Source organism: Ischnura elegans, chromosome 2 (assembly GCF_921293095.1).
Source record: "Ischnura elegans chromosome 2, ioIscEleg1.1, whole genome shotgun sequence".
Classification (NCBI taxonomy): Eukaryota; Metazoa; Arthropoda; class Insecta; order Odonata; family Coenagrionidae; genus Ischnura; species Ischnura elegans.
The window spans coordinates 87,604,691-87,748,869 of record NC_060247.1 but is presented as its reverse complement, the minus strand read 5'-3'; the positions used below and the strand labels follow the sequence as shown (position 1 = coordinate 87,748,869).

Sequence of the window (144,179 nt, the reverse complement as noted above, 5' to 3'; positions counted from 1 at the left end):
CTTCAACATACCGCCCACCTTGAAAGCAGGCGCTTTCAATGACATGCAAAAATAAACAATTGGAATGAAAAAAAAGCATAATAAAAATCTAAAAATGAAACAGATTCTGCTTTGAAATAAATGATATGAAAATAATACATGAAAACACAAAACATTCTTAATTCTCAATTGGTAGAATGCACAGCTTGTTAATAGCTCTCTTAAAAACACCCGTGGAGGTTTTTACGGTAACGACACGGCATAAGCCATCTCCCCCTGGATGAAGCTCCAACACTCTTCCGGTCCTCCACTGAAGAGGGGGCTGGTTTTCCTCGACGAGCAGCACCAGAGTCCCAACTCTTAGATTCTCCGACTTAACCGTCCACTTGGTCCGCTGCTGAAGACTGGACAAATACTCCGTCGACCATCTCCTCCAGAAGGCCTGGAAGAGCTGCTGCACATGTTGCCACCGCGACAGTCGGTTGACCTGGAGAGCAATCAAATCTGGCTCTGGCATTGAGGTTAAGGGTTGGCCAATTAGGAAGTGGCCGGGAGTGAGAGGCATTAGGTCATTAGGGTCGTTAGACATGGGGGTGATAGGGCGTGAGTTGATGCAAGCTTCAATTTGCGCTAACAGTGTAGTTAATTCTTCATACGTAAGGATAGCCTTGCCGATCACTCGTAGAAGATGGCGTTTTGCAGATTTGACGCCTGTTTCCCAGAGACCCCCGAAATGCGGAGACCTGGGTGGTATGAAATGCCACGCCACATTGTATTCTGATAAAGAGCGAGAGACCTCGTATTGATGCTGCTGTGATTGGAATAATCTGCGTAGTGCTATCAACTCGTTTTTTGCTCCCACAAAATTGGTAGCGTTGTCGCTGTAAAAGTCATGCGGTCTCCCTCTGCGTGCCATAAAGCGTCTCAAAGCTGCCAAAAAAGAAGCAGTAGTAAGATCGCTGACGAGCTCCAGATGGATAGCCTTTGTGGAAAGGCATATGAAAAGAGCCGCGTAGCCCTTAACGGGTGGACTGCGCCTCTGTTGCACCCGTCGAAACCACACAGGACCAAAATAATCGATGCCAGTGTTGCTAAAGGCTCTGCTGGGTGCCACTCTTGGAGGTGGAAGTTGTCCCATGAGTTGCTTAGAAGTGGAAGGGTACACTTTAAAGCAATTTAAACATTTGCTTACTACCTTGTGGGCTAGTTTTCTGCCATGAATAGGCCAGTAAAATTGTCGAACCTCACATAAGAGCGCTTGAGGTCCTGAATGTAAGGATAATATATGAAATTCTTTTACTATCAATTCAGTAAAATGCTCATTTTTTGGCAAAACAATTGGATGCTTCCGGTCATAATTTAGTCGCGAATTTTCAAGTCTGCCGCCCACCCTGATCATACCCTTGTCATCCAGAAAAGGGTTTAAGGATCTCAGGTTGCTTCTAGGGGGCACCTCCATTTCCTTCCTCAAAGCTTCTAATTCTGGACCGAAATGCTGAGATTGAATGACCTTAATTGAATGAAACAGAGCATCTTGAATTTCGCCCAAAGTTAGTATTCCTATTTTTCGTTGACGTTTCGGTAGCCTACTGTTATTTACAAATCGGAGGCAATAGGCGATGACCCTCTTCAATTGGGAAAATGATGAAAATCTCTTGAAGATATCGCTGCTAACATGAACAGCAAGATGGACCTGGAAGTAATCAGAGTTTCTCTCAAGCTGCGCGTCGGAATAATCATCAGCATGGTGTTCATATGGAGGAATTGAGTTGAAATCACTTATCCAAGTTGGCCCGGACCACCATAAGTTGCAGTGAAGAAGTTGAAGCGGAAAAGAACCTCGGGATAATACATCAGCCGGATTCTCAGAAGAGGGAACGTGGCCCCACTCCATGTTATCAGTTAGCTCCTGTATCGCTGCAACCCGGTTAGCAATGAATGTTTTCCAAGTTTTAGATGGGGATGAAAGCCAAGCTAAAACTATCTTCGAGTCCGTCCAAAGAAAATAACGCTGACACTTGAGATGACTTGATACCTTTGAAGCTAATTGCGCTAATAATAATGCAGCACAAAGTTCCAGTCGCGGAATAGTCATTTGTTTTAATGGAGCGACTCGGGATTTTGCACACAATAATGTCACTTTTATTTTTCCCTTGTCGTTAACGGAACGTACGTAAATACAGGCGCCGTACGCAGCTTCTGAAGCATCACAGAATCCATGCAGCTGGTCATCGTTGTGGTTTCCACCGCCATTTATAATACTTCTGGGTATCTGTATCCGATGGATTTCTGCAAGCTGCCGTCGGAATTCCAACCATTCAGTGTGGATATGGGTAGGAATAGATTCGTCCCATTGCAGCTTGAGTTGCCAAAGTTTCTGCATTATTATTTTGGCCTTTGCGATTATTGGTCCTAAGAGCCCCAATGGATCGAATAATTTAGATATATCAGACAAAATGCTGCGTTTTGAAAATTGAACTTGATTATCGATGGGAGGAACAATAAAAGAAAAATGATCCATCATTGGTTGCCACTGCATCCCTAGAGTCCTGATGGTATTTTCAGATTCATTTGGGAGTTGATACAATGTTTCTTGATCTTCAATCGGGATCCTTTCTAGGATAGATGGATGGTTTGCGCACCATTTATGAAGTTTAAATTGAGCAGATTCAAGCAATTTCTTCAATTCTGCTTGCAATTCTAAGGCCTCCTCGAGTGTATTAGCTCCTGACATGATGTCATCCATGTAACAGTTGTTTTCCAAAGCTGCTGATGCCAAAGGAAATTCCGCTCGTCCCTCGATGGCTAGCTGCAAGAGGCATCTGGTGGCTAAAAAAGATGAGGACGATAATCCATAGGTAACGGTGTTTAGGCGATAGGTCCTCAATTCCTCCTTCACGGAATCCCTCCACAAAATTAACTGCATGTCGGTGTCAGGTGATTGAAGCTTAATTTGCCGATACATGTGCTGAATGTCCGTGGTGACGGCAAAAGCGTATGACCTGAAGGTAAGAAGGATTGAGAACAAGTCCCTTTGGACCACTGGACCGACCATCAGAATATCGTTCAAAGAAATGCCAGTTGAACTCTTCGCTGAACCGTCGAATACAACTCTTAATTTTTTAGCGGCATTGGTTTGTTTTATGACCGCATGATGGGGTAAATAAAACACTGTTTTTGATGTATGGTTCTCAGAATCAGATTCATCTAACAAATCCATGTGATCCAGTTCTAAATATTCATTAAGAAAATTGCCGTATTCCACTTTTAATTGTTGATCGGCCGTAAATCGCCTTTCAAATTTTTTTAAATCGAAGAAGTGCATTGGTTTTTGAGTCACCTAACAGGTGTGGATCATGGCGAAACGGAAGTCTAACTGAAAATCTTCCTCCCAAACTGCGACTGAAGTGGCGTTTGAAATGTTCTTCGACAGCCTTTTCTTCTTCTGAGAGAAAATTTTTCCTCTTATTTACTTGTTCAATTTCCCAAAATCTCTGCATAGTATCCTCCAAGCTGTCCCCTAGTGTGCTAAGATTACAGACACTTGGTGGTAATGAATGAGGTGAGCAAACGTTAGTTGTAATTTTTCCTGATACCACCCATCCTAAAATAGTTTTCTGTAGGGTAGGTAAGTTATCAGAAATTCGGATTTGGCCAACACACATCAGACGCCAGAATATCTCGGCACCAAGAAGTAAGTCTATTCTACTGGGGCGATAGAAGCAGGGATCAGCGAGTTGAATATTCTTGGGTGCATGAAATGACGAACGACGCACTGTTGTTGATGGTAAATCCCCGGTAATACGGGGCAGAACTATGAAATCTAGTTCCGATGTGAAAGCATTTATCCTTGATTTGATGCTAGTAGTAACATAATGAGATGCTCGGGATATATTTTGATTGATGCCCATAATAGGTTTGGAAGCCTTAATTCTTTTAAGTCCCAAGGATCGAGAAAGTGATTCTGTTATGAGATTCGATTGAGAACCAGAGTCCAACAATGCTCTGCAACTATGCAAATGGCCTCGTGAATCCGCGATGTTGATGATGGCAGTGGCCAAAATGATTTGTTGAGATTCATCGCTGTTGTGGAGGCAAAACTCGTTTCCGGCCGTTTGAGGCTGTTGAGTGGAGGAGGCGGAAGAATCGTGAATGGGTTGCTCAAAATGCAATAATGTGTTATGCCTCTTCCCACATTTCTTGCATGAAGTCGATTTGCAATTAATTGTCATGTGGCCCCGGCGCAGGCAATTCATACATAACTTTAGATTTCTGCATTTATTTATCTTCTCAGAAGTCTGTAACTTCTGGAAAGCGCTGCATTGGAATAGCTGATGCGCCTTCTCGCAGAACGCACAAGAGGAGGGTTGCGCGGCAACATGAACGCTTGACTTGCGAGAATATTCCCCCGGTGGACGAGAATGCAATGTAGATTTTCCCGGGGATACATACTGAATGGACCTCTGGTGAGAGCACTGATCATTTTCAGATGCCTCCAAGATTTTGCAACGCTGGGATAAAAATGAAATTAAGTCCTCGAAAACTGGTAGTTCATTTGAACTCAATGTTAATTCCCATGCTCTCTTTGTTGTCGAGTCCAATTTATGGGAAACTATGTGAATTAATAGGGTATCCCATTGCTCTGTGGGTTGACCCAAAGCCTTCAAGGCTCTAACGTGCTTCAGAGTTTCGTCCAAGAGACGCCTTAACGCTGCCACCGATTCCTTGGCTATCGGAGGGAAATTCATAATTTCTTGTACGTGCTTGTTTATGATTATTCTTTTATTCTCATAGCGGTCCTTTAATAATTGCCAAGCCACTTGGTAGTTAGTGGCAGAAATCTCTAAACTATCCAGTAATTGAGAAGCCGCTCCCTTTAAAGATGATTTAAGATAATGGAGTTTTTGAATGGGAGAGAGCGATGCATTATCATGAATTAGAGACTGAAAAGTGTCATGAAATGGAACCCATTCCTCGTATGCTCCACTGAAAGATGGCAAATTTAACGCGGGCAGCTGGAGTCCGGCGATTGAGGCATTGACGTTTGGAGGCGAATTTGACGAAGTTGAAGTTCCACTTTTGATAAGCTCTTCAAAACGGGTCTCCAACTCAAAATAAGTATCTTCAAAAGCTTCTCTTTCGGCAAGAGCTTCGCTTACAGATTTAGATTCTGATGGTAATAATTCAATTTCTGTTTGAATAGAATTAAATTCCGACCAGCACTCTCGCAGCCTTGACAAACGGCTTGATAACTGAAACTCCGCGAGGTCTCGTTCTTCGTCGTCCAAGTACGCCTTAAACCTCGTGAGGCGAGATTTTATTAGACCCCGCTTATGAATTAATTTTTTAAGATCCTCACTCATGTTAGCTTGGTAACTTATTGCATCAAAGGATACTGAGGATTACAATGGGAGAAGGAAGAGCCAGAACCAAAAATGATTACACTCACCAGAGACGGCCATCGTCGACAGGAAAGGTAGAATCGGCAGAACAGCCGCTCGCTCCGTCGTTCCACCGGCGTGGTTTCCACAGGCGTGATGACGCTCGTCGGGAAAACTGCACATGCGGTCGCGCAAGCAGTCGAAGTAAGCTCCTTCTCGTTGAAGACTGCTCTCTCATGAAGAAATACGACTCGGAAGCCGATCGCAGCCACGTGGTTGATTCATGCAAAGATCACGTCGGGGTCACCAAATGGTTATTGCAGGAGTAAATTAAAATTTCCTGGCTTATCTTTGCTAATTGTGTATTGAAAATTGCAATAAGGACAAAGATACACAACTAAAAATATTCTGGATGAGGCGGGCTGCGCTCGTTGATAATGCTCGGCTGATGCAGGTGGATCAGGTCCGCACTCCGTTGAGGTTGAAGTAAGAGAGAATGTCAGTGCGCGGACGAGAATTTAGGCCGGAGCGGCGAGAGAGGGCGCCTGCCGAAGTATTCCCGCGCATGCGCGTTGGGCCGCAGCAGACGGCGTGAGTCGCTGGAATCGTAACCTTGCGTCCGTGCTTCAACAGATGTAATGATTGAGAGATTACAATAAATATATTTGACACAATTGTGTAGTTAAGCTTAGTGTCTTTAGAAGAATGCAGAAAGTATTTAAATTTCATTCACTGATAAAAAGAAGAATTATGAATGATATCCTTTTATACACATTATCATCATCAAATGTAAGTCAATAAAATGGCATGGCAAATTTAATTTTATAGTCCATTAAACATAGGGAAGCTGGAAAAAAACACATATTTCGTTCTCGTTTTCTTCTCTCACATTGTACACATATTGCATCCCTTATTTTCAGCACAATTTAAGGCGTATACATCCGCTAGAATTAAAAGTTTTCTATTAATGTTACTCGTCATTTTACTACTATCGACACAAAAAAGGTAGAAGGCTGAATTTGTATAAAATGCTGTCGAAGATCCATAGGGTCGTGTCACATATCATTTTACGCAATGTTCGTTCGAATACAACAATGAATCGTTAAATATTGTGTAAACGGAAATGTTTAGCTTCTGCGGTCGAAAGATCGAAGAAGAACAAGCGAAAAACTACGAGAAAGGCTAAACGGTCGTTTTCTTCATCCAGTCACAGGAAAAATATTTGATTGGTGCATTTCATTGTATTTTTATAGAGAACGACATCTTAGCATTACAACTAGACTTTTAAAATTAAATGTTACCCATTCTTTGATTTTTTAAATAGCCAAAAAGTAGATTTCAATTTTTGAGGAGTAGAAAACAAAATGAATATCGCAGTTACGTATGCTATATGCAACAAATATCCCTAAACTTTTCATCTAAGTACATATTTATATTGTTCCTCTTACTTAAAATAAACTAGTAAGACGTTCAGTTCATTGTTCTACCTATTTGCACCGATAGTAAATTACTTTCTCATGCATTTTAATCTACGGTATGCGTCTGACTGTATTTCTCTAAAAATTCAATTATATAGCAATTTTGAGTTAAAAAATTGTAAATGAAACGGTGGGAATAGAAATTTTTTTATAATCTTAAAGGTGATACAGTGGAATTCTGGGAGGGGTAAGCTGACTAAGGAAACAAATAGGCAAAAGGTGGAGTAAAATCAATAATACAGTCGATCGATTGTGGTCCTGCAACAAAGAATAAAAACTTTGCATAGTGCACAGACGTACAAATGGTAAATGCACAATTTTATCAATATCGCAATCGTATCAATGGCGATGAAGTTAAAATAAGTGCTATTGGCGAATTAAATGAGTCATGAGTATGCCATATATGGTTTCCTGCGATTGCGGATTTTTTTATATTTTTTATGCCCATATCCAAGCAATTTGTGACGTTAACTATTATCATGATATCTTTCTCAATAAATTACATAGAATAAAATTTTGGCATACGGAAACACCTTTGTTAAATAATTAACTTACTTATACCTATTTTTAACCACTTCTTTCTATTACAGCAGACCCTTTCCTGTCTATAAAAACTAATTAAAGTAAGTACGCCAATTTTAGGTAAATTGCAGATCATAGCAGGAATTGTATACAACTATTTGTGAGAGTATTATGCTGCCTGCTTATGCTAGATACCCGAGGAGAAATGTAATTATACATCCACCATAAAGAGTCTCTTGATAGTACAAGCCATACTATTTAATTTGATTGAACTGATTTATGGTGCTGATTTATTCCAATACTATCTCTATAACCCTCTATCATACCTCCGGCTCTTGAATATAAATTAAACTCCTTCTTGTCTGCACACTCCTGGCATTCGGATTCTTACGGTTCTCATATTATATCAACCACGAATGTTACACTCCGTCGTACCTATCATTACTCATCCACAGACATTATTTTTTGCAGTTTGACTGTCATCCATTACATCACCATGGTCAAGGTAACCATAAGCACCATCAGTACGGTCTGGCAGTTTCTCTAATCAGCTAGAATCACATTTCGGGTACACCTGAATAGAAAAGTGACAAAATTCAACGCTACCGGCAACAGTAGTCCTATCTTTGATGAAATATATCACCTGACTCCTTAAGCTACATTCATATTTTGGTAGAGATTAATAACGAATGTATAAGCATGAAGGAAAAGGAATTCATGGGCGTAGATAAAATCTTTTCTTTTCTTTGACAGTCTTTTATAGCTTTCCCGCTAAGAATGCCATACATCTTATAGTGTACTTGAACCTGATTTCTCACGGCGTTTTGGAGAGCTACACACTTCAGACGACTTTATGAGCGTAATTTTTCTTATTTGATATTTTTTGCATATTTATGGACTCAGGAAAACGGTGAAGGAATCCGTTCTTGTATTCACACTAATAGACTTAAAGATTTTAGCCACACCATCTCCACTCCAAAACAGATAAGTAATGTATTTTGCCACCATGGAGAACTATCAAGGTGATACATGTCAATTGAATGGCTATATTATTACTATTTTAGGGCCTTAAAAGCAGGGAAAAAGATAGATTTTCATACTGTTACCGTAAAAAACTGTATAGACGCTGGATACGGTATCATCTGGGGTGTTTTTAAGTGCTTGACTCATAGTTATCCCACTTACTTGAAGACTGAAAACATAAGGTGAAATTGTCTTTAAAATAAACTTGCCTAATCCTTAACCCAGGCTTCTATTTCTTAGGTCTCAACGACACATTTTCTCTATAACTAATCTATTAGGTTGAATTGGAATTTATTATACCAATGAAACTGAAAATTGGGGCAGATAAATACGTTTGTAAGCATTTGGTACCAAAACACTAAACCAAGCTACGGCAAGAATTAATAAGCTGAAATAGTCAGTTTACCATTTCTTATACGTTGAGAAATATTAATTTGCCATAATAATATTGAATTGTCTGTTAAACAGTCACTTTAGATTCAAAGGCATGGGACCACCGACTTAATGCAATTATCTAATTTTCTATTCCTCTACACATGACTTGTCGCTAATTTCATTATTTTTTCATTTCTTAATTTTAAATCCATTTTGTCAGGTTTTACATACACAATTATTCAAAATATTATCAGATGATCTTAGCTGTTAAATAATTGACACTTAATATTTCTTGTATGCCTATGTTTGTTTATAAACTAATTTGATGCTTCAGCAATTACTTTCGGTTAATGCTGTATATTCATTTAATGGTGAACCCTGCACAACATCCCTTAGGGCGAGGTCCAAATCCCGACTGTGGTAGAGAATTTCCAGAGTTTACCCGATCTCTCCTTGAGTTTTGTGCGTAGGACACTTTAAGCGCAACATTCCGTCCGTCGGATGGGACGTTAAGCCGTGGTTCTTTTGCCGCCTTTCGCTAAGAGCGGGCTAATGCCGACGCTGGGTTTCTCTCCACTTGTCCTTTTCTTCTCCGTTCCCTTATGGCCTTAACGACCTTGACTGTAGGTTGCCTCCCCCAAATACCATACCAAAGCATACCCCTGCACAAGGCAACATCGTCTGTGGTGCCAAATTTTGCTATGTTTTTATTAGCTGCGTATTTTGCTTCTCCCTAACTATTTCTCGAGAAAAATGTTCATAGATATGATCATTTTATCATTTTTACCATTACTCTCCGCTCTCACACTGGATTTGGGAGAGGTTATGCTAGCAGAGGAGAGGTTGCATTGAGAGTGACCAAGTTGGTTGAATTTACTATTGGAGTAGTCGTAAAGGCAGGCGGAAATGAAGATGAAGGGGTAGGAAGATTTACAATAGTTTTCTTGACCCTAAGTAGAAAAAATGAAAACCAAGACTTTATCATATCAACTTTTTGAAATACGTACTACTTTTTTATCGGGACTTGGAATGATTCAACTTCAAATGAGAAAATTATATGTATTTGGTGTCACTATTTCGGATCGCCCATGATTGCAAGGTATTACAAACGTATAATTGCATCCAATTCTTCACACTTGGTTTCCAGTTACGTAGAACCATTGTAACACAGGATCATTTTTGCCATTATTTCATATTTTCAATGATTGCTATCAATATTGGCTCAGTTGATTCGAATATATTAAATGCACTCATATCTAAGATACATATTTCAAACAAAATAAAATATCTTATCGGAGCAATAGCATCAGTACAAAGGATAGATTGACCTCAAAGGTAATAATTATGCTAAACCCAGGTAATTCAAAATAGTATTACCAAATTTTCACGATGCTGTGAAATTAACTATTTGTCTAAGCCAAGGTGATGGGAAGGTGTCTATTTTAGTAACATTAGTGAGGAATGGCGGAGTTTTTATAGATCATCTTTCTCGAGAAAAATATCCCAATTACTATAAGCCGTAATCTGGGCGGCCTAACACCGATTCAGACTCATGTTTAATGGACGACTCTTCTGTAGATTAAATAAGGGTAAAGTATTTTGGCTTTTTATATATTAATAGGCGAAGATATCCAATATAAAACAGGTACTACAGATAATTACACTGCAAACTAACTACGGAATCTATAAATGAACATATTATATGTAATTTAAATTTACAATCTTAAGGAAATTAATACCACTAGCTATTACCTGTAAAATATCCTAAAAATTACCAGTACAGAAAAGAAAACAAAAAAAACAAAAAGTATAAATTATATTCCTCTTTAAGGAAAGGTCGCAATGACAAGCTTAATAGTCAGTAGAATGGAGTATCTTTGCTTTCAGCAGAAATAAATAATACTTAATTGGAGCGGAATGGCATACAATCGTCCATCAACTTTTATGTAAGCTTGAACTAAATATGGCACCTGTATTTCGAATAAATAGACGATATTTCTTGGCAGTCTCTCATAGTATTCATCCTCTACAAATGCTTATGACATCCATATTTTTTACCTCGATACGATTGGATCAACAAATCGATGTGAAGACGGCTGTTGAGCTTAGTTGGAGCCTCTCAACGGAACGGTGAAAGGTGTAATGTTGGAGCAGGTTTATGCCTTATGTGCCTACTATAATGGTTGAGATATCACCGCGGCTGGCGACGAAAACCAAAAAAAGAGCCAAATAAGTGGTTAGGAGGAAAGGAGCCCAGGAAAAAATGACACTTAAGGTATTGGTCGAGTTTTACGAACGTAGCCGCGGGCGATATTCAGAAAAAAAGCAAGAACTCTTGTTTTTCGGCCTAAGTAGAGGGGATGCTATAAACTCGCCAAGCAGTCTGAAGGCCATGAGTTCGACTTCCTTTACACAGGTTTGTTCCGCTTAAGACATTGGTACTTGATAACACACTGTGTTTTAATGTAATATATTCACATAATCGACCTATTGGAGAGGTTTTCGGTTGGTAAAAAATACATGGAAAATAAAAAAAATACACTGCTGATTAAGGTCGCAGCTGCGGTTGAATTATTGAGGAATACGTTAAGAATGTTTTTTTTCTCATAGACTACCATTAAGTCACGCCACGTTTTTTACTCGTACGCGCACATCCATACTGAACTGAGAATAAGAATTCTCAGCAAAAAATGCAACTTTTCGAACAAGGAGGATGGCACAACGTTCCGAACAATTCATGTATTTTGGAGCACCTTGTCTTCGAAGCCGATCCGAAGTAGAAAACGACTACTCCAGCGGAAGGATGCCTGAAAGTGTACGATTGCTCACGTCTCACTCATGGGTGAAATACTTCGTGGTTTCCTTCTGATCCACGTCATCAATATCTATTCATCGTTATCAAGTGTATTAGAGCATGTCAAGAGCATCATATACCAGCATTGAATACCATTACTGCATCCCCATTCTAAATAATGATATCAACGTATATAAATCATTAGTAAAAAATTAAAAGGGAAAATTGACACCATTTTAATCATATAATGAATGATTCTAATACATTTACCTTGAGACTGATGTGATTCGTGCTGCTTTAATATTTCTACGACACATATAGGGCAGAATTATGAATAAAAGTAGACATTTTCTAATGTTTTTTGGATAGATAAAATTTTTTGAAAAAATTCCATCTCTTCTGACCCGACACTCTGTTTCTGTCATTTTTCATGCCTTACTTTCGTAGAGATGCATACTCCTAACGTAAGGTCTGATTTTTTTTCTTTCTTCAATGCTTAAATTTACCACTGCGAGTATATTTTTGCTTAGAGGAATGCTCTCTTCACCTGGGCTATTTTACTGATAATCTTATTCAAGGTCGGATCCAGGGGGTCTGACATGCAAACGGTCTCCTCATATTTTGGATTAAAACTACATGCAATAGTTACTGTACGAAATAAACTGTTTACTTTAATATAAAAGTTAATAATGTATAAATGTTAATAACTCTTATATTAATATCTAATATTCATTAATATTTGCATTAAAAATCTCACCTATTTATTAAGCGTCAGAGGGAGGCGCGTGCCCCCCATAAATCCATCTATGTTCTTATTCTCTCCTATTCTCCTATTCCATCACTAGTCATTATGCTTGCAGCCAACAGAATTCATTCACTATCCCTGCACATATATATTGTTCAAATTCAGTGTTGAAACTCACCTTCGGCTTCCACGAGCATCACCTGCGCGCTCTGGCGGGAGCGTCGGAAGGAAAAGAGCGCGCACGACGAACGGAGAAAGAGGGAGGAGATAATAAGGAGCGAAATGGGGGAGGGGGAGAGAGAAATTCCCCTCCACCCCTTTCAACTCCCACCCTCCGACCCACCCAATAACTCCCCGTAGCATCATCATCATCATCATCATCGTCATCTCCCCAACTCCTCCCCAGAATGCCCTTTTTTTCTCTCCTCCACGGCCCTAACGATGTTTGGAATACCTTACGTCCGAGTTATTGATAGCTCCACTGACAACACTTATGCCTCCTCTTAAACACATTGGGGTGGGGGGGAAGGTTCCTCCTCCCTCCTCCTCCTCTTTGGAGGGTGAGTAGGAGGGGGGATAGGGAGAGAGAGGGGGGAATTGGAGGGGAGGTTGGGTCCAAGGCACCTTCCCCTCCCCGCGACTCTCTCCGGAGATATCAACGCGCGGATAAACACTCTTCCCCCTCCAAGTTCTCCGCATCACCTCTGACCATCCAACGTGCAGCCTCCTCTCCACACGGACCGCGAGAAACAGATCGGTCCAGGAGGCTGGGGAAAGGCGCCCTTGCGTACATACACACACCTCCCACCGCCATTACCTCCACCTACTCGTTCGCCCTCACCCTTTTTTTCCGAGAAAAGATGGCTTGGGAAACAGAAATTTCGGGATGAAAAGAGGTTTCATTATTCGCCACAAAATACGTAGCCTCGAGCCGCCTGCCCAGTACTCCACGGAAAACGAGACTGTGTGCTCAAAGTGAAGGGGAAACGTGCTGAGAAGCGAGGAGGTTCGGAGGAACAGTTTAAGTCTCAAGACAATGGTTAAAGTACTCGACGCGACCTCGAAAATTGTGGGTTTACATCCAAATTTCGGCGATATTCTTCATTTCTATGGGCTTTTTTTCACATCGGTAGGTTTGAGGTGTGAATCTTGGCAAGTTTATAGTTATATACATATAGTTTACATATATGTTATCAATATTCACGTACTATCCTAACGCCTTTACGTAGATTAAGGATGATTCTGGATTAAAAATAACTCTCAAACCCGACTCCTTCGTACGGGAAAGAGGTTTGAGTATTTTCCACAAAATACCAAGCCTCAAGAAGGAAATTGAAAGGAAAGTGAGGCTGAGTGCTAGGGTGATTGTGGTACGTGCGGATAACCTTAAGGTCAGAGTTCTGATTTGAGCTTAGAAGAACAGCGAAACTTTCAAGACAATAGATGAAGAATTGAAAGTGGGCTGGAAAACTGCGGATTTATGTTCGAATACTGACATGAAATTTTTCCCCACAGATTTAATTCACTTTTGTATGACCTTTAGCAGAATTATAGGATGCGTGATGCAGGGCAGCTTGCAGTAGACTCTCTTAATAGGCAGAATTCTGTCATTATAAATGTAGTACTCATGGATGTACGAAAAACTAGTGGTATTTTCACAATTGAAATACAAATATTTTTTTTATACTCAACCCCACGGTGCTGAATGTGCATGATTTGATAGTCAAAGTACAAAAAGAGAAACTGGAGGTTAGATGTCACCCCAGGGTTTAGAGATACAGTGGAAGTCTCAGCAAAACAAATGAAGAGGCCAGAAACCAAGAATTCAGTCCAATATTCAGTGAAATAATTTCTCTTCTATGAATTTATTTCATTCCGATCACACCTTGAGCTTTTGACTATGGTAATCTCGCCCTTTGATTCTTTGATAAAAGATCCAATTAATCCCCACATGCATTATTTGACATTATCTGTTGCGAATAGGTAATAATTATGAGGCCTGCAAACCATATACTTATGTAACACATCGTCCAACAGAAATGGCTCTGACTATCCGGTAGAAAGTATCTTTTCTCAAGCTAGTAACATGGGCCTCAGTATTCAAGTACAGCGAATGTTTCAGACCAACAGCAGTACTCTATTTGAGCTGGAAAACTGCAAGTAAGAGATCAAATTCTAATGGGTTATCATCTTCCTTTAGAAATCAATTCACATTGGCATGATCTTGAGCTATTAAAAACACAAAAACATTTCTGGCCAGTTTGCAGTTGAAACCACTGAACGGGAACCTTATTAAACTTCGCATGGATTGGTAAATTTTTAACAGGAAACAATAATAAATCATATGGAGGTGCAACCCATGTCTTTAGCTCACTTGTGATCACCATAAAGCGAAGGGCTGAGATAAACTTCAGCTTTAGGGACGTGGGCTCATTTTCTAATATAACATCTTCTTTGAAAATACTAAAACTATTTAAATCAACGAAAACCTCACCAGCAATTAAAAAAAATATTTTCTCATGCCAAAGGCCTCAAATAGGATTGTAAGTTAGAACTTTTGGGCTGCTAATTAATAGTATTTTTGTGAGACAGAAAATTTAATAGCTATATTGATACACTCTATGAAGATTTGGATTTTTTAGAGGAATAATGATTACAGCTTCTCTGAATAAAAAGAGGCTTATCCGCAAATAAGAATAGACGAGATTTCCGCAACAACGAAAGCTTCCTGCCTTCGGACAGTTCGCAATCTTCTTCTGATTTCATTGAAGTGTTCCATACCTCTTTTACATTTGAGTACATTTTAGGAATCGATCACAAAATATCTCGCCTTAAGCTGAAAATGCGGATTCCGATGCAAAACAAACTTGAGAGATATTGGAACAAGCTTAAAATTGTAGTGATAAAAACTGAAATAAGTTTTATCACCAAAACTGCATGTAACGGCTGCATTTTTCATTGCGAGATATTATCAAATGATAATATTATATTAGAACGTAGGTTTCCGCGGCGATGGTTTGATCTCTGCATTTCTTCCGGGTTTCCTCATGCAATGCAGCTCCCATCCAGCCTACGGTATATAAGCGAGGCAGAAACCGACAGCCGACACCTTCGACCTGAAGACGCTGGCAGGATAGCCAGCGAAACTGTTGTCTACGAACAATCTGACGCGGAAGGAAACCCGGAAGAAATGCAGAGATAATATTATAGTTTATAATACTTAGTATATTTATAACAATGTAATGCTATATAAAGATATTTTAGATTTTAGGCAAAGATGATTTAATCTTTCTCGGATATAGACATGAGAGTCTCGACAGTAATTTCTAAAGATCTGATGAGCTCCAATCAGAACGCTCTTCTGCTTTACGCAGCCCATCAATTTAATTAATTCTGAGGAATATGCGGCTTCTCTGCCACATGAAAAGCTTCCTCCCTTCCGGCCAACAACTATGCCGCTGATAGACGACAAGTTATAAAGATAAATGCCTCTTGTGAGACGCCAATGAATATATTTGCTGCGGTAAATTATGAGAAAATAGGATCCCCACGAAAAAATCTGAAATCGAAAAAAAGCTTAAAATCTAAAATTTTCCTAGCCGCAGTAAAGCAAGGAAGTATTTCTATCCATTCCGTAGCCATATATATATATACTTGCGCCTGGACGGCATAACTCTGGGAGGCATCAAAATATGCTACCTACTTTCCAAACACATCAATGTTGGTGTAAAATATATGCAATTTAAATTAGCATTCAATAAAAACGCCAATAAATCTCAGCCCTTTCTGCACAGTGAGCAACTATCTCTATACCTAATTTCATTAAGATGTAACATGAACTCTTCTCCAATTAGAAATATTTTACAGAAAACTAAGCAAAAAGTGCGGTAGTTTCGCAGCTTATAAATTACTATGGAACATGACGGTGTTATAATAGTTCATTGGATAAATTCTTGCAATTTCCCACGACCCGAATGTACTGAATATATTTTGAGTTCATTCAAATCCTTGAGTATCCCTCACAGTGATTAGAGTTTGACTCCATTTACACCCGACAACAACGGTTGTGGCAGAGACGTATAACGTACACTCGGATAATAAAACGATTTCACCCGGGGACTCACGAAGCGTGCACACACGAAAAGCGCCACAAATAGAAAATTAAGGCCCGCACTTGGATGTCCGTTCTCTCTCGACGACGAGTCAATTGAGCACTCGCGGTGCAATCGTGGAGGAATGAGCGGGGGCACGAGGGGTCAATTACCGGCCCAAGACGCAAGGGGAGATGTTGGCGAGTTCCTCGGAGGAGAGGAGGAGGGGGAGGGGCAATGGACAAGGAAAGGGGTAGAGATATGGAGTGACAATGAGGAGGGAAAAGGATCTACATCTATATATACTACCCCGCTAGCAGCCTCAATAGGCGTGTGGCAGGGGGTTTTAGTGCACCAACCGTATACCAATAAAAAGGATGTGCTCTAACGAGGTTACACCAAGCATTTCTTTAAGACGTTTCTTTTTCGGGGGAAACACGAATTCCAATACCGATCCGTTCGGCGATTCGTATCTTTTTATTTGTCATTTCTGTCGGTCTTGGAAAAATAGTGGGTCTTTCATATAATGCTCACCGGGTAGCTCCGAAGGATATCTATTTTCAATTTCTCAATCAATCGTAGCCTTGCGCGCCGGCTCCGAATCTCTAGTGGCTCTTATCCCAATACTTCAATCATTTGTGAAACGCTTTCTGTACGTCCGCAGCAGTTATTGACGAAGATGAGAGGATGGGAAGAAGGATCAAAGGGAAAAAACAGGGAAGAGGGAGAAAAATCTACAGCAAAAAGAAAATAAAATAAGGAGAAAGGTAGTGATGGTAGATGTAAAAGTGGCGATGGTAGATGGTAGAGGTAAAAGTGGCGATGCGAGTAAATCATGAATGCATTAGGAGCAGAGGAGGATAAATAAGGGGCAGAATGAGACGAAGAGACAGCATTGAGAGAGAATAAGGGGTACAGGAAGGAGCAAAGAAGATGGCAGAGAAGGGAAAATAGGGTCAAAATGGGGATGAAGGGGGCATATTTAAGGGAACAAGTAGGAAATATATGAAGATGTAAGATGGAGGCAAAGGGGGAAATAATAGAGAAACAGGAGGACAAAGTGAGAGAAAAGAGATAGCCAAACAAGGAACAGGAAAAGGTGAAAAAGATTGCAGAGGGAAGGAAAATAGGGGAAGAGGCGGGCAAAGAAGAGACATTTAAAGGGGAAAGTATGCAATAATGGAGAGGTAAAGATGGAGGCAAAAAGGAAAAGAATAGAGTAAGGGAGGTACCAAGGGAGAAGCAAATAATGAACAGGAAGAGGTTAAGAAGATTGCAGAGGGGAGGAAAATACAGGAAAGGTGGGCGAAGAAGGGACATTTAAAGTGGTAAGTTTGCAATGTATGAAGAAGTTAAGATGGAGGCAAAAGGGGAAAAAATAGATTAAAGGAGGGCCAAGAGAGAGGACAAATACACAGACAAGAGAGAGTCAGATTAGGAGCAGGAAGAGGTTGAGAGGATTGCAGAGAGGGATAAAATAGGGAAAGAAGTAGTCTAAGAAAGGGCCTTTTAAAGGGGTAACGTGTAGTGCATGAAGAGGTAAAGATGGCGCTAAGGAGGGAAAGAATAGAAAAAGAGGAGGACACATATTGAACAAAGGGAAAGCCAAATTAGGGTCAGGAAGAGGTATAGAAGATTGCAGAGAGGAGGAAAATATGGAAGACGTGGGGAAAGAAAAAAGGCAATTCATGAAGAAGTAAATATGGAGGCAAAGAGGAAAAGAATAGAGGGTGATTTTGCACTTTCCGGACACGCGTCTTTTTGCGATTTTTTTTTCGTCCAATATACTCATAACAGTGTCCTGATTGCGAAAATGATAATTTTTTGTGGCGGAAAAGCCGGCGAAAAAATCGGCAAAAATAAATTCTAAAAAAGTCGAAAAAATTGGGAAAAATGAATTCTATAAAAATTGATCATTTGGGTACTCAATATGTTTGCAATTTTATGCCAAACACAGTCATACAAATATTTTTTAAATAAAGGGAAATAAGAAATAAAGACGAGGGCGAATAGGGAGGCAAATAAGACGACGAAGGAATGAAAGAAGGGAGGCAAACGGTAGATGGGGCGAAGGAAGGGACAAATAGGAGGAAAGGGCAAATAGGGGCAGACAAAAGAGGATCAAGAGCGCGAGACGGAGGCGTCCATTGCACTGCCCCCAGCCATCAGTCTCTCTCACTCCCGCCTTTGGAATGGAAGAGAGGGAATCGGGAGGAGGAAGAAGAAGAAGGAGGAGGAGGGAGAGATCTCAAACTAATTGGCATCGGAGGATAAGCAGCGTTCCCTTCCCTCCACGCCCACCTCTCCAACGACCCTCTCGCATCGTAACAACCCTTTAAAACCCCCCTTTCTCTCCCACTCTCCATCAATAAAACCAACCCCACACCACCACCGAGTCGACGACGAGTCAATAGCAGTTGCACGCAGCGCGCACCTTTTGCCCGTGTTTGCTCTCGGCGCGGTAATTGGCCAATCGGGCGGCGCGCGTGAATTTCCAGAGACGGCGATGATATGACGTGGGGGGTGAGGGGGGAGGAAGATTGTTCGTGGCCGTGAGGGGAGGCGTGCGAAAGATAGCCACCACCCCCCACCCCTCCATCCCACCTCGCCCCTGGGGGTGGGTCGAGAGTGGGCGGGTGGTTATTTCCCGAGCTCCGTGATTCGGATACTGGGGTGGGGTGGGGAGTAGTAGGGGGGGAGTGGGTGCGGAGGAAAAACTAATAGACCCCCCTTCTCCCTTCGGCCGAAAACCACACATTCCCCACTCCAACCTCCCCTCCCCCTCCATATTACAGTCGTTAGCGGGAGATGTGAGAGCTTGGTCACGAGATGGCAGCACTGAGGAAATTTCATTCTTACGGAGGCGTCGAGAAAGAATTTAGGCAACCCCACGCTGAAGTTTGGTGTATACACTTGAAATTCAACTCCTGGACAGAATGTGGCTATTGAAAGACGACTATTCGACAGAATATCTTTCCATTATTTTATAGAGTGGGCAGTGACGTAGCCAAGAATTCTGTTCGCGGGCTGAGGACCAGAACTAGGAGGGGAAAATTTTTGAAAAAGAGGGGTAGGGGGTTTTAAACTAATTTTAAACCTTTTCATAATCGAAAAAACTTCATTTTTCAAAGAAATCTTTTGAAAATTCGTCATATTTCAATATTTGGTTTTCTTTTGTGATGCTAAGTGTGCCTTTATGTTTCGGGGGGTTTGGACCCCCTCCTCCTCGCTACGCCACTGAGGGTGGGGAAGATGCATTGGACCTGTAGAGTCCGATATAGAGAGCTGAGACACCAGATGGCAGCACTGAAGAAACTCATTCTTTCGAGGAGAAGGTGGAGACGTTGAAGGGGATTAAACCCTCGCTGAAGTTTCGAGGATTATTCAGAAAATCTACTTCGTGTAAGGCAGTGGCTAAAGGTGGACGACGCGACGTTCAGACGGAACAATTTTCCAGTGTCACTCTAGAATGGAGTTTTCCTGTACGTCCTAATAGTAAATGGTTGATCACCTGATGGCAGCACTGGGGAAATTTATTCTGCAGCAGAAGAGACTTGGGATAGGAATTTAAGTAATATTTAGTTAATATTGCGAATTCATCCAGTGTTTTAACTTGCGCCAAAGTATGTAAGTATTCTAGCCAACGTTTCGACGGAATGCTCCTCAGGACAGCATCTTTAGGGCTGCGATTGGATGCAAATACCATGTCCTGTTCGAAATATATTCAAGCAAAAACTGCAAGCAGGTGAAGAGTGGGATTTCACCATAGCCTTGTACATGATGGAGTGTTGCAGCGAAACTAATGCAAAAATGAAGACTTTGACCGGGTGCAAACCCGAGAGGATTTACTTCTCACATCGCCTGGAAAACGTCTGAGTCCATCTTATTTGAATAGGGCAAATATTACACTTGCTTTTTTATATAAGTTTATTATATATTGTACATTATAAGTTGAATTGAACACTTCACGAGCATCTATCCAGTTTAAAACTTCGACTGTTGTTAAATATATCGTTTTCTCTAGCCAGTAAACTAATTAAAAAATTACTGTCCAAATATATTGCGGAAAAAGGTTTCTCAACTACGAAAGGCAGATGTTAAATAGCATCTTAATTTTATATCGTTCGGCTTGATTTTACGACGAGATTCATCAAGGTAAAACCTGGAAGGGAATACCTTCTATACGAGAGTGAAAATGAGATATCTATCTGTCACTCACTATCTCCTAGAATAAAACCACCTTTACAAATCAAAAATGCTCTCATAAAACCTTCCAGTTTCAGAAAATATTTATGGCAAAAGTAGCTGAACGAAGTCGAAGTAAAATAATTTCCCATTCAAGACAACGTGGAAAATTATACTTTTTATCTGTTTCCGTATGAATCATTCATGCAAAAATTGCTTGAATTGGAGGAATTGCATTGATACTTGGTTAAATTCATATATTACCTGATACTTGTCTTGCATATTACACCTTCAGTGTGCAAATTAGGGTTTTGTGAATAAATTTCAATTTCAAATTTGCTATAGTGCGGAAAAGTCTTGATGTATAATAATTTTAAAAAGGACAAAAAAGTTTTCAAATCGCATAATATCTTCCGATATCGCAAAGTCTTTGAATATTCAAAAAATTACTAATTTCGCCCGGTTATCGTATTTTTTAAGGACTGTCCTTATTTTTCATTGTGCTCTTAAAGGCATAAGACATGAATTCACTATATGAAAGCCATGTGGAAAATGCAATCGGTGGATATATGCCTAATAGGGTGGTTTCCTGTTATTTTTTTATTGCCTAAATCGAAAGATTATTACTTCTGGAGTACGTATTTCACACTTTTAGATTTTTAAATGACGATATTTATTTTTCGCGATTAAATGAAAAGTGAAAAATTTCAAGCGCGCGAAAACGCGACGGTTAAGTATGAATGCCGGGAAATCTCCGTGTGTCGTCGTTCTGGTTCCCGCTGCCGCAAGTGAGGTGACCTTGGGGCGAGGCTTTGAGGATACGACGCAGGATGCTAGCAGGTAGCCGAGTACCCTGGTAGCTGGTAGCGCTTGGCTTAAATAAGGATTATTGATACCTTATCAAACGAAGAAAACTTTCCGACCTTAGCCAGTTTTAATAGGTGATTATTAAGACATGTTTCCCTGAGCTCTGTGCCTCATGCATGCATTGGTAATCTCAGACGATGTAAAACTCCTATCTACTCGTGTAGAAACTAGATCTACATCTACATCTACATAATACCCTGCGAGCCACCTCTAGGGTTTTTGGCAGGGGGTGGTCAATCACCAGCATGCAATTAGATTCCCACATGCACACTGCACGGTCCAAAAAACGTTACGCATACTTAAAAATTATACTACCAAATGATGTTAGAAATAATAGAAAATTCGGACAAATACATCTACATCTACATCTAGAAGAGAATCATTCATCAGAGAAGACACTGCTCTTGAATTTATGTAAAAGGTTTAGTCTATTTTTAGATCTTCGGTCTGACAGAGATTCCCATCTGTGATTATCTAACAGGTCACTTGCACTAACAAGGCTATCATAACGATTTTTCACGTACACAAGAATTAAATTAATAACCCCTTAAAATTTAAGAAGAAATACTCCTGAGAGGTAATCTAAGTAAGAATTTAAAGATCCCTGTGACGTCACGTGGAGTGGCATCGCATGAGCGCCAATCTAGCCTTTTTCAAATGCGGTTAAATTGACCATTGCCATTCGCCTAACTGGGATTTCTAAAAACAAATAATTTGTATATTATGAATACACTAATGGTAGGTAACCAATTTGCAGTCAATGCCTTTCGTTAACTTTGATCAAGGAAACTACCCTATTGTCATAACAACGACTGAAATCGCACAATGGGAAGTGCTTCATCAATTAAAAATAACTAAACCCGGAAGGCATATTAGGAAAAATACAAAAATTAGTCACCCTGAACACATGTCATATTGTCTGACGGCTCCTATCTGTAGAAAAACTGAACAAACCCAGTTGAACTTGCCATTGTTCGTTCACTGCGGAGAAGCCATGCAAGGGAGCTAGAGGGAAAATAAAGAAGATGATAATAATAATATATTTTGGAAGTAAGGTCGCCCATAAGGTAAATTTTCTATAGTTAAGCTAACTTCAGAAACTCTTAAATGCGGAAATGAAAACATAAAGCCAGAAAAACTCATTCATCATCACTGGTCAACAATCCTAGGATTAGTTTGACGCAGCTCTCCACTCAGTTCTCTTATCAGCTAATCTTTTCACACCTACGTATTTCTTCTCTTTCACATCCTTCTTTATTTGTTCCATATATTTTGTTCGAGTTCTTCCTTTTCCGTTCCTGTACCCAATGAAAAACATTGGAGAAATTTTGTGCGTATAAAAATATAAATTTGTAGTGATAAAATGAGTTATAATAAGGATCCACAATAGATGAGTAAGTAATCGTAAACCATTTAAAGATTTTTTGCATGATGAAAACTCATATAATATGGTTCAGTAGCTTCATGCTTATTTACAGAGTTTTATTCAAATACTGCAAGTTGAGTGAACCAGAATGGCATTATTTTCGGTCGATCCCAAACCTGACAACATTGCACTCGCTGCACATTTATCAAAAAGATACCCTTGGCATTTACTGAAGCATTTCCTTTCCACTGCCGGAATTTCACACGCTATTGGTTGAAAATCTATCATTATCGATTTCTCAGAGCCAATCATATTCACTACAATTGGTCCATAGGTTGATCTATGACCAATTTATTCCCCATCCTAATGCTGAAAAATCCGGCGAAAAGGAAAATCAATAAAATGCAATAAGCATACACCCCACAGAAGTGGCCAACATGCCGACTCATACAATTTTTTTAGCCAACATTTGTATTTGGGCCGCCAGAGCCTGCAACAGTCAAACCTGTGAGTGATTTAACGTCTACATAACGGAGGAAGTTATTATTTGAATGAGAAATTACTTATGTTTCTCATTATTCAGTAGTATTCGCGTCTTCTTTTTGCTAAATCACAGTGAACATACATGAAGGATAGTCCTTTAAGACTTGACAGTCTATAAAACAGTGACACATGCTCGTAAGTCGGAATGGGGGGAAGTCTCTAGGATGTCAAAATGTAGAACACTTTGTCATTTTCTTGGTCATTTTTCAACCACATGGGACAGAACGACAACCAAAAGCTTGTGAAACGGTTAATGGCATCCGTATCGTACAAAACTGGTCGACACAATCCGCAAAGAGAGGTACTGGTGCATGGTGGCGCGAGCGGAGTTTTATCAGGTTGTGATATAACGACAATAATGCTTTTCTCGTTCATCCACCGGACAACAATTGAATAAAACTCTGTAATTAACTTAAGTATGCTACTACTAAATCACAGATGTATTTTCAGCACGGAAAATGCTCTTTACGGGTTTTCCATTACTTCTGCGTCCACCGTGGATCCTAATTAAGCAAAAGCGACATGCTTTCGAAACACAGAAAAATTGTTCTTCGTGAATTATTGCGGTCAAGAGGTCATTTTTTTAATGAGAAAATACTTATTTTTCTTATAATTCAGTAGTGCTCACATCTTTTTGTTTTGCTAAATCACAGCAAAAATATGAGGGACAGCCTTTACAGGTAACGAAATCGCACCTGAACCCCGTTCGTATTCGAAAGAAGAAGCCAAACTTGCAACAAGAATTTTCCCTAAAAAGATTCATTTTTCGCACCAATGGTAATATTGAACGAAAAATAAATTATCTCGTGCAATTTTCTCTAAAAATATAGATTTTTGAACATTGTCTTAGGTATGCAGAGTTCAAAATAAAAAATATGTATGTATCAGAATTCAAATTCAGAGCTCAAAATAGAGTTTCATAAGGTTTATACCACCTTCACATCATTGCTAAGCCCACTGGCGTAACTATGGTGGGATGAGGGGATAGATTGCCCCCCCAAACCTCAAAGAAATGAAAAAACATTTAAAGCTATTGCCAGGTTTTGACATATAATAACTGCATCTTCTTAAAGTTAAAGATCATTTATCAATGATGTTCAATGTATTTACAGGAATATCATTTTTCAAAAATTTCCCCGTTGCAAGGGAGGGGATCTCCCTCAAGCCTCCCCATCCCCCCAAAGCATATTCCTTGTTACGCCACTGGCTAAGCCCAAACAGCCTTTGAGGATTGAGGCAAAGCTCACTCCCTACTTGAACTATGGGAAGAACAGGGTTAGCCGTTTACCTGCTTTGACCACGGACGTTCAATGGATTACTTGCTCATTTTTTACATTCTTAAGTATATTATAAAACTATTTGCGTTTTTATACGAAATACTTTCGGCCGTATTCATAGTTTCCTTAGTAAGCTACTAACGCCCAAGTAGCGTTCTAAGTAGTAGCATACTAGCAAAATGGTATTCATAGATCGTTAGTAAGGGCTACTAAGCTTAGTATGCTACTATCTTAGTAGCCGGTTCTTAGTCGCCCTCCGGCCTTGTCTAAGGGAGCTACTAAATATGGCGGACCGTTGTGGGTGATCGAACTCCGGTTTTATTTGTATACTGTTATAGAGTTTTTATGCATTTGTGCCAAAATGGAATACGAGAATCCATTCTTCAAGTAAGGCAGGCAACGTATGTAGTGTAATTGTTGACAGGAATTGAAAGTTTTTCGTAGCTGCGAGGAAGATACGACTTGTAGTGAACTTGTGCCTCTAGTGTAAGTGAACACAATTTGTACATTCAATGCGCCCCTAAGTGAATTGATTGCATATAGACGATGAAGTAAAGAGTGAGGCGACAAGTGAAGTGATTTGTGAGTGTATGAGCTTCGACAAAATTATTTATTTCTTTCATACTGGTTTAACCATTTCGATCAAAGGTATCTACTAGCTGTTGCGAAGGGGATATGTTTCATATTTGAAGCAGTTGTTCTTTAGGGATACAGCAAACAATTATAAATTTTCATTCGTTTGTACGCTTATAATTTGTGTTTGATTATATTCCTAATTCTATAAGTCACTTTATCGTGAGTTTTCGGCAGTGTTTACATTTCGCGTATTTCGTTGCGCTGTTGTTTTTGTTTTGGTTACGGTACGAGTGATAGTGGAGAGTGAGATTGGAAGTTTGTTGATGTTGTAATTTCTTGTTTAAAAATTTGTTTCAGCCTATTTATTTCATTGTCTACGAAATGGTAATGTGAAATAGCATCAACTGATTCTAAATCATTAGTGATGAGTGGGAAGTGAGATGTGAAGAATTCTTACGAACGTCAACGAGTGCAAATTCTTTTGGTGTGTGCAGAGTGATTGGAAACCTGATTATCATTGCTTACTAGAGTTACGTTATAGTGTTTTAAATTAAGTGTGAGTCAAGCTTTTCATTGAACCAGTTCATTCAGAATGTACGGATTATAAGTGTCATAAAGACAGCTCGTGAAATGTGAAGTGAAATGTTGTGTGCGTTGTAGTGCTATTTGTGATATGATCAGCAATAAATAAGTAAAACAAGTTACGTTAATTATGCTTTGTTTTTTACATTAACCACCTCTAGTAAACTATATGCCGTATATTTCCGCACGCTGTCAATATTTGAAATATTTAAATGTAGCGAAGCAGATTGTTGTTTCCTTGACTAACATTTTAGGAGTTCCAAACAGATGTTACTAATTGCTCACACGTAGGTGTTTGTAACATAATAAATGTGTATCATTCACACATTTATCTCAACGTTATTTTCTTAACGTTTCATTTCTCCATTGCAAAAGTTTTCGTTTCTACTCCGACATTGAGGTGTATTTCTGCTTTCCGAATACAGATATGTATAATACTGACGTTGCTAGTTATGTTTTTCCATACTAATCACGCATACGCTAATGGAAACAAATATCGGAAGTGCAAACAATATCTAATGTATATGATCAATGAATACACGGCCGTTTGTACAACAATAACTGCATCTCAAACATACAAATGCTTCTGTATTACTCATAAATCTACCCTTTCCCAATGGTATTGCATAATTTTTGTGTACAGCAATCAAAAAATATGTCTGCAATGCGATATCGCATCGAATTATCCGCTATGAAGTAAAAATTTCAATGCATTTTGCTGAATCAATTGCTTTTGTTTGAAAGTTTTACGAATTTTCCGCGCCGCGGAGGAGTCAGATGCAGTGTTGTCAAGCGTAGCCTAGCGGGTTGAACCCAAATCGCTACCGAGTATCGGCTGCCGAGCTGGTTAGTAGCATACTAAGTTAGTAGCTCGTAGTAGCTCACGCAATAGAATCCATGAATACCATAGCTTAGTAGGCGACTAAAATGTCTTAATAGCCGACTAAGTTAGTCGCCCTACTAGCGTGTTTTAGCGGAAATCTATGAATACGGCCGTTTGTGTTTTGAGTGCCTTATGCCCTTATGACATGTTGCCTGCATGCATAATAACAGTTTACGTAAACATATTGCCTCTCTGCGATATTTCTACCGCAGCAGACATTTTAGAATACGTTTATTGTCGAACACAAAATGTGCACACGATTATGAAGGTCGCTAGTATGATACCCAACGGCGGAAAAAAAATTCAACCATATTTTTGCACCCTACGAGAAACCATGTCATGGGAAGGGGAAACACCACACACTATCAGCCGATCTCTTTCCATGACGTTGGTACGATATTAACTACCACAATAATAACAACGCCATCATCTAGTAATTTTCAGGGTGTGCAAAATTTGTAATTTTTAATATTTATCTTCATCTTAAATTTAAAAACTCATTATTTCTCAAAAGTAAAACATTTGAGATGCAGGAAAATATTGAAGAGGAATCTCACTTACTTGAGAATTTCGATGTGAAAGCATAAGTTTTAAACAAATATTATGTCGCGAAAAAATATGAAACTGATTAGCATATATTTCAATACTCCCAGGGGTGTTCTTTCAGTGACACAAATTAAAACATTCCTAACCCTCCTTGATCCACATGCAGTATCTCCAAAAACCCCTCAATGGCCAAAGATAAGGAAAAATAAACAAAATAAATGCTCATAACGACCATTTAATTTCATTCTTTATATTCTTCAGACCCCATGTCGGCGTAAAATTCCCATTTTAGTGCGAGATAATTTAGAACCAATTCCGCACGTGTTGACAACAACGCACGACAAAATAATTTTTGCACATGTGTGTTATCACAAATATGAACATTTTGGCGTATGGAACACACTATTACTTTTTAATTTTTTCGAAAAAAATAAGCCGTACCCCAGTGCGAAGATACTCCATCCGGAGCGAAACGATCAAGCGAAGAATGGATACAGTTGGAAGAGGAGAGGAGTAGGCGAAGGAGATGATAATGCTCACACGGCTTTGCTCGAGAGGGGGGAGTGAAAGGCATTTAAGCACGCGTTCACGTGGACGTCATTCTTGAAGGGCTGACTGAGCCGGAGTTATTTGGGCGTCCACGACAACCAACGCCACCTGCGAGGAGAAGAATGAACCAACTGCCCCCAACCCGAAATCCGACATCAACGGCGTGGGGGAGGAGGGAGAACACGGCCAATAAAAAAGCGAGGAAATTTAAGAGACTTTTAACTGACCACTTCATTCCCAAATAAAATTGAGTGTTGTGTTTGTGTTTAGAACGTTTACAATGGGTCTCTCCCTGGCGGAGGATTGGGTGCCCCGGAGTGTGGGTGGGAAGGGAAGAGCCGTCTACATTTCATGCACACACAAACCTCTCGCCCACACCCTCGATCTTCGTTTTTTTTCCTCTTTCCTCTCGTCCACCTCCACGAAGAACCTCCCGCAGACAAGGGTCTACAGCGTAGCCTCCGAGATGTAGGTACTTATGTACAGACCTGAGCATACAAATTTCGAAAGTCATCCGCGTGAAATTAGTAGCTTCATATCATTTTATCCAAAGCTATTCTGTCGAGGGCAATTACATCCGGTGATCATCAGACATTCAGCGCTTCAACCCAGAGGTTAGTTTGGATAGGTGATGGTCAACATTTACACAATGCCCTGCAAGCCACCTCTAGGGTGTGTTGACTGGGGGTGATCAATCACCAGCATAAGTATTCAAGAGGATACCCACATGCACACCACACATGACACACAAGTTAGTACATCCTACTTATGAAGGAAATATGCCTATGAAGTTAGAACATGCAAAAAATGCTGTTAGAAGCACTAGGAAAATCCAGAAACATGCATTAAGAAAACGTAAGCTAGAAAGCTAAACTACCAGCCAATTAACCTATTTCTAAGTCGTAACACTGCCATTATAGTCTCTTATGGTTGGTTAGGATGTAGCTGGTTTGGTATTTGGAGGAGGCGACCGGCAGCTTACATCATTTGCGCTATGAGCGAAGAAGATGGATAGATGGGCGAAGAGAAACCTGGCGTCGGTGTTGACCTGCGCTTAACGAAAGGCGCCAAGGGGACCACGCCTTAGCGTCCCATCCGACGCACGGTGTGCCCTCCACAAAGCTCCCGAGTAGGAATAATTGTATCAAGGTCGTCTTTATTGCAAGCGCATTTAGGACTAGTTAGTCCTTTCCTACAATTTACTTGTTTGGTCATTCCATACATCCATGACTTGGATGGTGGTAAATCCACCCAGGCGGGATTCAAACCCGCGACCTTTAGGTTGGTAGACGACATGACCCCGGCGCCATCGAGGCCAGCAGACCCCTAGGGTAACCGCCAGTAAATCTCTACCACCAACGGAATTTGAAGTCGGACCCACTGGGTGGGAAGCTAATGCACTTAAAGCCCACAATAACCCTATCCCCCGAGAGAAAATAGCTTCCCACGGATGAATAGGTGCATGAAATGTAAAAAATATGGGTAGGAGCCAGTTCCCTTCCCTGGGTCACCTCGCATTGCAAGTTTTCCATGCTATGGAAGGATGATTTCTGTTCTCACTTCGGTCGCATTTTAATAGGCTATCAATAATATCCGTGACGCTGTAAAGAGTGCAAAGCGATCCACTTTTTCCCAATGTTTTGGGTTGTAATTTTTGTAATTGCGGGAAATAGCATTGAAAAGTTATGAATTTGATACATCAGATCATTGTGTACATAAAATTCTTTTAACACCCCTAATTTTACCTTATTTCCCCGTGGAACTCGGATCAATTTGTCCGTCAGCGACGCGAGTGGCGACTTCTGTAAACTCATTTAAATGCGCGGTGGGGGACAACACATTTACAGGCCGACTTGAGGATCCTATTTTATAATATTCGTGCTTGGACCAATCGTCGGGATATCCTGGGTTTGTCCTGGATTCGTCTGGTTAACTACGAACGAGGAGAAGAACATAGTCTTAGAAACCTCACTGTGTTTCTAGGTCCGACATAAAAGATAAAGTAATAGTAATAGATATATTGGTTTTTCCAAAACCCCCTGACCAATAAAGGACTTCTTGGAGGGGCTCTATTCTTCTAGGGGAAAATTCTAGGAGGGACCAAATTATCAAATACATATCTCCAACACGCATCTTATTTTCTTTTTTTGAACAGCTGGTGTTCCAAATCTAACACGCCTATTGAAGTGGCTTGCGGGGTAGTATTTACATTTACCCAGGCCCAGGATACCCAATGCTACCCTTGTACCTAGACGACCAAATAAGTACTGTTATACTTCTGGGGGTACTGGAGCTAGTATCTGAGTAATTAAATACCTTCATAATTAATCCAAATTGAAATCTTCGTATTGATTTAAAAATTAACTGACTGGGCCTCCAGCAGCTCAGTCCCATTTGCAAGGTCTTTTATTTACGATTGTGTTTTATTAAAGAGATTAACGAATTAAACAATGTATCGCCTGAGACGATTTCTTAAAATCAATTTCTAGGACGTCGGGATCCCTAATGTATTATAAACTTCCTTGAAATCTCAATGTGGCATTGTTCTTTTTAATTACACCTCTTCTATCTTAAATTTACTTTTTAACCATCCCTTTCTTTTTATCGACAACACATAGCAACGTTCTTTTAAGCAAACAATCAACAATCTAAAACATCAGCCTAGGAAAACATACATTAAAGTACAAGTATACCGAATAAGTTCAACAGATTCAGGCTTCAATTGGTGGAAGTTAGACATATTTAAATAAATAAAAGATCGTAGCACTTTTCCACAAGAATTTTTAATACGTACAACGCGTTTCGGCTCACTTGTACCAGATAATGGCTCAGTGAGCCGAAACGAGTTGTACGCATTAAAAATTCTTGTGGAAAAGTGCTACGATCTTTAATATATTTAAATACAAGTAAACATTAATGCCAACAAAAACGATTTAACGAACGAAATTAAATAAATAAAGTTAAATTACATGAATAAAAATGGAATTTGACAAGGCACGATGTTTCAGTACCCTCTGAGTACTCGAATACCGGGATTCGAGTACATTTGGAAAACTCCTAGGTGACACTGCACACCCCGGGGGCAACAGAATAGCAGCGTGGGCGCGGGTCCGGCCCCCCTACCCCCTTCACAACTACATACAGCGCGGAGTAATGGCATGAGTGAGTTGAGTTGCAAGGGACGCCCTTGCCCGCTGACCGGGGTCAGGGCTCGACGGGTCGTAAGGTTGTATAAGGAAAGCAAATGGGGTGGAAAGACAGTGGACCTCCGATTTTTTACGGCCTCCTCCCACCCCAAACCAAAGAACAACCCCCCAAACACTCTCCCGTCGTGTTTTTTTATCTCCAGTTCCCTTTTTACTCGCACGTTTACGAGAGGCGAACAGGATTTCAAGCCGAGAGTCTCAAGTTATAAGGCGTGTCTCACTCCGACCTATCTCTCCTCCTCCCCCCCATCCGCTGCCACCCCATGGGATGTGTACAGCATGTGAAGGGAAGGGGATGCTGGCGAAATATGGCACCCACGAGACACTCTTGAGAATCGGACGGAATTGAGACCTCGAACCGCTTCCACACAAGTCTCCCTTATGCTGGAGAGGGAGCGGCGCGGTTGAAATTCATGGGCAAACAAGGACCATCCCGAACCGCACCCGCGCTCTTACCAACACCCACCGGCCGCCGAGGGTAGATTCCATTTATGATTGGTGGTGTCTGGTTTCATGTCCAGTACTCTTTCTTTGTGTCCGCAAAAAGATGAGGCAAATCTCTGGAGTGCTCATCCATTCCGTCGCAGGGAAGAGAGAGTGACGTGGCTGGGATGTGTGGCAGAGGGTGTCCACTTTCGGGAAAGGATGTAAAAATGGCATTTCTCTTTTGAGAATGACATTCGATCTCTTATGTGGTGAGTACTCAAAGGGAGGTTACTCATCCAATTCGGATTCGTGGAGAATATCTCTCTGTACGAGAAAACCTTTTTCTAATTTTAGGAAAACGTATAAGAGGATTTATCCCCCTTCACCAGTCTACTACCGACATTTTGCTGCAAGATTTATGGCAAAAGAGCCGGTTTCTACGCCAGGTATTGTAACAGATGGTAACAATTGCAGTCACGTAGTCAGTTAGGGTGCCGTTGGGGTTGAATTACCCCTCGATGTTTTTTTTAGTTTTGCCCAAACTATTGTATGCTATCGTCTTGAGACAAAGTTTGTTTACAAACGTTAATCCGTAGAAAAACTTGTATTGTTCGTAAATACATAATTCTTCCCGTAGATTTCTTAGTTAAGTGATCTTTACGCCAATGCAATGAGTTCACTGTAAGCTTTTACAGAGATCGGTGGACTAGTATAACATACACCATCCCCGATATTAATTTCTTGTCACACGCTTCATCAATAGTATTATTATTATTTTTATTATTTAGAGTTGCCATTCAATCACAACAATTCTAAAATTTATTTAAAAAAATTATTCTCCTTTTTCTATCAAACTCCAAGGTCAACTATATATTCTCCAAAATGCTCCATACTCAACTTATCTGCTTTACTGATCCATGAGAACAATAGCATCAATATTGTGTAATCTATTTACCAGCAATGTCACGTAATATTGGAATCAGGTGAAAGGCAAGAATTTACTTGAAAAAAAATCAACAACGCAAATAAATCACCATAAATGTTGTCATCCGTGCCTAAATATGCTTCCTATACGAATAAAATTATGACATTATGAAACCCTTCCAGAGAGAGCTATATTAAACCGAATAAAAAATAGCAAACTAAAGCATGGCACACAATGACGTTTTCTTATTTTTTTTAAATCAGCACTGCTGTTCTGGCGTTTGAAAGATATAATATTTCGAATGCTAAACTATAATATTTTTCCCTTATAAAAATTTTTTGGCCCCAATTAGCGCTAGAATTATCAATGCGCTTTTTGCGCGAGAGCATAATTTTGAATATAATGCGCATAGCTGTCGAAACAAATAAATTTTAACGTTATCAATCCCCGTAAAAGAAAAATAGCTCTGCTTCCTACGAGAGTCAATTTATCCGACATTACGACGGGTATTCATCGGTTTGGAATTGACTCATTTTAAAACTGCCGGTTTGAATGTACGACGTTGAAACGGACCCTTGTCTTCAAGCAATAAAATGTGAAATTTCTGAATCCATAAAAGAAAGAATTCTAAGACTCCATTTTCAAGTCGGTAACGTTAAATGGTGGGCTGAACATGGGTAAAAGTTAACTTTCTCTACTAGTCCGTCGGCTTCGACGGAATTATTGGGAAAATATTTTAGATTGCGATTGAAGTATACCACTAGGCAGGAATTTCCAGGACTCTAACCCAAACGATTTGGACCATAGCAACACTTTATTGTCTCACAGGATTCAAAATGGCGGCCAATTTCCAATTGGGCACTTATGATGGGCACCACATCTTATTATATGGATTATCAACAGTTATTGGTGGCTTATTAATATTTTAACATTCATGCTGTCATTAATTTTCTACCATATTACGGAGAAATACATTAATGAAATTGATGAAACTTGCTAATTTGTAATTTGCTAACATGTTTGCTATTTTTAACAACGATGAGTTTCTGTCTTTATTATTTTTTAAGCGTAAGGTAATCTACATCTACAAATTACCCTGCGAGCCACCTCTAGGGTGTTTGGCAGGGGGTGATCAATCACCAGCATGCAGCATGCATTTGGACTCCCACATGCACACCACACCGTCCAAGAAACGTCCCGTATAATAACAAACTATACTACTATATGCTGTTAGAAATAGAATATAGAATAGAAATTCAGAAACATGCAGTAAGTTTTACATAGGTTAGTAGGCTACACTACAAGTCATGCAATCTATTTACGCGTTCTATTGCTGCCGTTATAATCTCTTATTGATCGTGGAAAAAATGACATTCGGAATCTGTCTGTTCTGCAATCTATCTCTCTTATTTTATTTATATGATCTGATCTTCCGTAGTACGTTGGCGTCCGCAAGATATGGTTAACTTCGTCAGAAAAGACACTGCTCTTGAATTTATCTAAAAGGTTTAGTCTATTTTTCAATCTACGGTCCGACAGAGATTCCCATCCGAGTTTATGTAAGAGGTCAGTTACACTAACAAGACTATCGTAACGACCTTTCACATACCTGGCAGCTCTTCTTTGCACGCGTTCTAACTCTGTTATTAAGCCTTTTTCATGAGGGTCCCAAACACTGGCAGCGTATTCCAAATGTGGTCTAACTAGGGAAAAGTAGCTAATTTCTCTCACTTTGTCGTCGCACTTTCCTAATATTCTTTTAACAAAACCCATTTTACGATTAGCTTGACCGGTTATTTCTCGAATATGTTTATTCCACGATAGATCATTATTGAGTCTAACCCCTAGATATTTCACAGATTCAACTGCCTTTAACTGCGCGCCCCGAATGACATAGTTACGCTGTAGGGAGTTATTCTTCTTCCAGAAATTCATTACGACGCATTTTTCCAAATTTAATTCTAACTGCAAATCATGCTATGATGCATTAATTCTTATTTTTCTTATCACATATAAAATCACGACTTTTTTATAACCCTGTATTTTTCACGAATGTGCCGTGTACGAATCCGTGTATTTTCCCGTGACTTTTTCAAGGCCCTAGTTTTTTCTTAATCTTGTTTTAATGACTGCTTATGAAAACAAAATAACTCTCAGCACTAATACTTATGCTGTCATCAAATTGGACATCAAATCTCCAAATAGCAATAAATCCACTCAAAAAACAAATAAGCATCAATACGAAAGTTTCCCGTCTTTTATGTAAAAGCAAAGACGTCAAAGATACGAATTTTCACAACAAACAGCCAACGGGGGGGAAGAATAGAATCAGCCCGCACTACAATCGCGCCCACGAGAAGAAAGCATTTAAGAGGGGCGGGAATGAGGTGGCAGCATTCCAAATGGACCCTGAGAGGAAGGTAAAGAAGGAGAGAGCCCGTATTATGGCAGATATTTATGGATGATCATCAGCGATGACAGGGGCCCATGCGTGAGAAAGTTCCTTCGAGAGAAAGAGAGAGAGAGAGAGCGAGTCTATCTCCACCTGCAACAGCAGAAGCAGCCAGCCCTCTTGTGTATGTGTTTTCGTGGAACCGGTCCCCGGAATGGTCGGGGCGTCACGGATTGTCACACCAACCTCCCGGATTCCGAGGAATCCAAGCGGAGGGGGAGTCGTTGAGGGAGTGGGGAGAGGAGGGAGGGGGTGTTGGAGGGGTGGGACTCTCCCCCACCCCTCATCTCCTCCATCTTCAGGCCTCCCCTCCTGAAGGTAGAATTGCCCTCCGACTCCCTCCCTTCACATTGACGTCTTTTTCAACTCAATTGTGGGGAGATTCGTCGCGTCAACTGGTGAATAGCGGATAAATTACGTTACCCCTTCTCGACCCATAAAGTTTCAAAATTAATCATTACCAAGATATCACACTTATTTTACTTATCGGCCGAGATCAGATTTTCCATGAGCATATGAAATTAAATATCACCTCTGTATCACCTACCTATTTAGTATCTAAATTAAAATTAAATTGGGCCTCTTTTTCATTGAAAGAACTGTTTCAGACTAAATACATTATTTTTAAACTAGAATAAAAATACCCCAGGTTAGGCAGAATCACAAGACACAAAAAAAAGATAAAAAAATACTCACAGTACTTAATTTTGTAGGAGACAGTCTCCTACCTTACTCTGAGGAAGGTGGTAATGCGCCACCGAAAATTTAGTACTGTGAGTGTTTTTATATCATTTTTTGTGTCCGGTGATTCTGCCCAACCTGGGGTATTTTTATGTTATTTACCTCGTCGAGGAACATTTCGAGGTATCTATTTTTAAACTAGCTGTATTTTAAAATCATCTCGTGAAAAATTGCCGGTTTGTTCTATTAATGTGCTAGACCTGCTACATATAAAGCCTGCAAACGCACTACAACATAAAATAAGATTTGCGAGGTAAAAATAACTCTAGTCCCTCTTTGGTCACGGTCATCCCTACATATTTAGGAATCGCATATCCTTCAACATAGAGACCGCGACAATGAAATAAATATTAATTGTTCCAATTGTGATTACATTGATCCATTTAAATTATTTAGGCAAATTAATTTGCCTTACTTGAACCTTTTGTCTTGCGAATTATCTCACCCAACAAATGTCTTCACAATTTTGAATTAAATTTACTATAATAACATAACAGTAACAATTAAATATATTTTACTTGCTCCACTTATAATTGGAAGGCTCCATCAGACTCGGTTCAGCTCCTTTGTAAAATTTTCACCTATCACTAAGAATTATCTCACCCAATAATTGAGGCAATGAGTCACTAGTAAAATTTTCATTTGATGCCATTATTATTCACGTAAAAAATCGTACGGCTTCTAACGAAAAATTCTTCCCTTGAAATCATCCATTTACAGACAAATAAGACGGAATCTAAAATAGATCCCTATGATCAAGGCCGGAATTAGATAAAAAAAGGAAACCCTAGGCTATTCCACTCATGAGGCCCTTACTACTCCAATTTTTAAGTTTGTAAATTACATGAGAGATGATAAACTACACCATTATTGTAAATATTAAATGAAATATGTTATGTTTGGTACAAACCTTTATTTTTTTAATGCAATCAACTGATTTTTACGTGAATTAGTGGAACTAAGAGGTATTCATGGTGAAACAAAAACCCAGTACTGTTCCACAAACATTTTTTTCTGTCGACTAGTTTCGATTGCTATAACGTCATTATCAAGACAAACAGTTTTTTGTTTGTCAATTCTTAGTCTTGATAATGACGCTATAGCCGTCGACATTAGTCAACAGCAAATAAAAATTTGTGGAACAGCACTGGGTTTCTGTTTCACCATGAATAAAAAAATGCTATTTAATTTTGTTAACAATTGGAATATATATCCCTCTTTATCTAGAGGCCGTAGGCTGAAAACTAGATATCGATGGCTAAGTTCTAACAACAAGTATCTCAAATTCGGCCAGTTTGAGACAGGTATCTTAAACAAACTGTAATAACATTAAAAATAAATACAAGCAAATAATAGCTCTTTTTTTGTCAATAAATTCTTTTTTATCAGTTTTATGAACTTTTGGTTTTTAATTTCAGTGTACAATCAAAATTATTAATTGTTTTTTGCTCTACCAAAAAGTTGCTACTTTTGAGATACGTGTTGTTAGAACTTATCCATCGATATCCTTTTGAAAAATCCACCCCTGCCTCTGATAAGAATGCGGACCTGTTACCTCCATTTTTGCTTGAAGAATTAACAATATTAAAGGCAACGATATCAACGAAATATTTTCAGCACGATCTTGATGAGGAATGGAGGACAAAATTTAATTTTTGGCAGGGCAGGGTTCTATTTTCTTCATAACAGCCCCAGAATAGTCCGCGCGAAGGCCCAGTTGAGTGTGCACTAGTGGGATTCCCCTTCCCGTCTTCAGCCGTCCGTCCCAAAGGAATAGCGCCGTGATACTCTTTCCCACCACATTGACGTCTCCCTCAGGTTAATCGAAGGTGAGTCTCCTCACCGATTGTGAGATAAGGGGTCGTGTATAAAGCATGGCTCGTGAAGGGGGTCCAATCAAAACCTACCGCTGGTAACGAGGCGTAATCGTATCTTATAGTTTTCTGAGTTTGATCGTTATCACGCAATCGATATTCTTTTTTCCTTGAGTTTAATCATGATGTAAACTCGTTCACATGCCTCTTAAACGTTAATTAATATTTCCTCGACATCAAATCATTAGCATATCTTGGTCCACGTTGAGTTTATTCTAATAAGAGAAGAAAATACTATCTACAACGACGCAGGTACATTTTGGTTTTTATAATCGTGTGATTACAAAGTTCTATTAAGCCAAGTTAGGATACGTATTATGTCTTATTTCAACCCGTGCCTTTTTCTCAACAATTGATATAAAGCATGAGATGAGATTTAAGAGGTAAAATACATGTGTGAGTTGTTGGGGAAAATGCTACCGTAATCAAAATTTGGATATGGAAGTAAAATATTTAATTTCCATATATTACCATAAATAATTAATAGTGTCGGGCGTAACTTAATGGAAATCCATAATCGCAGGATTAGAAGGATCAACAACTTTGCTATTTCCACAGAGTAATTTATTGACACTGACCATGGTTTCGTTACGGAGTAACATTATCAAGGTACTCTGTAACGAAACCATGGTCGGTGTCCATAAATTACTATGTGGAAATAGCAAAGTTGTTGATCCTACTATTACCATAAATTTTATTTTTTAGCTCTGATTTTTCATAGACAATATTTTCTACTCTGAAAAATATTATCAATGTTAGCAGGACTTTTTTCCATCAATTTTCGTGAAAAGTATGTATTTAGGATCGAGCAGTCGACCTATCTTCTTGATCTCTTCACGACGGCGCAGCGTGGGCTGAAATCGAAAACGCTGGACAAAACCTCAAAAATAGTTTTTCTAGTATGGAAGTTAATACATTGCACAGTATTTTTCAAAATAAGTGCATTCTTTGACGCGTGCCGTTTTTCATAGGCATGACAAAATGACTCTTAAAAACAAAATACATGGTCTCAAAGTTGAATAAATTTCGCAAAAATTGCCCGCATAGATTTTTTTTCGAAATTGATCATGTTAAAATTAATGGCACACCTTTAATATATTCAATTGTAACAAAAATCCATTACGTTATTACATGGTTTATTATTTGCAAGTGACTTCAACGTAACTATGTGAGGGGATAAGGGGATAGATCCCCCCAAAACCTCAGACAAATAGAAATAAATATTTAAAACTATTGTCTATTTTTGACGTATAATAACTGCATCTACTTAAAGATAAATTTGAAGTGCCAAAATTATGTAAATTTTATTTCTAGGCATACAAATTTTCCCCGAACCCCCGTTGCCTATGAGAGGGGGGTTTTCCTCCCATGCCCCCCCATCCCCCCCAAATCATACTACGAGTTACGCCACTGACTTCAGGAATACCTCTTATTAAAGTTTTAATGTGTAGGAATACACACATACATAGGCGGATCCAGGGGGGGGGCACGGGGGCACGTGCCCCCCCCAGACCCTCAAAAATATGCAAGATTTTTAATACGGTCCCATTATCATTGCATTCGTTTTGTATTGCGAGGTATCCTTGTGCCCCACCCAGAACAAAATCCTGGATACGGCCTTGCTTGTGCCCCTCCCAGAAAAAAATCCTGGATCCGCCCCTGCACACATATCCCCTTAATGATTTTATATCGATGATAATGCGCAAGAAAATCATCTCATTAGTATCACATGAAAACTTTTGATGACGAAAATGTAACCTTTGGCTATTGTTGCATTGTTGGCCGAAAAGACACAAAATGGCCGGGCGCCATGAGAGTAGGTGGGAAGGGATAGACTGGAATGGGGAAACTGCCCCCTCCTTCGGAGTCCCCATTCAACCCCTTCCCCCAATCACTCCCTGAGCACTGACGTCTTTTTCATCTCAATCGCAAGTGAGAAAGTCGCTCCGTCGACAGCGAGATAAAGCGACCGGCGTTTTACCCCCTTCATAATCGCGCGCGAAGCGTATCATCTTACCCCTCACACGACTCGAAAAAAATTTCCCCACTTAATGATAACGTTTAGGTAATGTTTAACGACTCCATCCTAATTTCGCTCCCTCTTTGAGATATCGCCCTCCCTTCAACATGACCACCTTTCGAGGGCATTAAAAGAGGGAAGGGAGACTCAAAAGGCTGCAATAATGAAGGCCGCATTTGACAGCGGGTCTCGTTAGCGCGGGAAACAGCTGTGCTTTGTATGACTACGGAGAATGAGGCGGAGGGGTTAGGGAGGTAAGGTGATATTTTCCTCCTTCCATCTCTTTAAGGCCGCCCTTAAACTCTCTCCCCCCCCTTGTTATATCCAAGCTCCTCATCTCAAGAGTCCCATCAAGAGCAGAAGACGACGTCGCAGGTGGGAAACGTACTCTCCTCATAATTTGCCTCGGGGAATAAATGGATTGACCGAGATGAGGGGTACATTGACACCGAAATCGACTTAAATTGCCTGCAATACTAATGACAGAGATGAGTTGGAAATCATTTTAATTGACAGACTGTGTTGCATCCGTGAAACAACGTCTCATTAACTCATAAAGTTTCCTAATTGATAGGCATCACGATATCGTAACTATTTTATTCTTTGAATTAAGGAGAGTTATAAACACGTTCACGAGCATCATAATTAAACCATTCTACTGGTTCAGGTAGGTTTATATGAGCATTTTTCGAATCACCTTGGTCTATCCTTGTTCCCACTATCGAAGTCTCTCTTTAGTTCCCCGTAAGGCCGAATCCCTCTCATTCTATTTATCGACCCCATACCCTCCCGTCCTATTCCTTACCTATCCACAGCTACGTTTCCTCTGGTGACCAATTTTGAAGACTTGATCTTGACATTTATCTCAGAACTGTGTTCATTGGAGACAAGCCTCATTTAATCTCCGAGACTCGAGTCTCGAAGGCAAAACCTCGACAATGTGTCCTCTGAAGGTGATAAAGAATCTCCGAGAATAGTCATACATATTATTCCACAGCAATTGTTTATAGGGTATTAAAGCAATATAAATTGCAAAACAAGAAGATTAAAAAATACGTATCTATTGATACGATGAGATACCAATTTCAGATGAACGGGATTATTTGAGACTTTGTCTTTAGAATTTGGAGGGTGTCCACTGGCGAATGTTAAAGCCTCCGAGACTTATCGTACTTGGTCTCCGAGACTTATAGTACTTAGTCTCCGAGAGTTGCTTCACTCTCATTTCCATTTGCGACTCGACTCTCGAGACTTTTTGTCTCCAGAAGACACGTAGCTTTGTATCTTGAAGATTTGCTGGCTGACTTGTTCCCAGCACCACATCTAGTATTCCTCCAGCAACGAATACAGTCTTAATTTGAAATTTCCACAGCTGGAAATTGGTGCCATCGAACTTGGAAATGCTCCTCGTCAAACTCTCCGCTTCTGCCATGACGGAATACTCGCGATCACTTTTCCTTAGGTTCGCACTTCACTAGTCACGTAAATTTCTATAAAATGTTGCCACACGTAGCTGGGCCCATAACCTGTTGAATGATTTATATATAGACTTTGCGTGACTTTGCGTTTATTAATTAAACAGTCATCGACGTGACACAAGCGAGAAAAGAAACAGTTAAACTTCAAGAACACCAACTTATTTACTGGTTACCAACCAGACCGCACCGACAGTTAACAATCGATAGTATCGATCAAAGGTATCGATACACCCAGTATCACAAATAAATAGGAAATACATACATCACCAAATTTATGCATTCATATTTTCCAACAGTGATGATAGTTTTTCCTAATAATAGTCTCTTGTGGACAAGTAGCTTAACATGCATGCCTCTGTCACAGTTTTCAGCATCTCCTTCCGCTTGGACCTCGATCAATTTAAGCCTTCTGTCTCCTCGGAATCTCCTCTTGTGTGCTCTTCTAAACCACCATATCTGGTACTTCCTCGTTCCTCTTCATCGTCGTCCACTTCACCTCCTTCATTCTCTTCCACACTCACATCTCGTACGACCACAGTACTTTCTCACACTCCTTCCCCAGTGTTCGCGTTTCCTCACCGCAAAGTGCAACGCACCAAATCGTCTTTTTCTTCACACTCTCGCATAGCAATCCACTCATTAAGCAATTCCTATTCATAAATGCCTATTTAGCTAAATCTTTTCTCTTCCTGATATTCTTGTTGTTGTTAATATCGCCCTCTCTTGAGTTGCCCACAAATAGTACATAAATACTACCTACCTCAATTTAAAGAATTTAGGTGCTACTTTGTGAAACTCTTATGTATATAATATGATAAACCTTGACACAATTCCACTAGAAGTTTACGCCACCTACCGCTTTAAATGCCTACAGCGTCAGTTACAAGGCCAAAGAAAATACAGTTTCGTTTTGAAAATGACGCAAGAGACGCCGAAATCCGTCAACAGTATCAAACGTTTCGTGAAGCAGTACAAACTATTTTTATCACATTGACTTCTAACTCGTCATTTAAGCATTAAATCCTTGTGTCACCACGGTTTCTGCGTGGCAACAAAATATTTACCATGTAATCACAAGCCAACAATCAAAGGCCATGTTAAAGGCTGAAATTGTTACCTCATTTAGAGGATTAAAGAGAAATGTATTAATACCATTTTTCAGAGGCAATTACTTCAGTCCGGATTGAAGTATTCCATCTCTTATCGCTTGGTGCAATTGTCGAGGGCATAAATACATCACGCTGTTGACCTAGAAGAATACACATCGCAATACTTTGAAACACTTCTACACGTTAGTCGGATACCAGAGGTAAAAATTCTGCCGAGATCGTGATGTAGGATAAAGCCAAAATATTAAATTTGTCTAAATGAAGGCAGCCAATGGAGCCAAATTCACGATAAAGTCAAATTTTTCATTACTTTATTCCTGATTATAGCTTTCTTTTACCATTGGGTTGAAGCACTGAGTGGCCTGTCATTTTTACGATTAATGTCAATTACTTACCTGTGAGTTTTCATTTTCAATTTTTGAACGCGCTTTACATGCTAGCTGTTTAAAAGGAATATAAGACGAAATTATAAAAGGACTGGGACACATCTGTGTTCTCACGAACGACTTTGCCATGAGGATTGAGTAATGAAAGCCTTTGAGACTTGTCATTTGGGTTGCATAAGCCGATAGACACATCAAATAGTTTATTTAGCACTTTTAAAGATACCACAGAACTATTCAAAGTCTCAGAGGCCAAATGCATGATTGAAGTCTCTGTAGAAGTAAAATATATTCCGTTATTGAGGTGCGTTTCAGTTTTGCTCGATAAATCACACGGATTAAAATTTAGCGCACTTATTTCAATTTGCCATTTACTGCATGAAAATTTATGTAGTTTCCATCCATAGTATCAAAACTAATCGAGTGACTACGCACACTAATCGGAGACTAATGAGAGACCAGCCTCTGTAACCCGCTAAGTTGCAATTCATGAGAGAAATAACATGAAACACTACTTTTTCCCTGTAAGTAGTGAAAGAGCAAGAGATAGCACTTTTCCATAGGTTTATTATTGAAAGTGCGACGCATTTCGACCGTCAGGTCATTATCGAGTACAATGAAGGTTTTTGGTTCCGGAGCTGTATTTATGCAAAATCTATTTTTTTCTAAATCTAACTTTTATGTATCTTGTTCTTTCATGAGTTACAGGATGTCATTCCACCATTTCTCGCCTGCTTCTGCCACTTTTTCCCTGGTTCAATTTTAACTTAATAAAACGTTACATATATTAAATACGTGTATACCCATATATGAAAGAGAATTAGCAATGACTGAACTATCTTTGATATCACAATAAAGCCTGCCAATCGCGGAGATTGAAAAACAAACGCTAAAAATTAAAAATTGGATGACCCGACGCGTGCTATGTAGTGCTTCTCCTGGGGAATCCAAAAGAATTGTTTTGTTACATCCCTCTACTATATTCTCTTTAGTAAATTATCTAGTTGACAAAAATTATGACCAGTTCCACTAATAGCGTAAAGTTCCCATTTAGGCAATGGTCCACGCCAAAGCGCCCTGAAAATGAGGGTGAAGTGGAGAAAAATGGGATGCGAGGAGGGAACTTAAGGCTCTGAGACGAATCGGAAAGCAGATACGCCAGCCGATAGAGACGAGCTTAGGGACTGCAGCAGTTCTCCCGCTAAACCCCTACTCCCACTTTCCCTCTAAGAGGACCACTTGAAGTGGACCTCTCATCCGAACGCGATATGCTCACTCTCGGAGATCATCCGTGCAGAGTGTGACGAACGCCAGCACCACTTCAGCGGGCTCAAAAGAGTCCTCAAAGGATATAATTTACGAGCAACCAATCTTCCCCACTCATATTGGGAATTTCCATGACTCCACCAAAAGGTTAAATGCTTCACTGCCCTTTCTCAAAGACACCGCAATTTTACAGCTTGATCGGGACGTTGTGCTAGGCCTCAAAGTGCGTATAAATAGATTGAAAAACGTACCTACGTATTAGCCGAAAACTGAAAACTTTATCAACACTGAAACCATATTCTTTCTAAATAATACTGGTATTATAATGGAAACTGGAAATAATTGTATTTGCATTTACTGCATAAAAACTATGTAACTAGTATTCCCATTTCAATTTCAACTCATTAATTATGCGTTTTGGAAAATACTTAACAATTACTGAACTATCTGTATTATGGTAATGGTTATTGCAGGGCCCTCACAGGATATTTACGAGCCCCCAATCTTCGCGATTCTACGAGTTGATTGAGACGTTGCACCAAGCCTCAAAATGAGTATAAATAGAGAGAACAACGTATCTGCACATTAAAATAAAACTGAAAACTTTATTAACACTGAAACCATATGATTATTAAATAATGCCGATATTATGATGGAAATTGAAAAAATATTCCTGAAAAAAGGCATTGAAAACAGATACAATTGAGAATTACAGTTGTCTAGCATTGCGTACCTTCCGATGCGACGGATTATCAAGAAGTGGAGGTGATTAACAAACACAGTTTGGTTTAGCATAAAAAATAAACTTTGGAATTATCATGGACGTTAGTTTCCTTGGAAAAAAAAAAATAATCCGGCTTCCGTAAAGGGCATTGTACGGTCCAGCAGCTAAGAAAATTGGCGGGCTTCATCTATCTACGCCTTATCCAAGAAGAATGAGGCCACAGTTCGCCCCATCATTAATATGTCATTACTAAGCATCCTCAATTTTAAAAATGTTATGTATCCCTTGTTGGCTTAGCCTAACACAGCTTCACCAGTTAGCCGTTGATAGTTCAGATTTCACCCAAAAGCTCTAATTCACGCTCTTATTAAAAGTCACTAATTCCATATAACAATCGAAACAGCTAGTTTAGATAATGTTAGCAGTAGGTTAATGTGTTGTGACGAATAAACCGGTATATACACGAACGACGGACCACCAAACTTGAATGAGGCAGGCATGAAGTGGCCGATGTCATACCCTGTTTACCTATTCCCTATTTCCCTACGTTGCCTGCCTCCCACAGCGAGGCTGCAATAGGAAAAAAATCAAAGGTAAAACTGGAGAAGGCAAGAATTGGATGGTTTAGACGCGTTATAGCGATGAAAGATTTACCAAGAATAATGGATGAGAATGGAATAGAATCTCTGAACTTTCTCTCCATTCTTATGTTTTATTGTTCCTTCTGCATGGGCATGCCCAGTGAGGGACAGGAGGGGGGCAGCTGCCCCCCCTAGAAGCAAAATTAGCAAATGTCTTAAAGGAGAATATATTTTTTTCAAGCAAATAATTTTGAAAAGTAATGAAGAGCTGATACAGTTTCCTTAAAATGTTGATTTCATTCACCTTTTCCATGCTTTAATCTTACCTACAACTTGAACAACCATGGCTTGGCCCCCTCCCCCTGGTTTTGATCCTGGATACGCCCTTGCCCTGCTGGGCATTGAAAATGCACTCACACGGCTCGTAACCATTGATGATGAATTAACCAGAGTACAATCAGACGCAATTCAGCATGAAAACGAAAGGGAACGAGAAAGAATTCTAATCTCAGCATAATGCATTTATTGTAAGCCAATTCAACGGGAATATAAAGCAGTATGTTGAAAGCTGCCGATACATATTTACAATTTCTCTTTACTCTATATTATCCAATTTTATGAGCGTAAAATTGAGTGTAGCTTCCTCATAAACCAAGAGCTAATTCAATGAAAAGGAAAACAAGCATGTCACTGATGAAGTTTAGTTGTAATAAGGCAATCTTACTAGCTCCTACTACCGTAAATAAAGCATATGCCATATGTTTGAGACGCTAGGTTCCAAAAAAACACAGTAACCTTATTAAGGAACATACTTGCCATTTGAGGGTCGGACAAGACCATAGTTGTGATAAAAATTTGGCAGAAAATGCATTTATATATTAAAAATGACTGAAGTTGAATTTTCTACCTGTCATGAAGTATTATCATCAAATTTATCATCAAAGTAAGACATTTATGGTTCTAAGAGATAACTAATTAAAAGTTACTTTCTTCAAAAAGGCTATCTCTTAATATGACATGAAATCATTTGAAGAGACAAACTTTCAATCCATTAAAAAATACCAAATCCTCTGGGGAATTGAGTATGCACAAATGGCGAGCTTTTTTCATTTAATTCTAATGTCAAAATCTTTCAATTAGTCCAAACAACCCTAAGGCATCATGTACATTCGTTTCTTGCGGGAGAATGGGATCCTGATTCATTGCGGCCGTATAATGTCGTCATATTATGAGAATGAACTACATATGCAAAAAAGTAGAGCAATTATAGGAGTAACGTTCCAAGCGTATATCCAATGATAGCTATACCCCGTCGCATTTATTAATGAAAAAATGATTCATGAAAAAATAGCAAAACGTCTATCATTTTAAATAGCTTTCAAAGGAAGAGGGACATTTGTAATCGAAATTTTACGTCAAGTAACCATTCTTTCCTGAATATATCTTTTCATAATGGCAACACATCGTATTTTTGGTAAATAATACCATAGAGTAAGTATATTACTTATTATTATATACTTACTCTATGATAATACTAATGCATTGTTTGGTCAACAGTTTAAGAAGCACTTAAAGTGTTAATTTAGGAAGAATATAATTGTATATGGGTTTTATGTGTAAATTAACAACTAAATATTTACAATATAATCTTCAAAAGGTTTCTAATAGATGCTTAATCATTGGAATATTATCGTGATAAATAATCTATTAGGATAATTCATGTGAAATTTGACTTTGATATGATAAGGAAGTGAGTAAAATCAAACGAGGTAATAAAAAGCGCAGGCGCTTAATTAAGTTGAAAGTATAGTTAAGGAAATCAACCGCAGGGATAAAGTCACTTGGAAGCTACTTCAATTAGTGGATTAAGGATTTATAACCAGGATGTTATTTACGAAAGATATCTTCGATGGAAATTATCCCTGGTGTCGAGAGCATCATCAGTCATATGTCACCAAATGAAGTGGAGGCAGTGAATATTCCGAGTCCCACGCGTGGAAATCATCCAACTGCGAATACATAATTCGATTAAAGGACAAAGGGCGAGGTTGGCAAACCATCAATTCAGACGCAATGAAAACATCATAATCTTTCATAGGAGGAGGTGAATAAATTGTGACTTTGTTAACTCCACATCAGGTTTTTCTACTATAAACCATTTTTTTCGTTGCGAAGTAGCATGATCGGATTAAAAATTCACGGAAGATGAGCAATATATGTATCCAATGCAAGTAGTAATAATAATAATACATATTAAAGGCCGTAACTGTTTACATTATTTCAGTACAAATAATTCGGAGCTTTAGGCAGCCTAAAAGGTATGAACACTTGTATTGAGGCTGCCTTCCTTTAAATAAATGCATGCCATTGCTGGTGTTGCTGTGTAAAAACTGAAAATTTCGCCATGCATATATGCACATAAATAAGGAATATTTCATGTTACTCATGTAATTTCATTTCATGTCATTTCAATAATGTCAATGTATTTCTGTACTGGAACTGTTACAGCGCCAGACTATCTTTTCGATGCCTGACTTCCGAAGGAGGCACATTATTGATCTTCATTGAGCCTCATATTTAATGAATCCTTAGTAGCCTTACACCTAGCACCACAAGCCTAGCTGATGCTACCATGGAAATCAAGGAATCTGAATAGCATAGTGGTCTGCGAAGAGGCCCGGAAAGCCTAATGTGAGTGCTTTGAATTCGAATCACTAGGAATTTTGATATGACTTCGCCCTTGTCTGGTGCCTTTTTTCCATTACCCTCACCTTAAGGAGGTTGAGGCCAAAACACGCTTACATTTCCTCTTGAAACAGTGGTTCGCGCTGACAGCAGTCAGTTTCAGCGTGCGTATGGGATCTGGTGCAGAAAGACTCAATCCGCGAACTGAATAAAATATAATGGAAGGCTGCGCGGTTCGTCAATAAGTGCTACGGGCGTACAGACAGCGTTGATAAGCGAATTAGGCTGTGAGCCGCTGGAGACTCGGAGGCTGCGCGCTAGGCTTAGATTGCTTGAACAATTGAGAATGGATATCTTTAAGAGCAACACAGAGGACATAATATTAGAGTCACACTATATTTCCAGGTCCGACAGAAGCGATAAATTAAGAGAGATATTTTGCCGACCGGATAGATATGCGAATTTCTTTTTCCCCCGAATCATAAAGGACTTAAATAAATGCCAGTCGTAATTTCGTTCGGGCATTTTCTTTTTATGTGCAAATGGCTGGTGTCCTAACACTTCCTGCCACACGCCTTTTAGGCGTCTTGCGGGGTGGTATGTAGATGTAGATGAGTATCCTAATTATTACAGAATGACGTGGGTTAGCGGTTAATTCGGGTAAAAAGAAAACACAATACATGGTATTCCTTCTTCTCAGAAGATAGCTTTCCGTCTCCCTCATTTCCCATACGACTCTTTTCATCATTTTCACTCATTCTGGTAATATTTATCGAAAAGAAGGCCATGAAAGGGGTGAATATCAGTATGCTAATCGAATTGCTTATGTTTTGCAGACCTTGAGATGTGGATACCAGGCGTATATTTCAGTAAGTAGATAGGTCTTTTCAGGAAAGCTGCGATGACCATTTCCATTAGAGTAAGGAATCCATTCGTCGTAGCACCCATTGAAATACCTCGAGCTGCGACGAGCACCTTTGGACCATTTCGAGGAGTTAGAGACACAAGGAAGAACGCAGACAAACGAAATGGAAAGAAATCGTGCGCTTCCACCGGCTTCTCCGGCCTCTCTTTTGGAACCCTCTTTAGGGAAGATCTTGGATTGGGATAGGAGGGGATTTATTTCCAAGTGCCGAGATAGATATCCGTACCACTCCGTTTTCTTACGAGCCGAATGAAAAAATTTAATTCTCGGAACAAAACTAAGGAACGCCGGGCCAAACTTCTGTCAGGTACAATGGCGTCATCTCACGTCATCATTAAGATGTGGAGTACAGTGAGCAGAACAGTGACGTTAATGGACGGAAATTAACAGTGACGGAACGCACTTTCCTTAACTTTTCTCAGAAATGTGTGTGTTCTTTTATTACAAGTTATTTGCATTTTTTTTGTTTTCGTAACGAATGTATATATTAGACATTTTTAGGCACCAAAATTGACAAAGTTGTTATGTGAATATTATGTCTTTTTCTTGCCAGTGCCGGAACGGCGTTCCGGAACGTTCCGGCCCCATGACACCACTGGAGCAGAATTATTCGTAAGTGCTCTTCGTTGAGTTAAAACCTCACAGCGAATATAAACAAGATGGCTCAAATAATTAGCAAACATGACGATTCACCGAGATAGAGAGAGGACGAGAGATAGAGGGTATGGAAGGAGCGAGTACTCAGCGGGGAGGTGACGTTGAAAACAGTGTTAGAGGGTGGAGTCTTGGGTAAACGAGGGAGAGGAATGAATAGAAGAGGATTTTGGTAAATTTATTAAGCCGAAATAGTACTCGACTTATCTGGTAAGCATTTGCGGAATAATAATTTATAAATGACTAATATGCTCAAAATCATGGAATAATACTTTTTGTTAGAAGTATAAGTTAGACTGAAATATATTGCACTCTTATTGTGGGCATAGTCCGGGTACAATGGCTCTATGTAAATGGCTAATTGGCCAAAAGCAGGCCCTCATTGTGAATTCTAGAGGGAAGTTCATGAAAGAAGAGGAGGCCGCCAGAATGCTTCTTAAGTACTCAATGGAAACCTTAATTGGTAGAATACTTGAATAATAATGACGATTTAGTACTTTTGCACAAAACTTTTACCCAACCAAACCGGTTTCGATACTCACTGTGTCATTCCACAGGATAAAACTCCTTTGTTGAGAGCACGATATTCCCCAAAGTTGGGCCAGCGACGATTAAATCCAGATCGCTCAAGGTGGCTGCGTATTAAACAAAAGCATAAGATTGCACTGAACTCCTCAAGCTGAGAAAAATATTTTGTGAAAACACGGTAATAATCATTGGGACTGTGATTTTCGTTTATTTTCGGCATATTGAAAAAATAATCATGTTTATACTAAGATAGTTTATTCAAATGCATAATTGGATCTGCACAAATATAATCAAAGGAAATTGTAATGATTCTTATTGTATTATATGAAAACATTTTCTTATTCATGAGTTTTAATGGAAATAAACTTTTCGATGGATACCAACTACATGTTAAAAAAAACGCAAAAACCGGAATCAGCCAGCTTACCCCATGACATCACCTCGGATTTTGCCATTTGAATCATTTGTGCAAATACCGTATTCATATTTTTGCTATTACTCGAAAACGTGGATAAAAGTGGATTTCTTCACGTTAGATAACTCCAAGGCAATTGCACCAATCACACATCTTAGCCATGAGAACTGCATAAGTACCTAAGTAAGTGCTTAAATATTCTGCAAGTAATAATGCCGCAGTAAAAGTTCCCTACATGAGTCTTTCGGCGATAGGTACTTTGGAATTGCTCATGATTCAAAAATTGGATAGGTCAACCAGATAAAATCATTCACTCTTAACCCTTCATAACCCAGAGCTGATTCTGGGAGAATTTAAATTTCAATACTTCTCAATGAAAAATATGAAACTTTTCTACTGATTCATTGTTTTTGTGGCAGATACATACTTCGCCATTAAACTTTACATTGCAAAATAACACGTATATTTCAGGAACAGAGCAGATAATTTATACATTTTTAATGTTATTTAGATGCAACATTGGGTTTTAATTGGTTAAACATTTCATGTGACAAAGTCAAAAATACTCATCGTCAACCAATTTCACTGTCACTCTCTTTCACCGCAGACAAACTACAAGAGTAGATCGCTTTGGTTCACTTGCTTTCCTTTCACTTGGAATCAAGGTTGAAAAAATGAAGAGATCAGTATATTGCCATCTCGTGTTTATTTCCCTTTAAGAGCTCGCGTCTGCCCCGGGGCAAGTGATTAGTAAGTTGTTGAGGAGGTGACACGAGGCTACGCGGACTATTAGAATGGTTTTCCACTCATTTTCAAGTCTCACCCGGCATTCCAGTGTCCTAACGACGTCGTTACATTCCATCCGCCATCCGAAAGCAGTCCAGTGGACAGTCGGGAGAAAAACTGCCAGTAAAGGAGGAATGAAGAGGGTTACCCAGCTGCCGAAACTTATCCAGCGGTGATGGCGATAATCTTTGAAGAGGATAATAGATTCAACTGCCGCACCGTCCCAAAACCCTTCGCAATTTTGTGGACCGTGACACTCAAAAGAGGAGAAAATTCTCGGAAGAGGACACATGAATTGCCACTCTCCCTAAAAATCTATGATCAGCGATTTTTTTCCTGTCTGGTTAAGGACGATTGAAGCGGTACATAAAAAGCTATGAATCTCGTCTGTACCAGTCACGGATATATTTTCAATTTGCTCATTTTGCGGTGACGCGAAACCTCCCCTCTAATATTGCGGTAAACTACACTCTCGGTTAATGAAGGGTTCACAGGTTTATATCCGAGTAATGGGGTATGTGGTAACATTTTTTCGGTTACTTGCAAGCCTAGGCATTAAATTGTTTATTGCTTGGGATCATATTGTGCAAAAAAAATCGTACAAACATCATATAGCGCTTTACTTTCTATATTTAAACACAATCCTTCCAACATTACTATCCGAATAATATTCTAATGATTACATTAGAAAGTATTTTTTTCTCTTCACTAATCTCAAGGGAAATGGAGGAATGGAATCATTAGATGTGGACAAAAGCAAAAAAAACTTGGCTTCTTGGAATACCTAAGGTACGTCCTATATATATATTTCAGTTTTTAAACACCTATTACTTCATGATTTGATAGATATTAGCCATGCATAAATTATTATTCCGCAAACGATGAATAGACAAGTAAATTCCTTGGTCGTCTTAATACATTTTTCCGTGAATTTTGCAAAGCCGAAAATTTTCATCGACATTTTATTATATATTGTAAGTGTAAGTTAAAAAGTTTCCGCATCGAGAATGCGTTTCTTTGGGACGTAAGGAATTAAATGGCATCGTTTATTACAAGTCAAAGTTTTACTCTACAGGTTGAAGAGTGTTTTTCTATCATTAATTTTCATTTTTACTTGACGCTGCCTCGCGAAAGTCTTTATCTTCAACTTCCAGCAGACATTGGGCTTCAGATCAGCCGGGCCGCTCATAACTGGTAAGAAAAAATACGGTACAATGACCACGAATAAGATGGAGCCTCAGGTGATCAAGGCAAATATTTATCACTGGGTCCAATTGTGCCATTGACACTTGATTTGAATAAATTGGACGAACATAAGACGTCTAGAAGGCATTAACAATAGGTACGGTAGTGATGGGATTCCCGACTCGCGAAGCAGTTTCATTCCGGAAAATACCCACATTCACAGCAACTCATTAACTCAAGATTAACCGAGCGTGATGTATAGGCGGTGCGTGTGTGTATGTACGTGTCATGAGCGCTTACTTTTTTATTCCGCGGCTACCTGCGGCCGCGGCCTTTGTTTTGGGCTCCCACAACTGGGCTCACTTCACTCCGGGGCATTTCTTCCTCCTAGCCGCTCCTTTCGTGTGGCTGATGACATTCAGCGTCGTTCCATTTATTGAAAAGGTGAAGAGGTAAAAGGGGAGGAGGAGTATGAGGTGCCTCATTCCCTTAGAGAGAGGAAGAGGAGGAGGAGATGGAATAAAGTGCGGTGAAGGAGGAATCCAGAGGCTGCAGTGTTTGAATAGGATTCCGTGGCGGCGCTGCGGTCGTCCGCAGGTGCCCAACCGAAGGGGCTTATCCGAGTCACAGATCTCGCTGGGAGGGGAGCGGCGGGAGGCGGTGATGCTTCGCCCTATCCAAACTGTCTCTCCCATAAAAGTCACGATGAATGAACAACCAGCGTCCGTGTTTTATATCCTCTCCTCCTCCTCCTCCTCCCGAGGACGACCGTCTTTTGTCGGTTGTTGTGGGGACTCTGCATTCCCCACCACGCAAATTCTACTTCTTTCTTTCTCTCTCTCCTCAGAGGGTGCATGCCGTCTGATTCCGAATCCCAGCGAAGGGGGTGTGAGGTAGTATGGACCAATTGGGAAGGGCAAGTCGGGTAAACGAAACCCCGAACGAGCACGGACGGTCGCTATCCCCGTGGAAGCTTACGGCGTTGGTGGCTCTTGAGAATGGCAGTCCATTTTCCGAAAACTTGTGGGTGGATGGTTACCACCGGCTGGTTAATGTTTGCGATTTACGCTGCCATCCATGTTTTTTACACGTGTTCAACGTATTAAGGCCTGGTTACGCGGTACATTAACACGTACAAGTTAATGTACGTTTGCGTGAATGATTTTGGTGGACTGGAACGGAGCATGTGTGAATGCATGAACCAAATTAGAACAGGTTCTATTTTCTGGGCATGCATTCCCACAAGTAGGGTGGTTACACGGTGCATCTTGGCGTTCTTTCTTGCGTTCATACACTTAGACATGAACCCGTGCGTGTTAATGTATCGTGTAATCAGGCCTTTACAATTAGAATGCCCTAACCCATTCCTTGTATAGGCTTTCGAGGTGTGGCGAAGTTTCAGCGGAGAGCGGGCTTCTTCAGGTAACTGAAGAGACCCGAAGGAGCCGGTTTCAACGTCTGCGAAACTTTCGTTCACACAGATAGACGCACGCGGTGTAAATCCCGTGAATCTCTCCGCTGAATCTGCCCCAAGCTATTTGTTGCGTAGGGTGCAATCCTTGAAGAAACTGGTGGAGAGACAGCGATGCATATATAGATACCAAGGATGAAATTCACAATGAAAAGTCTTAGCCAGGATCGGCAAAATGATTTTTTCATGGAGAATTTCATTCTTGATGTATACAACTCTGCGCCCGTGCGCGATACATCGAAAAAAGTCACTTCTTTGACGCAGCGCTTTGGACAGCGAGGTATGATCGGCCACGTATCTATTTACCCCAGCTCAATTTTAAATTTTGGACTGTCAGTCGGAATGCCATTTCTACACTATAGCACTATGTTGTCCCTTCTCTCCTGCCATTTGATCACTTTACTCATTTGTTCTTTTCTCTTACTCCTACACCTTAGGGTATATCACTTACCTGAATCCCCTCATCTATAAGTATGAGAGAGATGTAAACTTACAGAAGAAGTGAACCGGGTATGTCGGCAACCGTGCCACAACTTGGCATTCAAGCGAGCTCGAGTGAAATCGAAGGGGCGACTTTTTCTCCTGGACCACTTTCAACCGCGAAGATTTTCAATCGTGGTTCTTCAGCTGCAGAGTAAATATAAACAAGAGCAATTTTCGGACTCTGCGCATGCCATTTACATCGAAACGACAAAATCCGAAATCATATTGAGCGTCAGATTGGCTGACTACGACTGTGACATATGGTTCTGTTTATTAATTGAATTTGTAAATTTAATTTACAATAAATGTAAGTCTGCCGAAGAAGGAGAAGTGTCAGGAATTTAAGTCAACCTATTAATCAGCATTTTATTACCGATCTTTTTCGACTTTCCACGGTATCATTGAAATTGGTGAATACGATGTGTGTCTCAGTTTTAGATTGCGGCACACTCAATTAGAAGGCTTATATTTGCATTAACTTTGACTATCAAACACCTAAAAATAAGAGTATTCTTCTAGAAAGAACTTCCCAACTTTGTAGAAGGGAAGCAATGAAAACACAGCAGATTTTCATACGAGTGTTTTGTTTTTTACTATTCAATCCATCAGCCATGATTTATGTTCCACCAGAAGAATCGCATCGCTAAAACGTTTAGAATGAAAAACCTTACCACCACTTTTGCACTAAATACGCAGTCAGATATGGCAATCAAACGTTCTGATTGGAACCATTTCAAAAGAATTCAACAAATTTATTAAGAGTTAAATAATTGTACCCAAGTGACCACAACCGTGAGATCAACAAACGGTTACTAAACAATACGACCTTCATGGAAGAGAAACAATGTCAACACAGCAAATTTTCTCCCAAGTGGTTTTTTTAGGCTATTCAATCTATCAGCCCTGATTTATGTCCCACCAGAAGAATCGAATCGCTAAAACGTTGCGAATAAAAAACGGCACCCGAGACAGACTTGGAGGCGGCAGCGGTGAGTCCACGCTGCGAAAGAAGAAGAAGAAGGCCGTTTGGGTCCCACCACCCGATCCACACGGTCTGAATTGAGTCGTTCCAGTGACCGGCGGGGAAAGTGGTGGGAGGAGATAAGAGGAGGTGGGGGAGCTGCTTTATAGCTCACGAAAAGTGGGATGGGGCGGAGAGAAAGGGTGGAGGAGGAATCTTTTTAAGGGAAACGCATTTCGGGGATTTGTCTCGGGAGGCGGCGGTAAAGGGTAGGAAAGGTATGAGGGTGGTTGAGGGGGGGGAGAGAAACCCCTTTTAAAGCGTGTGTGTGTGCCCCCTCCCTGGGCAAGACGGGAGGCTGCGAATTCCGAGATTCCACGCGGGGTCCAGCATCTCTCTCTTGCCTGGCCCCACTTCCCTCCGGTCACATTCCTCGCTGCCACCCCCACGCCCAGACACACACCCCTTTCTCCTTTGTGAGCCCTACGCGTTCAAACTCCGGTCGCTTATCTCAATGCCCCTCCTGACTATTGCGCCATTATCGCGTAATCACCTCAGACCGCAATTGAAACTGTCCTCACAGCTTAGCAGCCACAAGCATTCGACTCTGTTTGACAATAGGAAAAATTTTCGGCAATGAATTGAATGAAATTTGATTCTCTTCATTATAAAGGGATTTTCTGACGTTATAAGCGCAATTATGTGACTTAAAGTAAAAATATATGGACGAGCAATATTGCAATCTACAGTAGTACAATACAGTAGTCATAAAACGCGAAAAAGAGCATAAAAATAGACAGAAAACTACAAAAATCGTCAGTGAACATTGAAACATTTGGAACGGAGAAAAAAAAGAAAGAAAAATCTCGTAAACAAAGTGTGGCAAATTGTTGAATGAAAATACATTTAATTCGAGACAGTATTGAATGTTGGTCCCTCAGATTTAATTTAATAAAATATGTCTAATGGTGGATACAGTACAGATAGGTAATACTAAAGGATTGCTTTGAAAGAGGCTAGGGGATTACTCGGGTGAGCCTGAAATAGAAGATAGAGACTACTATAAACTAATGGAGTATTAGCGAAAAAATGAAGCACGTAAATAGAAATAACATTATAATATTAATATTTAAATACTTCAGCGTGAACGTAAAATTTCTAACAAATATAAACAACGCACAAACGAACGCCATCACTGGAATCAGTCACTTAGACCCAGCAGGGAAAACGTGATCTGAGCCATTTTTCTTATCAATCTTCGTCGCATGAGTATAAGTCTAAAATCGCGACTGCTAATCTATTTACTCTGAGGTAGGCACAGAGTCTCTCCTCCGCCTCTCAGACTCTTTTCCTCACCTCAGCAGTGGCAGTAGCGACTGTGGGCCAATTTGCGTTTGTTGGGCGAGATGAAGAGGGGCAATTAAAGAGCCCGCCAGAGTCATTTGACGCCCCCGAAGTGGCGAAGGGAGGGAAGGGGCGACCCTCCTCTTCCTCGGCCAATTCTATTTCTCGCACTCCATTTGACCGGAGAGAGATAGAGGGGGGTGGGGGAAAGACAGGTGGACAACGAGTGGAGCTCTGCGGGTGGGACGGAACGAGTAAGTGGGGCAGAAGGGAACGAACCTATTTAAAAGTGGCAGATATATTACAGACTTGAACATCTACTGAAAACGAAATAATATCTTGGCGTCTAGGAAATGGAAGAACCTATTCAGGCTATTTCTTCTTACCTATCCTCGTTGAAAACTTCCGGAATTAATACTGAATCCAAATATCCCTTATATTAACCTAATATACTTAACCAGAAGCATTCTCGATAAGGAATATAGCGGGAGGTGCAAGGAAACCAGCCTTTGTTTGCACTGGCAGGAACACCAAAAGAATAATGCGCACATTGTAACAGATTTGACTGCCCGACTTCCATATAGTATTTATCAAATCCAGAGTGGGAGGGGATGAGTCAAATGGGGCAAAATAGAGGCTCCTTAAAAGTGGCAGATATAAAGCAGACCTGAACATCTACTGAAAACGAAATAATCTCTTGTCATCTAGGAAATGAAAGAACTTATCCAGGTCATGTCTCTTTGCCTATCCTCGTTGAAAACTACCGAAATTGTAATGTAATCAAATTATCCTTTATATTTATATAATCTTAACCGGAACATTATAATAGGAAAGCAAAAATTGGTAGAGGTGGATGAACTCTGTTATTTGGGAAGCAGGATAACTAGAGACGGGAGAAGCAAGAAATAAATTATCAGTAGAATAAACCCAATCAAAGAGAGCATTCCACCAAAAGATCGACCTGCTTACATCGGGAAACTTACACATGGAAGTAAAGAAACAATTTATAATGACCTATATTTGGAGTGTGCTTCTATGCGGAATGTATGAACAATAGCAGAAACGAAGAAAGCAAGGATAGAAGCCTTCTAAATGTGGAGCATCAGAAGAATGATGAGGATCAAATAGATCGACCGAGATAGCAATGAGGAAGTATTAAGAAGAGTAGGAGAGAAGAGAAGCCTCATGAAAACATTAATAGGAAGACGGAACAACCTTATAAGCCATATCTTGAGACGAGATGGCCTGATCAAAAAAATCGTCAAGGAACAAGTGAATGGCAAGAACGGAAAAGGAAGAACTCGAACTAAATATATGGAACAGGTAAAGGAGGATGTGAAAGAGAAGAAATACGTTGGTGTGAAAAGATTAGCTGATAGGAGAATTGAGTGGAGAGCAACGTAAAACCAATCTTAGGATTGTTGAACAGTGATGATGATACTTAAAAGCGCAAGCCATCTGGATAGGCATTCGGCGGGAGGTGCTCGGACACTATCCGTTAGCGATGGCGGCAATACCAAACGATTAATGCGTACATTGTGACAGATTTGACTGCCCCAGTTGCATTTATTACTTATCGAATCTATAAATAATCATGAGAAAAAAATTCCTTTATAATCCGTTAGGCAAAATATCTTCTTTATTTTATTGTCTCCACCAGAACTGGAAATAAAGTGAGGGTCTAAGATGATGTTATTCGCATTTCTCTGAAAGGTGGTTATAACTCAAGAAACCTGAGCATAGCATGTATACTCCGAGTCTCCAGTGACTCTCGACCTTATTCACATAAAAAATGATTGACTCTCTCTGCTCGCTCGTATCATATTGCAATGAAACGCTCCACTTTAGTTCTCGCACTAAATAGTCACTGTAGGGCGAAACAAATATTTCATGAGAGTGACAACTACCTTGAAATAAGTTTCATGACACGTGATAGGCGAAACAAATATTTCATGAGAGTGACAACTACCTTGAAATAAGTTTCATGACACGTGATAGGCGAAACAAATATTTCATGAGAGTGACAACTACCTTGAAATAAGTTTCATGACACGCATTTATACCAATTATATCGAAGTGTTTTCCCTTGCATTGATAAAAATATACTAGCAAGTCACTGTGGAGATACCGGAAGCTAAAACATATATTTATGTAAAAAGCTAAGTACTGTTTCTGGTTAAAAATATTACTAACTTGTAAAGTGCAATATCCATCAGTGGACCGACCAGTACTTAACAAGTGATCGACCAGTTATGAGCGATCATCAGTAGACACGGACCCTGAAGAAGAGAAGACCCTGACGAAGGATGGGACTAGACTTCAGAGGGTGAAGATAAGGTATCAAATATAGGAGCATTGGGCAGATAAGGAAACTGAAAATGGACTCGATACGGTCTGTATATAGAGAGTAAATTGACAGAAGAGTTGAAAGGGAGCAAGTATTGTGAGGGAGATACAAAAGAAATGTTGAGGGGCGATTGGTTATGTATACGAATTCATACGAGGAGGAAGTATTCAGAGTTCTCAAGGTAAGAGAAGGAAAAGAACGAATCTTGCGAAGGCTTGAAGTAAGATTCCTTTTCTTATCCTGTATATGAAGGCGTCTTCCTCAGACTTGCAAATAATTTCTCCTTTCGTCCAAAGCAGACAAAATTGTTTTCACATTCACCTAAATGAAATAAAATATTTCTTTCAATCACAGTTATCCTTAATTTGCATTAAAATTGGTATCTTGAGCTCATTGGCGTGACTAGGAATAGGCTTTGGGGGGATGGGATGTCCTGGGGGGAGGCAACCCCCTCAGGTAACGGGAGGTCCGGGAAAATAAAAAAAATCACATGCCTGGAAATACATTTTACAACATTTTGGCACAAAAAATTTAACTTTAACCCTTTGACTACCAACGGGACATATATGTCCCACAAAGGAGTATTGAGATACCAATGGGGCAAAAGCTTTGGAAAAACCCATATGTTTTTGTCCCAATGGTTGTTTTGGTACCAATTGTTATTTAGGTTGAATTTCCGGCAACAGGTAGCAGCATCTACCTTACTTTAGTGAAATACCTTTTGGTCGTCACCCGTTAGCTCTCCAGTGAACTTACGCTCGTACTGAATATTCTTTATTTTGTAAAGTTATACTTCTCATTTTTATAGTATGCACATATCATAATCATTTGACAGCATTCATTTTACGTGAAGAATTATCAATTTCGCATCCACTGAAATTAGAGTGGCATTTATGAATATATTTTACTGTACAACATGTCATTATGGGAACTCTACATGTCAGTGTGCATCTGTATCTTCTAATCGAGTACCAGTGTGCAACTATATCTTCCTTCCCGACTCCTCTATCCATTTGGTAAGTAAGCTTTCGCTAATATTTGCTGATGTAGTACCTAACCTATGGATAAATTTTCTGTTTTGATTCATGTATTTTCTCTGCACCAGGTTTTACCAGCTAAAGGATCGTGTGGACATCACAAAACGTATTCTTCTCCTGTGATTTCAGCCCATGTTCATTTCATGGTAAATGAAAACCTTATATGATTTATATTGTTTTTATCATCATGAATGTTTTTTTACACAAATTTTAACTCTCTTTCAGATCATTGAATGCTATCCAGTGTTTTTCCTTTGTTGCCCTTTTGACCTATGTCAAAAGTTCAGTGTATGCAGTTCATCTCAACCCGCAAGAGTAAGTAAAGAAGAATATATTGTAATAATTTCACAATATCCAATTTTATAATCAACAGAATTTTTTTATTTTTAGACGTGAAAAATGAGCAATAAAAGGAAATATTCTGAAGCAGAGCTTTGCCAAATACTGGATGAATCTGAAGAAGAATATTTTTCGGACGACTCATCAGATGGGGAATATCAGCCCGAACATGAAAGTAGTACAGAGAGTGATAGTGACTGCTCTGGAGTGAGTCAGGATGCTGAGGACAGTTCGTTAGAAGCTCATGGTGTCAATCTCCTGCACGGGGTGAGTGGCGATGAGGTTCCTTATCCGGCTTCATCTAAAAAAAAGGTTTCTAGTGAAATATGCTGGTCTCCACCGAAGGTATTATTTATTCCTAGACACACTGTGACATTACATCGTAGAACAGCCTCATTATGCAACTTGGATATGTCATCTGACGAAATGGCATACTTTCTAAAAGTGTTTCCTCGAAGTTTGATCATTTTTATCAGCCAGTGTACTAACAAACGTTTGGATATATTACGCAAGAAGAAAAATTTGGTCAATCTCTGTGAAACTGATCCAGGGGAGATATTGTTAGTTCTTGGATGCATGCTCGTGATGAGCTACAATAAAGTTCCAAGCATTTCGGACTATTGGTCGCATAATCCTTCCTTGGGAAATGAGGCAATCAAAGGAGCCATTTCACGAAACAGGTTTCAACTGCTTATATCAAAGCTCTACTTCACAGATCCTGAGCAACCTGCCAGCTCCTCAAAGACATACTATATTGATGAGGTAATATCTTGCCTAAAACATACATTTTCCAAGGCTAGAGATGAAAGCCCCTACCAGAGCATTGACGAATCTATGACGAAATTCAAGGGCAGGTCAGCTCTAAAGCAATATCTTCCCCTCAAGCCTATAAAACGAGGAATAAAAATTTGGGAGCGCTGTGATGCAATGACTGGATATGCATATGATTTGAATGTATACTCTGGCAAGGAATTGGGACAAGACCTACCGGAGAGTTCCACTCTGGGGGAAAGAGTTGTCTTATCTCTAACAAAAACAATCAGAAATCCAGATGTTACTCTTGTTTTTGGTAGGTTTTTCACGAGCGTGCATCTACTAAATAGTATTCAATATCCAGCAGTAGGTACTGCTATTAGTACAAGAAAAAATATGCCGAAATTTCAAGGGAAATTGAAAAGAGGGGAATTCGAATTTCTTGCAAATCACCAACGAACAATGGCAGCCCGGTGGCAGGATAGCAAAGAAGTAACTGTTCTCAGTAATTGCCATGATGCAACAGTGAATACAGCAAACCGAAAGCAAAAGGATGGAAGAAAAGTAAAGGTAGACTGTCCAGAATTAATTTGCTTCTATAATAAATACATGGGAGGAGTAGATCTTTCAGACCAGAAGGTGGGCGTGTATGACTTCGATAGGCGATCTAATAAGTGGTGGAAAAAAGTATTTTATAAGGTACTTATGTTAGCAGTGGTAAATTCATGGATTTTGTATATGGACACAACCAAAAAGGATGTAAGGCTATTGCAGTTCATCGTGCCTTTGGCAGAAAAAATGATGGCAATGGGTAAGGAACAAAGCAAAGTAAAACGGAAGCGATGCAGAGGCAGACCATCAAAAATAGCAAAGCTTATGCTGAACGTCGGTGACCACCTTCCCGTTGAGGGAAATACAAGGAGACGGTGCATGAGATGTGCACAGAACAAAGTAGAAAAGAGAACAAAAACTCTGTGCACAATGTGTCAAGTGCCACTCTGTAGACAATGTTTCACTTCCTATCACACATAGCAATTGTATTCCCGGTTTACTCTGTCTTTTGAAACTTATAAATGTAATTCCCTTTTCAGTGACTACAATATAATTAGAACTGACATTGTCTGCTGAAACTATTGAGCATTTTTGGATATAATGAATATTTGTTTTATGTGTACCAGTATAATTACTTTCAATCATTTCCTCTTATTTGTAACAAAATTGTTATGTTGATATTTGAAAGAGATTTGTGGGAGTATCTTTCAGCTTTGAGTATCAATCTACAAAAAAAACATCAAGATGTATAGCTAATAAATACTTTGAAAACATCATGGTGTTTTTGCTTTTAGAATGGATTGTTACGGGAATATACAGCCAAAAATCTAACGACCATTGGGACGCATGCATCCCACCCTCTAAGACCAGTGGGACACATATGTCCCACCCTGTAAGACCAGTGGGACACATATGTCCCACGCCGTAATACCAGTGGGACACATATGTCCCACCCCTCCATCTCCGCCCCCCCTGATCAAAAGTTCATAATATTGAATGAATATCTTCATTGGAGTAAACAAATCGAAAATATAATGAAAAAGAGCAAGAAATATAAAGGAAAAAAAAGGTAGTCAAAGGGTTAAGAAGATTCAATTAATATTTTTCATAAAAAGACAATGGTTTTTAATATTTTTTATTTCTATGAGGCTTTTGGGGGATCTATCCCCTCATCCCCCCCATAGTTACGCCACTACTTGAGCTGGTATTCTATGTTCATGACGGATCAATTTAGCTCTCCAGATCATGTATTGTACGAGGACGATTCACGAAGCAAATAAATCATAAAGAAAAAAGTGTTGGCGAATGCCAAAGGATGCCGTTTTTCGTAAAAATCTGATTTGCTACATACCCATCAATGTCACTATCAACGAGCATTACAGCGTATTTCAGCAACTTCCGAAAGTTCTTGACGAAAGAAAAACACAGCACTTCCGCCTGTGTGCCCCACTGTCATGGCGATTGGGCATAACGTAGGCATTTGGTGAGGCAACAATAACTGCCGTGGTCCTTAAGTCCGAAAACTATGGCCAACAATGCTCCAGCTGCCTTGGTGATATAAACCCACGAATGACTCAGTTCCGAAGAAGCGAGCCACAGAAGCAAATTTCGATGCAATCATTACACGCAAAATGACCTAAGCGATACATAGTGTGCTAAATCCCGAGGAAACGGTCGGAGAAGGACAACAGGGGAAATGAGATAACAAATTTTAATTTATTTCATTAGTTTTTTTAATTATGTCTATTATTTTATAATTTGGACATGAACAAACATGGGTAATTTTATGTCTTTTATTTCATTTCCTTCCCATTACGCAATAAGAAAGTATTTACAGCTTATTTGCTGTGCCTCATTTAAACTGTATGTCCTAAAAGTAAGGTGTCGTTCACTTTTGCGAATCAGGAAGACTAGTCAAGAAAAATCCTGCAGATGCTCTCAATGAAATTTCCGAAAATAGATACATCTCTCTCACTCATGCTCTCAATAAAATGCCCGAGCAATAAAGGCATCAGAACCTCTTCTGAAGAGGCATTAAAAGTGAATCCTAAACAGAGCAGGGCAGGCAGGTTTTCCTCGCGAAGAGGTTACCAGAGCATAAGAGTGAATGGGGCCGGAGCAGATGCGAAGGAATGGCGGTCTTTCTCGCGTGGTGAAATGGGTGCGTGGCGTCTGGCATATAGCAGCCCGGGCAAAGAGCCTCTCTGCGGAGAGGTGACGAACTGGGCGGCAAGGAATCGAGCGCTTTTATCCCCTTTCCATTTCAGATCCTTTCACACGGGGAGGACCCCCTTAATGGACCCATCATCCGCGGATGCCTGTTCACCATCTCTTCGAGAGCATTGCCCGTAAAATAGTTGTGAGCGATTTGAGAAAAAGAGATGTTAGCTGCTAGTGACGAAATATTGGATGGCGTCTGCACATAGATAGTCTACACTCGTTCAGAAACATTAAGCATGTCTGAGAAACAGGGGTTGGGAAAAGTTAAAGAATCGAATACTTATTATATTATATTTCCGAATACATTCCTGAAATTATTCTTGAAGTCCGAGTAAAAATATTTTGAGTAGATATTTTTACCTAGCGGAAATTTTGTTGCGTGATAATTATTTCCTGCCATTGCTCACTTCTATGATAAATTTTTCTAAGAATCGTGAATCACACCATCAAGTCTGAATATATTAGTGAGCATGCTATCAATTCCAACTTTTCTAGAATCGTGCTATTCAGAGCTAACACACAAGTAACCCTGCTATTAGAATAGGGTGGTTTCCTATTATTTTTTATTGCCTAAATCGAAAGATGCTGGAGTACGAAATTCACCCTCTTAGGTTTTTAAAGGACGATATCTATTTTTCGCGATTAAATGAAAAGTGAAAATTTTCAAGTGAATAAGTGTGAATGCCAAGAAAACTCCGTGTGACGTCGTTCTGGTTCCCGCTGCCTCAAGTTAGGTGACCTTGGGGCGAGGCTTTGAGCGCTCATACGACGCAGGATGCTAGCAGGTAGCCGAGTACCCTGCTAGGTGGTAGCGCTTGGCTTAAATAAGGATTATTAATATCTTATCAAGCGAAGAAAACTTTCCGATCTTAGCCAGTTTCAATAGGTGATTATTAAGACATGTTTCCCTGAGCTCTGTGCCTCATGCATGCATTGCTAACCTCAGACGAAGTAAAACTCCTATCTTCTCGTATAGAAACTAGATCCCTGTGACGTCACGTGGAGTGGCATCGTATGGGCGCCAATCTGGCCTTTTTCAAATGAGGTTAAAATTGACCATTGCCATTCGTCTAAACCGGGATTTCTAAGACGAAATAACTTGTATATTATGAATACACAAATGGAGGGTAACGAATCGCAATCAATGCCTTTCGTTTTCATTGATGAAGGAAACTACGCTAATCTACATGGTTTGTTTCTCCTCGCCATTTATGCCGTCTTCGGTGTCTTTCTTGCTCCCAGTAGGACTTTGTAGCCGTTGACCAATCAAATTCTCTCTTTCTAAAGTTCGCATGGGGATACTCAACTGTTAATGTAAAATAAACAATGAATTTCTTCAAAAATTACATTTTTTTATTTCCGAATAATCTTAAAAGTACAAACTTTTCCATCCGGTTCTACAAAACACGAGTACCTAACTTGCCTTGATAGCATAGCAACAATACCAAATAACGCACTAGCATTACGCCAATGTAAAGACGTCGTTATTTACGTTGCGGAAGTTCAAAGCACTTTAAAAAATAGATTTTACACTATTCCATAATGTTTTACAACCCAACCGGTTATAACGCTTCAATACGTTTTTTTAGGGGCAAGCAAGTTTGGCAGCGGTGTCAGGTACAGGTTAGGCAAGGTACAGGCAAGCAAACATAACAGCATCTAACCTTTTACTGTGTCCCGGAATGGGAAGCGAGTTAAACATAGTCGTCATTTATTGTTTGATTGAATTTAAACAAATAAACAGCAGAAAATGACCTGATATCCTCAACTGTTGCCATTTTTTATCGTGTTAAACGATGGCTTTCATAGGAGATTTTACCTTTTATTTTAGCCTCAAAAACAAATGACGCCTATCAGTGAAGATTTCTCGGGTGTCATACCTGTTAAGGTCTTCCATATCACCTTCCGACGTTCCGATGCGCTGCTCGCTTATTATCCTCAGAGATTAAGGAATAAACTTGGATTCCTTTCCTTAATCCGTGTAGACGATGGACACTAATCTTGGATCCCTGAGGACGATAGGTAAGCACTCATCAAAACGTTGGAAGGGGATATGGAGGACGTTACCCGATGGGAGACCCAGGAAATCTTCCCTGCCATTGTTCACCGAGAAAAAAAAAGAAATTGCAAATGACCCCTGTGCTTAACTCCTTCTTCGATTGTGGGTTAACTTTTATCAGGATTCCCAGCGGGTTAAAAACTCCATTTTTGCCGACGTTTCGTGCTCCGACTCGGGGCTCATTCTCAGGGCTACTAACTGTCGTATTATTTGTTTTTTGGTTGCTAAGCAATAAATATAACGGCAATCAGTTTCCTTGGGGATAAGCCCCGAATCGTATATCGAAACTTAAGTAAAAATAGAGTTTTTTAACCCGGTGGGAATCCCGAGAAATTTTTACCCTTATGATTCGTCGGAAAAGCATAAAATCTTTTTTTTCTGCTTCCATTCCTGGGCACTGTAGAAGTGTCCCTCCCCACTCAAAAGTTTTAGGCCCTTAAAAATTACACTCTAAACTGGTTGGTAATAAAGTAACTGTGGAAAAGTAAAAAGTCTTTTCTTTAAAGTTTTAAGTGTAGTGTTACGCTACAGGTCTGGTGGAAGTATTCCTAGGCGCTGGTTGACGCTAATCGTAAATCGAAAAAAAAGAGAATCGGTGCAAACCTTTCTCGATGCAAAGCGTCGGCGAGGACGAAAGGGAACTCCGCCCGCCCTTCCTGGAGATGTCCTTTTTCGGAGTCCGAGGGAGCGAGCCCCATGACATATTGGGGACCATCGAGGGCCGCTGCCGCCGCCGCCGGCCGTCACTTCAGAGGCAATCGCCACCGCCGCCCGCCCCTTCGGAATGGAGTCGTCGGCCGACAAAGTGGGTGCTGCCGGCGGGGCTATCGGAGGAATTGGGGAGGAAACGACAAACGTAAATTATTTAGGCATTCACCCACTCATTCGCAAGTTTGCCAAACAATGAAGCGTCATCAAGCAAACTTTCATACTCGTTCGTAAATATTTGAAACCGGAAAGAGATTATTGCACTTCTAAAGGAGTCGACTTATGCCCCGTTCACATTACCGTCGTTCTTAACCAGCGTAAGATGACGTCAGAACCAACGCGCGTTCACACTTACCATGTGTTACCATGGTTAGACCCTGGCGACATCTGATGAGTGGTAATGTAATTCCAAGTGAAAAATGAATTGACAAGAGCGAATAACTTGTTGGAAGGAGATAGAGAATGTGCAGGGAAAAGTTCTTGTGTTAATTGCAATGATTTTCAAAATATGTGCATATTATGAGCTGCTTATGAATTAAAACTTGCATTCCAGCGTCGACAATTATTGTTCCTTGCTGCGTAGAAGGTAATTCAAATGTGTTCGTCCAACTAATCATTTCATCCATAGTGTGGCTACTGTTCTACTGCTCTATTTAATACGAATAAAAGCGAATATTAGTGATAATTAGGTTGATATCAACAACATATACTACTACTTGCCCTTGATTCGGATGTGTTGACTAATCATTGATGTAGGTGAAGAAAATCGAGGACCTAATTTTGAGACTTGAGCCTCAATTTGAGACACACTTGTGATTTGGGATGGAGGTACACTTTTCGCTGCATTACATTCTTAGCTATTATTGTTTTCTGATTTTGACAAAGGACATGATCCAATCTGATGCTATACCGTAAATTAAAACTCTTTTTACCTTTTCTTCAAATGTGGACGAATAACTTGCAGAAATGTGACGATTGTTGATTTTAACTTATGAAATAAGAGAGAGAACGTGGTATTTTTTGCGATATGTAGTATCACCCGACGTTTCTAAATTTATTTTCTATCGTTACATCTGACTAGCCGTTAGCCTGATACTTTATATTGATATGGGAAGAACTTTTGTTCAAGGATGAACATAAGTGATCTTTTTCAAACTGGGACAAAGAACTCTTACCAAAACATTAAAATCATTGTAACCTTCGGATTTTTATTATGGTAGTTTCGAACATTTTCCTTAATTCTAGCAAAATATTTATATAGATTATTCAATCTGTCCGTAACAATACAATACGAGCTAATAGCTAATTCACTACGAACTATAAAGTATATCGCATAACTTAAGTCAGGTTTAAAATCTCATAATATACAACACATGACGGAATGAATCAATAACACTTTCCTTAGAATTAATTCTGACGAATATAATTCAACAATAACGGCCGTCTCCTCTTCGAATGCTTTATTTTCTGTTTTCTTTCCTCCTATCCCACTTCGTTGCTGCTTCGCCTTCTTCTTTTTCTAACCAGCTTTTAACCAACTTGCGTTCACACACGCATGAACTACCGCCAACCATGGTCGGAAAACGGTGGTCAGAATCCCAACCACGGTTAACGGGAACTTGCGTTCACACCTCGTTTTGTAACCATGGTCGAGGCTAACCGGCGTAAAAAGAACGTAGTGTGAACGGGGCATTATTGATTCATGCATAACATCCGCATCACTTAGAAACGTCTTGAGGCATAGGCGGATTAAGGGGGGGGACAGGGGTACGTGCCCTCGAACACCCTAGGCACTTAAAAAATAGACGAGATTTTCAATACAAATATCAATAAATTTTATGTTTTAATATAAAATTTATAAATATTTGGATTTAAATAACTTTTATATAAAAATTAAGAGTACGAATTTATTCGTATAGTTATAGTTGCTCGTAGTCTAGAAGTGGTCTAGATAATAGTCTAGATTTGCCAGGTCTCTCCAACACTTTCTCCTTTAAACTTCATTCCCTTCTGCTCCATATTCCTTATTCATATTCTCGCTATTTATTATACAAAGTATTCATTTCTTTCTCTACGATATGTCTATTATGAATCCAGCAAAAGTTACATTTTTTCTCATTTTCGTGATTCAAAAATCGGAGACGATTGGATTGACGCAGCTCTTCATTCTTTTCTCCTCTCTGCTAGCTTTTTCAAAATAAGTTATTTCTACTCTTCGATATCCTTAATATGTAACTTGTTCTATTAAACTTATTCTGAGCCATCCCTTGCCCTTCTTTCCGTCTAACTGTCCTTCGGTCGGAGATAGTTTTCATCCGGCTATAATACCTCATGATGCGTTCCCCTAAGTTATCCTACCTCCTTTAAGGGTTTTTAAAAGATATCTCTTTTTTCTCCACTCTTCTTAGCATTACCTCGTTTCTTCTTCGGTAGATCAATTTTATCGCCATCATCCTACGGTAGCGACACATTCCGAACTCCACTCTTGACTCGTCTGCTGCAGTCAACCTCCAAGCCTCGCTCCTATACATGACTCCCATGCCGAATGTGTAACACCAAATGGATTGCTGCCTTAATAGCATGCTAATATTCCCTGTTCCTGCTTTTATAAAAAGTTTCTACTTGGGAGTGAAAAAAAAATTCGTAAATTTTCCGAAGATACTTATGAATGAGGTGAAGTTGTTGAAATGCCTTTATAGAATTAGCATAGGAATAGGACACGCCAGATGCAGCGGCGCAACTATGGGGGGATGAGGGGATAGATCCCCCCCAAAACCTCAGAGAAATAAAACAATTGTTTAAAACTTTCGCCTAGTTTTGACCTTTAGTAAATGCATCTGCTTAAAGTTAAATTTTTAGTGCCGAAATTATGTAAAATGTATTTTCAGGCATGTCATTTTTCAAATATTTTCCCGGATCTCCCCAATTTTGCCATGGGTGTGTCGCCACCCCAGGCCATTCCATCCCCCTCCAAAGCATCTCCTTAGTTACGCCTCTGACAAAATGCATCTCCTCCTTTGCGAGAGGAAAGGAAGACTCCATGGGAGAGATCGAGGCACAAGTCAATCCCATATGGGTTTCATTCACGTTGCGACGTTACGGGAACCTTTTAATCTGTTTTTAAGCATTCGCCTAGCGGGGAAATAAGTGCACAGTGATCGATTTATTCTTAATATTTGCATTATAGTATTTGAACTATCGAGGAATAGCGTTAAAGTTGTGAATTCGATAGATCATAATCATTACGAACATATTTTTCCGGTAATAAGGCCGAGTCATAGCATGTTTCCCTAAGATATTAAATTGCAATACCGTCAGCGACGTGATTGGTGACTTTAGTGAATCCGAAATAATTTAACTTATCAATTAAAAATAATTTAACGAGTTTCACTCAATATTTTGATATTTTATTTTGGACTACACGCTTCACTGCTCAGCAGCATCATCAAGACTGAATACTCAACAATGTATTCGGTCCTGTTGATTTTACAGGGCAGTGAATCATGTGGACGCAAAAAAATTAATATATTGAGTAAAATTTGCAATTTAAAAGTTCAATTACTTTGAATTTAAATGGAGTTCCACAAAGTATCGGCTACTACAATCACTTTAACCATGTAAACCCATTTGAATGTATCACAATGACCAAATGCTATGTGTATTCGTAATGATGTAATTTTACCAATTCACAAGTTTTCAATGCTGATCCTCGATAGATCAAACACTATACCGAAAATACTGAGAATAAATGGGTTCGACTGCCCTAATTTCCGCGCTGCAAGCATTTTTGTAAACCGTTTAAAACTGCCTTAAGTTAAATGAAGCTTCTACGGTAAAACATGAGGGAATCGGATCATCAATTTGGCAACAGAATTGCCAAAAAAATAGCGGGGCTGTCATTGGATGTCCCTCTGAGATTCACAATGAGAGAGATGAGCGAAGAAAAAGGATAAGGACACCCCTTACTTCGCTGTGGCGAGAGAAAGGAAAAGCGAGTCCGAACAGCAGGAAGAACAAACAGAAAAGGAATATGGAAAAATAAGGTGACGCAGTTTTTATCCTTGCAATGCAACGGATGGCTCTCTCAACAGTGTTCACCACCTCGGCAAAAATTGTCAAAACTTTTGACCATCTCAATTGCCCAATTCGTAAATTGATTCTTGACATGGTGCAATTGTATTTTTCTGTTAATTCTAAGTGGAGGATGAATTTATTAAGTCACTGAGATATATTTTTCATTTTAGGATCGACATTGAAAAAAAAACAGAATAAAAAACGTACAGTTTCACAACAAATTCTTCAAACTCTTATTGATGCAGTTTGACCCTATGAATTAAGATATCATAAAATTGCTGCAAGTATCAATCCATTATCAACGTCGAATGTAAAAATTATGGGTCATTTATGAATAAAAAGATACAAGATTTAAAATACACACGTATGCATCGGGATTTTTTTTGCACGGCGCTATCGGCTAAACTCGTTAAGGATCGAGACAGAAATAAATATTTCTATAAATACATGTTTAGTACACCATTATGAAGCTATTAACTCAACCATAAAAATATTTTGAAAAAATGGGATGCTCACAGAACCGTGACTCATCAAAGAAAAGCGCACGGGGACTTCATGACTGACTACCTCGGGCATTCTAGTTAGGCAAGTAAAAAAGTCCGAGCATTCTAGTTTTAAGGGGGTAGGGGGTTAACATTGGTGGCTTCAGTGAATAAAAGGGGAGAGGGAAAGAGTGAGATAAGCGTCTTTGGAATGGAATCGTCCGTCTACCACTCTCCATGCGCACTCGAAGAATCCGATGCGGCAGGGGAGGGGAGAGGGAATCAGAACGGTAGAAGGGCTAGAAGCGCAGCTTCGCCGGGAGTTCAAATCACTTGCCGCCTCCGACCAGGGAATCCCCCCCGCTTGCATTTTTCAACCTCCCCCTCGCACTTTGGGAATTGAACACCTGTGGAAATATGCACGCCGGCATGGAGGTGTCCGCAGGCGGCATGGATTTAATTGTACCAACGAACGCATTCGAAGGAGAGCACGGAGGTACCTAGTCTATCTATTGAAGTTGCGAATAAAAGGCCCTTTCGCGAACAAGATTTGAATTGGCCGGACGCACTGACTTCGCATCACGAATGCAAACGATTGACTTGTTTCTCTGGTGCCCGATTAAGCACTGTGCAAATTAGAGTTGGTCTGCATACCTGAGGAATGCGCGTAAATCGTCTTCGATCTAGTACTTCAAATAAGTGGACTCCTTTAATTGACATTCCTTATCCCATCACTTATGCACAACTATGCATCAATGCGGTCACCTTTCGACTTTCTGAGCTTGATTACGTATTTGAAACGTACAACAATAGGGAGAGCTGTTGAGTTTGATTAAACTCAAATAGGGTTCATACTTTGAACTATCTGAAATATGATACTGATGTTGGCGTTAGAGGTGTAAAAACGATTACTTAGATAAAAGCATTGAAATGCTTAAACTATTTCGTTAATTGGCTTAAAAAAGATATTTTTCAATTTTCCTAACTATCAAATTTGAAAAGAGAGTATAATCTGAGGTTTCAGGCGAGATGGAGTGGAAACGAAACATAATAAAGAAGCAGGAGCAATTTCCACTGATGATGCTGTAAGCGAAACCGGTAGTACCAATAAATTTAAAATAGTGGAAATTGCTCCTGCTTCTTCATTGTTTGAAAAGAGAGAGCTTATAAAATCTTGAGTATTTTTGCGTGCTATAGAAAACGCTCTGTTTTAATATTGATATTATTCATCATTTTTTGTGATTATTTTCCGAACTACGATTGTAATATTTGTTTTTGAAAGCTTAATCATTTCATTGCCTAATACAGAATAGAAGGAATTAAAAATTTGATGGAATTCCCTCCATTTCAGCGTAAATAAACCGAATTTCAACGGATTGCATCCAGATTTGTTTAAAATACTAAATATTACGAGTAAGCGCTCAACGAAAATCAATATTCTGCGTCCTCATATTTAATCTGCCGCTAAGAATAGCTTTTAAAAAACTTCTGAGCTCAAATTATGTGGTGTTTAAGAAAAATATCTATCGCAGAGTCAAATGGAGAATAAAGTTATTCTTTTTGCTGGTGTAACGATGATAATTCTCGAAAGGAAACAATGAAAACGTAGTCAGTATCAATCAAAAATAATCCTCCGCAACTTTAGATCCCCTGGAGCAAGTGATGGATTTCTCAATTCATTTTAAAAATCATCCTAATTAGATAAACAATATTATGGCCAATATAACAATAGTATTATGGCCATCAAACGCATCCTTATCTTTCCTACTGATGCAAAAATCAATGGAAAAACAATACTTAACAATGTAGCAAAAAACTTAAAAGCGAAAAAATATAGCACGCTTTTTGGGCGACGGGTGATGATTCACATTGAAATAAACACAATTAATTCTCCACAGCATAAATAACCGACCAATGTATCAATAACTCACAATCAGAAATGTAACCACGAAGATAATGGCACCAAGTAAATAGCTAGAAAACTGCTCCGAGTTACCGAAATCGTGCTTAATTAGTGTGCTAATAGAATTTGGTGGGACACAAATTTCAAAATCTTCCACATATTTATACTAGGAACGATTTCATAGATTCGTTATGACAAGTGATGAGATCGTGGTCAAAGGACAACAACGATATTGACACAATGGAAAGGAGAGGATCATTCCACATTAAACTTATTGTACATTGGTCGACCATATAATTTTTCGGCACTGAATTCGAGAGAGGATTGAATGCTGTGCCAAAAGCGGTGGAAAATCCACAGCGCGAGGGGATGAAAGGAATTGACTTTTAAAAAATCAAAAAACCCTGAGTATATTGGGCTGTATCATTCAAATTGGAATAGATCTTACGGAACGTGATAATTTGCAAGGAATACCAAAGCACCGCATAAAACAAGTTGGTAACTTTGCACGCAGTCACGCACTCAAGTGCAAAGTGCATCTATTCCTTACATACATATACCAAGGATGAAATTCGTCATAACAATATCATTTGGCCTAGGCGGGATTTGAACCCACATCTCTCTATTTCCGGGCAGATATTCTACCTGCTATTAGCTATGCCGGTCAGGCATGGTGATGTAACATGGTAGCATACCAGACCGGTAATCAGGAGATTCGGGTTCGCATTTTGGCTAAATTAAAAGATATTTTCAAGCTGAATTCATTTTTTATGTATTTATGTATGGAATAGATCCATAAGATACATATTATTATTAAATATTCCTCACATGGGCGCACCCAGCGAGGGGCAAGAGGGGGCAGCTGTCCTCCCTAGAAGCAAAAATCGCAAATGTCTTTAAGAAAAATAATATTTTTTCAATGAAATAATTTTAAAAACTAGTAAAGAGCGGTTAGTTTTCTTAAAATTCATTTAATTCATCTTTTCCATGCTTATATCTTACCTACAACTTGAAAAACCATGGCTCCCCCCCCCCCTAGTTTTGATCATGGGTACGCCCTTGATTCCTCAAGATATAAAGAAAAGATTCGCGTTTTTTAGCATTAAACCGTCCAGTATGGATTCTTAGGATTTACTCCCGTTCTCAAAAATATCTATTCCTATCCTTATGCAGAGATCATGTCGCTTTTACCGAAAAACTTATAGAAATTGTTGTAAGCATCGCCAGCCTCTAAAAACATTTCGCATCCAATGACTCAATTGTTTAGGAGAAAGGAGGAAGAGGGGGTGATGGAGGTGGTAGGATCGGATGTTCGTCGGCGAACGAGGCGGCAAACAAAGTGGCCGACGAGTTTCTGTATCTGTCGAGTGCTTGCTCCTCTGCGAGCGGAGGGAGAGAAGGGCGGCAAGGCGAAGGGGTGAAAAGGGAAGCCGGAGAATGTGGATGGGGTGGCGAGATAAGGGAGGAAAAATATATATAGAGAGAGAGGGAGAGGAACGTATGTGTTCGTGTGTATGCGAGATGTGAGCTAAACCAGAGAAGAAGGGGATGAAACCCCCCCCCTGTAAGAAGGCGCTTGGGAGGATATCTTCCCGTCGGGGCAAATAAGGACAGACGACTCTATTATACACTTTATATAGTGGCCATATACTTGCTCGTGAGCATATGCGAGTATTTCCGTGGATAGGTGCGCCTCCTGTCGGTAGAGAGGGTTACAAGGTTGGATGGAGGAAGAGCCGAGCAAATGAGCGAGTCCGTTTCATCGAAGCGGCAGGAAGGATCGGATTCCATTGAAACGCGATGGAAATGTTAAGTTCTCGAGCGTGGAGATGAACTCCGTGGGACATATATGCAGGGGAGACACTTAGCCGTCGGGGCAAATGGATTGCGTTGACGGTGGAGCGAAGATGGGATGGCTCATTGCGATGTCCATTCGGACGATGTTATGCGGGAAGAGTGGATGGACCAGGGAACGAAGAATGGTGTGAAGAACTTCACTCAAAGCAGCAGAATGGGGATGATAATGTGATGTCCGATTTTCAATTGTGCCTTCGACGACAAATTATGCAGCTTTGGGGAAAGCAAAGCTTATCGCATTATTAATGGGGCTTACTATTTTTGGTCGGTATTTACAATAATGATAATGTCGTAATCTCTATAGTCTCACGCTCAACTTTTTGGAAGTTCATGTCAACAAATAAAGAGAACAAACTTTGTATTTATCCACCAATTTATTTTCGTGGTACAACTAGCTTCGACGCAGCGACCCAGCGCAGGTACGCGAGGATGACGCCGCTGCGTCGAAACTAGTCGCACCACGAAAATAAATTGGTGGATAAATACAAAGTTTTTTTCTTTTCAATTGTGAATAATAATGTCTGTAATGATCACAGGTTCCCCCAATTACGATCATTATAATATAAATTAACAACACATTTGAAAACATCCATAAGATGGCGGGACTCGAACCCGCGACCGTGGGAACAAGAAATTTAGAGGCTATATGGAGGATCCTCTAAGATTAATTTACTCTTACTTAACGCCATCTGTTTTTATTCTGGAGAACTAAGAGAAAATTTCTTCACACGGGGTACTATTGAAATTGAGTTTAATTCTTTCTTAGCCGAATCTATATCTTTTCTGGGGTATATTTCTCATTTGCATATAATATACATGTTCATATTCATTCCGAGATGTCTTCTTACAATATTCATTGTTGGCACACAAAAAAACAAATGAAAAAATGACTAAGATACTGCGCGTACCAAGCAAAGTTTCATGCACGAAAATTATAATAGAGGATCCTCAAATTGTCCTCTAAAAGTGTTGTCACTCACCGCACATTTAAATGGGTTTACAACAGTCGCCACTCCCGTAGCTGACGGATAAATTGATCCAGGTCTCATGGGGAAGCATGGTTTAATTAGGGGTGCCAACCGAAAGTGACATTTATGTGAATGCTATTTATCAAATTCATAACTCTTCAATGCTATTCCTCGCAATTACATATATTATGTTCCAAAAATTAGATGGAAAAAACGTCGATCACATTGCACTCATCACCGCGCTGCGGACATTTTTGAAAGCCGATTAAAATGCGACCGTAATGACAACAGAAATCTACCTTCTATGGGCTACAACAATTATCGATATGTTTAAATATTGCCTTTCGTCACACAAGCATTTTTCAAGGCTATTTAATCGGCTGTATCGCCATTTTCATTGGCTAATTACTCAGATTACAGAAAATTTTATTTCCTTCGATGCTCGAATCAGCTACAGAACTTTGATGTACGTGCTAGTTTGCCATAAACAATTATTTCTATACTAAATATAAGACTTGTGAAAAATATAAGCAAAAAACTGCTATGGTCACCAAAATGATTGTATATAGGTACCATTTAAGACCGACAAATGTTTAAGGTAGTACGTACACGGCTGTGCAATGCTAAAAAAAACTACTTTTAACATGAGCTATTAAAAGTTTTTTTTTCTTCCTAGATAACACCGAGGTAAAAGCAAAATTTCGTTACATAGAATGTAATTAACTCAATCTTCATCTTTTTATGGAAATGCTTTTACCAGTCAAAATGATTTTTCAAATGGCTGACTTGTTTATTTATTTCTTTCTGGCTTCTTCATTATTTTCTTACTTGGATGTCATTTCACTGAAACCGATGATGACAAATAGATTTGGTAAAATATCGACCTAACTCAATGTAATACTCACTTTGAATAAATTTCCATAGAAAGAAATAGATATCATTATAACCGCACCTAGAGAAATGTGCGCGTAACTTAGGTGAATCAAAAGATATGTCTATGGCAATGGTAAGGCGGGCTTGTTACAAATGAGGCCTATGAGAGGCCGGTGTGAATGAAATAAGAAATATGAGCAAATGATAACGAAAAAACTTGCCAAGGAGGCGCGCATGAAAAACGCATGTTCGTCGAGAGTGCATTGTAACTTCGTGGATAATTTATCAGTTTAACTTCAAAATGGAGATTCCCAGAGCATGACAACACCTTTCTACCTAGATAAGAGAGATGGATGTACAAGAGCACTTGAAATAAAATAGCGGCTTGGATTAGATAGGTAGTGTGTCTTATAAGTGTGAGCGCGTTATGGAAATCCACAGAAAGAGAAAAAGGTTCTGGAATAAAATTCAAAAGTCATAGTTATAAACAGCAGAACGTCTTCGTAAATGACCTAAAGTGTAGGAGAAAAAAATCTATTTCTTAGTAAAACGTAAAGGCATTCATTACATTCATGAATGGGAATGTTTAAAATATTTTTCCATCAAATAAACTCATATTTCACTCAAGAAGGAAACATAAGCCGTAAGATCGTTTGAATTCATATTCGCCCTCTGGTACTTATGGACAAAGCATGTGGCAGTAACATGAAATGCAGTTTTTAGATGATGTTAAACGATGATAGAAATGCTTGTGGTGATTGCTATGAAGGAGATGTATAATACTAGTGTGACAAGGGAGGAAGCGAGACGACGAGTGGCTGTAATATAGGGAGGCGAGTTGAGAAACCGGAGACTAAACTAGGTCTTTGAGTCCTGCCTAGGTATTTATCCTTTTCATACGGTCATTTTTATAATTTATTTTATTCCCCTCTGTACCCGCACATTTACATATCAAAACATACTTCTATGCAAGCGACAAAGACATTTTACAGTCAGTCACTCAGTAATTCAACCCAAAGGTTGGTTTTGGTTAGGTGAAGGTAAAGCTTACGCTAGACTAAGCCACATCTACATCTGCAGCAACACAATACCCTGCGAGCCACCTCTAGGATGTTTGTGCTTCATTGCCTACCCTCACTTTACAAATATTTTTTTTTAATTGTCTTATCAAAGTTCACTGTACCTTTTGTAGTGCTTTTTTGCAAAATATACCAAATTCATTAATCCGCTGATCATCACCATATGTGAGGGAATAGTTAGATAGAGTAGAACGAATTAGTGGGTATTCAGCAAAACTTTATGCATTATTTTTAAATAATATGAATGAAAATATCAATGTTTATTGTTTGCTAATGTATGATTTGACAAAATGTATGTAAGCGGAAGGTTAACAATAGAAGATTTCTTCTTGGATTAAAATATAACTGTATCTGTAGGTTGTTTAAATTTCCGTCAATGCTGCTTCTCTAATTTAGTGGTCACAACTGTTTTCTTCATCTACATCTACAAAATACCCTGCGAGCCACCGCTAGGGTGTTTGGCAGGGGGTGATCATTTACCAGCATGCAATTGGATACCCACATGCCCACCACATGGTCCAAAAAGCGTTACGCATGATAACAAATTATACTTACTAGTCATCAATTCTATTTGTGAGTCCTAAAGCTGCCGTTATAATCTCTAATTTATCGTGGAAAAAACGACATTCTGAATGTATCTGTTCTACAGTCCATCACTCTTATTTTAGGTAAATGATCTATTCTATCGTAGTATGCGTGAAGCTCATACATTCGGGGTAAGGGTATCAGTATCTTTCCCTTGGCTACCTCGCACTTCGAGGATATTAATTAGGGGTTATCCGAAGGTTTCGCCCTGGTTTTAACCCAACCTCATTTTTTAGCAACCATGTACTCTACCCATTAGACTACAAAGCTCTCCATTTTACGGCAATTCATGAATTATTATTAATCGTATGATCATAATTTGAGATGTTATAAGTCTTTGTATTGGAGCGTTAACCCCATGTTTCATAATTGTAAATTTCTTTCTCCTTAGCTAAACCAGGGCTTTGAATAAAGAAATTAGTGAAAAACACTGGTGAGATAATAGTGGCAGTTAATTAAAAGTTAAAAAATTTGAAATAAATAGAGTATAAGAATTTTAAAAATACGGAGGAGGCGACAAAAATATTAAATGTCTGTAATAAGCAAAAATGGAACCTGGAAGCTAAGTAATAAGATAAATAACTCGTATATGCTAAAGTATTTAGGTCGATGTGATGAAACTCTTTCATCATTCGCTGGTGAATTAGATGCGATTTTTCAATTTTTTTACTGTTTATTATTGAGATGGCCGAAGATGATACAATGTACTCTCAACCGGTAGAAAGAATAAACGAATATATAAATATTGGAAAAAATCCGCAACTTCCGCCATAATATAAGAGATTAATAACTCCAATATAGCTTAACTTACAGGTTTTTTACTTTTCTAATACTCTACTGCTTGTTACTCATGTTCATACTGTAACCGCACTGCGGCCAGTTTTTCTTTTTTATTTTTTCCTAATTCTTGAATTTAAAGCTCTGATCAGAAGCAATACAGCTTAAAATCTCGGAACGTAGCATAAATGAGAAATGCTTTATCACAGAATAAGCCGAGAACCACATTAATTACTATTTAATAATGTAAATAAAAATAGGTCAAAAAATGCTATTTTCTATCGATATTCTATTGATCACCAGTGTAAAAGAGAAAATTTTTTTGACCTCTGGTCATACAATACTATTTCATGGGAGTAAAAAACACCAACACACGGCCCCTTTAGCAAGTTTTGTGGGCAACCACAATGGATATATTCTAGGGACAAGTAGACAATTGTCAAATGGATGTTGCAGTAATGAGCATACACGATAAAGATCGTGCTCGTCTGGTTCAGCCACGTTATGAGAATTGATGAGAACAGAGTTACGAAGCAGATTTAAGAAAGAAAAATGAATGGCGCGATTGAACGAAAGAAGCAAGCGAACGAGAAAGTGGTGGTTGATTGAGGATAAAGCGCCTGTGAGGAGGTGTTCCAGGGAGTCTAGCCTACGACGATATGAAAATCATATGAATGGAATGAAATACTAAGTAGTCAGGAAAAAAATAGAAACCAAAGAAAGAAAAGCAACTAGCGCAACTTTACTGATATTATAGGCACGTTTCACAGCAAAAATGAAAAATCATTGACCCAACAATTCATCACAAAAACCGCCTGGGATTTTGCACTTTAGATCGTTACCAATAAAGCCTTTTCTCAATATCTTGGTAACTATTTTAACATGAGTATAATGTGCTGGTATTTGCGTCATAAATTCTGCAAATAATGAATAACCTTACTAAGTCTTGCCTTCAATATAAATCAGTGGGGAGATAACTTCCCGGCATAAGCCGCAATCCAGCATCGCATCGCCGGATACCATATGGTATGCTTTTACTGTATTTATTCGCGGTGATCACTTATGTGATTTAATCCTGAATGTATGAATGAATTTTTACTACACTTTGTTAAAAAAATATTTGGCTTTCGAGCTAAGGTATCTGCACTGCAGTCCTGTATTGCACGGAGTGATGCATACTTGGTGAAAGCTAACTGCATAAAGAGGTCCATATAGTGTGTATACCGTAAGATGGCGCATGGGACCACGAAGGCCGCGAGCAAATGATGGGAGGAAAGGACCGACAATACAACTGTATGGGACCGACACAGGTAGCTGGCGGGTCCGTTCGCCCGTCACTTTCCTCCCCTCTAACGAAGGCAACTAGCACCTCTGATAGGATTATAAACTTTTTTTACTTTCTCAATCTAAATAGCACATTTGTAAAGTACTAAAAAGCTAAGGAGAATGATATAAATCACGAATTGCTCCGATCATAAATAACGAAATGGTCGAAAGTTAAAACAAAACATACAGTATAACGGCTAAAAAAAAACTTTCGACCATTTCGTTATTTAAATATTGAAAGGAGCACTTCGTGTTTTATATCATTCTTCTTAGCTTTTTTAGTACTTTATAAATATGTTATTTATATTGTGAAAGTAAATAAAGTTAATAATTTATTAGAGGTGCTAGTTGCCTTCGTCGGGGGGAGGAAAGGGACGGGCGAACGGACCCGCCAGCTACCTGTGTCGGTCCCATAGTTTTTTTGTCGGTCCTTTCCTCCTCTCCTTTGCTCGCGGCTCAGGTACTTCGTGGGCCCATGCGCCAACTTACGGTATACACACTATAGGTCAATCTACTTTTTCCCTATTCACTTGTTTTCCGTGTAGTTCGTGGGTCGTTGTATTCTGGTTTAAGATGAATTATCAACCCATCCCAAATACCCTTCGCATTGAGGTAATTCGTATAGGGTAAAATCTCTCCCCACTCCTACACAAGGGATCAGCCCCTTCGCTATGAGCGAGCAAGAACCCTTTTATATTTTCACAGTCTAAACGAAGAGCGGAGGCGAGGGATGATAATGAAGAGGAGGAATATATGAGGGCGGGGCTCCTGTGACGTAGCGTTTGCTTTCGTTTCCTGAAGCAAATGAGAAATATTCGTCCCTCCTTTCATTCCCAAGATGATATTATTGTTATGATGTAGATTAATGAAGCAAGGGAAAAATTGAGGCCGTAAAGAAGATTTTATTTATAAAATTTGAAATTGTCGCACATTATTAAACCAGTTTTACCTGCAAAAGAATCTTTAGAGTTGCGCCTATGATATTTTAAGACTAAAAACCGAGCATACTTCAAACAAAAGTTTTTCGATTGAATTTTTTGGCTTGTTCCTTTGTTTTTAGCTTTTGTTCGGATTTATTGGATCAGTGTTTTTTTCTAATGGCAACGCGACTGCAATACGTGCTTGTAAAAAGGAAATAAAAAATACATTAAAGTATTTTTTTTAATCAAAGTCAAATTAACACAAAAATGCTAGCATTAATCTGCTCTCAATATCCGCAAACCTCTTCAAAATCTATTGAGTGACTGTTGGTCGTTGACTACAAAATGATATGAAAATTTTTTAGGCCTTATAAACGCTTGGCATTTATTTCTTTTAATGAAAAATAATTTGAAAGGCTGAAATACAACTCTTAAATTAGAAAAGGAAAATGCATTGATTTTATCGAAAATTCTACCATCAGTATCGTTATAAAACTACTGCCAGCGACAAAAACAATGTATATTATTAACATATAAAACGCCTAAGCATTTCTGTCACCAGAGAATATATAAATTTGAGCGGGAGTTTTGCATTTAAAAATATGCATGTTAACTCCCTCCAAAAATATGGCTTCAACAGCTCAATGGTATAAGAATGCAGCAGGCAGGTAGAATCCGCGATTCAACTCCTGGTCTTGATGAACTTGTATCAGTCAGTACTCCAGGATCACACCACAGATGATTTTTTTGCTCCATCCTTTGTTTTTAACTTCTGTTCGGATTTATATAATTGTTTTTAATGGCAACATTACGGTAATAAGTGCTTGTAAAAAGGAATTAAAAATACATCCAAATATTTTTTTACAAAGCTTATATTACAGAGCACTATAAATAAAAATTCTTTCAGGCTCGTAAACTAACAAAAGAAGCACAACAGACCTGCAGCGTCGTTTTGTTCCAGCTGAGACGGAATTCATAACAAACGGGCCACATCCCAGCTCTCATAGTATTAGAACAGAGACAAGGAAACATCACGTGAAAAATTGTGTGCGCATAGGCACTCAACGGATCAGAAACATTGTAAATACTGACCAGAAAGGTCTTGCAAGCTTCGAGAACTGGTATCGGCGGCTGAAGCTGAATATCAAATGGACGTCTAGAGCGAGAAATGAGGAGGCTTAACGAATGATAGGACAGGAAAGGAAACTAGAGCACTATACGCCAGAGAAAGACCCAGAAGATAGGTCCAGGGGCGCAGCTAGGAATTAAGGCTAGGGGCGGTTTTAGGCGCGACTAGACCTGAGGTGTGTGGTATACCCGCTGGAATAAGCGGGAGGTGCGGGGGCCCTCCCCCAGAAATTTTTGAAGATAAATGATTCAAAATGGTGAGTTTTATGAATTTGTGAGGGATATTTTATTAATCCTTACACTCTTCTGAAAGTAAATTAATCAAATTAAGTGAAATGGATTAAACTTAAAAGTTTCTCTCAGCTCTGTGGGGGGTTTTATCCCCCAAAACCCCCCTCGCTGCGCCACTGGATAGGTCATGTCATTAGACGTAGCAAATACGTGAGAAAAATAATATTGGGAAAAAAATAAGGAAAATGGAAATGAAGACCTAGAGTTAAAGAAAGAAGAACGTCAATTAACGGAAAGAAACTGACTTCTATTAGGGGGAACTTGAGGACTACAGCACATATCAACCTTATCATTGCATTACTATGAATGAATAGAAAGAAATTTACTTGCAAATCTAAGAAAATAAGAAAGTGGGCGCTTTTCCCCGAATGTGGACCATTGGTTATCAACATCAATCTTCACTTAAAGTGAAGATTTTCCGGGTCTCACACCGGGTAGGGTTTTCCATATCTCTTTCCGACATGTCCATGTGCAATTCGCCCATCGCCCTCAGGGCATCAGGAAACCAAGAAATGTTTTTGTTCGCCGAGAAAAATCCAGACATCATATCAATCTCCATTCTTCAAGCTCCCGCCATTGAATTGGAGGGAGATGACGTTTGTGCACTGAATAAAGTGGTGAATGAAAAAATAATTTTCATAGAAATACTTTTTCTTGATGAAACTTTCAGTAACGAGCGCTCAAGAGTCGGCCTTTCCTCGCCTGAGGAGGGCTTGAAGGACCCCCAGGAAGAGAAAGGAAAATACTCACGTACGTAGTTTAGTTTGGGCCTCTGAAAATAAGGACATTTTTTCGGTAAACCCTTCCTTCACGCAAACAATCACTGCATACTGATAAGTATACTACACCTTCTACGTAAATTCAAGACCAGTTCATTTTCCGACGAAGATAGCCACATCTTACGAACGCCAACATACTACGCTAGATCAGATCATTAAAATAAAATAAGAAAGAAAATCTGTATAACAGAGTCAGGAAGTCATTTTTCCACGACTGGTAAGAGACTATATCGACAGCGTCAGGACTTTCTAATAGATTATTTGACATGTAGTGTAGCCCACTGACTCATGTATTCCATTTTTACGAATTTTCCTAGTAATCCTATCAGCATGTTTTGCATATTCTAGCTGTATTGGCAGATTACCTTCATGAGTAGTCGGCAAGTTTTGCCTTTGCATGAATGTGGAATTATAGCTTGTTGGTATGCATAACATTATTACGTCCGTGTGGGGTGCAAGTGTGAATTCTCCAGCATACTACATGCTTGTGATTGATCACCCCCGCCAAACACCCTAGCGCAGGGGTTTTCCACCTCTTTTAATGCAAGGGCCAAAAATCGATTTCACATCGTCCGTAGGGCCACAATACTCCATGTCACATTACCACCACATCAATAAAATTAAAGAAAAATATGATTTCCAAGTGCAATACCTAATCATTATTGGTTAAAAATTTCAATCAATCATTGCGATTTTTTAATTTTTTTATTTTTGACGAGGATATTCATGTATATTTTATACTGTGTGGCGCGATAATATATTTTCTTTAGCCTCTTGGAGCCGCAAGAAATTAGCCGTCGGGCCAGCGGGTTGAAGACCGTTCCCCTAGAGGTAGCTCGCCGGGTATTATTTAGATGTGGGAGTACATCTACCTACGTTATGCTACTGGGGTGCCCCCGTAGGGTCACTGCTTGGATGGCCCGATTCTCATCATACAGTGGGATTACGCGCCACCCGCGCCGCGCGAAATAAAGCCGTGAGGGGAACCGGGGAAAGAAGAGGGATTATCGGAGACAAGGAGCGACCCGCCTGCCGAAGGGGACGCTGGACAGAGAACCGCGATGAACCAGAAGGGAGGGTCAGCCGGGACACCCCCGCCGGGGGTGTGCAAACAGAACGGCGAAGCGCCGATTAATCGCCCTTCGGAATGCGGAGTCGGCCCAATCGTGCGTGTCTCTCTTTGCTCAACAACTCGCAGTTGATCCGCAGATCGTGCCCGGGAAGGGGTTTCGCCGAGGGACGCCACCGATCTGCAATTGCTCGGGGAATGCGCGTCGATTTGCAGCTCGAGTTACGTTGGATCCACCTCGAAAATAAATTAAATTTGATTTTTTGAACATCAAATCTTCTATATTATTTCTACTGTATAGATACCTTTTTCTCAACTTATACGCAACCAAACTCTACAAATGAGGTACCAAAATGCACAGAATTTATCAGAAAACATGCGGCAGCATATCTCACTTCCGAAATATTGCTATTGTTTCCTAAAATTGGTTTTTAAGTAATTAAAAACAAAAACAAATATAAAAAAACCGGTAAATATTCCTGACGTTAACGGAGCACAAACTGATACATTTGTTCATTTGCAACAATATCTCGCATTTTTTAAATAACTTTTATCAAAATGCGGCTGATTCCACATTCAAGTCTCCTGTTGATACGTAAGTATGAGACATCATGTGCGTTTAACAGAGGATAGTGTAATTACTTCCAATGTTGTGTTTAAAGAGGTCCTCTGACCTCAATTTGAACATTAACATTCCAATTAAATTTGTACTTAAGACCCTGCCTTTTTTTCTACATTTTAAAATTAGAAACGCGCCTATCCCTCTGTGGACCTGCATTGAAAAGAGCGGGGGAAGCCCGCTGGGAGCGGGCGCAGCACGCTCGTATATCCTATCTTATTAATCCGACCCACGCGAAAAGATAATGCACCCCTCATGCAGTATTTGTTCTTCTATCCAGAAATTTTATTATCAGATTGAGGATGCTCTTCTTCGTGTCTACTGATGAAGGCTATCACAATATGAAGTTTTTCGATACACACTCTCACTATCTCCGTGATTCAACGCGTAAATTGGTTTGGATAGGCGAGGGCCGACCTCATCCCAGAATAAGTCACAGGCGTGTGAGTCACAAACACAGGGTAGGGGGCCAGTTCCTTTCCCTAGGCCACTTCAAGATTAATGTGTTGAGTTTCCGAAGGCTTCATCTAGGATTTGAACCATGGACTAATAGAAGCAACAAAGTGATATACTCACTGGGCCACTACGCTCTTCTGCAGTATACCATCTAATTGATTTCATACAAAATTTTACCATGCTCCGTCGATAGTGGCCCAGAAATGTTGGGCATCCCACCATATTGATTATGAAAGCTACGCTACGCTGAAATATAACTTTTTTATTTTTATAGAACTTTAGTTCCCAGCTTTGCAGCTGTCTATTGAGAATATCACTTTTAACTTAGTTTCTGGCTGGAAAAATATGTTGGAAGTAAGGAAATAAAACTTTGTAAGGTTCTACTTCCAATATGGAGAGTACAAATTCACAAAGTAAAGCCTGAAGTTATTAGGAAAAATATGTAGTAAGGTCATGCCATGGATTCAGTTAAATGGGTGTTAGAATATAGGAAGGGTCAAGGGCAAGGGTGTTACTATGGGGGGTGACGGGATAGATCCACCCCCCCCCCCCCCCCCCCCAAAGCCTCAGAAAATGTTATGGTATACAAACTAATGTTTTCCCTGCTGTGATTATTTACCGCAGAATTACGAGTATAACCCAAATTTTAAGTGCCAAAATGGTGTAAAATGTATTTCCAGGCATATGAGTTTTCAAAAATTTTCCCGTTGCCTGGGGAGGAGTGGGGTCGCCCCACAGACTTCTCCATCCCCCACAAAGCATATTCCTATTTGCGCCATTAGTCAACCGTGGTTTTCGGAACTTCATGTTTATTTGAAGTTGATGGGGTGTAATCCCGGAAGGGAGTCAGCAATTCATTATTAAAGAGTGAAAATATGTAGAATAACGTATTAGTAAAGATTTCAGAGTGGTCAATAATGGGGTTAACCTCAGGTCTTTTCTGATATTTTTGTTACTAATGAACCATGGAGAACCGAGGATTCTTCAAATAATGTCGTTCTCTGTTGATTCCACTGGGTTGATGGGTGGGTGATACTTGCCCAGGCCCATAAAAATATGGATGACTATTATATTTAATGAATTTGCGAAAAATGACATTTGGCGCCCTTTAGATGCCTCCATTTCATCATCAGAGATAACACAACAGTTCGTTCCAATAGTTAAAAAAAATTAATTAAAAGAAATAACTGAAGTGTTCTCTATGATGATAGAGTATTTATTCTACCCACTGACAAAGAAAATATTTTGACAGTTACACTGTTTCATTGTTTACTACTCCGTAGTTAACTTGTCTTGGATACGAAAGAGACAGCGAAGTTAATTAAATGAGTCCTTATTAAAATTTAAACACGTGATGATTATTCGTCACGAATGGATCATGAAGAAGGCGACGGGCATGTAATTGAAAGAATACGAGCCTCTATATTCGTTAAACTTTAACACAATTGACAATAGCATAAAATTGGTGAACAAGTCCACTGTTTTCGTTCGGCAGCTATAGTGTAAACATAATGTGTTCGGTTGAAACATCACCACACGGATAGTGACGGAAGATATTCGTCATCTAGGGAGTTAATAATGCTTGAAAAGATATTCGTCATCTAGGGAGTTAATAATGCTTGAAAAGCTAATCCACATTATGATTCAAAAATATTTTCGTTCACATCAATGTTATCCATAAAGTAATTAAGGTTTCACAGTCTATCCATATATGGGCTATCAGACATTATGAAGATATTAGTATCGGAGGCATTCGGGAGCAGCTGCGTGTTACGCTTTCTCGATAGAGTTATCGCGGTAATTGCAGGATGCATCATCAGGCGATGAATAAAAATAATCACCGATACTGATGAAAAATACACCGATACTAACAAATCTCGCTGCGAAAACCAACAAGATTTATGTAGAATTATGAAGATATACCAATGTTAGTAACGGATTTCGGGCTTTCCTCTGCCGTTACTAGTGTGGAAAAACACCGCGGAAACCTCAGATTCAATATGCCATGTGACCTTGATACAGTGGAAAACTGCAGCACACAGAATTTATTTTCATCAGTATCTTTGACGTCATTGTCGCGACGATACCCACGAATTGGTCAAGTAAAATTGAGGGATTGAACGAGCCCATTTTCCTTGTCTCTAGCTTGAATTCATATTCGCTACCTGAAGTCGCATATTGACTTGGAGATGTGCTGCTGGCCCGACGTTCACCTCTATGACCTTTGACCTCCGTATGAACCTTGGAGGTCAATTAGTGAATAATACGATCATTAGGACAATACTATCGACTTGGGCACCCATGGATCGACACCTTTGTTGGTATGCCACTCTTTTTGCCACCCTTATGACCTTGACTGTGAGCTTACTGGGTCAACGGTTGAATTTTCTTAAATAAAAGTTTTATTTTCGGGTTTTTCGTGCCCGAAAACCTAAGAATCTTGGTAAATGAAATTCAGACTTTTTTCTATCTCGATTTTTTTAAACTTTGAAACCCCATAAGTCAAATTCAAATTTTTTGTTTGGAACCACATTGTGAGGCCAGAAAGTCAAAATTGTAAAATTCTGCTTAGACTCAACAAAACTCAGGACCTTTTCCCGTAAGTATGCCAATTTTCATGAATATTGCTCGATGCGAAGTTACTAAAATTAGATGTCAAAAATGACACACGAACTGTGGGACAGTCTTTATATGTGAAATCATTTTTCCCGAATCCCTCAATCACTAACCCAGAATAAGCCCACCCCATAGAATTAACTAGGATTAGCCCTGCTCGACCTCTTCTTCCTTCGCTCCTCAGCCCGCGAGCTCTGCCGAGCCTCTTCGAATGGGACCTCTTCGGCGTACCCGCGCACCCTCTCTCGGAAGAAAGCTCAATCGCTTCTTCGCGCGTATACCTCCGTCCCCGCTTCATCCCCATCGTCCGTCGCCGCGCTCATAATAAGTCATTCGTCCTCACGGAGAGACAATACGAAGGCGTGTGCCAGGGAGCAAGTACATAAGAACTGCACTGACACACACCGTCCTCGGCGTAGGTAATGGCATTGTGTCCATAGCCCAACGTCGGACGCTGCAGGCATGACAATTAGCAGAACTGCAAATCGGGGTGCACCTTCCGGCTAGCCACTCCAGGCAGGATAAATTCTTTGTCATGCCAGACAGCGTGTAGCATATGGAAATTGCATTTGCTAACAAAGTTGGTCCACAACGTATTAACCCGCGGTCATAGAAGTGTTTCGGATTTTTTTCGCGAGTTTCACGGGTGCTTATTCAAGCGCCTCCTATAAATTTTGTATTTAATGTGAATTGTTTTGAAAAAAAATCCCAAATGAGTTTCCAAATGAAAGGGAAATTTTCTATAAAAATTCCTAATACACGGGAAATTTCCCATAAAATTTTAAAGAAAATTTTCCGTTTTTTCGTAAAAATTCGTTGGTGGTGAGGCAAGGGGAGTTTACTGTCTATAATTTAGAAATAATAGCTTGTGTCCCTTTCTTATATCAGATTTTTTTACGATTAAAGTGTGCATTTTATAGTTAGTAGTATAGTGCAGATACTAGTTTGCTTATATTTTTGGGGCTACTTTTGCAACTCTTGGAGGTCACATGCGGGATCGGCAGCACCCACCTCGCTACTTGTAGACCCGTCTTCGTCCGCTGATCATGGAGGGAAGAAATCGTAGCTATAATGCGGAAAAAACAGAATTAAACTAATTGAACCCCAATAAAGACACTAAATTGTTTTGGCAAAGAAATAAGAGAGGCCATTTTTAGGTTAGAATCCAAGAATGGTAAAATTGATCGTTAAATATATTTTTACCTAATTATGCATACAATATGAGGTGGGATAACTAATTTGGACGATAGTTGATATAAGCGTTACCATGGGCGGATTTTGTAAATTTAACGGATTATGATTTCCATCATTTTGGGGATAAAACTCCATAAGACAACGTAAAATCAGGGCGCGGCAAAGGAATTAATTGCTAGGCACGTCGGAGCAGATTCTCGAATAGCCAGTAAAATATAAAAAGCATGGTGAAATATAAAAATAATCACCATGGAAGTAGGTAATTTTGAATGTGTGCTGATAGTATTGTGTTCAAAGTAATCAATTTCACGCCTAGATGTGGAAATATACTACAAAAAACTGCATAATTCCAAAAAAAGAGCTCGCTAAATAACCTTGGAGGGCAAGGAATACGAAAAGTATAGCACCTCCTTACAAAAAGCAAAAAATTGTGTTTTCTGGGTCATTTTTATTTTCTTAGTGACTTAGATTCCCAACAGAACCCTAACTATTAAACTCATATCCATTCTTTTTTAGCTTCATCTACTGCGCCATCAACCTGCTCTGACTCACATGTGTCGCCACTGTTAGCCGTCCTCCTATTCACCACCTTTCTCATTTTCATAAATTAAAACGATAACATCATCCCCATCACTTCGAATAGCGTTTCTTTCAATGGAGTGTCCCCAAGAAAGATTACTTCCAGTTAACTTGGTGGTGTCAACGTTTCATTTTGTCTTTAAATGAACGCCTAATTTCATTTGAGCCAAGCCAACCGTTACGTTGAGAGAAAATGAATTCATTTAATTGCTTTTTTAGCATTTCCATTGTATTCTTTCACAAAAAGCGCTATATTTAGTGACGCTATATATAGCACATTGATTATCTGTTTAATTTGTTGGCACCCGCAACATCGCATTACCATTTCAAACTTTAGATGAGTATCAGTTTCTTTGTAAGCTATTTCGATTGTCACACGCGTTTGACAGTTTATTTTTTCCTCGCGAATTCAAATTACCTTTCACAGTCACAATTTTTTATTTGGAATTTGTATTCTTAATTTAATAAAAACAAATGTCAGTGAACTTTGATATTGCACCAAATATTTCACCTGTGAGCAGTAGCGGATCCAGGATAGGGACAAGGGGGGGCTAAGTATGGGGTAAACCCCCAGAAGTATTGCGGGTCAGAACAAAAATCACCATTCTATCTAGTGTAAATTGGATGTCCAAGGGGTGTAAAATCGCGACTATAAAATATAGACCCCTTAGCCCCCCACCCCATAGATCCGCCACTGTCTGTGAGCAAAGAGTTTTTTTTAATGAGTCACCAAATACATTGAGCTGTAGTCGTGATATTAAATTTCCAACTAGCCTTTCCAACTAATACTTTTCGATAAACTTGATTGTTTCTGGCTTTACTTTGTGAAAATCCATTCGTAATAATAAAACGTTATTGTACTTTTCCAATGATAGAAGTGGCATTTACAGACTCAAGTGCAGTGACTGTGAGACCTATTACATAGGCCAGACTGGACGTTCGTTCCGAGTAAGAGCAGAGGAACACGGAAGGCATTTGAGAAACGGGGAGTTAGAAATATCGCATTTTGCGAAACATCTATGGGAGAGTGACCACAGGAGCAATTTTGTTCCGGAAATTCTCCACCTTGAGGGAAAGGGAAGACGGATGGACTGCTTGGAGGAGTTGGAGATAAGGAAGCATATAAAAAATGGAATTTTAGCAAATGAAAATATTTTTGTAAACTATTCCCCGCTCTTGGAGATTCCCCTGAAGCTGAGTGACGCTCCAACCCCAACGAAACCCTCCCCTACCAACGTAATAGCAACCAGATAAACAAGAACAAAATAACTGTTATTATAACGTATTCTGTACCTGATGATGGGTGCTTTCCATTCATGCGACTCACGCGTCGACTTGTGTCTACTCGCGTTATTTGTTTATAACTCTCCTATTCCTGAGCGTTACCGTTTGTTGACTTGTGTCACAACAGTCGGCGACACACACCGAATGGAACACGAAAACCGCGACGCAAGTCGACTTGTGTCGACGTGCGTCAATGAATGGAAAGCACCCGATGTCGCCTCTGCGACGAAACCGGTCGTATTAATTAAATCGTGTGGAAAAGTACAATAACGTTTTATTATTAATACTTTTCGAATTAAAACTCATATCTTTGCAACGAAAGCTTTAAATAACTCAACGAGCTTAATGAGACGATTTTGTAATACTACAGCTATAATCGCACCTCCAGACTTGAGACCACATCTCAAAGAAGTAAGTGAACAAGCGCAAGTTGCTAGTACTAGGAATCGACACTAGCTTAGCATTGTTACTCATATCAGCTACTTACTTGCATCAATATCCGAACAGAAAATTGAATGTCATGAATATATCCTTTACTAGGTTTTGATTACTTTAAAGCATGATATTTCGTATAATATTTAATATAATATAAATAACTTATAATACAATATATAATATTCCTAATTACTGTTATAACATTTCATGCGGGGTATGTTATCCAGTAAAATATAAATTATCTCCATATAATATTTACACTCTGTGATATTGCGTCGTATTTTAAGCTTATTCATATTCAACCACCTGTCTGAACACATGCTAAAAGCATTAATTAGTCCATGAAAGTCTACTTAAAGTCCATCACGAACTACCATCCTACCAGTGAAATGCATGAAATACATGGAAAATATGCAGGAATAATTGAAATAGTACGACTGCATTTTGGTGGGTTGATTTGACTCTTCCAAACACATGACCCGTTACAATCGTACCAACGAGAAATACCTCCCGATTAGAAAAGGCTAACCTATTATTTTTTTAAACCTCCGATTTCATAAAGTTTGAAAAGCCAAGAGTCAAGTTCATTTCCTTCTTGCTATCTGTCAACTACACTTCGATCTATTCGCGACTAAAAATCGACGGCCTTAACCTTTTCTGTGATAAGTTGATGACGACACGAACTCATGCTGAGTGGGTCACCCCATTTAAGCTACGCCTCTTCTCCTCCCATCATTCTCGCGTGGTTCGTTGTCGTTTACATTCTTGTTGATGATTCCTCTCTTTGATGAAAGGTTCTATATAAATTATTCTGAATTAGGACGATTTTTTTCGGGAAAACTTATCTTCCTCTTCCATCCTCCGAATTATTGCAATGGCTTGCGACTTCGTGGATGAGAGAATGACCCCAATCCGTTGTTCTGAAGAACACTAGTCAACTCATGGATACTTTATTTTCTGTCCGCTGTCATTAACTAAGCATTCACGCTGCTATAAGAAAATTACTCTTTTACAAGGCAGGCCAAAGTTCCTTTATAATAACTCGGATTCCATAATTAATTTTCGTGTTTTTTGAGTCTTTAATTGGGAGCCATAATTTTCCGCCGCAGGCTTGGTTGCCAAAACGAAAGCGAGGACTTCCGCCGAAATCAGTGGCGATGTATATAAGCATGAAAGGAGAGATGGGGTGGCATAACAACACTGGACAAGTGCGGGCGCAGGCATAGCGATGCTGACCGGTCCCCGCTTTACCGGTTCCCACACCCGCGGCACCCCCCCACCTGACACCAAGTGGCAAGTGGATTAAAATGATCTCCACGGCAGCAGTGGATTTATGCGCAAACGGCCCATTCCCTGGGCACGCCACGGTCTCGGATGTCATTATTAAATAGTGACCACTTAAATGCATCGCTATGGCCAATCATCTAAAAAAGACTCGAGGGCCTTCTCTAACCACCACCAACCGCTCACCCCTCTGGGCTCTATCTACACGGCCCATCTACTTCCCCTCCCTTCCTCCTCTTCTCCCCCCCACCCCCTACGCACGCATTCCCTTCCCCTCCCCTCCGCCCCCCCCCTCCACCGAACACCTATCATTTTCCATCTCGGACCGCCTTCACCCTTGCCTCGGACGCAAGCTACGCTAGACAACAGCCCAGCTGTCACCCCGGAGACCTTAACGCGTGAATCAAACAAGTAACTGGTTGAAAAGGGTCTCTCCCCTTTCCTCGCTCATTCCTGTTCTTTCCCTCTTCCCCCTCTCCCGTAAACTCCCCCTACGAGCCCCTCCCCCCCATTCCAACAACCAGTTTCGGTCCCCGATCGGGCGCCCAAGATCCCCTTTCCCCTCGTTAAAAGAGGACCTTAATTCTTCGCTCAAATTACGAGTCGAGAGCGGGGGTAGGAAGGGAAAAATGAGCTAAAAGGTTTTTACGACTCGGGCCAGTTTTCCCCGACGGCAGTTAATTTTCCTGAAAGGTGTTTATTAAAACAGTAAAATTATTCAAATTGCGGTTTCATTCTCTTAAATTATAGCATTAACACGGGAAAATACACGGCGAGCCAACCGATGACTCACTAATGGGTTTATTCAAAAAATCCACTGTGAGAAGATTGAGTCGGCGGACAAATTACAAATTAACGAAGTCCATTTGCAGGAGGTTGCTTGTTAAAAAGCATCGGAGTCCAACGCCACGCCTGGTCACCCGCATGAGACGGAGTCAGCAGCACCTGCTACTCCCAAGTGCGTCAAGGTAGTACTTTAACTCTACTCTTCCCTCAAAAGATTCAGCTTTAGTGAGGTAAGAGAAAAAAATACTCTGTGTAGCCGTCGCTTGTGCTTTTAAAACCATGTCCATACATTATAATAAGTGAGAAATAAAATTTAACACTCTCCCGAATAACAGAAAATATGTAAACTTTTCTGGGGATTCCGCGCGGGTAAAGATTTTGTAAGAGCGCAGACGTTTCGGGTACCGACTCGTTACCCATTCTCACGGCTACACGCTAAAGGTAAAACGCTGTAGCCGTGAGATGGGTAACGAGTCGGTACGCGAAACGTCGGCGCTCTTACAAAAATTTTACCCGCGCGGAGTCCCGAGAAAAGTTTATATATATATTGAGAAATAAGTTTCGAATATGGAGGCAAGCGTGGCAATGCAAGAATAAGAAACTTTTGAGGATGGGTTAATTTCCCATTGAACACCGTCAAAATTGAGGACTCACAATCGAAACAAACTTCCAATAATGCTCTTTCCCTATATTGCATTTTTTACACCGGCATAATGCAAAGAGAACAGCTCTACCGAACACAGTGTATCGAAATGCTTTAAACCGGGTGTTCTGATGTTTGGGTCATCTTAAAATAGGTAGATTACTCGAGTATCTTTGAATCTGAAGCGCGTCTATGTTGATAAACGCATTGAGAACTATTGTATTTCACTCGACATGCATGGCATTTTACTCGATTCAATGGCTAAATGGCTAAATACCTTATCTATGCCATTAACATTAAAAATTAATTATGAAATTCAATACGTTTAGCGTTACTTTCTCAAAGAAAACACCAAAAAGTGTTCGTTGATATAGCGACAATTATCGTTATAGTACTACTTAGCTTTTATTCATAGAGAGCGTATTGAAATAGTTAAGTCATTGTGACAATATCATTTTAATTAAAATTAGTGTATACTAAATAATAAGCAATAATTTTAATTATTCCCAGCAGGGAATTTTACCCCGGTAGTTTTTTTTCCTCTCTATTTCTAAGATTTACGATAGGATGAAATTATCAGCGCAAATGAACGTTGAAAAGACTACTGGCTATGAAAAACGGAGAGAAAGATTTAAATTTTTACTAAAAATAAGTAATCCTCAAAATTAGCTCCTTAAGCATTTTTTTCTTCTTGCCAATTGAGATAGCTTTAAAAATAAAGTGACCCTTATTTTCCTGTTTCTTTTCCGCACGTCACCTACTTCTTGAGATATCCCCGACGAAAAACGGACAAACCTCAGACACTCCTGGAGATAAGTGGGTGATGTCACAATTTCTTTCCGAAAGGACCACCACTTTTCACCTTTCCCTTCGCCTCGCGCATTATTTTCACGCGGTTCTTTATTGATTTAACCCTTGCATGTGATTGCTTCCCTCAATAAAAGGTTCCTCCCTGTGCGATTCCATGAACCAATAGTCTTGACGTCACCAACTCATTAAAAAGGGGTCAGCAACTTTTGCGTTTTCTTATTGTAAACTCATCACGGGATGGCAGAATGGGGATTACTTTTATTTCATCGCAACTTATTACTCCCTTACGTCCACTGAATCCCTTTAATTAACAACGATTGGAATCTGAGTAAAGGACTCTATTATGTCGAGTCGCATTTCCGGGAAAAGTAAACATTTATACAAATTTTATCTAACTTTCGTCCCCATAAATTTACACCGAAAGAAGTAGACCTAGAAATAGATTTTGTGACCAGCGATTCGGGTCTGAGTAACGGATCCCATTGTACCGAGTCGCAATGAGAAAAGTTTTGAAAAAAGTAAACATTTCTCCAAACTGTAACAAACTTCTGTCCCTACAGATTTGCACCGTAAATATGAGTAGACATAAAACTCTCCTCTACATCTTTTTGATGGGATAAACGGAGTTGGTACGCAAGGATAATGGAAGGCGTTGAGGTGATGAGGGGAGTGGCCACAGAGTCGCCGAAGGCGCAAGCTGGCAAGCAAAGAAGGGAATGGAAGAGAGTATACAAGTGTCTGAAGAGCGTCGGTTTTTCGTCGGTATAATCTAAAAAAGCAGGCGACCGATAAACGGGAAAATATGGATCTCTGTATTTTTAAGCTATTAAAATCGACAAAAAGAAAACATTGGAAAAGGAGGCAATTTTTAGGATGACTCAGTAAAAATTTTAATCTATCTCTCCATTTCTCTCGGTCAGTAGTCTTATCAACCCTGGATTTGCGCTGATTATTTCATCCTGTAATTAATCTTGGATATAAATAATAATAAGGGAACTCCTACACTAGCATTTCCTACTGGGAATAATTTAAATTATTGCCCATTATTCAATGTAGACTACTTAGAGAAATTTACTACTTACTTTAAGTAAGAGGAACAATACAAACATTCCCTTGCATGAAAAGTTTGGAAATATGTTTTCCATATAGCAGACGTAGCTTCGATATTCATCTAATTTTTTACACCTCGGAAATTGAAATCTACCTTTCGACCATTTTAAAAAAATCAAGGAATTGGTAAAATTTAAAAATCTATTTGTATTACAAAGATGTCGTTCTCTCTATAAAAATCCAATGAAATGCATCAAACAAATATTTTTTCCGTGAAGAGATAAAAAGACGACCGTTTCGACGTTCTCGTATTTTGTCGCGTATTTTTCGTCACTCTTTCGATCGTAGAAGCAAAATTTTTGCATTTAAACAATTTATAATGATTCATTGTTGTAATCGAATAAACAATGAGTAAAACAATATATGACATGACCATATCGATGGCTAAGGTCTAACGACACGTACCTCAAAATTTGGCTGGTCTGAGATAATACCTAGTACTGTTAATTAAAAATAAAATTCAAGCAAAAAAACAACTTTTTGTTTGCAAATTTAAACTTCTTTTTCAATTTCGTGTATTTTTTTGTTTTTAATTTCAATTAAACTTATATTCAATAAAAAAAATAAATCCTTTTTTTTGGCTTTCCTGAAAAGTTGCTATTTTTGAGATACGTGTTGTTAGAACTTAGCCATCCATATGGAGCTTTGACAAAATTTCATCTGCATCTACATCTACATAATACCCTGCGAGCCACCTCTAGGGTGTTTGGCAGGGGGTGACCAATCACCAACATGCAGCATGCAAGAAGATCGCCACATGCACACCGCACGGTCATAGAAATATTACGCACACTAGAAAAATATATATGCTTGTTCATAAAAAATGTTTTGCAGTCTATTTCTTTTATTTTATTCTCATGATCACGTCTACTATAGTACGATGGTAAACGAAGGATAAGATTCACGTCGTCTGAGAAAATATCTTCTTCGAATTTCCTAAGTAAGTTAAGCCTCTACTTCGATCCACGCTCCTGTAAATATTCCCATCCTAACTCATGTACCATACTGGAAACGCTACACATTTCATACAAATGCTAAAAAATTTCACACAAATGCTATAAGTTCAGCGTTTTATCTTTTTTGAGACGATAGTACTACTAGTAGTTTTAAAGAGGCAGACATGAAACCTACCTCCACATCTTTTTTGATGGGATAAACGGAGTTGGTACTTGAGGAAAATGGAAGGCGTCGTGGTGAGGGAGGAGTGGCCGCGTAGAGTCGCTGAAGCCGCAGGCTGGCAAGCGGAGAGAAGAGGTTGGAAGAGAGTAGACAAGGAAGGAGTGGGTGGGTGGATGGGATATTCCGAGCACGCCCTATAAGGACATCAATCAAAAGGGGACTCTGCGCAGACATCTGCATGCCTAATCTGCGTGTCACCTCGGGCGCATAATCCCATCCGGGGCCGCACCCACTAATCCCCACTTAGCACTGTCACGAGGGAGGCCATTGGGCGAGGCAAATAGAGAGAGAGAATCATATTATTCGAAAAGCGTCGGCCACGAATCCATACGACATCAAATCGTATCTTAATACAGGCTTCTCCCTCTCTCCATTTCAGACAATTCTACGGTGTAACTCGTGGGTAGAATCAGTTCCGAACCCTCGGCTAGCGACAATGAATCCGTCTACTCATCATTTTGTATTTAATTTCATATTCTTATAATAAATGATAACTTTTGAGCGTTTAAATTTCTTATAGTCAATTTATTTTTCTAATAACTTCAGGCTTTACTTTGTGAAACCTCTCCATATTGGAAGTAAGGAAATAAAACTTTTTAAGGTTCACTGTTATCCACTGTAATAACAGTGAATCTTACAAAGTTTTATTTCCTTACTTCCAATTTATTTTTCCTTTTCAATCAATTCTGTAGTTATATTCGTAGACGGAATCAATTCTGACTCCTCGCCTACAGGCATTAAAAATATTTTATCATTCACACTGCTGATAATGACTTTGTTAACTTAAAAAAAACACGCTGAGGTGTTGAAAAGATAATCATGGATAAATGGAGATAAATAATGTCGGTATGGTATTAGGAGAGGGTGACCAATAGCTGTGGTAATGTGCGCCATGAGGGAAGGGTAGATAAAGCCTGAATCACACGATCATTTTTTTGCGTCGCGAAAGTGATCACTATCGCGATCACTAGGCGAAATGATCGTCACCGGCAATTGTTTTTCGCGTTCGCGATCGCGATGAGGATTCCCATCCCTATTTTTCATCACTAATCCGGTCGCATTTTCCGTCGCTAATACCGTCACTAAAACCCCATATCAACCAATCGGAACGCTTATCCGCAAGGAGCGATTGCAGCGCAACGTTTGACAATCGTGGGAACGACATCGATAAACAAACACGCTATATATTTTCGTGATGCGGGTCCTATGACAACAAGCTGTGATATCGGAAATGATGCGAAAAGCGACGGCGGGAGTGACCGTGTGATTCATAAAAATGATCACTATAGCGATCGCTTTTCGCGACGGGAAAAGTGATCGCGATAGTGATTACTTTCGCGAAGAAAAAAATGATCGTGTGATTCAGGCTTAAAGAAGGGTGGAGAGAAGCCCGACGTCGTCATTAGCCTGCTCTAACGGAAGGAGCCAAGGGGACCACGGGCTAAAGCCCCATTTAAAGGCCGGAGTGCTGTACTTGAAGGGCCTTCCACAAGGAACTTAATTAAGCATTCTCAGAAAAAACCACCAATGGCGGAATTCGAACCTTCACCCACTGAACCTGAAAATCCAACACTCCATCCATGACATTCACCTGTTCCCCCTCAGTATATAAATTATATACCTATCCATAAATGTTCTGTCCACTAATTCTCTCTCCTCACCTTAAGATCAAATATATTTCATATTTATAACCTCCAGATATGTTTCAGGGGGCTATATAATGATCAGAATACCCTTACCCTTGAGCCATCGCATGCGAATTGACGTACTTTTGGCTAAGTTACCTCATACATTTTGTAACGCACATTCTTGTACTTTTTACAAAAAATCCTACGTTAAATTAATTTGGGAAAATGTGCAATTTGTAATGTATTTCGATAAAAGATAACTTCCGCTAATTGGAGCCTGAATCTGTAGATTAAACTTCACTCCATAGGCAAATGTTTTTATGGCCAGTCGGACCGAAGGAAATTTTTGAACAAAGGGATTAATTGGAATGAATTTAACTTGCTTCAATCACGTATAAATAATTTTTACGCAAGGGAGAAATACCCCTTATCTTTTTATTACATTTTTTCTGGGTGACAAAACTCAAGTTTTGGCTGAGAGGGTCCACTAGCTAATGCACCACTCAGAAGTGCGGTGATAAGTGATATTCAAGCGCCTTTTGTGAATTTAAAGCACATTTCTTTGCATTTTTCCTTAACTGCTTCAAACTCCCCAAAAAATTCCCGATTCCCTCATAACTACACTATTCCTACGGACTATTGCATAATTGTTTTTGGTTTTTAAAGAAAATATTTCAACGGCAAATTGGTTTCCCGTACCTGGGATAAATTATTTGGCTAGGAATTCGCAGTGGCCTTCTTGTTGAAAGACTATATCAAGAGGTTATATGTTATACAGTCATTAATTCGATAAATCGTAAGTGTAGAGCCGTTCCTTTTTTGAGGTATTACAGATTATTTACCATGAAGAAAGCAGTTGGACTACTAAATTAGAGAAGCAGCACTAACGGATATTTAAACAACGTACTGATAGAGGCATATTTTAATCCAATTTTAAATCTTCCGTTTTTGACCTTCCGCTTACATATATTTTTCCATATCATACATGAGTAAAAAATAAACATTGATATTTTCATGCATATTATTTTAAAATAATGTATTGATTTTCGCTTAATATCCACTAATTCGTTAACTATTCCCTCGCATATGATGATGATGATCAGCGGATAATTGAATAAGTTATATATTTCGTAATAGAACACCACACTAGGTACATTGAAATTTGATGAGATAATCTTAAAAACCAAATATTTGGAAATTGCGGGCCGATAATGAAGCACAAACATACAAGTTAAAATAATAAGCCTCAACTTAGCGTAGCAAGATTAAATACGAATACTACTGAAGCAACCAGTGCTGGAGATAATAAAACAAAAAATGGTCGCTCAGTTAAAATTTAGATATATGGCTTCCATTCCTTTGTTGACTTTCGATTTCATGGCTATTAACCTCGGCTGAAGCCATTCAAAACCCATTCCAAACACTGGGCGCGTCTCTCTTTGCATTTTAATAGACTTATGAATTATGAGCGTGAGCGTCTCGTCCAATACTCCGCCCGGGGCACGTCACACGAAATGCCTTATTACAATGAAGTACTATGCTTTCCGAGTGTATATGACCAAATCCCCGTTCTTAGATTTGTCTCTCAAGATTTCGTAATCGAAAATACAAGCGTGTACATCGCATGTTTTCCAACTATGTACTTCCCTAAATAGAAGTAGCCGGATATCGAGTGTTGAAGTTCCTTCAGTCACAATATATTCACCCTTCCCGCTTCATTAATGAAGAGTTGACAGTTTAGCCGTCTCAGAAGAAACGTTTCCAAGCATCTGTTAGTTTTAATTCGATTCTCCCAACCGTGGCTTGAATAATCACCCATCAGGTTCCCGAGAATAATTCCTTACACCAACGGTGCCGTTATTATTATGTAGATAGGCTAATGAATTGCGGAGAACAAACTGCGAAGTAATAGCAATTAAGGGTCATAAATTAAAAAAAAGGAATGTTAACAGAGTGAAAGGATGAATAAATCTCGCCGCGGGAGATAGAAAGTGCTGCTGGATGACTTCAGGAACCTGAATCAAACCTTGGACTTTCAGCAGCACAGATAAATCCGTCAATGCCGGTGCTGTGGATGAATTTTACATTGGTGTTGCTGCATAGGTTGGGAAAATCTAAAAATATAGCTCTGTTAATGAGTCTTGTGGTTTTGGTAATGTAAAGGCTATATACCCAGCACGCGTGCTAATTGACAATGATCGATATTATCTACATCTACATCTACATAATACCCTGCGAGCCACCTCTAGGGTGTTTGGCTGGGGGTGATCAATCACCAGCATGCAGCATGCATTTGGACTCCCACATGCACACTACACCGTCCAAAAAACGTCCCGTATAATAGCAAACTATACTACTATATGCTGTTAGAAATAGAATATAGAATAGAAATTCAGAAACATGCATTAAGTTTTACATAGGTTAGTAGGCTACACTACAAGTCATGCAATCTATTTACGAGTTCTATTGCTGCCGTTATAATCTCTTATCGATCGTGGAAAAAATGACATTCGGAATCTGTCTGTTCTGCAATCTATCTCTCTTATTTTATTTATATGATCTGATCTTCCGTAGTACGTTGGCGTCCGCAAGATATGGTTAACTTCGTCAGAAAGGACACTGCTCTTGAATTTATCTAAAAGGTTTAGTCTATTTTTCAATCTACGGTCCGACAGAGATTCCCATCCGAGTTTATCTAAGAGGTCAGTTACACTCACAAGACTATCGTAACGACCTTTCACATACCTGGCAGCTCTTCTTTGCACGCGTTCTAACTCTGTTATTAAGCCTTTTTCATGAGGGTCCCAAACACTGGCAGCGTATTCCAGATGTGGCCTAACGAGGGAAAAGTAGCTAATTTCTCTCACTTTGTCGTCGCACTTTCCTAATATTCTTTTAACAAAACCCATTTTACGATTAGCTTGACCGGTTATTTCTCGAATATGTTTATTCCACGATAGATCATTATTGAGTCTAACCCCTAGATATTTCACGGATTCAACTGCCTTTAACTGCGTGCCCCGAATGATATAGTTACGCTGTAGGGAGTTATTCTTCTTCCAAAAATTCATTACGACGCATTTTTCCAAATTTAATTCTAACTGCCAAGCATCGCACCAAGCTTGGATAGCAGCAAGGTCATTCGTTAGTTCATCTATATCTTTGCTGGAACGGATTTCTCTGTAAACTACAGCGTCGTCTGCAAATAATCGTAACTTACTCTGCACATTATGGGGAGGGGGGGGGGGGAAATTGTCTCCACAAAGTTTTTGCCACAACGATAAGTCCAAAAAGAAATACACGTCATCAGAAAGAAACTGATTTTATCGCAGAGTAATTGTCACGACACTAACGTTGCGGTGATAATTTTTCCACCATAGTGCCTGGATATATTGGTACGTATATATTTTGGCGCTTTATTGTAAAACACAATTTTAATTTTTTGCGCACCGTGAAAACCGAATATGGGATGCATAACTGCAACGACTCTACTATTAACCGATTTAATGATTGAATAAGTCATATGAATATGTAATAAAACATACATGCATCACATATGCCCTGGGGAACAATCATTACTGGCTATAGCCCAATCAATAATCCGCAGCGTCAAATCTCCATGCTCCAATTTCCGGTGGCATTTATAGAGCAAAAAGAGGGTTTCAATGGTCCACACCCCGAAGGAGAGATACTGGAGCAATTAAAATCTTTGAACTATCTCGGGAGCAGCATTGCAAGCAATATGAGAAGCACCACAGATGGATATGTATCCCAAGCTAAATGGCTTGCATGGTAAATAGCCGTCTTTAATGGCCACTACTCTGCTCCAAGAGCATCAGTGCGGAGATCGGGAGACAGCATGTGAAGACATAAGTGTGGGTGCCCTACGGATCAGAAACTTGGACAATAGGAAAAGCAACCCATTGAGCGCACGACGAGGTCGAGTGACCTATTTCATTGTTTCACCTCCCGCCTTCCTGTCTCTAAACGTTCTTTTCTATTCAGACTTCCTTCTTCCATTAACTCCTATGCCAAATGTGTTCCAAATTTTGATCTTTTTTTCATTCCTCACCCAACTTGCACCATCACTATCGTAATTTCCCCCCTATTCCTCACACCACCCGATGAAATTTACTATTCTTTGTAATTTATTTGTAAATACTGTTGAAATTTTTTGTTCATTATTGGTTAGGTTGCTTAATATTATTACATTGTTTCTCCTGTTATTGTAGTCCTCTGTAATTGGCCTCGTGCTGTTTTTGGACTAGATTAAATAAATAAATAAATTGAGGCCATCTAGACTTGTTACTGGCAGTGCGGTGGGTTCTAAAGGTCAAATGGACGGATAGGGTGAGAAGGATGAATATTTACGGAATAATAAGAGAGGTAAGGAAACTGCGGAGCATAGAGGAGACCCGTGAAGGACCCAGTATTGAAGCTATATCAGAATACAGCAATGGCGTGAAGAATATGGTGGAGGGAAAAAGTGAAGAAAAATTCTTTAGAGAGACCTAGAGATAATCATTTGGGGCAGGTTGAGGAGGACAAAAAAAGACCGTTAGGGAAGTAAAGATACTAGATTCGGAAATAGAGACAAGGTGGAATATAGTATTTATTTATATAATTTATATATAGACTTCATTTATTTATTTATTTTATAGTTTTCCCAACAACATAACCATGGGCGTACCCAGCGAAGGTACGCACCCTCCCCCCCAGAAACAAAAATCGCAAATGTCTTTAAAGAAAATAATATTTTTCCAAGCAAAACTTTTTAAAAACTAATAAAGAGCTATTACAGTTTCCTTAAAATGTTAATTTCATTCACCTTTTCCATGCTTAAATCTTACCTTCAACTTGAACAACCATTGCTTGCCCCCCCCCCCAAGTTTTGACCCTGGGTACGCCCTTGAACATAACTACAGGGAAAATTCAATTCAAACAAAGCATATAAATACACACGTGGATATACACAGCTCCAGTCATTATAATGTATCAATCACATCGGATTTAATTATTACAATCCATCCATAACATCAGAGCTTTACAAAATACCAATCTTACATTGTATTGCCACACTGAAGGTACAACTCCTTCTATCTACCTGAAAATGGCTTCAAAGCTTAAACGCGTCGAACGCTACCACTAATTATTTGATTAACATTGCCATCCAGCTTTTACTGTACTATGATTGCCTTCTTTGCCTCTCCGGACACAGTTGCCTTCAATTTGTAGTGTCAATCCTCGGAAATCGTCAAATTATTCACTGCCTTTCGCAGCAGTAGAGGTATGAGGAACACTCCCACATGTTGGGGAGAGGAGATCACGGAATAGAAACATTACCATCTCCGAAGCGGAGACGTCAACGCCTCACATTCGATATCCCGGCGTGAGAGGAAATGACAGAGTCAATTTTAATGCTCGCGCGAGATAAATCTAATTCGTTCGCCTTTCGCTCGGATTGGTCGCCAGATTGGGAAAGGGGAAAAGAATTGGACCGAGGCGTTGTCATCCCGCTCAACGACGCATCCATCCGAGAACCAAGAGAGGACGGGACGGAAATAAAAAAAATATAACAAAACGATGGCTTCCCAACTGACTTGAGGGTGAGATGGTCCTAATTTCGCCTCCTCCAACCCACAGGAAGCACCTCCACTCCCCCCGTTTCCACACCTCTCCGTAATCCCCTTGTCCATCGGAGTGCGCTAAGCAAACCTTCCCTTTTTTCCCACCACAAAGGTCTTCGTCCCACTCTCTTGGTAAGAGATCAGATGCCACGGTCTTCAAAACCCATACACCCCTCCTATCCCCCCGACTCCCTCCCTCGCCCGTCCACAAAACACCCGTGGTCAATATAAATGCAAAGCAACCCGGCAGTAAATTCTCAGCGCCGAGCACCGCACCTACGCACTCACGCCGGGACAGAACACACGTATACGAGCTAACACCACCACCCCCTCCCCCTCACCCTTTCCCCCTCCACCCATCCTCCCCCCCTCAAGTTCACCCCTCTCATTCCCATTCCGAACGCGCCCGAATGGGTTTCCACCCACGGTCAGAGATGGGTTAAGTACTTTAAAAAAAAAAAGTAATAGGGCTTTCAGTCACCGGGGCTACTTTTTTGTTTATTCGTAATCATTTACGAGTACATACTGATAACAGTGTTGTAAAGGGACGAGTTTCGGTGGCAAGTTGCTAAAGCTATGGGTAGTTTTATTTTAACTTAGATATATCTGAAAATTATTCTTAAAGGCTTTCAAAAACATTTTTTCTGTTTATATAATTTGGATTTTATCAAGCTGGGAGCAAGAACATTATGCTTAGGAATTCCTACGAAACATTCTAAGGAATTCTGTAGTGCACCACAGAAATTGCTAAGGAAGTTTACAGACCTCAAAAAACGGCCAAGGAATTATCTAATACTTATTCAGAAACTGCAAGGAATACTGTAGAAATTTATAGGAATAGTATGCTCCAATTCTTCGAGGATCTCCAAGAAAATTCTGTACAAAATTCTAGGAAATTCTACGAAATATTTTTAAGAATTTTATTGCATAATTTATTTAAATACCATAAGAATGAATTGCGCGCTGATTCACAAGCTCTAATTTCAACTCTGATGAATTTACAATCAGGGCCGGACTGGGACTCAAAAAAGGGCACTGCCTTCAACTTAAGAGAGGGCGTAATCCGAGGGTAGGGCTATGGGATATTGTCTTGAAATTCACAAAGTAAAATTTGAAAAAATATGGTTTAAAGTAAACAAAATATAAAAGTATTTTTTGCAACAATGGTTTCAAAAAAGCTATACAACTTGTATGTAATGAAAGGTACACCAATTTTACAAGCAAATACTCCAAATGATCATGTGTAATTGGCTTCCACTTTAGATGGATATTTTCTAAATATTGTATATTTAATATTTTCAAAGATATTTATTATTAATGTTACAAATTACACTACTGTCACTATTTCAGATATTTGAATAATGGAAAAGATAAAACTTGTAAATAAGATTAAGGTTATAAATGCATTTTATTTATGTATAGGTACATTTATGCAATCCAAATCATACATGAGACAAGAGACATATTCCATTGTTTTATGAAATAAAATTAATAAAAACTAAAACATATCTTTGTAGAAATACAAAACAGCCTCTGAAGACTGAAGTTATCACTAATTATTATGAAGGCCACATTTTTGGAGTCCACTTTTATTATCAGAGGAAAAGTAGGCGCTTCATTTCCATGCTTTGGAAACAGAGTTCATTTATAATTTTTTCATTGCTTATCTTTGTGGCTAATTCTCGCTCTGACTGCATCAAGAGGAGAGCTTCCAAATTCTCTTTGCTCATAGATGAACGAATTCTCAATTTTATGGGCTTCAGCTTTGAAAATGCACGTTCGCAGCTCACTTGGGCCATCGGTATTGTTAAGAGGAACTTGTAAGCTTTATGGAGTTGCGGATACATTAATGAGTACATGTTGTACTGATAAATTATCTTGTTTCTGGGATCTGCTATTGCAGCTTGGAAGAAACGCCCTTATATTGACCACTCATGTTTTCAGCTCCATCAAATGAGTTGGCAATACAGTTGTTGATATCAAGTCCTGCTTCCCTAATTACTTCGGTAAATATCTAGAATAAACTTTCTCCTGTTGACGACGACTGCACGCTCTGTAAGCCAATAATTCTTTCTTCTACTTCTGTTCCTAAAAACAATGACATATTGGTCAAAACTAGAGACATCTGGAGTTGAGTCCATTAAAACAGAGTACGACATAGCTTGCTTTACTTCATCAGCGATAATTGATTTGATCAAACATTTTATAATGTTCATTATTTTGTTAACGGTGGTTTTACCCAGAAATGTCACCTGGCTTCCCCTTCCTCTGGCTTGAGAACTATCATCGTCTTGCTGATTTTAACGCAGCTTTACTCATTTGAATGTTTTTTTTTCACACGATTTTCTAAGTTTCTGTAATAATTGCAGAGAAGAAGGATTGTTTCTAAAAAATTTTCATGGTTCAATGAATGGTTATCAAGGGAATGGGCACTTTTTTCTGATGCCCTACAAGCAAGGCCTTGTTTGCCAATAAGTTTTACAACATCTATAACAGCAATGTGTTCGGGGGTCCAGGGCGGATCCCCGCAAGGATACCTCTCGAGGACCGGGAACCAAGTCTGAGACTTATACGCCCGAGACTCTCGAGAGGGGGAGGACAGATAGGAACAAAGGATAGAGGCATCGCCGCGATTAGAGCCCGACGACGCCTCAGGGAAAGGACGGGGAAGGAAGGACGGGACGAGGAATCCTGCACCGTCACAAAGGCGGGCAGGTCCTACTATTAGCGAAACCAAGCAATATGCAATTAATATTCTAACGACCTTGGGGGATTATTCTACGAGGAAGAATAATCCAACGATCAAATCGTTAGATAATCTATAACAGCACTTGCCTTCGATAAAATAGTTATTTTTTATTTTTGCAAGCTGTTTTTAAAAAATTTGCTTGTCGATGGTCGATCCCCTGTCGTGCGCCACCTTAGCCTTACTTGGTTCTTTGTGAGATACTGAAACCTCATGTTAGAGTACAGTTAATGTCAAATGTCTGTAACGGCCCAACCCCTGGCAGAAAACAGATGAACAATCAATAAATACTAAGCATACACTGCAAAATAACTTTTTTGAACTAGTGTTGTAAGTAAGCCAGCTGCGTTTAAATTTTTCGCCATCAATATCTACGGTGAAAATGCTTTCACTAAAAGGCAGTCGTTTGGCGTTTTTGTCACGCTGAACAGGATGAAACTGGAAAAACGATGTCTAAGTCTGTCAGATTTGGCTTTTTATAGTACCTGGAATTTTCATAGTCCAACATTGACTCTTCATTTGTTTGAGTCTGTACTGTCAGTGAAACTTTATTGTCTGTTTTGTCTGTTGCTGCTACCGGTTCGCTTGGCTGTACTACTTTCACTTCCGAAACTAACAAATCCAGTTAAATATCACTCCCCGGGTCATCCTCCGCCACAGAATGTTCTGTACATGAGATTTTTTTAAATGTTTTCGATAGGCCTCCCAGATTCTCCATCAGCATTAGAAGAACAACTTGGCTGTAAACCATGACCATAGAAAGTGGTTATCTTTGGCAAATTTTGAGCAACTTTTTCCCTCTGCCTAACGTATTTTTCTTTTCTGTACTCATTTCCTGATTTCCTTTCTTTCTTTAGCCTTTCTCCTTCCAATGTGCCCTAAAAAAGAATTGTATGTACATGGAAATGTCCACAATAATCACTTTAAATAAATATGTCTAGTTTGTGGAACAGTCCACCATAAATTACTGAAGGTGACGCGAATGCGGGAGTGAGATGATTGGAATGGCGCAGCGCGTCATTGCAATCATAGCATGTCGCTGTCGTCTTAGTTACTGTATCAGTATAAGTTGTTTTTGTATACAAGTGTTGGGTTTTGAATTGACCGGAGCACCTTTTGAAAATGCGTACTTACCTTTGCCTTGCAGGCGCAGGTACGCATTTTTCAAAGGGCGCACCGGCCCACTGGCCGATGGGCCGGCGGGCCAGTCCGGGCCAGTTTACAATTACCGAAAACACTTGTAAAACCTCCTCAAAGGATGATACACCAAAGTTGTAAGGTGCTTATTAAACAACAATATTAACACAATTTACAATTTATTAGAAGATAATGACTCCATGCCGCCCTTGTTTCTCTGACGAAGAGTATTAAAGGTATCCATACCCGGTGAGGGTATTTACGACCTATGCACGTTGATACAGTTTCGTCTACAGTGTAATGATTCCTTTCAGCAAAAATAAATTTATTACCTGATGATTTTATGTACATATTTAATGTTCACTTCTTTCCTCAAAATTACGAATTCGCAATGCATTAGGATCATATGTCTTTTTATGAGGCAGTTTTTATTGAGCCAACGGTTTGGAATTTTATGCTTTCAGCAAGGTTTTTATATACTGATTCATAGTTGAATTTAACAATCCAACATAAAGAAAATTTTAAAAGCCCTCGTACTTGAGATCCAATTTCTAAAATCACGAACATTTATGAAGTGGCTAGGACGACTTTTTATAACTTTTCCTCTTTTTCCGCCATTTTGTTCAAATGTTTGTCCCATACTTATTTGCGGTTATACCCTTTTTGACTCCTGATTCTGCATGGCCATGCTAATCTTAATTTTTAACCTTTAACAAATTTAAGCCGTAAAAGTCAAGCGTGCCTGTGTTGCGGACTTGAGTTAGTTAAATCTCACACCGCCTGAATGCTCAAGTAACTGCAATTTCTTTTTCCTCTATACTCATGAATTATATACTTATTACACTGCACGCTGCTTGTTGGTGAAAACTCATACCCTACCAAACGCACTTGAGGTTGTTTCTAGAGTATAATTTATATGTAGCATATGGACCAATTTTATAGAAACGACGCCTCAGCGAAGTGTTTATACAATGAAAAACCCACTTCCCACAAACCCACCCACAAGGTAGGATTGAAAGAAAAGATGTGCCATATAAAGAACTGTAACGTTTGATATTTGTGTTCGATTAATGTTGTTATCAATTTACTGTTTATGTTTTATTTTATGTTTATGTGTAATGAAGAGGGAAGGAAGGTTACCAAGGGGTTGGTGTGGGATTGTTGTGGGAGAAGTCATTAAGAAAAGACCTTGAAGGAAGGAGACGAGGAAAGAAATTGTGTTTTTAAAGAAACAAAAAGGTTCTGTAAAGAAAAATTGTCTGATGTTACAAGAATAAATACCTTCATTAAATACTTAAACACATTTTATAAAATGGAAATATGTTCACCTCAAAAAGTATCGGTAACGAGTAACAGTTACCATGGATATTTCGGTAACGGTAACTCAGTTACTTTTTCTTCGTTGCTTCCCCCTCTACATCCGACCGAACCCCGCCCCTCTCCTTTCTCTCCCACCCCCCCTTTTCACTTTTTCCTCCCCCACCTCCTCCTCTCAAAGACGGGTTTCTCCTCCTCAACCTCTCCCCCACTGCCTCACCCCACAGTCCCACGGGCCAGAGCCTTCGAAATTAGGCTTCCCTTCTCTTAATGCCCTCCTCTGCCCAAACAAATTTCAGCCTTGTCTACCCGAGATATATTTTACACCCGCCCTCTCGCCCGATCCTTCTCCCCACCCCACACAAACGACCCGAAAACTTGCTTAAGCAACGGTTTAACGCGATCTGATTAGCCACTGAAAGATTCAAACGACATAACAAGCTTAAGAAGCGGTCATTCGGATAAAAGGGGGATTGATACACTTTTTCCTTCCCTTTCCCCTCACTCCCAAGCTTGCTCATTCTTTTCCTTTCTCGTTTACAGGGGAGGAGTGGGGGGGCGCCACGTTGAGAGCCATTCCACAGCCCACGTCACTCCTGCTATCGCAAGAGGTCGCCAAAGAGGATTAGCCGCACTCATACGGAGCGCGTAATTCCTTACGGGAGCCGTGAGACCTCCGCTTGCAGAGCCAATCTCACGATGCTGATGTCAGATTAGCTTCTAGCGGGACAAAGTAGAGGATGAAATTGGTAAGGAGTAGTCTATTAATTGATAAGGACTTTGTCAGGATCTTTTCAAGAGCAGTCCTACGAGAAAGTTGTCGGCAGCTCACTTTCATTCGCGTCTATTCATGGTTTCAATATCTAACTTTCTTGCGCGTCGTTTTTAAGTTGACTATTGCTATTGCAACTAACTCTCTGTGCCTTACAGTAGAGGGAAAACAAAGGACGGATACATGATATTAATCATATTCAATATGTTTTAAACAGCAGTCTTACGAGACAGTAGCACTTCAACTCACTAATATTCGCACCTACCACTGGCTTCGATTCCTAATTTTTCTTACATGTTGTTTTTATGCTGACTATTGCTATTGCAATTGACTCTCTGCGGTTTAAAGTGGAGGAAAACGAGAGGACATATAAATAATATAAATCATGTAAGATTCCCAAACTAGTAGTAGCGGATACAGAAAAAACTCAAGGGGGGCGTAAAAGATATCTTGAGCTACCTTTACTATTATCGTAATAAAAATATAATGAAGTCAGAAGCAAATTGTATTTAATTTTAATTTGATTAACGATATTGTATTTAATTTGATTATTCACGTATATAAGACAGTGCCATCTCATGAGACAAAAAAAGCTATAATTGTGGCTATGCAATGTTCGGCAATGTGGGGGCGCGGAGGGGAGGGTATTTAAGAGGGGGTGCGCCCCCTGCCCCCCCAAATGTATCCGAGCTAGCCGATTGATCTGGGCGATGGCTGAGGTCACATAGTTGGGAACGACGACTATGCTTTTTTTTTCAGAAAAATAAATCTTTGAATTGTAACAGCGTATATATACTACAATTAATATGAGTGTAAGAATAGATGTCGCGCAATCTATGAATAAGGGTAAAAGGTAGGCCAAAGGCAAAATAAATCCACGAACTCACTCAAGTGTACAAAAATATGCGGGATATAGGTATGTGGCTCCATTTATTTTAGGTCTGTAACATTAACCCAGTAAATTTCTCCACCACTAGTATGTGTACCACTGTTGCACAACGAGTTGAAATCCGAATGAATGAGGTGTTTGATTTAAGCATATGAGCGAGGAAACTATGAGACGGAAAAAGAAATTCAAAGAGTTTTCGAAATACAGTTCCTTTCCCCGCGCCACCTTGCACTTCGAGGATTATATTAGGTGAGTGTTCGAAATTTTGTCTCGTGATTTGATCCTGGGAAACTCCGTCGGTAGTCAAACGTTGTACTTATTCCTCATCATATCAAGAGAATGCTTTCCTAAAAATGCCAGTATTAATGTAAATCCTATATTTCAAAAATTCTTTCCGTAGCTGGAAAAAAAATTCCGGGTTGATTCATATCATTGTCACTTCAGCAATCGCCATGTCACTCACGAGAATCAGTTGCTCTTACACAGCGCGTAACTCCTTATTCTCCAAAACTATTAACTCTGGTGCGTTTTTAATTTTGACTATGCATTCTTGCATGTGTATGTGAGAAAAGATATCAAAAGATGAAATCGTTTTATGAGTCAGAAGACACTGAATAGATTGTCAGTGTGGAGTGGCTGTTGACATACTACGATCGGTACCATGAATGCAACTTGTTCCGAGTCCCCTTCAAGATGAAGTTTTTTTTTTATAGGAAACTTCTTCCTTGTATGTACATAGGATAATTCCCTTTAAAACTTGGCGCAATTCCTGACGGCAGTCGGAAGGACATGATAAGCGAGTCTAACGGGAAATAATAAAGGTGCTGATGTCACATTAACTTCTACAGCGACATGGGAGAGAATACCATATCTAGATTCACAAGCAATTTACAAGTAAACCAAGCATGAATAAGTGGTATTTTCTATGCATATTTAATGGTCGCGGACCGTTGCTGATAGGTTCTTAATTTATAGAGCTTTGTACACATCTTTTGTACCTTAATGGCGACAACATAATAATTGGAAGAAAAATTGTTTTATGAGTGAAGTTAGTTAGGCTATAAAATTAATTGTTGGGGTGGAGAGGCTAATAAAATACAGTCATCGAGGGCTCGAAAATGTCTATGGGACGAACTCAACACATAAATAGACGATCGAAAGATAACTTCTAATGAAGAATCCTGTCGGATACGATGTTCGAAGTAAGAGAATTTTTAACGAGTTTTAATAGGCACTAGCTTGTGATATACCAAAGTTAATAGCTGGCCAAAGACAGTGACATAAAAATAATGCCATAAATTCCGGTGTGGGAAAAAAAGGGTGGTAAAACATGAACAATTTTCATAGATTTACACAGTACAGAAACACATGCGAAGAAGATCCATAGACAACAATACTTCAACCATTAACATAGTTCAAAAAGTGTAAGAGGTTAAGTGAAGCACATAGCTTGATATAAGGGAAATACGTCTCTAACACCGCAGAAATGACATCGAAAAAAATCTAAATACAATCTTGAAAAATCAAAAAGGATACAAATGTAAATAGCAGCCCTACTTATACAGTATAAACATTCATTCTGGGCAATAAAATCACACATGAATAATATTTCATTTATTCTGTCTCAACCAGGGATATTTTATTCTCCTTTTAGTTGTAATATTTTAATTTACCCTCATTTGTTGTCTTTCTTTTACCTGAATTTACTCTCAAGGAATTTATTTCATTGTAATAAATACCTGATTGAATAGTATGATTGCGGTAATTCACTGCTGATCGAGGGGTTTTGCGTTAAAATTTCTGGTGAAGCTTTCAGACAACCCCAACAGGAAAATCCTTGAAGTGCGAGGTGACTAGAGGAAAGGAACCGGCCCTCCTCCCTAGACTGTGTGAATTTCACTCACCTGTAACCTAGTCCGTGGTGAGCTGTACCCTCGCCCAACCAAATCAACCTATGGATTGAATAACTGAGTGAGTACATACATAGAGAATATCAAGAGAAGGAATGACCATGTTAAATGATGAAGGAATAATTCTAATACTAAGGAAGTAAAGCAATCGAAACTTAGGTGGAATGATGGTATTGCTGCATTCCGACGACTTTTGGACAAAGAGGAACGAAGGTAATGAGTAATGTAAAGGGAAGACTGGCGGACAGTTGTAGAGGAGGCCAAGATCCACAAAGTGCTGAAGCGTCACGTAGAGAGAGAGAAATATCCCTCATAAAGACTGATCGGTAAGAAGTCGGAATACTGAAGAATGAGGCACTGCATTTCAGTAGTTTGGCATAAGAATGAAATTGTAAAAAGAACTTTATAATGCATAATTTTTCTCTAGCAAATTAATTGTGAAACTAATAGGTTTTTTTATCGATTCAAATATTGATACTGCGCCTTCGTTGATGCTTACCTCACTCAGAGTTTTAACCCAAAGTTGGCTTGAGGGTTGAGCCCACTCCAAACTAAACCATAGGTGTGTAAGCACGTACTTAATAGAAAATTCAGAGTAGGAGGGACATTATCCAAATGATCTTCCCACTAAGCATTGACCTCCCCATTCTGCATCATATTAAGGGAATATTTTCTAGACTTTACTAAAAGTGGAATGATCAATCTGAACCTTAGTAAAATATCTTTTTAAAAATCACACCACTGAGGTTGGTTCTTCTTATTAAACCCTTCGACACATTGCAACCAGATTTCATGCACCAGAGAGCTTGCCCGAGGCGGGCCTCGTACTCTCACCAATATTCTAAGCTCGATTGCCCTACTTTACCAATTATCGAAAATTTTCTCTGCTGTTAATTCTCCGCTATTGTTTGATATATGAAACCTATTATATTGTGTGTGTATGTAATTGCTGAGTGTTTCTGAAATCAAGTTATTTATCATGTTTGTTAGTTTTCTATGCATGCACAATAACTGGATTCATAAAACTGAATGCATTAGCGGTAAGAAAATAAAAATAATCACCGAATTGAATCAAGTAAAATGTTTATCATACGCATATTGATAGCACCAGTTCTGTTGCAACAATAAGTGATGGTAGCCCCAAAACATGTTCATATATATGGGGTATCTATATATTTCACTACATTTTTATAGGGTTTACTTTAATTTTTTGTGAGTGTAATAAAGTAATATTATTATTATTAATACCTTCTTTGCCTTTTTGCCAGCAGCGATAATACTTTCCATCCACGAACTCAATGCTGGAAGATTGAATCTGTAAATCATAATTGGCCATGTTTTTCCTATAAATTATCTACATAAATATCAATTTCATCTATGATAAGTGAAATTTCTCCTAACAAGACACTCCCAAAAAATCGTTGAGCCCCAGAGTGTAACGAAAGGTAAAATAATTCAAGTTTTAGAACCAGTTATCTGTATTGGGTAGCGCAGAATTAACTAAGGAATCGGTTCATTTGTTTTTAAGCGGCTGAGAAAAATTAAAACCAGCATTTTCGGCATAAAATATACTTATGCAGTGTATATGGGGCGCCTAATATCGAGTTCTAGGTCACAGATGTATGACAGAAATGTGACTATAAAATGACTGTTTTCTCCGTTTCATTGGTTGTTGACAATTCTTGAGATTGGTAAAATTCGATGTTTTAACTTGATATGAATGATAGTGAATCATCGCGTTAAGTCTTCAAAACTGGCAAAAAAAACAGCAAAGTCTAGTACGCAAAATACTTCCCGTGAAATAGTAATATTTTACATTGATACACTAAAATATACTTTAACTACAAAAATATACTTTATGTGGGAATAATAATAAAGCAAAGAAAATTTATGCACAATAAGGAAACTAAATATCTTCACGATTTTACATGCACCAATCAGCGATTGTCATCAATAAAATGCTTTCTGCATTTTCACCGCGACAGCATGCAGACCATTTTACCGACTAGACTAAATACATTAAGTAGTTATTACAACAGTATTTTCAGAACAACTCTTTTTTCCCTCTGCAGTACGAATATTACTCGAAGCTTTACCGATTATAATTTATGACTGGTGGGGAAGCGGTACAGAAATGCAAACGAATTGCTTTAGCAAAAAAATCAAGACCTCTGCGATGATTCTTAAATAGGGAACTTGCACATATTTCAGATATAATCAATAGCCCCAAAATTATATAAAAATATATGTTTGCATACCTCGGTGATTTTTTTTTATTATTTTACGACGTGGTTTGCGATATGTAATGCATCAAAGTTCACGAGAATTTTCAAATGCAAGTGAGAAGCGAAAACGCCCGATGATTGGCTGGTAGAAAAGTGACGTCATAGTTCAGTACGAGGAGGCACGGCCATATTAGAGGTTGCATACTTGAATACAAGCGACGCGTCGTGGTTATGATTCATTTATTGAAGTGCAGACGTATCGGAGTTGTTCATTGTGACTTCAGGGCTATTATTTGATCTATTTCTCCTCCATTGAAAGCGATAGATTGCGAAAAGATGAAGGAATATGGTTATTCCTAGGCTGATCCTAGCAAGCTTCCTGTTACTGATTCCATCATGATAACTGGGTATTTTAGTGAAACTGCAGACTTCGTCGGCGCCGAAAGTCGATGCCGAGAAATGGAAAGTTAGCTGATGTGCATCTGAAATGTTTTATAGTTCATAACAAAGCGAGACTTGCGTATAATAATGGCAAAAGCGTATACTCATGTGAAATGTGTATTATTTTGGCAGTCCGGTAGAGAGTCTTATGGTGAACTTATTTCCACCTCGAAGCTGTCGATGATACTTTCAACTTAAAAATACCTTGCCTGGAGGGCGACAGGAAGCTCTGAGGAAGCCAGACTATCAATCTTTCAATTTAGTAGCGATAATATAGACGAACTTCCAACACAACATCACATCTTGTGACTCAAAAACCCTGAAGCCACTTCCTAATCTGCAGAAAGAATCGGTCAATCGCACTTCGATCAATATAATAAACACAACGTCTTCAGGTATTAATAAGTTACTTTTGTAATGAAAGCCTTCCTAAAGTAGCATTAAAACGTGAATATTTTCCAAACAGAGTCTTTAATACATTTTGGGAGCTTTTCTCACGATATATATGAAACCTACTCTAAAGGCGAGCTCATCGTCATTGCGATCGGTTGTCACTTCAAAATTCCGTATCGGAAATCCTAGAGGGATGACCTTCGACGATGACCGTGATCACCTGCACTCTCACTATCACTGGAACCCGTGGTGAAAATATCATCCCAATCCAATTTCTATTTGGTTTTAACTGGGGAAAGAGCAACATAGAACTGCACATTCTTTGGGCAACTTTGGGTTTGACTTTCCCTCAAACACCCCATTTCCCCTGTGGTGCACATCAGTCCTATCTTTATGCGATGGCCTGACAACCTTTAAATGGATCCTTGGTTTATCCTGACAACCAACTAAATGGAAATTGCTGATCCACACGTCTTCCTCTATCTCCACAGTTTCCAAATCAAGGGCCGCGGAACATTCCTCTTGTGACTCAACTTTTTCTGAAAAGCAAGCAACGGCGTAGAATAAAATCAAAGAATGCTGCGATTTATTTTCTGTGACCACCTCTGGATTCCATTCTTTTTCCATCTACAACTTCCTTTATCTTTCGGGGTAAACTATGGGACATGATAATGTTTAAATATTTTCATTAATTTATAACAAAATATAAGTTCTAAAAATACCCAAAAGCCATTTTATTAATCTGCACTGATGAGTGCAAATTAATGTGGAAGATGAATGATGTAGACGTTGTAGTTTTCCCTAGGTTGAGTTGCAAAGTTCATGAAGTTGACAAAACGGCTAATTTTTCGGTGCGCGGATTCATTTATTGCACCGGCCGTGTCTACATTTTTGAATTTTTTGTAATTAAATAAATCAGAATTTAGGATAAAATTTCCTTTAAAATGACGTATAGTTCATTATTATAGCATGCAGTGAAGCCAGGATTTAATTGCAAAGTACAGCGGCACATCATTTTGACGCCGACAGTAGAAGAAAACGCTGTCTTCTTGGCTGGCACTCGAATGCATGAGGATCAACGTTGCTCTATATTTTCATATTTCTTCCCTTGATTTTAAGCATCATGGAATTTTCAATGTCCTTCCGTAACTGAAATTGAACAAGTGCCATAAATAATTTGAGTCCATCGTAACCATCGAGAAACACCTATCTCGATTTTTGTTGAGAAGTTGAGTTTTTATTCTACGGCGGCCGAATTATCGAAAAATCTCAGTTTCAAGTTATTCAGTCGATGAAATATGGAAATATTATTTATATTAAAGTTATCTTCGTTCACATAGCACACGGGTTTATCATTCCGTTTATTATACTCTTATTTTTCCGTAACGCTCATCCCGACAGACGGCATGCATCGAGGCTTTTCTTCTAATTTCCTCCGTGGGAATGCAGACGAAAATTTTTTCTGGGGTGTTATTGCACAGAGGAACAATGCACCACTTGTAATTTTTCCTTATTTCACCCATGTTCTCCTTTAAACGCAACGTGGCTCTTCCAAACCTGCAGTTTGGGCTTGGATCTTGGACTCCTACTGAACTGTGACGTCACGGCCTAAGATTAGTGGGGGCGGTATTTTTTAGCCCGCGAAACTCGGGAGACTTTTGGGAGTCACTTTCTAGTGTATAAACTGAATTTTAAGCGGAAAAAAGTATATAGCGGTACTAAGTGTTTACTGTAGTATATCAGCATACTGTTTATAAAAAGTATGCAATTTCCCTATTCTACGGAAACATACGTCCTAATAATCATAATATTGCGTATTATCCTTATGAGTCTTAGATTTTAAGAGCAATTAGCACTTAAAAAAACATACATTGGAATTTTTAAAACGTATACCAACTCAGACATCCCAAAATTTTGCATCTTATTACAGAAAATATATTTCCCCGATCTTAATATAAAATTAAATATAAATATATTCTGACCGGCTTCCGATGAAAAAGTACAAATATGCAATCCATGTCTTTTCTCGCTTATCTTTTTCATGAAGGCATTATTTCAACCATTGCTAAATTCAAACTAGACGTTGTAACCATAGAAACGAAATGGCCCAATAATATATAGAATTATTCACTGCACTTTATCTCTCGGCAGTTAAAAAATGACATGAAAAATATAAAATGTTATTTTAAGATTAAATACTTACACGAATCCTTCCTATTAATCTGAGAAATAATCAGCACCAATCTGAAAGGAAATTTTTCTCATCTATCTTCCGAAATAATTGCATTTTCGCCATTTATTGACCAAATCTAAAAATCACCTTTGTTAGTATTATTATTTAATTTTTCTGTTTCCAAGATAAGACCCACAGGTAATTTTCAATGTGTTGGCACAGCTAGTGGTCCGACAAAACTGTGCTTTAAGGCACAACTGAAATTTTTCTTTTTGCCATTGAATACTGTGCTGAAATGCTTCGATGCCCAAAAAAGGGAAACTCAATCTGATGATTTGCAATCTCACGCACATTGAAGCTATGGATAATCATCTTTATACTGACGTTAATATTTAATCATCATTACCAGAGGTTATTTTATTTCGCATATATTGGATTCCTATCTTACACTACTGCTGGAACATCTTAATTATCTAGTTTGTACGCGATTAGGCCTTCCGGAGAACATAAGGACGTTTGAAAAGATTTTTTGATTTCTCTCGCTTCAAACAAAACTCTCAGCTAGACAGACCTTCAATGCCCCTCGATTTAATTCGAATGTGGTCCTTTCTATCTGAAAGAATGGAATTACGACGGCACTCTTAGACGGACTGAGGTTTGAGTCTCTTGATGTGAGTAAAGTAGTCAAGTTTCCCTAGTCAAACATGTAAATTAAGTCAAATTGACTCTCGGTGTACAAAAAGCGCACAATGCGCACTATCGAATACACAATGCGACTGTCGAATTAGGAAGAGAAGTACAGAGACAGCCTTTCATATCATATGCACTGTCGTTCAATGGTATAAGGCTCAACTATGTGGAAGTTAATACCCGAAAATGAAAAGGAGATTTCGTTGATTTCCACTGATTTATTTGGTCCTTACGACATGTTTCGAACCATAGAGGTCATTATCGAGTACCTCTCAGGAACATGGTTCGAAAGATGTCGTACGGGCGAAATAAATCAGTGGAAATCAACGAAGTCTCCTTTTCATTTTCGATGTGTACGGACTTTGAAAGCGATACTATATTTTGGAGAAAATTTTCAAGGGTTCGGGGAATTAAAGAGATTATATACAGATTAACATTGCAAAAATTTTTTTGCTCGCAGATCAGTCATCTCGATAACATTTGAATATTTTTACATGATCAAGTGGTCACATTAATACAAAAGTGCGTTCTTCATCATTCAGGACAAAAGGTATCGACTGAATTGTCAACAGTAAATACATCGTGGATTCAGTTTTGAATGGCTTAGCCATATCCGGACCAGGTTTTGAGCCGATAAAAAACGAGCAAAGTCGACAAAAAAAACAAACTCTTCTTGGGCACTCTAATCTTGTATCGCGATCCGTTTCCACCCATGCCAGGTGGCTGAGCGGCCCTTCCCATAAGTCCGTGTTTTTATTTTGCATTTAAAATTATGGATTATGGGAGGATAGAGATAGGAGAGAGAGAGGTGCCGATCTTAAAAAAGCCGTTTTTTTCCTCCTCGTCGGAGGGCGGAGGCGATGACAACTTAAAAAGCAGCATAAATCATTCTCCAGCAACTCGTGCAAATAAGTGTGCGAAAAAAATAACCTAATCAAGCCGCGGAAAATTCACTTGATTGGCAAGATTCCGACAGAGGAAAAGAGCATATTTTGAAAAATATTCTACGGTGTTCGACGAGATGTTGTGGAACATATTGCAATGATAAATGAAAAATTAAAGGCTTTGTGTATGCCCACAGTATGTATTATCACTTGTACCTGATGATAGCGAAGGTGATTCGCTGAAACGCGTCGTACGATAATAAATACTGTGGACATACACAAAGCTTTTCATTTTTCATTTATCATATTTTGAGAAATTTGAGAAAATATTCAAGATTAAAAAAAAATAGTTTATTTGCATTTATTTCCCGGATACGGTGGAAGATTCATAAGCGGACCCACTACTTCCTCATTAAGGATCGTAATTTTTTCGCGACGAAAAACTCGTATAATATTTATAATATCTCCCTGAAATTTTACAAACATAGATACAGATAGAGACAGATAAATATTGTACTAACATTCTTTTTTATCTCTACTTTTACCCTCGAGAAATTACCGAGTCAAAATGTTCGCATATTAGACACGGGAAAATATTTAATACGGTTTTGTACAACACATCCTGAAAATGTCAAGATAATTCCAGAATTATTCGTCTTAATGGTCCCCAGGTTTCTTAATGGTTTCCTTGGCCAACACCGGGTATCTTTCCTCCCTCCCCTCACAACCCTTTCGTAGTGGGGCAAATTACCTAAGCTGTGGGTCACCTCCTGTAAAAACCACACCATAACAATAGCGTAAGTATCGAGCGAGTAATACATCACAAAAGAAGCATGGTCGAGCGAAAGCGAAGCGTCTCCTTAAACCAGCCACGTGGCGGTGCAACATTTTGCGAAGTTTGTTTCGTGGGTTTTCTTTGTTTCGGCGCCACGAACCCATGAGCATATTTTCCGCATCCGAAGATCCCTTTCCCCCCCATACGACTGCTCCTTTCCCCCTCTCCTCCTACCTATCCTACTCCCGCAGCTGCGCCGTGCAACCCCCGCCTTCCCCCTCCAATTCCCCTTCGACTGCCGCTTTACACGAATTCTTCCGACAACACAAATCCCGACCAACACAAATCCCGACCGCCACACCCCCTTTTCTCCCGGCCACTTTTTTTTGTCTCCAGCGCACAGAACAGTTCCCACCCCCCCCCCCCCCTCTTCTTTTCTCTTTCGAAGATTCCGAAACCAAACATTTTTCCTCCGACATTCCACCATTCTCTGCCAGCATATCCTTTCCCCTTCCTACCCCACAAATCCTTCTCTTAATCATCGCAATTTTATATCATTACGGATATTTACTTCGCGCGCTGCTCCACGTTATATTTATTCTCGAAAGACAAGGACGAAAATGCCTCGGGGATTCAAAAGCTTGTCTTTTTTCCGTTATTATCGCCGACAGCAGGAGCGACCGGTCGGCGTGAGTAATGTGCGCTTTCGCCGCGCGCCGATCCGACGACGGCAATTTTCCGCTCTCGCTCCAAAGGGATGCGAATTGAAGGAAACAATGGGATTTAACGCTTTATCTCCGCCCCACATATATGGCTATATCGCTCCCTTACACGTACAAAGTATGCCAAACAATCGAAAAGTGATCGCTATATTTTCACCGGAGTGAAGCTAAATGGTCGCAAATACCCACCACTAACCAAATGTACTACACGAAGAGAAACAGTGTGCGGTAAAAGGGCGCATCTACGTAGTTTGAATAATAATAATTCGTCTTTATTGGCGAGATTGGGACTAGAAAGTCGTATCTTCCACCTGACCTCTCGGCATACGTTAAATATTTGCTGAGGTCAAGTTACTCTCGAAATTAAATTAAATTAAATTAAATTGGGACAAAAAAGACGTATGAGTATACTTCAAAAATCAACAAAAAATCTAAAGTAACCAAAGTTAAATTTACCTAGTGTAAAAAGATGTGAACGTATGTGGGGAAAAACTAAGGATATTGACTTCGTTCCTATTAGAAAAAAACAATTACAGGAAAAAAATCCACATAAGAAGTGGTCTTTAAAACCCTGCGAAAACTTACTGAGAAAGAGCTAATAAGAAAATTGATGTAATATAGTACCAGAAACTTTCACTCAGTACATAGAGCGAATAAAAATAACAAGAAGCAGTAGGAGATAGGTAAAACACCAATAATTGAATCACATTCCTTTCCACCATTCCCTTACATAGGAATTGGCGGAAAATAGTGTATTCCAATCTATGTTAATCCAATAGTTTCAATCAAAACCGATTAGGTGATAGATAGTTCATTAAAAATTATGCAGCAGTAATGGACTATTGGTAGGTAGAGAATATTGGTTTCTATCGTAGACGTGCTCCTCTTCCTTTTCGAATTTGCCCTTTACTTGTTTCTAATTCCCTACTTTTCTACTTCATCTGATTTAGCTATCGAAAAACTTGAAAATGGGGTAGAATTTAAGCAATTGAAGATATCAATAAAATAAGCTTAAATACGTTATTTAAGTATTTCATTGAAATTTATGTTTAAAAGCTAATGTTTTCATATAAATATTTTTCGGTAATTTTTCCACTTCATAGTGGTTTACTTTCCATGTATGTTTGGCATAAATGCACGACCGGTGCATCACAAAAATTCTGTTATCCGATGAGTAGTACTCCTAGCTGTCTCATGCCCTAGTTTTAAGCAGGGATGGCAAGTGAAACGCAATGAAGATGTTTCGTTTTGACCCGGAGGGAGACGAAGATACGATGCCTAGGTTTAGCTGCGTTACCGCGCTAAATTAAAATCACTAAGAAGTTTAGTTTCAACCCCGGGCAAAAATTTACTCCTGGGAACGGAACTAAATTAATCGAAACTCCACTGCTCATAGGTAAGTTTCGTTCGCAGTATTTGAGTGGAAGTGGAAAAGAGGGAATATTTTCGACCCATTTCATGACAGACCAAACTATTCTACTCATTGCATGCGATTTTGCGTTCACTGTTCTCCTGTTTGTGGTCAAAATATGAATGCCCCATGCATCTAGTGGCGGTAGGCCTAACCTCTACTTCATTCAACCATACTTCGTAATCGGTGTGTGGGTCATAACAACACCGTTTGAAGGTGAAGCACGAGGTCTCTCCGGTTTGAAGCATTATCTGTGATTCGTTTCGTCCCAGAGGTTTAGTTTAGTTTCGACCCGAAGTATTTTTGACTCCGATTTCGTTTCGACCCTGAGTTTAGTTTCTCGGGTTCAAACCCATTTCGTTTCTACATTTCGCTACTGGTAACGAAACAATAGTAATTTTACTGGTTTACTTCCGTTTAGTTTCACTTGCCATCCCTGGTTTTAAGACACAGCACTTTATGAATTAGCAGTAGCAGAGACGAAAAAGATAAACACATCGTTAAGAGAATTCGAGATAGTCATAAATAAGGAAAAGAAGTCCATAATTCACTTTCAAAATTTTGATTTGGAATCATATAAATCGTGGGAATTTACTTCAAGTTTTCGATGACTTTTGGAAACATTCAACGACCCTCTCCCAAACAACAATTTCCCCAGCTTCTTCAATGGCGTTTATGCGCAAGCAAAACTTTTTGATTTGAGCAAGATATTGGAAAACTGTGTTTTAAATTTAATGAAGTACACCGGCAAATAGCTTCTTGAATAATTTCGACCAAATATGGCGGAATTCTGATGCATAACGAGCATTCTTAGTATGCGTTATATTTAAATCCCACCGCGTAAGCGGCAGTCAAATTAACATGAATTGCCACGAAGAAATATCCACTGGACCGGGAATCGAGCAATGAACATTTGGCTTTCTTTTATTGGAGAGACTAAATCCTCAGTAAAATATCGTAACCAGAAGAAGGTATAGCCCATACGTAAATTATGTAAGTCATCCAATCTTTGAAGTCATCTAGTGGACAAATTTCGAATTAATTATTTACTAGTACCGCAATTTTTTCCAAGAAAAGTCTTACGTCAGGCAGTGATTTCATAGAAGAAGTGGCATAAGTTGGAGAGAGCAATGAAGACATAAGGAAGTCGGCGGTGGGGGCAGCAGTGGTAAAGTGGATGGAAAGTAATCCAATCGATTGAATAGGAAGTTGACGATAATGATGGCATTGCGACTTCATTCCTATCGATCATTGCCACTTCACGGCAAAAAAATCAATGGCAGAACATTTCAAATCGGGTTATGCAGGAAAACATCTTCAAATCGATCCGAAGAAAATGCGATTCACATCGGAAGTGTCTAATTGATATGACTACACTAAATTTATGGTATTTCATAATACAATACACGGGTACACATGCATAAATGTAACATCGACCAGCAAAGAATTCGGAATCGGTAAAATTTTTGGCGAATTATTTCATAAACGGATTTGCTCACAAAAAATTGATGCGGTAAAACCAAAATACATGGCTGTGGACATTTATTAGAATGGAGAATACTTAAGAAGCAATCAGCCAGGAAAAAGAATTACTTTTGAGAGCAGATATATTCATATTAGTGGTGAGCACTGCCTGGGAGTGCTAGCAGTATTACAATCAAAATCAGCTGCTAAATGAGGATAACAGGCCTCCTCCTTGATTCTTTTTTCTTTTTTTACACGCGATTTCTTAACTTGTTTCGTCTGTTCCATCGATGGAATTCTGTGATTGATTTTAGCCCACTTCCCATTGTCGGATCGGATTGAAATAAATTGCTCAAACATCAGACATTTTTAATTTTATTACCATTATGCCCTAATTAATTCACTAAATTTCCACGTGGAAAAATGGTTTTAAGTTTTCTCAATAAATGGTGTTAGTGGAAATAAAAATAAAAAAGATTAAAAAATAAACACTCCTTTTCCAAAAACTGTATAAAATGCACTAAAAAGTAATAATAAGTTTTTCATCGCTTTAAGAATGAGGCATCAATGCTGATTAGATTTAGATTAGCATGTATTGTGATATTTATATGCAATAAACATTTTAATATCAATACTAGTAAAATTAGACGTTGCAGTAATTCCACTAGGTTTTCTTTTAACACAACGCGTTTGGTTGTAACAAACAAAATTATCTAATTTAATTATCTAATTATCTAGTTAGATAATGTTGTTTTTAACAACGAAACGCCTTGTGTTTGAATAAAATCCAGTGGAATTATTGCAATGTCTAATTTTACTAGTATTAACAACTTCCACCATATCGTGCCTCATATATCATAAAAGATATTAGATATTAGTATTGCGAAACCAATGCCCAACATTTTTCATGAGCCTGAAGGTTACCAGTGCATCCCTCTACCGGGGCCCATGATCTGAATATTACTCTACGAGCCGTCTCAATAGGTGTTTAGCCAAGACCTGATAGCACACCTGACATTCAGCACAATATCCAGTGCTTAATGCAGATTTTTACGTCTTCTGGGTGAGAAATTGGTATTACTTCATAATATTTTGGTAATTTTTCCAATTTGTCTGTCATATCTACTTATTACGCTTGGTTTCAAAATGCTCACCAAAAAACTTATTCTCCAGGGACGAGGGGGAGGGGGTTTCCTGTTTCCAATCTCTGTGGATGGAAAGTTGGGATGGCAAGAGTAGTTTACTTCTATCCTTACACTCTTACATTTACATACTTACACTTGACGTTTAGTTATTTTCTTTCTTACTTAATTTATTTATTTATATTCATCACTCCGAAAACAGCATTATTTAGCCCTTACATCGGGGTATGCAACAAAAATGGACACTCAGATTCAACCATGACCTGGTTAGGAGTAACCTACCCAGGCAAGGATTATACCCCACCGCCACCGAAGCCGGCATCGCGTAATTCCGAGGAAAAATTGCCCTATTCGGCTAAACGGGACATAAGAGTGGACCGAGGTATGAAGACATAAAGAAGTCGAACGAAAGCCAGGAGCGACAAGTCATCCACAGGCGATTGACTTATGATGATGACGACCATGATGACTTCGCGACCCCATCCCCGCCGTCAGTCTTTCCGCGATTGTCCGCGAGATGGCGACACGGGCGGAGGGACTTATTCTCTATAGAGGGTGGAAGGAGGAGAAGGGGGAGGGGGTAGATATGAGGGTTGGTAGTCACGGAGGCGGTCGAAAAGGGTGGAGACAAATCACGTTCCAAAGAGGGAAGAGAACAAATTGGCGGCCATTAGGCGGGAATGCAGACTACTCGAAGTCACGGGTCGCCAGACCCCCCCCCCCCCAACCCATTCCCATCGGCTTGCCTTTTTTCCACGCAAAAACTCGTAGTAGCGGCAAGAGGTCCGTGTGTGATTAGCAGTCCATTTGGTTCAAATGACACGGAGGGGGGGCTTGTCGGTGAGCCGCTGTCAAAGTGCCTCCCGGTGGGAAGAGGAGGGGGAATTAAGGAGAGGGTCAGTGGATACCAGTATCGAATAAAAGGGGTGGGAAGGAATGGTAGTCTCCCGTGGCAGGACATGTGTAGGCAAGCCTTTTATGCATTCGTCAGTATTGACAACCGTTTGGAAATCTAAGTAATCGCTGAAGGGTGGGGAAATGATAGGATACAGCAGTCGCCTCGCTGACGATGGAGAGGTTTAAGCTTTTCACTGATTTGTCCAGTGCACTACTTCAACTAGCCGTCTAAAAATAAGTGATAGTAACAGTGATAGGCGGATTTAGTGGGGGGAGAGGCACGGGGGAACGTCACCCTCCTCCAACCCCCCCAGACACTTCATAAATAGACAAGATTTTGAATATGGCTATCATTACGTCCGTTTTGTTTTGTGTATCACGGAGCCTCAATCGTTCAATTGCATATCAATAACTTTCATATTAAAATAAAGATAACATATCGAACTGTAATTATTCAATTTTGTTTTTAATCTCAAATATGAGGAGACCGTTTGCCTTTCAGACCCTTATACCCCCCAGAAAAAATCCTGGATCCGCCATTGGTCGCGGTCGTTACGTTGTGGAAATCCTTTATCGCAAGTGCTGAAGGAATAAAAACTTTTCTTTTCCTACATGGTGATTTATTTTGTCCGACCATGGATTCGTTACAGTGTAACATTTGCAATGTCCTCTTGGTCCCTGAAAAATGTCCAAAGGTACCTTGAAAATGTTACGCTGTAACGAAACCATGGTCAGGCAAAATAAATCATCATTAGGAAAAAGCAAAGATTTTACTCCATCAACTACTAGCCATCTAAATGTAGCGATGTGAGACGCGCTCGCCATCAAGGTATTAATACCATTAATTCCAAAAATTTTAAAAATTCGCTCCAAATTGGATCATGAAAGATATAAAGATAAATATCAGTGCAATTGAAATTTTATATCGCTAATAATGGAGAAACTTTTGCCAAGAGATAATGTATATAAGGGAGGGTTCGACCTGCTTGGCAAGTATGGCAAGCAATAGGCAAGTTGGCAAGATTGCCTTTATACATCTACATTAGACCTGCGAGCCATCTCTTGGGTGTTTTTCAGGGACCGTTTCATGAATGTGGAAGTATAATTTGTTAGTATGCTTAATATTTTTATGTCTATGTGGTGTGCATGTGGGACCCCTCTTGCATTCATCTAAATCTTCACAATGCCCTGCATGCAACAGGACCACCACATGAATACTAAAAGATCATATAATATTACGTATAATATAAAAGGTTAGGCTTGTAGTGTAGCCTACTAACTTTCCTTGTGTATACCTTAATGCATGTTTCTGAATTTTCTTATTATTTTTAACATCATATTTTGTGATGACAGCTAATTTTCGGGTTCTCCAGCCGCGTGTGTCGTTTATGGTTGACAACAGTTCCGAAAGCCATCCTGCTTCCGTCTTCAGGTCGAAGGTGACCTGAAGACAAAAGCAGGGTGGCTTTCGAAACTATTGTCAACCATAAACGACAGACGCGGCTGGAGAACCCGAAAATTAGCAGTCATCGTTAACAACGCCGCGGAAACCTACGCACGAATCATGTTTTGTGTTTTCTAGCTTTTTGGCAGATAACCTTAATGAGTAGTTGGCAAGTTTTGCCTTTGCATGAATCCTCACTGCCAAACAACCCAGAAGTGGCTCGCAGGTTATTATGTACGTGTAGAGTTTCCGTCTGCAGGCATACTCTCAAATTGGAATTGAAGTTGTTCCAAGCCCTTTAAAATGCCGAGTTCATTTCATAGAGAATCTTATCAATCAGGTTAAAGTTATCTAATTACATTCTTAATATCTAAATATCCGGGAAAGCCTAAATAAAGTGTCTAAATAATTATTTGTTAGCAGATGATGGCCTAAAAGAGCTGGAATCGCGTGATTAAGTGAGCAATAATGTCTGTAAATGGCCTCATATGCCTCACCCTTCATAGCTTACCTGACATTCATTCCTCTAGCGAGGTTTTCGACAGCCACTACCGACTTAATACTCGCTCCAACGAGAACGACACCTACAAATAATCCTGCAAGGACGGTCGCTTGATCCGCTTAACGTAATATTTCTCGGCCATTACAATACATAGTATACCGCTTCAGAACACTACTCAGTACTACTAACGTGAAAAACGAGTATGTAGTTTCCTAAGAGCTGAAAAAAGTTGGAATTTTTGTGAAGAATATTCGTGGGTGGTGTTGCTGAACATGTAAATGTTGTTACCAATCATTTCACAAAATTTGATTGAATACGAAGTGCGCAAGGATCGATGCAAATACTTCACTGAAGAGTATTGACAATAACTGGATTCCTCTGTGGCCATTGCCACTCTGCGGACATTTTTTGAGATAATTAAAACATGCCCAACTTCGATAGCACAAAGAGAGCTACTAAGGGATACACTGGGACCTCCTTTATGTAATCCCCTTGGTCAGTACACTTCTCAATCGCGGACGAATTTATTCCAACAATATTTCCTGCGGACAATTTCAATTCCGAACTGATTACACACCGGGGGATGATGCCATCGCTTCTAGCACATTATAGTGGTATTCTACGCCCCGTCGAGTTATCTCCGACAAGTGGGAACGCTTCGGGCGTGGCGTCGTAGCGTGTGTGGGGTGGTGGAAACACGCGATTGGTTCGATCGCCAAGTGAAACACGAGCCGGAAGTGAATAGCGGGGGACGCGATCCGGAAATCTGTGAATACCCAGGGGTCGGTCGTTCGCGCGACGGGGGAGGGAGAGGCTCAGAAGAGATAATGTTATTGGTCGTTGCGTTTGCGATGAAAAGATACGATTCGAGAGTAAAGGGATTTCCAAGAAAAAAGAGTCACCCGAAGGGGCAATAATAAGCTTGAGCGGTTCCGTGTCGACATCGGGGATTCTTCACTTTTTAACCTCCTCCCTGCTGCCATGCGTCCCAGGCTCCACCACGGCAAGTACACACATCTACAAGCCACCCCGCATACCTCAATAGGAGAATGGCAGGAGGTGTTAAAGAGTTAAGACTTCGGCATACTGATGCCAGCTGATGGCGCACTGTTAATCTGAAGGAGAATTAGACAAATGCTGGTTATTGATCACCCCCTACCAAACGCCCTATGATAACAATAATAATTCGTCTTTCTTGGGCGAGATTGGGATTAGAAAGTCCCATCTTCCGTCTAACCCCAAAATAGGTAATCCTGACAATCCTAGAGGTGGCTCTGAGGGTATTATGAAGATGCATAACACTAAAAGCTTGCGGTTAGTGAAAACTTGCGGCGTTTGCCAAGAATTTTTTTTCATTTTTCAAGAAATTCAAGTCATGCATATGGTCTGTGAGTTTCAAACAGCTTCGAGTATAATTCATATAAAACCTGTGAAACGGCTTCTGACCACTCGTACCAGTTTTTGACGAGGGGTTCAGATATGATGTCCTAAATGCCACAGTGAAAGAAAATTGTTTTTAATTTTCAAGTAAATTAAACCTAGCATGTGGCCTGCGAGTTTCTAGCACTTCCAAGCCCAACTCGAGCAAAAATTAAGAAACGATTTTTGCTCGCTCATATCATTTTCTGACGAAACTAGTAGCCCATAGTATTCTATTTCGTTGGCGAGTAAAATCTCTTTGCATATGACCACATATGCATGCCGCTTATCGAGGAGCAGTCTGATGAGTGCGAAGCGGCACACCACCTTCACTTTTTTTACCTGCAACACGGTGGAGGAATCCTAGCTTCAATATGTGGATTTAGACGGGGATAATAGGAGGTTTCGACTGAAGCAGAAAAGTTAGTCTTGGCCTCTGCAAGCCTTGGTCTTGGTCTCTGGTCTCTTGCCACGATCTAGGTGCTAGATTGGTGCGCTCATACGTGAGGTCATCCTCGAGAAAGAACGAGAGCTCTTTTGGAGACCTTTTGCGGAAGAAATTACAGCAGCATCAGCGCTCGAACTTGAGAAATAATGGCACGAGAGAACTCGTAGTAAAAGGTCATTTGAAATCAATTGAACCGTTACAGTGACCTGACGCTGAAGTCGAAGGAATAACAAAGGTCACCAGGACAAATAAATTATTGTATCAATAGCTTCTAACGCAGACAGGAGACAAAAAAAACATTGATTAAATTTTGCGAAAATCAAAATTTTGAAAAACCTGCGGCATACTAGGTAAAAAATTTAGAAAGAGCCTTCAAATGTATAATACTCGTTGAAGTAGTAGTAGAACACCCATAGGAAAATTAGCTGTCAAATACATAGCCCCTTATTGAAGGAATAACCGCATATCTATTAATACATATAAAGTGCGACAAAGCCACACAGGGAAAATCATTTGCCTTGGCTGACATCCCGGTAACGGGAAATAGCTTTTCCTCAGAGAACTTTTTTGCTTGTAGTTCATTCTTGGAACGGTGTGCATATGGAGCAGCTTCAATGGAGTTAATCAATAAGGAGAGAATATAATATAAAAGAATAGGTATATCCATTAAAACTAGGAATTCACGACTTAAAAATAACCAGAAAAGAGTGGCTAAATCTATCAAAAAACGAATGAAATAAAATCCAATCGACAGGAGAAAAACGCCTCGATTCGCATTCGAAGGCTTTCCTCAAGTTCCATCTTTCAGTTCCAAAGCTACGGGCGCAATCAGCACTTCGGGCATAAGACCACTGCCATAGAATATGTTATAGCTGAGGAAACCTTACCGGCGTTGGACGCTGCGAGCATAATAGCAAGGGGTATCCAATCTTTGACCAAACTGATCGATTTTTAACGCCACTATGCTTTTCAACATCACCCGGTGTCACGAAAGAAAGCAGATATTTTTACAGCATGAATCAAAATTTTGGATAAAGCACTACTTTTTTCAAGTCTCCTTAAGAAGAAGCTCTTATAAACATGTTCTCCTTAGCAATTACACTCTATTAGAGAGATTTTGCAATAAATACCAACATTCTACAGCTGCATCCACACAGGAAGTTATTTTTTCGTTTATCGTAAAGATAGAATTAATTGAGCTGGAGGCGGAGTATTTATAGCTGTAAAGAATGCAATCATCATCCAAGCGGTAACCGTAAATGGGAGCAGCGTTGAATCTGTGTGGTGCCTCGCCCTGCCGAAATTTCTGTTTTTGTTGTACTACACTAGTCCCAGCCGTTTTGGCTGTCTCCTAAGGGTTTCTAATATTTTCATTTTAGGTAAGTTTTATCATGTTTATTTATAGCTTTGTAGGCGGAAAACTATTTAGGGGGAAGGGACATGGTTAGGGAGGAATGCGGAATTAGGGGTTCTGTGCTTTTTCGTTGCGTCCGGTGCGTAATTCCAGAGATTAATATTTTTTTCATTTTCGGCCCGAGAGAGTGAGTTTCTGAATGAGATTAAATTTTATTTCAGTTCATGAAGGATCGGTGTTATACGTAAGTCCTTGCGGATGTCTTTGTTTCTGATGAACCAGGGAGCAGCAGCAATCTTTCGGATGAGAAAGTTTTCTTTATTTTAGATAAATGAGTTTTGGAAGCCATCAGCCAGACAGGTGACGCGTATTCTGTGTGGTGTTAAATTAAATATCCAAAATTTAAAACTATATTATTATGCTCGCATTACATATCACCGAACTCAGATATAGCATCAATTTTCAAAACCAACCCAAGTTGTCGCGTGGCGTCCACCAGACGCCAAAAGCAACAAAATATTCATATTAATTCTAAAAATGCGACGAAACATAAAATCATACTGGTGACTATTTCAGAAGCATCAAATAATAATATACAAGTAAGGACAGTTTCTTAATTTTGAAAACTCGATGTGGGTAGAGAAACGAAAATGGCTAGGCGTCTGGTAGAAGCCACGCGAACAACGGGGGGGGGTTAAAGGCTTAACACCCGGTGGGAAGCCCGAGCAAACCAAGTACATTGTAGTATAATTTTTAGGTATGCGTAACGTTTTTTGGACCGTGTGGTGTGCATGTGGTAGTTCAATTGCTAGCTGCATGCTGGTGATTGATCACTTTCTGCCAAACACCCTAGAGGTGGCTCGCAGGGTATTATGAATATGTATATCAGATGCGGATGTCACCGGGAGGGAAACCCTAATGATATTCCGGAAAAAAAACTTCCATTTCCAAAATTTGCAGATATTGACGACGTGATTTCACGATGATAAAGAATCTGCTTAGATTATGAAGATGAATTGAAATCACGAATACGGCCTATTCAGGATATTCAATACAGGGAAGTGGGGAAGCTCATAACTTCGTGCCGAGGGTAGAGGGCAAGGGATGAAGCGACCAGTATCGAATGACAGGCCGTGTTACAACACATCCTCCTCGAAGGGGGACGGCTTCCATCGATGAGGTTCAATCGGAGGTGCATCGCTCGTATATAGAGAGGAGGAAGGACGGAGCGGAGGTGGGCGAAGAAGATGGCCACGTCGAATGATGGCCTCGGAGGGGTCCGCTCTTCGGGCCCACCCCCTTCGGTTGATTCTACGCCCCATTGCCTCCGGGTCCGCTTCCACCCCCGGGGGCGCTGGTGGAGGAGAAGGAATGGCATGGAGAGAAGAGGGAGAGAGATAGAGAGCGGCGGACGTGAGAGTACGAGCGGCCGGGGACCAGTTTTAAAGTTTTATCGTCTCCGAGACAAATGGAATGGAAATAAACGGAAACGGTGGAGATAGGAGTGCGTATAGAAGCTGCGCGCCCACGGCCTCCACACGACACAACCCGATGCAAGCTACGAGAAACACACACAGGCATTCTCGCACGCTATATATTGGTTTCCCAAAAAACTATTCTCGTTCGCTCTCCCGATGGAAAAAAGGGGCCGCTTCCATCCACCCCTTTTGGTGGCGAAAAAATCCATTCGGGGAGAGAGGACGACGTCGCATTCGGGAGTATTGGCGTATCAAGGGGAGGGGGTAAGAGGGGCGGTTAGGGTTAGGGGGAAATCGGGATTGAGGCGCAGAGAATGTTCCTACCACCAGGGATAAATACAATATACAGCCCTCCTTCTCCCATACAATATGTCGTATTTTCTTAAGGAAGAAACTTTTTGGATAGATTAAAGTAAGAAAAATAATCTCAAAAGAGATATTTTTTTGCAAATTGCAAATAAATTGCAAAATATGAAACTATTCGGTGAATATGTTTTGAATGTCAATAGAAAATACAATCGACTACCTAAATCATCATCATCGTCATCAGTCAACAATCCCAAGATTGGTTAGATGCAAAACTCCATTCTTCTCTCCTGTCCGCTAGCCTTTTCATAGCGACGTATTTCTTCTCTGTTAAATCCTTTCCGACCTGTCCAATGTAACTCATTCGGGGCCGTTTTTGCTCATCTCCCCTTCCACTTATCCTTATAGGATTGCTTTCATCAGGCCCTTATGCTCATAATGTGGCCAACCAAGTTGTTCCGTCTTCTAATAAAGTTTTTGAGAAGACCTCTATTCCCCCAATCTTCTTGTAACTTCCTCATTATTTACTCGGTCGATCCATTTTATCTTCATCGTTCTTCAATGGTGGGTAGTAGCACCACATTTCGAATGCTTCCAATCTTGACTTCTCGGCTACTGTTTCTTTCATTCTGGAAGGACAAACTCGAGGCCAATCGGAGCGCTTGTCTCACAGTTTCTGTGGTTAAAAATGGTGCGTTCTCGACGTAAATATATAATTGGTAATTTTGGTTCCTACTGGTATCAACATTGCAGGGTAACAATTTCTTGACACAATTTTTATCCACCCCGTAAATAAAATTTGTTAATATTGTCGGCGGACAGAGAAGTTCAAGTCCAAGGCGGGAGACCCTTTTGACCCGTTTTCGCTCCGCCACCGGCGAGGAGGAGTGGGAGGGTGTTGTGGCCGCAGAGAGAGCTTTTTCAAGGAAGGGAAAAACGCCCTCTCGCGCAACAATCCCCAACCGATCCTCCACCCCCTCCCCCACCCGCCATCCCCTTTGAAAACGAAATAAGGGAGAATAAAAAGACCTCCTCCCGATTCTCTCCCGGAGACAAACTTCTTTATTCCACCGCCGATAGAATCGAAAACGGGCAAAAGAAGAGGAAAGAAGTTAATGCTCTCCGCACCAATTCAATACACTCGCTCTCTCCATCTGGGAGGGATTCGCACCCCCTTCGGATTTTGTCCCGGCCGAATCGCAGTGAAGGAAGCGAGGGTGGTGGGGGAAAGGTCCCCGGAATTGCAATATAGCTCCGTTCGGAATCGGATACGCCATCGCGGGGTGTCCAAATGGTCCCTGCGGGCCGGGAGGTGTATGACGCGGGGGTCTCACCGCATCGGCACCGCCGCCCTTCACCGCCCCACAACGGTCACAAAAATGCTGGAGGAATAAGACGTCCGGAAACAGACCAGAGTATCGTGTTCAAGAAGTGCCATAACTCCCAGACGACTCGTTTGGAAAAGAGATGTCTCCGATGTATATATATTGGTTATCCGGAAGTTGATGGGCTTTCAATGAATTTTCTCTCTTTTGCCAATGCAAAAGAACTCGCCGAGGAGATATTTTCCAAGAAAAACTTGTCAATACATGCTTCGGCTGCGATATGCCAGCAACTAGGTATAGGTTTTCGATTTCTCAGGAGGCAAACTTATTTCAAACACCCTCAGCAGCTAGAACAATTCTTACGACTGCTGATATATATACTGTATTAATTAAAGAAAAAGGCCTTCTTTCGTCTACTCTCCCCTCCAATTTTTTTTTAATACGATCGGTATATAACGATAGACTCATTAGGCGGACGAAACCTTATATCTGAATTAAGCATGCACGTATTCGCTCCCTCAGCTTCCGGAATAATTTTTTTTCTTGCGGTCATAATAAAATAGGAAACAGGAAACAATTAGGCTCAAATTCCACATTTTAACCAAGATCAATAATATATTCGTTGAATGATAAAATATTAATTACGTGAAATATTTTTTTATACGAATTCCTTAGGTGCAAATTCAAAGTCGCTAATTACAAACCTCTTGCCTATCTCTTATTAAAAATATAAAAACAATCCCTATCCTAATCATTCAAAATCGAACATCGTAAGGTTATTGACTTACCCGCTACTCGTTTCTTCCAGAAAGCAATTTCACGATTGGTGTTCCTTTCCAGAGTCTGAGAAGCCCACGGCTTTAAACGGTTGAGTAGGACTCCTTCCACAAGACGATAAGGATGTCTTGCAAGTGGAGTGGGGTTCCAGTTTCACCAGAAACAACAGCACTTAAAAACTAACGATATCCCAAGTGAGCGATTAGTCAATAGAAGACACTGTTCAGACGACCTCAACGTGGGCGCACGGATACTCATATACTGCATTTCGATTCTTTCAGCTTCGCTTCGGCATTGTAGCATTTGGTCTTTAACAGAGTTTCGCGAGTGTTGGAACTAATTTCTTCAGGTCAGCATTTTCATATTTGTCACTTCATCCAGACCTGAAGAAACAAGTTGGAATCCTAACCACTCGCGAATCTTTAAATCACCGTCACGAACTAATGACGCAACGTGAAAGCAGTCCCAAAAGAATCTAAATAAACTAGACAAAACTCCACGTAACTTTCAACGTAACAATACTCCCATACTTTTTCCACAATTCATCCTCTCCCTCAACGCGTCGAACTGCAAGAGGGATCAGAACTAATCGAAAGTGCACCCTCTTAACTCTGAAAGATCACTGGCGTGAAAGCCTCGTACTGATTTTATCAAGTCCAGACGTTTACTGAGGTGTTCAGCTGTTTTTCTGCCTTATTTTTCCTCCCACCCCGCGAAAAACCACGACCGCCAGGAGACAAGGGTAGGTTACTCACACGGTCTTTGCTCTGCTTAAGACGGTCAAATTCACCCGTGAATATCAAGACTTCGAAATAACCATTTTACTAGCGTATCAGCGGCGGCAAGGTATCTCGCGAAGGCATACCAATCTAAGGGGAACGAAAACAAATTCAACCGATAAGTTCATAAAGGCCGTTTTACACGGTACACGGAATTTCGCAATCTGACGTACGTGCGAAGGCGCAATCAAAATTGCGTCGTATAAAGCGGTGAATTGCTAGAACACACGCGAGAATGCGTGGATGCGAGACGGCAAAATAGCTCCTGTTCTAATTTCGTTCATACATGCGCGCAATTCCACGCCATTTTAGAAATAAATACAGCTCTAACCTGCGCAATTCCGTGCGTGACGTAGCGTAGAAGCCAAAATTCGGGGGCAAAATAAAATCTGAGTCAAAACTAGTACGGATCAAGATTGGGAAAAGATGGGGAACAAAATCAAAACACGGGTAACGCCAACAATGATTAGTCCTGGTGGGATCATGAAAGATCATTGGGCGTTTTCGGCTTTACTTACGCTCCGTGCACATAACACGTTTTCATCCGTGCGGGAAAAAACCGCACGGGCCTTTTTCTATTAGTCTACTGCAGAAGTTTACGAGGCCTTTCACATTGTACGGTTAAAACAAGGGCACGATTTTTAGTCGCATTGCAGACGCTCAATGCCACTGGGGCCATACGGCTACCGTATCGTCTTTCTGCTTAGTGATCAACGTAACCAAATGCACAATTTCAAATGAGACGGTTTCAGTCGTGCGGGAGCTGTCTCCAGTACTGTTGATTATTATATTTTTGTACGGTTAAAATCGTACAGTATGAAAAGTAACTGACCACGAGTTAAACCCGTGCGGTTTTTTACTGCACGGGCGAAAACGCGTAATGTGCAATTTCCTTCATCAGTCATGTTTTCTCTAGGAGAAAAAAATTAGCATAGGTACGAATTTTTCGCGTTACCTCTGATTTCCGTTGATTGAATATTTTATCATATCATTACCCTTTTTAGTAGTTTGGTAGTCGATTTGAGGAGTGTATGATGATATTTAGTGTAATATTTTAGTGTAAGACCGTTTTCAAGTGCGGTTCTGGAGCATGTGGTGTTATTTTTCTCATCAATAATTATGCAGATTAGATATTCCCTAGTTTTCTCAAGAATAAATGTACTCTATACATGGGACATTATTTTTTTCTTCTATTTCCTTTGCTCCAGTAATTAAGTTGTCCATTTCTCTTTACATTATTATTAAAAACCTTATGTGCTGCGTTACAGTAGAGATTGAGCACTTCTCCAAATGGATTTTCTGCTTATAATACTCCAATTGATTCAATTAATCTCAATTTTCCCAGCTTTTTAACGACACATTTAATTTCAGACATGCATTCTATTTATATCATTTGCACTTAGAAAAACAACAGTAATTTTCATTAAGGAAGAGAATTTCTATTACTCAAATGGAAACCTTCTTATTTTAGAAAGCCGGGTAGGTAGCTTAGTTGACAAAACAACTCAAGATCTCTTTATTTCATCTATTTTCTCTTCGGATTCTTCCAAGTATTCACCATTAGTATCTCCTTTTACATCAGGCAGCAAGCCATCGTAAATAGGACAAGAGGCGGTGAGCCGTGCATGGAATCATATCCTGCCAAAATAGTTGCTTTTTACAGTCCTAATTTCTGCCTCAAATAGAAGCTTATTCCATTTCTAAAAATAATTTTCAATTTCACTAAAATTATACCTAATCTATGAATATGCATAAATATAAAAGATATCGTTTAATGAATTTTCACTGGACTTAATTTCGAGACCATTCAACGAAAGAAAGAGTTTCTAAATGTCAAAATGGTAAAAAAAATATGAAAATGATGATGAATACCAGGATGCACTGTCATTGGAGCAAGCGATGAGGCGTTAATAGTAGCTGTAACGAAATTAGTTAAGGAGCTGAAGATAATGGAAGAAAACAGGAGATAAAGACATTTCTATGCGAATAGCTTAAACTTACGATGTAAATCCTCCTATCGAGAGATGAATAGGGGTACGAAACAATGGGGATTGGAGTGAGACAGGCACAATCGCTTTTTGCGGACACAGGAGATCTATTATGGCTGAGAACCGATTCTACTACGTTTACCTTGAAGGGAAAATTGCCTTGAACCAGGAAGGCAATTGCGACGAGAAAATAAATGGAGGAAGTGAAATATGAGAGTCAATACAGACGAGGAAGGTGGCAATAAAACACCCGGCGAAGACGAAAAAGATTTAAGATTTAGAAAAATGCTTCCGATTTAAAACATTTTGTTAATCGGAAGTTACTTATAGCTAGTATTCAGAGTGGTAAATAGTTTCACATAAAAACATTGAATTTTTCATGTATCAATTGCAGTTTTCGAATTATAAACTATGATAATGTCAGATTCGTGAAACAGTCATTGATAACTGTATTCCGACTCATCAAACATCCGACATGATCTAGGGTCAAACAACGTATAAGCATATGATTTCGTCCTATATGAAGCAAATAACTGAGAGACTCTCAGGCTCGCATAAAATTTATTTTTTTTTTTAGTCAATTAGAAAAACGTTGCTCTTTCATAAAAATTTATTTTTGATCTAACCTATGTACCATACGTTCATGTTTCCTGTGAAAGTGGAAATATTTCTCATATCTAATATAGCCAAATGAAAAAAAAATGATCCTTAAATAACAAATGGTAGACAAAAATCGTAAGGCAAAGCAAAAACACCAAATTTAAATTAAAGATTGTGGCACTTTTGTGGAAATGTAATAATATTTTATTTAAATATGTTGAGCTTCCACCATATAACGCCTGAATCTGTTGAATTTATTCAAAAACACCATACCAGGCCGCAAGTCTTTATAGGGGGGTCTGGGGTATATAGGCATTGCGAAATCGAGTATATAGACATATGATATACACAGACATGCATATGATATGCCAAAAACTGCATATGACATGACATATACAAAAGAAACGAATATTATGCACCATAATGACGCATTTTTCAATACCTCAAGCCGTTTACACAAATATGAATAACATACCGTCATGATATGGTCGTCCTGAGGAAGAAAATTGGAGCTTTTTCGGGATTCCTTCAGTGACATCATGGCAAAATTAGCAGTGCCGGACACGCACTTTCCATAACTTTTTTTAGAAGTGTGTGTTTTTTTTATTACTAGTTATTATTTACGTTTTATTATAATTATCGCAAGGTCACCAGGAACTGGGCCATAGGTGTGTTTATATCAACCTGGGTACGAGGGCAGTTATTTTCCCTCGGACATCTATTATAGCTGTGAGTTTTTTTGATGGAGACTTATAAGGGATTTTACCGCCATTGGAATCAGAGGTTCTTCTGTAAGGGCAGGAGGTAAATAAAACACCTACAATGGCAATTCATTCATGCATTACACCTCTTTTAGTTTCAAGAAGAATGAATGAGGAAGAAAGTAGATACATGAAGGAATCGGGAGACAAATGAACGGAGGACGTTGGGAGTAAATGGAGGCAGTAATGTATGTAGCAAACCATCTGCGTAGCAAAAATGACCGTATCGCAACGCTCCAGTGCTGCATTACCTTCAGTTGTCTTCGTTCACTTCCTTCGATTATGTAAACAATAAATGCGTTGCTAGGACCAACTATTGGTCTCAGCGTCCAAACTTTGCCATGAGAATTCTTTAAGAGGTTGCTCCGAATCACTACCTTCAAACACTTCATGAGTCGCGATTCAAATTCGCAAATGAAAACAACGACCTCAATAATGTGCCATAATGTGCCTCAAGTGGACATGTATATGAAGGGTGAAGTTTCATGGGACCAACAGCCTCGATGGACATTTTTTATGGCGGCATATCTGTTTACATCTACGTCACCGCAATTTTATCCGAATACCGCGATTTTCATAAGATATTAGAAAGTATTATTTGAGCGAAAGTTTCTCCGAATTTCGATGATCCATGCCGAAAATAAAAACAATGTTTAGAGCGTAGTCGGCGAGGATACATTCCTTCCCACTAATCTGTTTCCGTCACTCTCCTTTGTAAGACCTCGAGCGCTCTTATCGTCTCATCTACTTCCATTCTCCTTAACATGAAACCTCAGAGTAAACATAAATAAAAGCAACTTTTGTCTTATGGGCATGCGACGAAGTTTGAAATGGAGAATTCGCAGTTCACGTGACCTCACACCATTCAGCTCCTATCTTCCCGCGAATGGAAAGAACTCTTATCCCGGTGAAAGTGTTTGTTTATGTGTGAATGATATCGGCCAAACAACTTTTTCCCAATTTATTCAGTACACTCGAGGAGTGAGAAGTATCATGGTGGTGATAAAATCCGGATTTAAGTCGAAAGGGAGGCTCAATATCAATTTCAAAATTGTGCACAAATCATGAGCTTGTGTATATTTCGGAAACTTAAATTTCAGACGTTACAAGGGTCGGCGGAAAGAAAATTACCCTCATACGCGGAACTTGCACATGGTATTTGGATTCTAACTAATCTATGTAAATTGTGAGGGGTGGGCGATCTATTAAGTATTGAATTTTAGCGTTTCCACGTTTGTCTCAGGTCTCGACTGCAGCTACAGCGCGCAGTCTTGGCTATTGCATTCGTGAACATGAGGTAAAAATAATGTTCCATGGTTTTCTCTAAGTTCAAATATTAAATTACCTAGGAATTGAAGTAGGACATAGGTTGCACATTTTAATATTTTGAAATTCAATCATTCAAAATATTCTTTTAGAATATATCTTGAATCATGATAAAATATGGATAACTTTTACTGTTAATATGGTACTCAATAAACCTTTTAGATAATACTAATTCATTGCACAAACTATCATGGACACTACGGGTTGCCAAACAGCATAGACAACAGCCGTAAATATTGACAGAGCGCACCCCTGAGCGATCTCTCAATATTTACCGAACATGGAAAGGTGACAATTCCAGGACCTCTCGCATGGAAGCGCCACCATCGGCAACCAAATGTGACGCACCACACAGCGGGGAGGCTACAAGATGGCGTCTCCCGCAACCCCTTTTCCATCGCATTTCTTTTCCGGTTCCACTTTGGAGAGGGGATGATGGTGGCAGGGGTTGGGGGCGGCGAAAGGACGAAACGCCTTCACACACATGCAAACGTACACACACAAGAGCCGACTCATAGCGCCGCCGCCGAGGGGAGGGGACTGAAAATAAACACGTGGTGGAGAGGGGGTATGCAGTTGAGGTGATCTCGCAAAAAAAGAGGAAATTCGCTCTCATTCCGACGTTGAGTGATGGCCGACATCAAAGGCCCTAAACCATTTCGATGCATAAGTCGTCTCCTTTCATGGGTTTCCTCTCTTCCTCCTTCCCCTCTGCTTCCTTCCACCCTCCTCCTCTCTCCCTTCCCCCCCTCCACCCCCGCATTCATCATCCAACCCCTTCCGAGTCCCCCTCAGCCACATCTCCCTCGTGTCACCACCCCTCCACCTCCGCTCTTCTTCCGCCCATAATAACGGATTCATCTTCCCTCCCCTCGTTTCGTCGATTTCGGCCGGGAGAGAATGCTGGAGCAGACGTTTCGGCCTCAAGCTCGGTCGTCAACATTCACCCAAGGGTCAAACCACGCATGAGCATATGATCTCGTTCAATATGAAGCAAATACTTGAGAGAGACTCTCAGGCTCACAAAAAATTTATTTTATTTTTTTTAGTCCATTAGAAAAACGTTGCTCGTTTATAAAAATTTATTTTTATGTTATAACCTATGTACCATGCGTTCGTTTTTCCTGTGAAAGTGGCATTATCTCTCATATTTAATCCAGCCAATCGAAAAAAACGATCCTTAACAAATTAACAAATGGTATTCAAAAATCGCAAGGCAAAGCAAAAACACTAAATTTAAATAAAAGATGGTAGCAATTTTGTGGAAATGTAATAATCTTTTATTTAAATGCGTCGAACTTCCACCATATAACGCCTGAATCAGCAGAACTTATTCAAAAATACCATAACAGGCCGCAGGTCTTTTGCGGTATATAGGCATAGCGAAAGCGAGATAGACATATGATATACACAGACATGCATATGACATGCCAAAAACAACATATGACATGGCATATACAAAAAAGAAGAATAATATACACTATAATATACATCATAATACGGTCGTCCAAAGGACGGAATTTGGAGCTTTTTCGGGATTCCTTCTCTTTTGAATAATGCGTATATTCATCAGATGCTCTCAATAAATTGCAGCACGCAATTTTCTGATGTTTACCTAGAAACCAGGGGTGGATTAAGGCCTTTATCTTGGTGAAGATTTATCACGCGAAGTATAGATGGCATACAACACCTCTCAGCGATAATGCGTCTGAGTTCTGTTATGCATCGGGCTTTTGAATGTCGATAAATTATTTTTTAGCGTTGTTTGTTGAGCTGGTAAAATACAAACTTTCATTGGTGGCCTTAAAGATCTTTAAAACTATTCCAGAAATTTAAAGAATGGGCAGCCGCCATCCATATACCCTCTTATAATCTACAACTGGTGGAAATATATTAAATTGAATAGCATGTGAATATTCAAGAGTGAATCCCTAAAAAGATGCTAAATGTGCACAATATGCACGTATTTTTCAAGACCTCATACCATCCACACAAATGAATACATCATACCGTCATAATCTTGTCGTCCTAAAGAGGAAAACTGGAGCATTTGCAGGACTCCTCTCCTTTCTGATAATGCGCAGTTGTTTCGGAAATTTTAAGTCTGAAGATAAATAATAATCAATCACAGCTACTTATAATCCACCGGATTACGTCCGTTCCAATAAAATATTAAACCAATCACCACTGTCTGACACACTTCCTATCGTGAAAAACCACCGGTAAACACGTCTAAGGTCTAAACACCGAAGCTATCATCCCATTTTATTGCCGCAGACTCGCCTAACGTGATATTCCATCTCCGTTCCGAAAATACAACGGCAGGCGGCGGCTACTTATGTTTGTTTTTGGTCCAATAAGTTGAAGTAAGCTCTCCACGGAGCTCCCAGACATAAGAAAACAATTAAATGAAGACGTCTGGTCACCTAACTTCATTTCTTTAACAAGGATGTCAAATTCCCCCTGCTCCAGGCGCCTTGAGTTGATCGGACGAACCCACCAACGCCAATTCTTTCACTACTTCTTCTTCAGGCACCTTAAAGCAGTACCATGGATATTCCAAGAACCAGGCCCCTTCATCAATTTTAATCGACGAGTTGCTCGAAGCCATGAATACAACATTTCATGTGTTTTCCTAACGATGCTGAAGATGAACTTAATATATACTTACCTTGAATTGACGACGCACTACCACATATGTATGAAAGCAGTTGCGAGGGGAAAGGGGATAAATGGTATCACCATTATGGTCCATAAATTGATTGTAACGTAACTAGATGTTATTTAAAAGTTAAGAGAACAGCTTTAGCCAACTTACGTTAAGTAGGATGAAGGTGGCACTTCATTTTATCCACGAACTCTGTTTTCTTCCAATTTTTTTTCAACTCAACTAACATCTTTCCTATTTTTTCAGTATTTCTCCG

The 144,179-nt window shown here is 39.6% G+C and overlaps 2 protein-coding genes across 2 annotated transcripts; one reads left to right on the top strand and one right to left on the bottom strand.

Annotated features, from left to right (window-relative positions):
* Window positions 1-157: 157 nt before the first annotated feature.
* On the bottom strand, window positions 158-1,117 carry LOC124153202. The gene has a single exon (XM_046526302.1). It carries the CDS (start codon window positions 1,115-1,117, stop codon window positions 158-160), a length of 960 nt encoding a protein of 319 aa, XP_046382258.1.
* A 58,162-nt stretch (window positions 1,118-59,279) lies between these two features.
* Window positions 59,280-110,589, top strand: LOC124153201 (piggyBac transposable element-derived protein 4-like). Its single transcript, XM_046526301.1, has 3 exons — window positions 59,280-59,914; window positions 59,994-61,176; window positions 110,504-110,589. Exons 2-3 carry the CDS (start codon window positions 60,168-60,170, stop codon window positions 110,587-110,589), a joined length of 1,095 nt encoding a protein of 364 aa, XP_046382257.1. The 5' UTR covers window positions 59,280-59,914; window positions 59,994-60,167.
* Window positions 110,590-144,179: the final 33,590 nt, after the last annotated feature.

What these genes read in the sequence shown, in the direction of transcription:
- LOC124153202 (XM_046526302.1), bottom strand. Translation starts at nt 1,117, where the DNA reads ATGGGACAACTTCCACCTCCAAGAGTGGCACCCAGCAGAGCCTTTAGC.
- LOC124153201 (XM_046526301.1), top strand. Translation starts at nt 60,168, where the DNA reads ATGAGCAATAAAAGGAAATATTCTGAAGCAGAGCTTTGCCAAATACTG. An exon ending in AGATGTTACTCTTGTTTTTG is followed by an intron (nt 61,177 to 110,503) that starts GTAGGTTTTTCA and finishes TCTCGTTTACAG; the next exon opens with GGGAGGAGTGGGGGGGCGCC.